This window comes from Scatophagus argus, chromosome 6 (genome assembly GCF_020382885.2).
Source record: "Scatophagus argus isolate fScaArg1 chromosome 6, fScaArg1.pri, whole genome shotgun sequence".
In the NCBI taxonomy this organism is placed as follows: domain Eukaryota; kingdom Metazoa; phylum Chordata; class Actinopteri; family Scatophagidae; genus Scatophagus; species Scatophagus argus.
In genome coordinates, this window is record NC_058498.1 from 22609478 (window position 1) to 22729709 (window position 120232).

At 41.2% G+C, this 120232-nt stretch overlaps 8 protein-coding genes across 19 annotated transcripts; 4 read left to right on the forward strand and 4 right to left on the reverse strand.

Annotated features, from left to right (window-relative positions):
- The first annotated feature begins 765 nt into the window (after nt 1-765).
- ephx4 (epoxide hydrolase 4) lies at nt 766-10757 on the forward strand. The gene is made up of 7 exons (XM_046392649.1): nt 766-1383; nt 3525-3610; nt 5044-5201; nt 6723-6851; nt 7229-7332; nt 8194-8342; nt 9831-10757. Exons 1-7 carry the CDS (start codon nt 1141-1143, stop codon nt 10069-10071), a joined length of 1110 nt encoding a protein of 369 aa, XP_046248605.1. The 5' UTR covers nt 766-1140; the 3' UTR covers nt 10072-10757.
- Nucleotides 10758-12615: 1858 nt separating this feature from the next.
- On the forward strand, nt 12616-35844 carry btbd8 (BTB domain containing 8). Of its 2 annotated transcripts, none has more exons than XM_046392384.1 (19): nt 12616-12739; nt 13549-13697; nt 15305-15484; nt 16403-16527; nt 16878-16992; nt 18936-19025; nt 19734-19814; nt 19899-19995; nt 21056-21144; nt 23066-23168; nt 23617-23799; nt 23898-24068; nt 26239-26368; nt 27260-27321; nt 28099-28642; nt 29274-29361; nt 30333-30457; nt 30540-32420; nt 34718-35844. In XM_046392384.1, exons 2-19 carry the CDS (start codon nt 13594-13596, stop codon nt 35215-35217), a joined length of 4668 nt encoding a protein of 1555 aa, XP_046248340.1. In that variant the 5' UTR covers nt 12616-12739; nt 13549-13593; the 3' UTR covers nt 35218-35844. The 2 variants fall into 2 exon arrangements, with proteins under 2 accessions (XP_046248340.1, XP_046248339.1); XM_046392383.1 differs by lacking the exon at nt 12616-12739 and adding an exon at nt 12746-13016.
- A 77-nt stretch (nt 35845-35921) lies between these two features.
- Nucleotides 35922-37396, forward strand: LOC124060958 (protein SPO16 homolog). Of its 2 annotated transcripts, none has more exons than XM_046392399.1 (5): nt 35922-36177; nt 36380-36473; nt 36756-36897; nt 37048-37126; nt 37230-37396. In XM_046392399.1, exons 1-5 carry the CDS (start codon nt 36079-36081, stop codon nt 37335-37337), a joined length of 522 nt encoding a protein of 173 aa, XP_046248355.1. In that variant the 5' UTR covers nt 35922-36078; the 3' UTR covers nt 37338-37396. The 2 variants fall into 2 exon arrangements, with proteins under 2 accessions (XP_046248355.1, XP_046248354.1); XM_046392398.1 differs by having other exon boundaries at nt 35932-36177; nt 36726-36897.
- Nucleotides 37397-37510: 114 nt separating this feature from the next.
- On the reverse strand, nt 37511-41713 carry LOC124060955 (glomulin-like). 2 transcript variants are annotated; one of them, XM_046392393.1, is made up of 16 exons: nt 41566-41713; nt 41380-41488; nt 40937-41189; nt 40609-40699; nt 40354-40520; nt 40189-40242; nt 40078-40108; nt 39885-39974; nt 39515-39556; nt 39348-39421; nt 38799-38883; nt 38528-38637; nt 38116-38179; nt 37902-38037; nt 37704-37798; nt 37511-37623 (listed from the first exon to the last, which is right to left on the reverse strand). In XM_046392393.1, exons 1-16 carry the CDS (start codon nt 41659-41661, stop codon nt 37528-37530), a joined length of 1593 nt encoding a protein of 530 aa, XP_046248349.1. In that variant the 5' UTR covers nt 41662-41713; the 3' UTR covers nt 37511-37527. The 2 variants fall into 2 exon arrangements, with proteins under 2 accessions (XP_046248349.1, XP_046248348.1); XM_046392392.1 differs by having other exon boundaries at nt 37902-38179.
- A 16106-nt stretch (nt 41714-57819) lies between these two features.
- Nucleotides 57820-64605, reverse strand: gfi1ab (growth factor independent 1A transcription repressor b). Of its 4 annotated transcripts, none has more exons than XM_046392396.1 (7): nt 64441-64605; nt 61647-61765; nt 60808-60993; nt 60008-60381; nt 59607-59744; nt 59327-59492; nt 57820-59142 (listed from the first exon to the last, which is right to left on the reverse strand). In XM_046392396.1, the coding sequence occupies exons 2-7, from the start codon at nt 61756-61758 to the stop codon at nt 58964-58966; spliced, it is 1155 nt and encodes a 384-aa protein (XP_046248352.1). In that variant the 5' UTR covers nt 61759-61765; nt 64441-64605; the 3' UTR covers nt 57820-58963. The 4 variants fall into 4 exon arrangements, with proteins under 4 accessions (XP_046248352.1, XP_046248351.1, XP_046248353.1 ...); XM_046392395.1 differs by lacking the exon at nt 64441-64605 and adding an exon at nt 64122-64401; XM_046392397.1 differs by lacking the exon at nt 64441-64605 and having other exon boundaries at nt 60008-60378; nt 61647-61960.
- Nucleotides 64606-65832: 1227 nt separating this feature from the next.
- Nucleotides 65833-96060, reverse strand: evi5b (ecotropic viral integration site 5b). 5 transcript variants are annotated; one of them, XM_046392386.1, is made up of 20 exons: nt 95757-96060; nt 87634-87866; nt 84136-84325; nt 81597-81821; nt 81338-81412; nt 81093-81218; nt 80865-81008; nt 79951-80040; nt 79582-79679; nt 78486-78546; nt 78328-78381; nt 77277-77309; nt 76703-76861; nt 75724-75855; nt 75476-75616; nt 75216-75374; nt 74710-74856; nt 74243-74338; nt 69312-69407; nt 65833-66477 (listed from the first exon to the last, which is right to left on the reverse strand). In XM_046392386.1, exons 1-20 carry the CDS (start codon nt 95889-95891, stop codon nt 66199-66201), a joined length of 2673 nt encoding a protein of 890 aa, XP_046248342.1. In that variant the 5' UTR covers nt 95892-96060; the 3' UTR covers nt 65833-66198. The 5 variants fall into 5 exon arrangements, with proteins under 5 accessions (XP_046248342.1, XP_046248345.1, XP_046248347.1 ...); XM_046392389.1 differs by lacking the exon at nt 95757-96060 and adding an exon at nt 94681-94943; XM_046392391.1 differs by lacking the exons at nt 87634-87866; nt 95757-96060 and adding an exon at nt 85435-86487.
- A 2940-nt stretch (nt 96061-99000) lies between these two features.
- Nucleotides 99001-104447, forward strand: LOC124060727 (60S ribosomal protein L5). The gene is made up of 8 exons (XM_046391984.1): nt 99001-99142; nt 99645-99714; nt 99803-99918; nt 100260-100394; nt 100616-100818; nt 102877-103054; nt 104066-104154; nt 104298-104447. The coding sequence occupies exons 1-8, from the start codon at nt 99140-99142 to the stop codon at nt 104395-104397; spliced, it is 894 nt and encodes a 297-aa protein (XP_046247940.1). The 5' UTR covers nt 99001-99139; the 3' UTR covers nt 104398-104447.
- Nucleotides 104448-104703: 256 nt separating this feature from the next.
- On the reverse strand, nt 104704-115586 carry LOC124060726 (divergent protein kinase domain 1A-like). Of its 2 annotated transcripts, none has more exons than XM_046391983.1 (5): nt 115106-115586; nt 106357-106439; nt 106168-106275; nt 105913-106089; nt 104704-105817 (listed from the first exon to the last, which is right to left on the reverse strand). In XM_046391983.1, the coding sequence occupies exons 1-5, from the start codon at nt 115173-115175 to the stop codon at nt 105005-105007; spliced, it is 1251 nt and encodes a 416-aa protein (XP_046247939.1). In that variant the 5' UTR covers nt 115176-115586; the 3' UTR covers nt 104704-105004. The 2 variants fall into 2 exon arrangements, with proteins under 2 accessions (XP_046247939.1, XP_046247938.1); XM_046391982.1 differs by having other exon boundaries at nt 106357-106491; nt 115106-115584.
- Nucleotides 115587-120232: the final 4646 nt, after the last annotated feature.

Genomic DNA, 120232 nt, shown 5'->3' on the forward strand with positions numbered 1-120232 from the left:
AATGAACTGCGTTTATCATTCATCATCCTCCCAAGTCATAACACTTTTGAAATGAATGTCAGGGGGATTGGTACTGCTGACCTAGACTTTTAGCCTGTAGGACTTGCAATATATTTCATTCTTGATGCAGCGGAGAACCTAAACTGGTCAAATGTAGGAAAGGTTATGAAAAATATGATCAAATACATGAATAATTGTCTCTGTTAAATAATCAAAATGAATTTAAAAGAAAATGTATAATCTCCAACTTTAACACCAAAAGTTAAATGTCCCCATTTAAATTATTTAAGGAACATTATTTCTTATTAATGTATTCGGTTAGACCATATCTTCCCCTTCATTTTGGCTTCTTCAGGGCTCCATATTTCGGCGCTGAAGGATACAAAGGTCTTAATCCGTTACAAATCCAGCCACGTGAGGGATTAGGCTAATCTGAAGTTGGTTAACCTGTTTATTATGCTCGTTACCTTGTCACCAGTTGTGTCTCTTCACAGAATAATCGACCTGCTTGGTTGTGCCTGATAAAAGCGCACCTGTGACCGCATTGCTGCTCATTCAAATATTAATGCGCTGAGTGGAAAAAAACAAAACACCCCCTTACTGTACAGACCCTTATTGTTCAAGAGCAGGTTGGTGAGGTATTTGAAATGAAGTAAAAAAAAAAAACAAAAAAAAAAAAACATCTCCCAGATAAAAAGCAGAGTCATTTTGAACACGTGCACGCTCCCTATTTAGACACAGCGTTGTTGCCATAACAGCGGCGGCGTGAAGCCCCGGAGCTTTGCAGTGATTTTCGGGCTTCCTCTCTGCTTAACAGCGCCTCTTAGCCGTGCTGAAATGACCGCAAGGCTCTGCATCGACTGGCTTATTGCTTGATTTCGGACTTGCCTTGTATAGTCAACAACACCGTCTCCTGCTAAACAACCGCTGCTGTCACACGCAAGCGTGAAATCTGACGTGATGCTCTTGCCACCGTCCCATTCAGCCGTTTGTTGGGATCCTCCCTTCAGACAGTCGTGCGTATGCGCTGGTAACGAAACAACGGCATTGTCAGAGCAGTATTTAAACAGAAACGAGCGATCCACAGAAAAAAATCAATAGGTAACTTGATCTGGATTGATTTCCTGCGGCAATGTAAAGATGGCGAGAGTGCTCCACAACTTGCTGTTATTTCTGATCAGACTTGCGCTGAAAATCAGAGTTTTGGGGTATTGGTCGTTGATATACGGTTATTGTGCTCTTTGCACCATCGTAGCCCTGCTGAAACTTTGGTGGAACATCATCCTGAGGCCGACAACAACCTTCCAATGGGTGATTCGTGAAACTCCCCCGGCTTGTCTGAATGACACGTCCTTGGGAACCCACTGTTATGTTAGGATCAAGGTAAGAGGCGCACACACACACACACACACATGCACTTGGACATGAAAGGTGTGTGGTGACTGTACGAGGGGAAAAGCCCATTGTGTGTGTGTGTATATATATGTATATGAGCCTCCCTCACATGCTAGGATGTTCACATGTAAAATGCTGCAACACCTTGCTTGTGTCGCGTCGTGAAAAGACAAACAGGCCTGATGTTTGAGCAGATCACGAGATGTCTGTTTATTTTCTGAGACGTTTTCTCGCTGGGATCTGCGCTCAGGTGGTGCTGAGAGAACAGCTCCTCAGCCTCCACGTCTCAGCATGCAGGCGGCGGGTTGCCAGCCTCTAACTAACAACCTGTGCTCAGCGTTATGTAATTAAATACCAAGGCATGTCCGGCACAAAAAGCCACCGATACCAAAGCCCAGTGTCAGTGACTGTTACTAAGTAAAGAGCCCAGTATCTAAAATCTAAATGAACTATATAAACTGTACTGTGTACTGTGTTGGCCGGTTCAGTCTGTAATAGTGCATCATCATATTTAATAAGTTGATCATATATTTTTTGTTTGCAAAATCTCAATTTCCAAAGTAATTGTTTACTATTTCTGTTGGGTCGATCTAGTCAAAAGTACAACATTTCCTTAAGTGATGTTGTGAAGTTGAAGAGTATAGTGGGAGCAAATGGAAATATTTAAAGAACGCACAAATACCTAGGAAATGTATGGACTGGTGTTATTTTAATGAGCCAACCCCATGTTTTTTAATGCAGAAGCAGTTTTGTTTTTCGGTGTCTCATCCGTCCCTGTAAAACACTGAATCCAATCTAACCTGTGTTTAATTTTATGTTGGGATTATTCATGATGCAGCCGAGACACAGATGACTTATAGAAAGATGACTCATGTTTGTTTGAAGATTTGAAGTGCGGGTAAATTGAAAATAATTATAAGCACAGACAAAGGAAACAGTAAAAAAAGCGGGTTGCTAGAGTAGCAAATATTTGCCCGTTCATGTCAAAATATGATGTAGCTTTGGTGTCAATGGCTGCCTCAGTGGAAAAGCCCACGCAGGCAGGATGTGAAATACGTTTAGTTTAGAAAAGGTAACTTAAGCAGTTTGAAAAACCGTCAATACAGCCTTTCTCAGTGCATAAGCTCATAAATAAACATAGACCTGCCTGCAGTTTAGTAGTGGATTTGCTTTATGATATTAACAAGGGGACTCAAAAGCTTAACAAACTTGCAGTATGAGTCAGACGAATAACCCAGCCTTAAAACAAGGAGGGGAGCTTGGTTAAAAAAACACATCTAATAATATAATAGCATAACATTTTCACTTTGACAAAACATGCCAAACCAATGAATAACGTGTGACAGTGAGAAGAGCTTTTATTTGACAATATGGCCTTAAGATGTGAAGAGACAAAAAACCCCAACTACATCAGTGCATACAAGTCCAGAAAAAAAAATATTCACGTGAATCCACCTAAATGTAATGAAGAACAGATAAATAGCTCATGTGAAATTTCCTCAGCAACCTGCCTATACTCCATAGGGGCTTTCACCTGACCCCAAAGTCTAAAAGGCTGCTGCACCTACTGCACCAGTATCAAAAAGAGCTTGCATTTTTCATTTGAGGTACTGTATATGAATATGATGTTATGGCCATGTTGGGCCACTGTCACAAATATTCAGGATCCCATTGATGATACTGTACACATCGTATACATCAGTCTCTGCTGATCCGCCCCTGAGCTTGCAGTGCACATACACTGAGAATGAGTTTTACACTGAAGATGTCTTGTGTCCAACAGTTAGGTGTTTGCATATTCACACAACAGATGGCATTTCCACAGATTTTAACCACTTTATTGAATTTTTGGGGATAAAAATGATACAAATTATTATTCAATATGCAAGCATTTCTGGACAGGGTCTTTAAGTGGAACTCTTATGTGATGTTCCAGCAAGATAGTTTCTGATGAACAGTTTCTCCATCCTGACAATTACATTACTGTCTGCTTATGTCCAAGCGGCTACACTCAGTAACAGTCATTTAGAAATGCTGACTTGTCCTATCGTGTCCCACTAAGAGGCTGTGCATGAGGCTGTCAGGTTGATGTTTACATGTAAATGCCTGTGTGTCTTCTTTCCACGCAGGAGTCTGGCCTTAGGTTTCACTACGTTGCTGCTGGAGAGAGAGGGAAGCCACTCATGCTGTTTTTACACGGCTTCCCTGAGTTCTGGTAGGTCAAAGTGAAATCAGGGTGGGGTGGAGGGTGGGTGGGCAGTTACAGTATCTGCATTAGCTTCCGCTGCACTCAGCAGCAGCAGACATCCCGACTATAAGATCATGCTTGTTCAGTTGCTTGGTGTTTCTTACATTGGTCACCTCTCTGAAATTTCCCCTGACTATGAGAAATGTGTGATTGTAATGTTTCAACTTTCCTGCTAAACCTCTGCCGTCTGGCTCCTGGTCTGCAAAAACAAGCAAGTGAGGAGTCCCCGTTCACAAACATGAACTGCCATCGGGGGAAAAGGGTCCAAAGCGCTCAAGATCTCTTCCTCCCGATATGAAATGATAACTGGTGTTGAGCATTGCTCCTGGATTGGGGCCAAAGAGGTTGTCAAGAACTGTAAGCCTGTCCATATCTCTGACATACTATCTAAGCTGCTGACAGGACAGGGATTAATTAATGGTAGAGGGGAGCTCTTTCTGCTTCACTTGCCGTATTCTTTATAGAAAGCATGAACTGTGCTGAGAGTGACACAGTTGGAAAGAAATCGTCATGCTTTTTTTTTTTTTTTTTAAATGTGCTAATTCCCTCTTAGAAATGAGAAAGAGGAGAGTGAGTGTGTGTGTCAGAGGGAGGGCGCAGGGGTCCAAGGGACTTAGTTTGCTTTTAAGCTCATCTATATTCTAAGATATGAGGGTTGAGTGCTGGGATCTTATACTGACTCATCAGAATCAGTCAGGGCTGTGCATTTTGTTTCCTCTCACTCGGTCAGAGGAGGAGGAGTTGGGGGCGTTCTTCAGTCCTCATGAGGAGCCTCCACAGCAGACAAGATCTTCAATTAGGAAGTCATCCCAGTCCAAATGATCAGTGGGCGGATTAGAATCTAAAACAGCCTCTGGCATACTGAGGTGACCTTCACTCAGCTAAAAACAAAGCAGAGTGTTAGCTTTTTAAAAAAAAAAAAAAGTTTAAAAAAAGTTTGTGAGGTTAGTTTGTAAATGTGTGGATGAGTACTTTTACAGGGGCACTCCACCAATGTGGCATATCAACTTCAGTGTAATCACCACGGAAAGAACTACTCAGCCTGTGGAAACAGTTGTGCAATGTGTGTCGTGGCTCTGAAGGGGGATTTGTAACGTATGATGTTGTTAGTGTTATTTGGGTCCAAATGTTTAACTGAAAACCTGTGCTGGAAGGTTGGAGGTGAAAAGACATTTACCTGACGGGAGCGCATATCAAAAACACTACTGAATTGCATTATGGGAAATGAGGAACTAGCTTGGTGCAATACTAAGCAATACTAAGTCGCTGGACTACCCCTTTGAAAGGTTAGCAGACTTTAAAGCTGCTGTGGAAAGAACCGATTGAAGGCTCTTTGTTTAAGTATGAAAGTAATTTTGAAAAGGAAATAAGTCATCTTTCTATCTGTTTGTTTGCCTCAGGTTCTCCTGGCGTTACCAGCTGCGCGAGTTTAAGAGTGAATTCCGCGTGGTGGCCATTGACATGCGGGGCTATGGGGAGTCCGACTTGCCGCTCTCCACTGAGAGTTATCGCTTCGATTACCTGGTTACCGATGTCAAGGACATTGTGGAGTACTTGGGTGAGGCAACACAGGAGAACTGTTGGTCTGTCATCTTAAAATAACCCCATGGAGTGGACATTGTTTTGTCAGTGTCTCGAGTCAAAAATAAACTTGTTTATCAGTCTCAAATTGTGGACAGCCCTCAGGCCTGCAGCATGGCATGACAAACTCCCCATGACTCATTCTTACTGAACATGGGACATAGTGCAGATACAGAGCCCACAGCCTGCTGACTGAATGTTAACACTAACAAGAAGCTAGCCTGGGGCTGTCTGCACACACCAGCATACACTAATCATCATCTGACCAGAATGACATTATTTGTTCTTTTACTGTCCATAATGTCAGTTTTTTTCTGTCCTTTTTTTCTGTGTTATTGTATTACAGTATTAGATGATCTGTCTCAGAACTGAAATGTCAGTGAAGCTTCCCTAACGAGTCTGAATGCAGTCCATAGTGTCTCAGAGCTCTGTCTTTGTTTTCTCCTTCACACTTGTCACCTTCTGTTCAAGTGTGTTACAGCTACTGTTTCAGTACTAATTACAAGAAAGCTGCAGTAATTCAGATGGCTTTGTCTTGATTTGGCTACAGATGTAATGTCCTCACTTTGTTTTAGGATAATTCTTGTTTATTACAACTTGGGTCTGATATTTATAGTTGATTGTTGATCTGGGACTGAAGTCATCTCAAAAGAGAAATATAATGGGATAAGAAGCACAAGTAGTCAGATAATCAGACTCCTATGTTCACCAAACATATTTGAAAAAGGAATTCAGTGCCTACAATTGTTGCACACACACACTTTTCTTGTGTAATCAGGGATTATTAGCATCATCGTTTTTGGTGTCATGTTGTAATTTATTGTTGTGATGATGTCAGATCTTATAAATGACTACCGTGAGTACAACATGATCCTGAGCAACTACTACTACTGAACTCAACTTAACAACAACTGTTAGGGCCTGCATGTTCCACACTGCGGCACACATTCACAGTTAGCTAATGCCAATCACAGGTTTGGCCTTTAACCACACATGGAAAGTAACATTTGGACTCATGTTGTTAGTAACAAATATCAGCGTTCTCTGTAAACATAAAGATCAACAGCTGAAACAGCCGATGCTCTTTGTCATTTTCCAAAAGTTTTTCCCAGACTTGATTACATGATATGATGATGATATTTTAAGTGCTTGTGTTATCTGTGATGGGATGAGGTTGGCTGCTAGTATGATTCATGTCAGTGGGTATAAATGGTTCTGGTACAGGTTCTGGGATTATTTTGTAGGAACTGGAGCAGTAATGTGATGAGAATACCTTTAGCCGGATGCCCTGACCTTGATCTGCATTTGGCTCTATGTCATGATATACATCCATGTCATGGAGGTAAATGTCCTCTGAGGGACAAGGGCAGCAGTAAAGAAATGAGAAGAAGTAAACAGCACAACATCAGCATGAACAGCTTCCATTAGAACAGACAGAATGTTGTCTTCCACTGCAGTAACAAAGCACTGTCTTATGGGCATTTGCTTTTCTTTCAAGGATACAACAGATGTTGTCTCGTTGGCCACGACTGGGGTGGGACCATAGCGTGGCTGTTTGCCATTCACTACCCAGAGATGGTGACAAAACTCATCGTCCTGAACTGTCCCCATCCTTCTGTGTTCACAGGTATGATTTCACTATGCACAAATGAATGAATCCACAGACATTATTCTTTATATTGTCAAAGAAAGCCAATTTTCTTCATACTAATTGGAGAGACTCTGGTTTGGCTCTTGGATTATTACCATAATTATTATCATTAATTAGGAAGTATTATTACTTCAGATTCTTGTTTGCATCCATCTGGCAAATCCTCTTCTGCCTTAAGGGGGAGATGATGAGAAGCTAATTACAGGAGGCTAATGTGAAGTTGGAACAGCTGGTTTAACTGGTGCACACAGAGAGGCAAAGTCATTGAGACTTATCACATCCACGACAAAGACAAACTTGGCTTTTAATTACTATGGAACCACTGAGCTCTCCTCTCGTCTCCTCTCCTCCAGATTACGCTCTGCGTCACCCGAGCCAGCTGCTGAAATCCAGTCATTTCTTTTTCTTCCAGCTGCCCCGCTTCCCGGAGCTCATGCTCTCCATCAATGATTTCAAGGTGGTCTGTTATGTGTGGGCTAAAGCTGTTTCAAGGTCAAGGTTGTGTGTGTGTGTGTGTGTGTGTGTACATGTATGTGTGTTCATAAGCATGTGCATTGGTTTATGTTACTACAGTGTCAGGCTATTTTTAGTGTTTGCATCAGTGCAACTAAAAATAACCTTCTGTGAAAACAATTAGGCGTAGTAAACAAAAGGATCAACTAATTCTTTAGCAAATGTGAGTTAATAGATTATTACCAAATGCTAAACCGATGAAGGGCATTTTATCGAATTTGTTGAATGCTGAATTTTTATTGGCAGCTTTGTTTGTGTTCAAATTGAGTAATATTATTGAGAATATTGGAGCGTCATCATCATCATCAGCTAGTTAGCTTAGCTTACTATAATGGCTAGCTACATAATTTCACATTTATCCAATCAGTACAAAACCTCCCATCAAACCACAGCTTGTCTTTTATACACTTACACTGGTTTTTATGCTAAGCTAAGCTAGGCTAAAATAAGCTAAATTAAATGAGTCTTGCAAGTTGCTGTTTCTTAGCAAGACATTTTTGAATTTTAGCTGTCTAAAATGATGTTCATTATGTTCTTTGAGAACTAAATGTGCCATTGGGTGGTGTACCTTTATGCCTGTGCTGGAGCTCTCACAAATAAAAGCACAGCATGTAATATTGTGGAGCCAGCAGTAAATCAGGTTGCCAGAGCTGTGGCTGAAGGTCATGAGAGCTGATCTCACCACTGAAGTACCTTTTCTGACTCGTATTACAGTGACACAGACGTCCTTCTGTAAATGTTTTCTCGATCAAATCGTACGAGTCACATAAATTCACCTCAGTGTTTGCTGCTGTCTCTGCTGTAGGCTGTGAAGGCCTTGTTCACGAGCCGCAGCACAGGTATTGGGAGGAAAGGCCGGTGGCTCACTGCAGAGGACCTGGAGGCCTATCTGTATGCACTCTCACAGCCGGGAGCTCTGACCGGAGCCCTCAACTATTACAGGAATGTATTCAGGTGGGGAATAGTTCACTCACCAAAAGATGGATTAAGTCAAAGATTACGCAGACATTTTATACAGGGATTTAGAAATAGCCATGGTGGAAGAAATATTCCTTTTCTAAAATAGAAAGTACCAGTGCTGCAATATGAAAATATTCCATATAAGTAAAAGTCCTGCATTGATAACCTCACAATTGTTACTGTTATACTGTTACAGAGTAAACAGTATTTTCTTATTGGATTATAATTATGATACATTAATGTCTAAATAGCATTTTACTGTTGTAGTTTAGCTAATTTTAGTGTCTTGGAGCTTTATCTTTTCATTTCACTGCTACTGCAGTACTTTGAGATGCTTAAATACACACAGTCTCTTTAAGTGTACATGATGTGTATTAAAAAGTTTGTTATATAGAGACCACACATAATGTTTGTTTTTTAATACAGATTTAGCAGCGCCATCTACTGCTAGGACTCTGAAGGGGCAGAACAATAAACGTTTTTTTCTTTCTGTTTACACACACCTTCATTCTTACATGTAAGACTAGCTAGCTGGCCTACAATGATCGGCACAGATCATATCAAAGAAAGTATCAGTGCATGTTTTTTTTTTTTACATGTGAAGTGTACATGCATGGCTGAGTGCGCCATCTGCTCCCTTATCAAGCAATGACTTGTCTCAGAATAGCTTTTATATGCTTACGTAAAAGAAATATCAGTGACCCATGCCCAATTAGTCTCTCTACAAACGCATATTGTACCTCACATAAACACACAGCAATATCCTTCCATCCATCCATCCATCCAGCCATCCAGCCAGCCAGTCAGCCAGCCAGGCAGGCCTCCGTTTTATATATATATTTATATATATGTATCCACTTATCCTGTCTGGAGTGGTGGGGGATGGAGCCTCTTTGAGGACATCAAACAACATGAAATTCCTAATGCAAACAAGCCTTTAAACTGGCAATTTTAAAGATATGATCCACACACTGTCTATGATGTTAATGAAAATTCTTAAGTTTTTTTTTACAGTTGCTCTTTTATTTGATGGAAATGTGTCGATCCTCGTTTTATTTTGTTAACATCTCAGAATTTTTTTCTGAAAACCTGTGCAGTAATTTAATAGAAACATAACTACCGAGTGGGGTGGACCGTGTTCGAGATGAATTGCAGCCACGCTGTTTCCAGAACACATCAGTTCTAATCTATTTAGTGGGAGTATCTCTCAGCATCTCTGTCTTTTAAAGGCTTTTTTCTTTCACATTTTGGCTTGTCACTTCAGGATAAGCACAGGTGTTTCTAATCATTAACGATGGCTCTGTGAGTCTCAGTAAGTCATGACAGCATGACAGTGACTTAAGCAGCTAAAGGAATACAGCCAATAAATTTCCAGATTTGATTGTCCATACTTGAACATCACTTTGTAAATTCTGCTTTGAAGCACATTTTCCCTTTAAAACTTTGGAAATACACTCAGATTTTTTCCATTTCTCTTTTCAGCTTTCTCCCCCTGAGCCAGAATCATGTCAGGTCTCCGGTGCTGCTACTGTGGGGTGAGCGCGACGCCTTCTTGGAGCAGGAAATGGCTGAGGCGTGCCGCCTCTACATCCGGAACCATTTCCGTCTCAACATCATTTCTGGGGCCAGTCACTGGCTGCAGCAGGACCAGCCCGATATTGTGAACACCCTCATATGGACCTTCCTCAAAGAGGGAGAGGGACGCAAAAGCTACAGGAACTAACTCCACAGCGAGGCCTCCTCCAGCACTCCCCTCCCCCTCTCTCACCTGCCACACCTGGAAGCCTGGAATATGCCTGTGATACCAAGCAACATAGTGATAATGCAATCATTCTTTCAATCTTTCACATTTCAAACATTTTTTTAAAGAGTTCAGCGGTAAGGAAAAGAATCAAAGCACACTTCACTGGAGAGGACACTGGGCAGTACGTGTGACACATATTCAAGATGTTTTTTGCACATGACATCCGCCTTAAAGTTTGTCAGTTACAGCATTACAAATGTGTGGCGAAATCTCCTTGTGACCTGTATTGTGTGGTGCCTTTTGACTTTCGAGTTGTCGCGTTGTAAAGATGTCCTGAGAGACTGGGATGTGGCGTCATCTGCTATACTTGTGTGTTTCACTGGGTCGCCCTGCTCTTCTTTAGGCACAGTCCTCTGGGAGCCACAACCCTCCCATTCCCTTTATCAGGTAGTGTTGTCTAAAGGAGTTTTCTTTTTTGTATTTTTTCCTCAGAGACATTTGCTCAAATGTAGAGAATGTTGTTACCTTGATCTTTATGTATAGAGATGTCAGTGATGGTTGACTATTGTACTATTTTGTATCTATTCCTACACACTGCATTTTGAAATTCACTGAGCCAGGTCTACACCATTTGATTTTCTAAATAAATTAAGTGTCAATCTGTACTGGTCTTTAAAATTTCTGTTTCGAGATAATATTAACAGTGGTATTTGAATCTGTGTGTCTGGTGCTCTCTCTGAACAGTCACCGCAAGCTTTTACACAGGACAGATGAAAAACACCAGAAATAGTAGCGAATGTGCTGTTAAATATAGCACAGGGCTGAGTGACACGGTATCTGACGTTGGTTAATTTGGCCCTACAAACATTTTAATTATACCTTCCCTACAGGGTTACATGCCAACAGATATACTGACATGTAACCAGTTCCACTGAGGTGTGTATTCATCATAAACAGCACACAAATACACATGCATTCACTTCTGAGTTACTTATTTAAATTAAAAACACTCAGGTAATGGATGATTACATCTGCTTCAAATATGAAAAAAAATTATGCAAGTACTTTTTATGTTTTGACAAAATATCTCTGATTGGACTTATTGTAATTCAGAAGACTAAATTTGCCAAATATGGACATGCCAGTTACTAGCGTTTTAACATACGGGCTAACTAAATCTTGTTCTTATTAATGGCTTGTTGTTTAAAATTTTGGAAGAATCAATAAAATTTTATGAATCATTAACAATTAACAACAGTTTAATCCTGTTAAATAAGTCTCTGTGGAAAGTGGAACTGATTTTCTCTCTGTATCGCTCTGCAGTGGATTTCACTGTCCAACCAGATTTGACATCTTATGTTATTGATCAGATTTAAACATTTACAGTTTCATTTTCACTGACGTCATAGGATAAGCGTACCGGTGAAGGAGGGGACAAAGACATCAACCAAAATCAGTCGCAAGCTCTTTTGCTGCCTTCAATGGCAGTCGGAAATATTAGAATTAGCAAGTGAGGGACATAAATGACTCCAGTAACAACTGGCCAGTATTTTTTAGGTCAGGATTTCTATGACGTTTTATTAAAACACAAATCATGAATTAGTATCGATAGATTGAAGTGTATAGCTTGTCTTGACTATTTACAGTGTAACTTTTCGTTGTTTTTTTCTGCATGTGTTAAAATTTCATAATCTTGCTATATGCCCAATCCAAGATTCTCATTTTTATCCTCTGGAGCACAAGGATAGTTAATATCAAGAATATTTTCCCCTTGTCTTATCTAATGTCTTAGATTCTAAAGCTTTTTCTGAGGCTCTGCAGTTTTCTCAGCATAATTACTTTCTCAGCACAGTTACATGAAGATCAGATCCAAACATTCATTTCACAATGAATTCATATTCACAATTATAGGATATAATTACAAAAGCAGATTTCAGCAATTTTAATCCGATTTTAACGTGGAAGAAAATAGGCCTACAACACTTGCTTGGTGCATAAAGTTGCATTGAGGACGTTAAGCAGGCGGAGTGAGCAGTTACTCTTTGAACCTAACCACTAGGGGGCGTGTGTGTCAAATAACCTTTTCATTATATCTAAACCAAAAATGCTTTGAAAGTTTATTTGAATTTGAAGGAGATATAATCGTTGTGTAACTTAACAAATTCAGGTACTCCTCTTTTTCATTTTCTTGAAAGTAAAAATGAGACTTTCAAGTCATTTTCAAATTCCATAAAATTTGAAGCAACTTAAAAAAAAACACATTTGTGTAAGCTATATAAGGCTTATCTATAATCAAAGTACTCGAGATCTTTGTTTTACATAAAACTACCAACTTAATATGATATTCAAAATATAATATATAAACAGGTATCCACTAATGGATTTAGTCCCAAGAAATGTTGCAGGTGTAGAAAAGTTGTTCCTGAGATTCAATATAGTTTTGACAATATGTGCAAGAAAGGACAACAGTTCATTACATAAATATTTGTTAATTACACAGCACCTGAAAGCCTCTGATTGCACGGCCAATTCACTCGTACTGCGCAGGTGCCACAGCTTCCGGGCCGTGACTGTCCTCTCCTTCTCGGTTTTGCAAACCGTGCTCTAGGGTGGCGGACAGCGTGCAGCAGTGATGTCAACAACATCGGTCAGTGGGTCAGCCCTTTAATGAAGATAGTCTGCTTATGTTTGTTACCGAACCTCACACTAACACACTATTATCGAGTGCAAGTATTTCCTGCGGTTCTATTTTTTTAACCAGACATTCTGGGTTCAAGTTGAAGATGATACTAAGTTACTAACGGTAGCCCGAGGTAGCTAGCGTTAGCATGCTAGCCGCCAGAGGAAAATGAGAGTAGTATTATTAGCTTATTGCACAGACCGTGTCCAGCAGAGAGACAGAGAAAATGTACATGTTAGCACAGGTACGTTTGTGTGAACGTGGCTGAGTGTGTTTTATTGAGAACTTTTGAGTAAGTGTAACTTCATCTTCAAATGGAGAGAAACTGGTTATTCTGGGTGATGTTATCAGAGGTGTGTTCCTGTGAAAGCGAAGGGGAGCAGGTCGTGTATCATTGAAGACAATACTGTCCTTTCAATAATGCGGTTAAATCATTTTGTGGGTCACGTAACAGTGAATTTGTTTCTCATCTCTTCACATTGTCATTGATTCTCATCAAATTGGTAAAACAGCGCCTCTACGGTTACAATGCTATCAAACGCCAGCATCATATGTGATTCAAAAATATCAAAGTATAAAAAAAAAATCATATGTGACTGTTGTATTCCAGCAACACGTAATAATATCTAAATTTTGAGTTGTTTACTGAATGCAAAGCAGTATTACTTAGTGGTTTATTTGTCACAATTTGTGTCAGCTTTTTAGATGACATACTCCATGCCACTGGGTTTATCTGATCCTCTTCTGCTTTCTTCCTCTGCTTAATGAATTCACAGGCTGAGTTCTCTGTCTTGTCTCTGCCTTGGACAACTCAATAAGCCATGATCACCACAGAGGCAGCAAGAGAGTTCCAGGCCAAAGAACGCAAGTACAAAGAGCAGCTGAAGAGATGTTTATCATCGGCTTTGTCTGCAGACCTCAGCAGGTAAAGCATGTGACAGTATCTATTGAACTGCAAAGGCCTGGTTAAAAGATGATTGTTGGCAAATGTCAGTAAGGTCAAAGAATTGCAGGGTGAAACGCACAGATTTTGTGATCACAAAGTCAGTAATAGTAGTTCAAAGGACCTGCTGGGTAATATTAAAATCCTGTGTGGTGTTCGTGAAATGTTGAGCATTGACAGACTTGTGTATGTTGGTGAATTGTATTTGCTCTTTAATATGATGCGGATGCCAGACAGTTTGTAATTAGCATGTGGAATAATTTGAAAAGGGCAGCAGATTAAGGTGCCATGTGCAAACCAACAAGCCAATGACATTTGACAGGTAATGTTAAACAAAAGCAAGAAAAGAAAAGGGAAGTAGAAGGAAATACCACTCAAGGGCAGCAGAAAAGAAAAACCCTTGTTTCATCACAGTTTGGAACTTTACTGAATGAAATTTTATTAGGATGAATAAAGAAAATATTTTGTGAGTGAGAGCAGTGAGGTCACCTGTCCAGAAAAGCACAAAGCATGAAAAGGAATCACCAGTGCAGTTAATGCTGTACTAAGAATTCTCAGTGAAATCAAAATAATGATTTGATCTGAAAATGGATGGGGGAAAAAAAATGACTCTCTGCTGCCAGGTGGAGGAAACCAAGAAAAATTCCTTGCATTTGTGCATTGAGAAACTTTGTTCTTCTGGGCTATTTGCCCAGACAGTTTTTCACACACTGGTGACCCTCGTTTCGCCCTCACTTGTGAATGACTGAGCCTTTCAAGGATTCAGCAAATGTGTCGCTGGCATCAAATTTAGAATAAGTGTATATTTACAAAAATCAATTAAGTTAATGAGGTAAAACGTTAAATAGTTTTGCTTTGCACTGCTTTCAGTTGAGTATATATCAAAAAGGACAAGTATATTATCACATTTTGTTTAATTCATATTTTACACAGCATCTCAGCATCTTATTCAAAATATTTAATTGGAGTTGTAGTGTAAGAAATGTCATGCACCCACAATTGCCAATAAGGAAATTCGTGAGTATTTTTGACAAGCCTTGCAGTTGGAAAAAGGAATTGAGAAACAAGTTCATGTGGATTTGAGCTGTTTGTTGGGTTTTAGTTGGGAGTCTCCTTCTTGCACGAGTGGCTCATCAGTTTGATCAGTCTTCATCACGGAGTTACAGTGATGGACATAGTGCCAGCATTCGAACTCGTGCCGCCGTTTGGCCTTGAGCTGACTGAATACTGGGTCACTCAGATCGGTCATTGAGACAGAACGAGGGATAATGATGGGGAAAAAGAAACGGACTGCCTCAGGACTGTGCTTGTGTTATTTTGAAGTGGAAAAAGTAGGCCATCAAATTAATCTTTAGATCTCATACATTGTTGCAGCGGTTGAGAACCTTTGTCTGTCTTCTATGTTGGCTATTGAATGTATATTTAATATGAACATTTTGTCAACTTGGCCAGGCATAGTTTGTTTCTTCTGGCCAGTAGTAATTTAGCCACACTGATGGGATGTGTGTAAGTTGTTTTTTCTCTAATCTCTTAGTAAAGGGTCATTTGGCTCATGATGGCTGTGACAGTAAAGTGTCGTGTCTCCTCAGGTTGCTGCAGGAGGAGCTGGAGGCTGATGTTTCTCTGTGTGCAGGCTCGGCCTCGCTCCGAGCACACAGAGCCATACTGTTGGCCAGAGCTCCTCAGGTTCTTCAGGAACAAGCACACAAAGATCCCGCCGTCATTCACCTGCCTGGCTGTGAGCTGTCCGGCCTTAAAGACTTCCTCTGGTATATACATGTAATCTCTGTTTGCTCCCATAGAAGGAAACTTTAATAGGTTTACTGAATAGCACTCAGTAGTTTCGCATGATGTCTAAACTGTAGTAGAGGATGTCATCGTTTCTTCTTCTCTCTTAGTGTTAGCGTTTCACAGACTCTCTGACAGAGGGCGCCAAGCACGCCATCTTTAATGTGCAGGGTTTGCTGGTGTTTGCATGTTTCTTTCGAGGAGCTCTACAAATGCTGCAGTCATTGAATAATATATTTCGCATCATACTTTCATGCTAGTGTTGACACAAAAATCCCAAACTGTGTTTATAATCGTCTGTTGTGTAGCAGTTGTGTAGTTTTCATCACAACTCTGCAGTGCACTCTTGAAGAGCATACCAGTCTTTGATCCACCGATTTGTGTCTGCATCTCATTAGCAATTTATAATTAGGACTAGAACAAAGAGTCGTCCTTGTTTGGTTACACTTCAGTGGAGTCTAAAAAGTTTGTTTGAATCCCCTTTTACACATAGAAACTGCAGCATTGCTGTTTCTGGGGATCCAAGCCAGATAGGGGATTTTTTTTTCTATATGACACATCATAACGACACTGATGTGTGAAAGTGGCGCTGCAAAACAATGAGTCGATTCCTTTAAAGTCAATCGCTAAAAAATGAATGGGTAACTGTTTTGATAATATTTTGAACAAGCCCGGATGCTGCGGCACACGTCAGAACTATTCAGGGAGACTGTATCAGGTTCCTTCTGATTTCTGCCAGCCGCTTTTATAAATGCCTCGCCGAGGAAAACCAGAAAGTCCTGCACAGTTCAGATGGTGGCTGGTGTCACTGGAGTCGCGGTGCAATCAAATGAGACTTTAATTTAAATATGTGTGAAAGGCCTGGTTTTAATTAACCTTTAGAGTGTCCCTCCCTCCAGGCGAGTGTACACAGCAGACCAGAGCATGCGGTTGGCTGAAATAATCCCAGACATGGACGGCTCAGTGCCAAAAAGTAGTCTGTCTCTTCCTGACCCGGCAGACCTTCATAGCTGCACTGACTCAGGTAAACACATCAACATGCTTTTCCGCGGAGGGTTTATTTAAGGTTCAGTGACCGTTCGGCTGACCCCTCCCTTTCTTCACATCATGTTATCTCAGCCATAATCCACTTAAGAGCTAATCTTATTTGGATCCTTCTTGTTGCCGTTGCTGCTAATGGCAATGCGACCAGCGGCACAATTCGACTGTGCTGTAATGAACTTTTATTTTCACTCTTTACAGTATTTCTCGCCAAGTGGTTTCACATAAACGATGTGCCATGCTATTGTGAGCGTTTATCTTACACACAAAGCCTCTGCTCATCACTCTCTCCCTCCTGTCCTTCCTCATCGTCCATCTTCATCATCGATTCAGACGCTGTTCCTGAGCCAGCCTCGGGCCTGGGAGCTGACCTGCTCAATCTGTATCAAAGGGGAAGGCTGTGTGACATTACCATCCAAGTGGCGGAGCAGGTCTTCTCCTGCCACAGGTACAGCTCCTTATGGTGGCCTGGAGTCCTAAAGCACAGTCTGTCTCATCTTCATGGACACGTGTGCTTCACTTCAGTACATCACAGTCACATTTTCCAGATGCAGAACATTACAGAGGTTGCACATGCCGTTGACTCTTGGCAGTGGTGGGTGGTCATTCAGTGATGCAGAGGTAGTAGTAGCAGCCGGTAACCATGGAGATAGGTGCTCCAGGGAGCATCCAGCCAGTGAGAGCTTGTTGCTCTGCAGCAGTGATCTGTACAGCAGCACAGTGTTGGCTGCTGCAGTTCTCACCCAGAGGCTGAACTCGGGCTTCTCCAGCACGACACACAAACACACATTTCTGCTTTCCCATTCATGTTTTTTATGTCTGCTGTCTATTATTCCTTCTATAAGAGAGCACTTAGCACATAAACACACACATGTTTTGAATGTGGGGTTTGAATGCCTGCTGTGAGGGCAGTGTTTCTAAGTGAAGTCCTGATGCTCCAACCACTTGTATGACCTGCTTATATCTGATTTAAGGCAGATTGTCACATTAAGACAGGTATTTAGAATTTTTGAATGAAGTTGTCCAGACCTGAATGTCTCTGCTTTTCTCCACATCGAGAAAAACTCCCTCATCGCATCAAATAAAAAAAAAAGAAATCTGGAAAATCATTGTTAAGTTCACCATTTTCTCCCGATTTTATGACATGTTTATGGCACCTTGTATATAGTCAGTAAGAACTGTAGGAGAATTCACACTCCAACAGGGTCTATATGCAGGTTGGAGGTTTGTTGGATGCAACATGGTACCTGACAACCTGATAAGAATGGAGCTTATGCAGGTGATGTATGTTACCACTAAGCAGTGAGATGAGGGATCGGGGTGGATCAGTGGGTTAAACACAGAGCTTTCACACAGGAGACTGGGGTTTGCTCTCTGTGATTTCTTTCTCATTTCTGCTGTTTTTCACCGTTTGACAGAGGAAACAGAAATACAAATCTGCTGTGTGTAGAAGCAATCATACATCAGTCTTTTCCATACTAATTAGGTAGATCTAAGTCCACCACGTTTGGAATCTGACTCAGAAGGAAAGGGTTCAGCCCACATTGAAAGCAAGGCTGAGGGAAATGTCGTTATAGAATTGCTCCTGCACAATCATTGCAACTGTCTTCCACCACACTGAGACTGTGAAATCTATTTAAAGATAATGCTGCCATTATTCTGCTTTTTTCCCATCTCACACAATCACAAAACCAGACCAACAATGCATTAGTGCATCTCACAGTACTTTCTGATGTTTCTACCCTGTCTGGGGTTCTCGACATTGAACCCCTTGGTTCCTACTGGCCGCAGATATGTTCACTTCAGTTCATTACCTAAAGCATCTGTCATTTTTAGCAGTAGGAGGAAAGGAGGAAACTGTGTTTGCTGGGGACTTCTGCTGCTGAGTATTTCTGGCAACAGGATGACTTAGGTGTGATATGAAACCATGCAGCGTTCATGGTAATGAAGGAACACATCACCCAATGCAACAGTGTGCCTCACATGATGTGTTTTTAATCATTTCTGGACAACAGTGGGGTACTATGGCTTAGAGAAGGAAGATATATCAGGCTTTGGATATGCACAGTACGTTATTATTGGTTTTGGTGTTTTTATGGGATTTAGAATATCATCCGCCTTCTCCTGTAATGGAGATGAATAAGTGCTGTAAAAACCTCAGGAACAGTACATTTCCATATCAGTGACGGTACAACCTTGAGAGGCCAGGTGGAATAAATACACTGTCTCCAGAGAACATACCTTCCTCATATCGCACACTGTAATTTTCCTGTCCTCCTGCTTGTCACTTCAGAGCCACTTAAAATACACACAGGTCATCTAGATGACATGTGAAATATTAAGATGGCGGGTGGATCTGACATGCAAATGCCTGCTTTATTGGGTTTCTAGGGCAATCCTGTGTGCGCGGTCTCAGTACTTCCGTGCCATGCTGAGCGGGAGTTGGATGGAGAGCTCCAGACAGTGCATCACTCTGCAAGGGTAAGTCTGGTGCACCAGCAGATCACAGGAATCAAGAACACACCTGCACACCTGGCCCAACAGTTCTACGCTTCATTCCTGGATAATGTGGCTGAATTACTGCCTATGCTGCATCAGTTATTCATGCCTTACCACAGAGCTGGCTCTGTACACTGTACACAATGCAATGTTTTTATTCCTCCTACCCAAGCACACACAGCCACCACCCACTGCCAGTGGAATCTCAAATGGCTTGCTCAGATTTCTACCAAGCAAGGTTTGCATGTTGGCTCTGTAAGGCACACAAATGTCTTCCCAACCTCTGCCTGCTGAACAGCTCCCCACCTCCACGTCATCCACATCTTCACTGCCTCCCACAGTTTCCTTTTAGAGCGGCAAATGAAGACCATTCTTTTCCTCCAGGGAGACATGTCACTCGCCTCAGTATTACTGATCTGAGGCTAACGGGGGAAGACACGGCTGTCAGAATGGAGAGGGGCTGCAGTGACGTGCCAGGGGAAACCTGTGAAATGGCCCTCGGGTTGAAGCCACATGAACCGAGTGCTGTGTGATATATAGATTTTGTTTACAGCAATGTTTGCTTCCCTTTTAGAGACTGCACTATAGAGATAAAAAACTCCTGGACATACAAATTTAATTATTTAATTAATAATAATTAATTAATGAGAAATATGGTCTGGAAACAGATTCTTTTGTTAATCATTTCAGCTTAGGGCCAGATGAGATGGAGATCCTGCTCCAGTTCATGTATGGGGCCATAGTGGATCTGCCGCCTGGAGCCAATGCCAGGTAGTGCATGTAAACAGATTGTCCAAAATAAGAAAACAGGCCCAGAAAACAAAGTTTGACCTTTTGGTGTCTCTTGTCCCACAGTCAGGTGGTGCTGGCAGCGGACATGCTGGGTTTGGAGGGGCTAAAAGACGTGGTGGAGATGGTTCTGACCAGAGACTACTGCCGCTTCTTCCCCAAGGTCAGCTTATACAGATGGAAACTAGTTAAAGGATGGGTTTTATATGCATATTACCTTTCTAAATGTACTGTGTGTGTGTCAGGTACATTTACTTATATATTATTCTAGTTTTTTCAATTATGTTGTCTTTAGGGTTGCACCAATGTGATTAAATATGTAGCTCTTTTCACACTTGGCCTGTTCAAGATTATTTCTCTGTCTTCCTATGGTAAACATTTATAGAAAACACCTTTCAAATCCACTTGTCTTTATATCAAAATAAGCCTTTCTTCACATCAAATAAACGACTATCCTAAATACAGACGTAAATAAAATTAGCAATGATATTCTAATGTGGCATTCAACAATATGTAAAGATGTAATACCTATTGTACGTAAGCAGTACAGTTACATTACACCTGCATGTTTCACGTGTACTGGAAAATGTGTTTTCTGAACCTGCAGCTGAGTTTTTGAAGGGAGGCTTATCCCTCTCTGCCTGAAATTAGATACACTGTTCTTGCCAGTACTGAACTTAAGTAGATCAGGTCTCCGTCATGATGTGACTGATCAATATTAAGTCTGTTTATTTACTTATTTATTTTGTGCCAAGCCAGTGTTTTCATTATCTATTACTTTTATTCATTTTGGGCTACAAACTCAGCAGAATCAGTTTTCAGCACAGAGGGAATCCCCGGCTTTGTGTTAGCTCACATCAAAATGATTCCAATAAGTCCAATGTTGTGAGGTGTGCAAATTTTACACTGGGGTTAAAAAAAAAGACTGCTTGTTTTTGAATAACCACTTAATTTTGCTTAGTATATATAGTATTAGTGTATCTTAGCTTGAAAGGTTGATTCCTCACCTGTCAATACAGAGCGCTTGATTTGATGCACATTAAAAACAACAGTGATTTAGCAGTATGTGGAGTATCACAGCTGAAAACTCAACAAATCCCATGTTTATTCCTTTGGCTTTGCACCTGTTGATTTTATTTGGTGCTCAGTGTCAGTAACGACATTGTTTCACTTCACGACTGTATATCACAGAGAGTGCCCTGTTCTTCCTCGTGTGTTTGCAGCCGATAGACAGCGTTCAGAGAACAGTTCTTGAGTGTCTGTCCCTCACACACGCCATAGGCCTTCAAAAACTCCACATGCTGTGCAAGAGGTGAGTCTCAGCTGCTTTTCTAGAAACTGCTTAGAACATTAGAACACATTCTGTAAACATTTGGAGAAGTCAGCACGTTTTGATTAATGTTTATAAAATTTTACGTACCGTCAAGCATGACCCTTAACAATGAATTATTAATGTAAGTTGAAAAAAAAAAAAAAAAAGTACAACGCACCCCAACCTGACACCGTTCTTGCCAGTACAAGTTACATCTGCATCTTGTTGCTAGGTAACCAACATGTGGATTTGGGTCGGGGTTAGTTGCGTAATGCAGTTTGCTTTAATATGAGTCAAAACAGCACTTGAATAAGTTAAGTGTAAAATTCCATATTTGCTACCCTTTGAATGAATTGCTCTTCAGGCACATTTGTTGATTGAGTTTTGTAAGACCAGATCTTTATTGTCACTGTACATGTACAATGAAACTCTGTTGGAGCAGCAAACCTCCAGGTGCCTACAGAATATATACACAAATACAAATATAAATCTGAAAAAGAATCTAGAAAAGTACACATAAGAAAATTAGGGGGGGTTGAAGCGGAGCTATAATCATATAATCAACCGCACATACTCCACACAAGTGTCCCGTTGATCTATGTGGGCTAGAGCAGTATGGAGGGCCAGTGACACCACATCCTCAGTCAACCTGTTAGCCCTGTAGGCAAACTGATGCTGTTCGGGGTGGGGGTGTTTTTGATGTGTGCTAGGACGAGTCGCTCAAACCACTTCATCACCACAGGGGTCGGGGCCGCTGGCTGATAGTCATTGAGGGACCTGATCGCTGACTGTTTTGGTACGGGGATGATTGTGCCTGACTGAACAGGTTGGTGAGCACTGCTGTCCGCTCACCTGCGCAGTGTTTCAGCAACCCATCTGGAACGGTAGCCCTGTGCAGGTTACTTCCTGGTTTAGAGCTCGTCTCACCTCGTGTGGGCTCAGCACCAGCGCACTTGATGGGGGTCCCTGCTGTGTCCTTGGTGTGGGTGTCTCCACAGTAAAACCTGGCAAAGAAGTGATTCAGGTCTTCAGGGAGGGGTGAGCTTGCTGTGTCTGATGGGCTGTTGTTCTTGCCGGCCCTGCCACGTGCATCGGGTTTCGGCGTTGTGAAAGTTCTCCTCAATGTGCTTACTGTAGCAGTGCTTCGCTTCTCTGATGCCTTTCCTCAGTTAAGCCTCTTGGTCTCCTGACTGGAAAGCAGCATCACTGGCCTTCAGCAGACTAACCACAGTAGTGTTCATTCAGGGTCTGTAGTTGGGGAGTGTGCATATTTACTTTTCTGTAGTGACATTGTCCATGTAGAAACTGATGTGGTCCAGAACTGAGACGTTGTAGATACACAAGCTTTAAATGAAGCTAGTTTGTGCACTCAGATCCGATTTCACTGGAAAGCTTTATGCTGTTGTTTCTTTATATTTCAAAATGCTGAATAGTTTTTATCACTTATCGCTTTCCGCTTTCTATTCGTTTGTGGCCACGCAAACTCAGCATGCTAAGTATACTTCACTTTGAGGTCTGCTGTAGCTGATGCTGCTGCACACTGCAGTGAGCGGGAAATAAGTGTGTGAATGTAGGTCAGGGGGAGAGGATGTGTTGAGCTGCTTCTGATTTGAAGTGGTGTATGTGTGGGGATGTAGCTTCACCATGCTGTCTCTGCTGAGTCTGATGAGTCACGCGAGTATGACGGCGAAGCTAGCTGCGCTGCTCTGTGCAGTGGTGCGTTACTGACCTTCTCGTTCTCACTCGTTCTGTTGTTCCCTCAGGCAAAGCTTTGCCAGGCTCTGCTTAAAGCCTTGGAGCCTGAGACTCCTCTGGTTGCATTGAAGAAACATGGAGAAGACCCCCATGAGTTTGTAAAATGGCCTGTTGAAATGATGTAAAAGCGAGTTATCTGGAGTTAATCTCAGATGTGTGTTTTCAGGTGGGTTGCTGATCATTTTGTGAAAACCTGGTGCGAGAGGAACTTTTCCCTCTTGTCCCCTGAGCTCCACAGAGCCTGTCTAACAGCTGTAACTGACACCATGGTGAGTTCCTCTCTCGCACAGTCATCAGCCATACTGTGTTTGTGTAATTGCACAAATATCATTAACCCTTTCACAGTGTTTTTCCACAGGAAGGAAAATCCAATTTGCTCTAATTAAAGATGGCCTTTATTTAATTTACAGTTAATAAAGACAGAGTAATTTAGGAGTATGATGTAGATGTGGACAGATGGGGAGTGGTCCAGGCTTGTAATTGACAATTGAATGTTGAATCTGTCTTTCATCAATACCAAGGAGGTTGTGCAAATTATGTGAGTAAAGCAAGACAGATGCACCATTGTTCACTGTGTCCAAGAACCACTTCACACACGATCAATAGGTCTTTGGCAGAAATAAAAGAGTGTTCCCTCCACAGGATTGTATTCATTTGACTTCATTTTGTGTTCTCACCTAGAGACAGTGTCTTTAGCTGATAGATGTTTCCATTCAGACTGTGCAGAATGCAGTAACCATGCTCTGTGGCACTGAGCAGTTAATTGGCAGTCTCCCAGAAGTCAAGTGGGCCCAACAGGTGAGGAGTCTGTCCACTGAGCTGCAGGAGGAGAGCCTCAGTGTCATTGTCCAGCATCTCCCCAAAGTCATCCACACTCAGGCTTTCCAGGACCTTCGCAGGGTGAGGCTGATGCCCTCTTCTTCACTGCATTGGGTATGAGAAAATTTCAGCATAGGTTTCTGTGGTTTTCTCACTGTCTGTGTCGCATGCCATTACAGAGGGAAGAGTTTACCCGAGAGCCCACGTTGTTGAAGAAGCTGTGTTCGGCCATCAGAGAAGGTGTGACTGTGGACAACTGCTGTGATCTTTTCACTGCTGTGTCTCATCTATGTGGCGATGACATGGAAGGGGATGCACTTCAAGACCAGATAGGGCAAAAACAAGAAGAGGTGAGATGAAGCAGATTCTCTGTGACTGTTAGGCTGTACTCATGCAGCCTAGGGAATGGGCAATCCGACAGTTTCAGGTTAAGATCCATCTTGAAAGAGTCTGAAGTGTAGCCAACTAGATGGATATGCAGATTGTAAATAATACAGTGTAAGTTATAACTAGCAGCATGGCAGAAGAGGAGCCTGTGCCAAAAAGAATAATCATGAATGCAGTTACAAGGTTTAATTGTGAAAATTGAGAAATTTATTGGTAATTTGAAGTATGGCTACAATCTACCGGGCATTTCAAAACAGAGAAGAAATTTGCTATTAGATCATGGCTTGTGATTGGGATTACATATATTGATATGATTATACTATTATTTGGACAGTTTACCCACCAGTACTCATATCTAATCCATGTAGTGGAGTGTCCCATTTAATCCTCTGCTTTAAGACCAGTAAGAGTAAAGCCAATCTGGGCCAAAGAATCACACTACAACTTGCATGAAAAGGTGGTTTTTGGTCTCTTTGCAAAGCAAACTCTGCTTCGGTTTTTCACAATCTTAAATCAGTCAACAAATGATTGTAGTCTTACTAGTTCCGTCAGAGCTTTCAAATGCTCCTGGCTTTCTTCCATGGATGAAGTTTAGACCAGCTAACTCCAACTGTCTCACTTCAGGTTAAGATCAGAGACTTGGGATTCACAGGGAAGCTTACTTCCAGCTGTATACCTCCATCAGCAGAGGAACACAATGAGATGCGGTTGAAACCTTTGGAAGTGGACATTGAGTTGTAATTTTTTTTCTGCCCTCCTGTTGTTATTTAAAGACCGATAAAGTCCAGTTTCGTTTTGATTAATATGCTCATATTAGTGTGTTGATCTGTGAGCATTGTGAGGCTTTGCAAGACAGTGCAGTAGAACTGCTTTCAGACTCTGAATTATCTTTTGGATTCCTGTTTGTCCATGTTACTTACTTTTGCAATAAGTAAGTTTGAACCCTGAACAGACTAGCATGGAAGGCAGCAATGTTTTTTCTTTTCACCAAATCACAGGTGCGTGGGAACATGATTATTAGTAGTAGTAGTAGTAGAATGTTCGCTCTTAGTTTTTTTCTCTCTGTTAACAAAAGTAATCTTTTCTACAACCAGCCTTTGTGCTCATTGCACCTGTCTTTGTGATCTAACAAATGTGTTAGAGCCACCATTTGTTTTTAATTATATTAAATCCCGCATTGTTTACATCCATGTTCATGTGGTAGAAGTTGTCTTCTTTTGTGCCTTACATAGCACAAAAGCAACACAGGTCACCTTTAACAGCACGACACAAATGATGCAGCAACCCCTTCAGCCAGTGAGTAACAAGAACGTCATCCCTCCCATCCGCACTTTCATCAGAATTTGACTTGTAGCAGTGTTAGTTATTCAGAAGTAGAAATGTTTATAGTTCTGATTATAGCAAGTTTGTTTAAATGTCAGATTGCGACATTTCTCCACCATCCCCCGACTTCACCTTGAGTTTTTTCATACATCGATGCAAAGGGACTATTGTGATTATGAGTTGACGCCCCAACAGCTATTGAAATATAAGCATATGGTAGTTAAGTATCAAATTTAAATTGCACACCTGAAGACTGAGCTATGTTCGGTGTTGATGAGGAGGTAAGAGTTGAGAGAGTTACAGACCTACAAATCGTGTTGTGTGAGCAGGCAGGTTAAGCTTGTAGGATGACTTCTAGGGGAAAGTGACCTGGCTGCACAAGTTAAAGCGCATAACCCCTGTAAATACCGTACAGTATGGCAGAATGGATTAGGCTGAGGGAGACTGTGACGCGTGCCAGCGGCCTTCACTAATCTGGTCATGTATTTGTGTGTTGGTGAGTGGTGTGTGGTTAGTGCAGTGGAGGAGGTAGTTAGCTCCTCCCCTACTTCCAGCCCTGTTTTTATAATCAGGCGTGGAAACAGGAGTATGGGCATCAGCCGCTGACATCACTGATGTCGCTCAAGGGAGCTCAAGTGGATTCTGCAACAGAGACGGAGAGCAGGGAGGCAGGGACAGAGAAAGGGAGGGAGGGAGGGGTATTTGTTGCCATGGCGAAAGGTTCTTCAAGCAGCTGCTGATTCGCTTGTGCTGTAGCGCACCCCTTTCCATTCTTCTCTTCTCCCTCTCTTCCCTCTGTGTTACCGCCAGCCGTTCAGGCAAGAGATTTGTACGCTACGCGGTCGACTGTGGACCTTCCTGCTGCAGAGTTTTTACGCGGTCCGCCACACGCGGGGATGGGAGACCCTGTCTTCCAAACACAGAGAGAGAATACTGGCAGGTAAGGAAGGAAATACTTGTTTTTGATCAGACACAGGATATCCATGCTGCGGTGTATGTGGATGTATGTTGTCTCTTTAACCCAAAGGCTGTGGCTCTGCATCACTACAGATGAACTGAAGCCCTTGGAGCATATGTTGCTGGCTGTTTTAACACATAATGGGATCTTTCTACACAGCCATTGCTAACCCATTTATTGTTTTGCCGGTGCTATTGTTATAAATATTTTCCTTTTCAAGTGTCTTGAGCAGATTAGTGGATGCTAACATGATGAGTGCACCAGACATGTCATGCCTGTTTAAATGGCTGGGAGTGAAAGGCAGGATTCCTGTCTTTGTGGGTCTGCACATGATTAGAAGTGTGCACAAATACAAATAATATGATGTTTCCTCATTGCTGAACTACTAATGTGTAGAAATGCACTGCATGCATGAATAATTTATTTGGCTGGTATCAATGTGTGTCTATAAGTGGCACATTTCTTGCCGGTGGAATCAGATTCCAGGTCTCACATGCAAACATAACATGTACTTGACCAAAAGACATGAATTTCACCTCATTTGCTTTCGATTAAATTGGCTAAATCACAGTGGCTGTGCTTTCTTCAGAATGGTCCTTGTCAGACATGGCTGACCGATCAATGCATTGACTTAATGTTTGTTTCCTAACGGTCAAACCAGCAAAGGGTAAACACAGGGTGTGGAAAAGAGAATTTGTGAATGACAAGAATGACTCGTCTAGCTCACATAATAAAGGACCTAGACAGCGTGTTAGGGGAAAAATTGGTGCAGCCCTTTTCACCCTGTTATTCATGGATTTGAATAACATGTTTTGCATTAAAATACAAACTGGCAAACTGATGATTTTTCTTCCTTTTATTCTGTTTTGACAGATGCTATTGATAAAGGAGACAATCGAAAACTTGGTAAAAAGCCCGTATTCACTAGCTCACAGGTGAGATTATCAACCAAAGACGCATTAACATTTGTTCTTTTATTTAAGGCTTGATTTCTTTTTTCAGAGACAAGAAACCAGTGAGGTTTTGTCTGTCAGGCAGGACTTTGACTTAGCTGATGATGTGATTGCAAGAGGCTGTTTTGACTCAGGGAAACCCATGTAAGTTTGCGTAATCCCTGAAAGTGATTAGAGTTTGTGGCCATCAGATGCCATATGTCATAAATGCCCCACCCTCACTACAAAGAGAAACACCATGAAATGGCCAGCAGGGTCTGTGTAAGCAGATGTATAGCTAAGATAAGCCTGGCTGAAGTGATCCCAACAGGGATTGCCACGATGTTAGGAACGAGTGGTTAAGAGCAGTGGAGGAAGTGGTTTAATGCAGCCATAACAGGAACTTTGCCAGTCTCTAGGCTGTCTGTGCTGATTCTCTGAACCTGAAAGATACTGTTCACTGGAGTAATTGCTCCACTGATACAAAAAGGCAATTATGAGTTCCTGTTTGTTTGGTTGATTTGCTAAAGATCACAAAAGTAGAACAAGAAAGAAGCACCATTTCTTCTTCTTCTCATTAATAACTGGTAAAAGCTGAAAGTGAGAAATCAAACTGTCAGATTAAACAGACAAGGTTAGATGCTGAGCTGATGTTAAACAACATCGTTTCTTGTGGTATGTGCCAGTGGTTTGTGGTAATCCGCACTAATGTTACTCACTCTCATATGACTGAGCTCCGGTTTATTTAAACAACTAATGTGGTTATTTTTTATCCTGCAGCCAAGGGCCATAAAATGCCCTTCATCTGCACCTGAGAGTCCTCCTGTGCACAGGACCAAGAGGGTGTCTGAAAACACAACAACTTTGTCCCGTAGAACTGCATCAGCCATGAAGTCTGATGGACTGGGGACAGCGAACAAACCAGGGGATGGTCACACATCCAAGGCAAAGAATGTGAAGAAACCAGGTGACCGAGGCGTAGCACCAAAAGCGAAGACCACGTCAGCTGGCACACCAGTTGTAAATGGCACAGGTGCCTCAGGCGCCAGGCGGGAAGTAGCCAGTGCCAATGGCCCCAGAAGCTCTCATGGGCCTAAAGAGCAAGAAAAGAAGCCAAACCCAGGTGCACGGCCTAAAACATCTCCCCCAAGCTGCAGATCTGCAAGCCAGACCACGGTCATGAAGGCTCAGAGGAGTTCAGCAGGAAAGTCTGACAGCACTCCTGGCACCACTCAGGCTCAGCCCAGCGTTTCATCCACATCAGGCAGCGCCTCGCCAGAGAATGGTGCCAGCAGCCCTCGCAATGACTCTCACCCTATCCCAGGTTTACGCTCTTTATTGACTTCTTTACATTTCATCATTGTAACTGACACCAATTGCAATGTAGGACATCACTGTTGGCAAATCATCCCCTGGCATAATACTGTAGCTGCAATACAAGAAAAACATGTGGCATAATGAATATAATGAATGCAGTGCTATGGCCAAGAGGGATTTTGGGCAGCATCCTGTATGAACACTGAATCTATCAGGAAACAAAGCACACAGGCTGTCCTTGGCAACCTTCTGGTATCGGTGTACAAACTCACCACAGAGGTCAAAGCCCTATACAGCTGTCACCCGGGGTGGTGACTGATCACTTTGAGCTTTTATGGTGAGGATGGGTTGAGGGAGGTGGGCTAATCCTGCCTGATATTAATGTGGCTTCGCGTGGCCTCAGCTGTCTGCATGCTGTTGCGGGCGCAGCATGTGTCCCTGTACCCCACCCTGAATGTGCATAGGGAACATCTGTGATGTGAGCTCTTACACGAACAGCACTCCACCCTGCTATGTATATCCCCATACAGCTCTGAAAACTATTTGGTTCATTCTTGAATAAATCAAGAGTCGAATGTAAAAGATTTATGTGAAGTCTCAGAACTGTTTGTCCATTTGGTTCATTTGGTGTGTTTTAGGTGCAAAGCCCAAACACCAGGCTAAGGCGGTGAACAAATCCCCACTGACAAAACCACCTCAAAAATCAGAAACAACAAAGTCCGGCAGGTGAGCTTTACTATCGCTGTGCTTTCTCATCGCTTCTTGTGCATCCATCTTAACTGCTTTTCTACCTCTCAATATCTTTTAAAAAAAAAGGCAAACTCCTTATTAGACGGGGGGTGGGGTTGCTGTTTTTCTCACTGTCTGGCTGCTCCATAACCTTGTTGAAAACCCTGCTGTACAGTCGCAGTTTGAACTTGAATTTCGTCTGAATAAGTGCCCTGCATCCTCTCTGCAGTTTTAACGTGACCAGACTGCACACTCAGTCTTGTAAATGTAGGCCAAATAAGATGGGTGGTGCAGCACAGTATCACCTTGTTTTTTTTAGGCCACATGTGGCTGTCCGGAGGATAAAAGCAGCTGTGTAGTATTTTCTGACAAGCTTCTTATCTGTTTTTCAAAGGTGTTAAAAATACCAATTTTATAAACCGCATCATCCCAACTCCATCTGTCCTAGAAGCACATTAATATTTATTAGTCTCCCTGGAAAGTTAGCCACTAAATAGCTCATAGCAAGTAAAACATATCTGGTTGCATCTCTGGATGGGCTTTTGATCTAGGCTTCAGATTGTATAACTAACAGTTTGTAATATAGAAGTTAAATGTTTCTGGATTTTGTTAACCAGCAGAAACAATCTATGGTAGGTTATTTAAATTTATTTATGTCAAATACTTGTTAAATTTTGTTCCAAACCATTCAAGAACATCCTTCTCACAAGTAACAACTTGAAATTCTTTGCATTTATAATCAGCATGTGTCTTGGAGGTCTGACCTTGTCTAAATGTGAGAAAAGACTTTGCTGCCCCCTGCTGATGTGGAAATATTCATTCATGGTTACTTTCTCTGTAGCTCTTCTCATAACTACTTTACAATAATGATACTAGTCAGATGTATTAATTAAATGAGATATTGTGGTAAAAAAAAAAAGCATTTGTGATCACTTTTTATGGTTTGTTGTCTGTTTTACCAATCATAGTCCTACCAATAAATCAAGTGTGAGAGAAAGTGGCAAAGGGAAGACTGGTGCAGCAGAGAAAGGATCTTCTGGAGTGAGTGCAGCAAAAGCAGACACTAAGGGAAGAGGCACACCAGACCTCCATGGTGAGCTGCTCAAAGTCTGATGGACAATTTCTGTCGATATACTGTAGCAATGTATTAATGTTCTGTCCTGTCTTTGGTTTAGTCTCTAAGCATGGGTCCTCTGTGAAAAAGTCAGCATCCCCCAGGAAAGAAGACAGCAAAGATGGGTTGAAATCTTCCGTGCCGGACAAAGCGGCCAGCGAGCCTCCTAAAAAGAAGATCACAAAATCCGTTTCAACGACTGGAGCCTCAGCTAAATCCAGTGCTAAACCAGCAAAAACCTCTTCGGCCCCTACCAAGCAGTCTTCTGTAGTGGCTGCCAAGTCTGGACCAAAGCCTAAAAGTACTACTGAATTATCTATGGAGAAAACTTTAAAATCTGGAGGGACTTCCAAAACCTCAGCCGCTTCTGCCTCCAAGAAATCCGGAACCCAAGAAAAAGAGGCAGGGAATGAGAAAACTGATCTTGCTCCAACTGAAAACACAGGTGATGTTGCAGAGCATCAATATAGTACAGCCATACTTGTCTCTGATCAGCCTGCAGCACACACACAGCCGGCAAGCCAGGATGGAGGGGATCCACTTAGCGATCAAGTAGAATCAAGCCCTAAGCAGACTCTCCAGAAGAACGAGATGCAGTCAGAAAACACTAACGGTGCAGGTGATGAGACCACTATTAGACCAGCACCGAACAACATCCCCCATGTCAAATCTGCTAATGCAGGCAAACAGTCCTTGAGCAGTGTCATACCTGCTCACGTCAGCGGAGGGCAAGCTTGTGAGGTTAGCTCCCTGAACTCTCCAAGAGACACTGAACGCCCCGTAGATACCCCGTGCAGCGTGGGAAGCACCGACACTCCCTTAGAGGACTCCTGGAGCGGCATGCATCATCAGGTCAGCCCGGAGTCTGAGTCCGCCAGCACCCACACCACCTCCTCTGACGACATCAAGCCCCGCTCAGAGGACTATGATGCAGGAGGCTCCCAAGACGACGACTGCTCCAACGACAGAGGTGTTTCCAAGTGTGGCACCATGCGCTGCCACGACTTCTTGGGTCGCAGCAGCAGTGACACAAGCACTCCAGAGGAGTTGAAGATGTACGAAGGCGGGGCAGGATTGAGAGTGGAGGTACGCCTACGTGGACGAGAAGCAGAGACCACCAGCGAGGAGGAGGGAGTAAGACAGCGTCCTCGTTCGTGGTTGCAAAGAGATGAGGTTCCTGTCGAGGAGGAGCACTCAGAGGTCGAGACCACTCTGACTATAAAGAGCGTGCCCGACCACCAGCTCTTCTCTTCAGAGGAAGAGGAGGAAGATGAAGACGAAGAGGCGACAGAGGATGAGAGGTCGGAAGTTGAGGTCATTCCAGGTCAAGCCCCGCCACCGCCAACTGAACCCTCACCGCATTTTCAGGGGATTGTCAACCTTGCTTTCGATGACGACGGCGTGGACCAGGAGAACGACCAGCCCGACTACCAGTCGACTTCTAATTTCCGTCGGTCAGTGTTACTTTCTGTTGATGAGTGTGAAGAGTTGGGCTCAGAGGAGGGTGGCATCCAAACCCCACCTCAACAGCCCGACGGCGCTGTGACTCTCTGTGATGTTTTTGAGTCGGACTCTACAGTTACCAGTGACCGTCAGAACCACCTTGAAAATTCCAGCATGAAGCACAAAGAACTGGAGGACCAGAAAGAAAAATCCTCCATATTCCTTACAGAGATCCAGGAGCCCGTGCAGGAGGAGAGTAATCGCATTCAGGTGGATGGAGTGAAGTCCAGCGGCCCATTGCTGGACACTGACTCTAGGGACGTCCCTTCCCAGGAGCGCCCATGCCACCTGGATCTGCGGCACACCGAACAGTACAATGGAGGGCCCAAAAAAAGTCACGCCAATCTCTCAGAAAGCAAGAAAGCTGATTTACATCTAGACTTAAATGAGCCTCAGCTGACAGGGGACTCTCCTGTACATGCTACACAATCTCCAGCAGGTAAAGTATGATCTACAGACTCTTCCTAGACCCTAAATCTGAACCCATCCCTTATCCCTAAACTCCATCAGTGAAGGTATAGTTTATCCCTGCAAGATTCATTGTCCTTTTCGCCGATTCCCAGACCTAACCTACATCCAGCATATACATATCCCATTTTCAGAAAAAGGATATCATTAAGCATACTAGTTCAGAAACTAGTTCTAAATGAAGTTCAAATTCAAATGAAATGAGTGGCAGTCATATTTTTATTAACTCCCTCTCATTACAACCCATTGATTGATAGTAGCTGTTGTAAATTTGAATTTGCAACATCAATATCCTTTTAAAGATGGTGACTGGTCTCATCATAACAAATAACCTGAAGTGTACATTTAAAACATGAGAACTACCTTCAGTCAGAGGCATTTAGGGTTTGGGAGTAGAAAAACGGGGAGAGCAGTTTAATCTTCACTGAAACTGATCAAAGGATTGTATCTGTCTAAAGTAGTTTGCCTTGTGTACAAGGCCTGCGACGTAGGTATATAAATGCACTTTCATGTACATAAAAATAAGATTTTTTGATTATTTTTGTCGTTTCTTTTATGCAGTGGAACAGTCATTGGCTTTTTTAAGCCACAGATAATTTGACATATTTAAAGGTGCGATGTGAAGCATTTTAACATCAGTATATCACTTTAATTGTGGTTTGTTGGTATAATTACTATTACAGTTAGATCACTGTTGCGATAATTTTATGTCATGATACTGCTAGTCATAATGATAAAGCTTGTGTTTTCATTTCCCATAAACCACATTGCTTCTCATCGCTTCAGTATGCCTCTTGTCTCACTCTGTGAGTGCCGCTCTTTCTTTAGTTTTATTATAGTAGATAAATATGTTAGGCTTTTCATTCATTACAGCTTTGGCATTTTTAGAACCACATACATGCGACTACATAAGCTTGTCTTCTTTGTGCACAAACAAATCTGTGCGTTGTGGTGCACAATATCAGCTGCAATGTAGTGATGTTTTTTTTATTATTCTTTTTGGGGGGAAGGGGGGGTCAGTAATTATACTAACATTTCAAAATTAATTTTAAAACATTTGTTGATGTTAAAATGCTTTATATAGCACCTTTCAAAGTTGTGTTCAGGTAAATTACAAGCAAGTTTTACTGTACAGTGAAGCCACTGCTCCTCAAAAAAGTGTGTTATGCTGGGAAACCTTTCCCGTGCATCTCCTTGCTGTTTATTTTTATTTTTATTGAAGAATGTACCTGTCCTTAAGTTTGTTTGTTTGTTTTTATTTTTTGTTATTGCACTGCACTCATGCATGTCCCTATTTAAATTAATTTATCATTCCCACATACCATGCATCCATTTTGGTTTTTCTTTCCCATTATCCATTACCTTCTGTCATACCTAGTAGACTTGTGTCGAGAGAAATAGATATCTGTATGCAAAAAGAAAACTGTTTTGTTGTCGATAAGCTTTCGTTCAATAGGTTTGTGTGGTGTCAGTAGCCTCCTCTGTAAAGTGATGTGTCTCTAGAGCAGCTGTCATGATTCTGCCATGTCTCTCTTTCTTCACTCTCATATTTTCAAAACAACAAAAAGAAACAAAAAAGAAACCCTCGCTGCACCGTTACAGAGGATTTACAAACATGTAAATGATTTTGTTTTCACTATCAGTGATCAGTTACTTCATCTTTTAACTTGTTGAAATTGTCAAAAAAAAAAGAAAACAGAGAATGTCAAAAGAAACTGGGTGGTGGTGTGCCATGTTTTGTGCTAAATTAAAGCACTGTTGCTTTTGGTTTTTTGTTGCTGTTTTTTTTTTTGTGACAGTATTTGAGTCTGTTCATTAGGTCTGCTCGTTCAAAGACCTGCACGTAAATCTTTAAACGTCTCACTGTTACTTACTGTCATATTCCAAGTTCACAGGTGCTGGCAATGCATGGCTCACTTTGTTTGAACGGGTGGATAAAGAGATGCATTCAGAAAAGCATTCCTCTGCATTACCTTTAAGGCGACTGTATACCCTTGACATCTGAGGTAATTTTGACCTCAGGAATATAAAATTTGTATTGCCATCTAACTGACCATAATGTGACCATCAGTGTCACTGCTTCCCCACCATGCTGTCCTCACCCAAATTTGCTCTGGAATATCTTTTAAAGGACACAGTTGCATTAAGGGTACACTTTCAATAAATGCTGTTTTATTGTAGGAGGCAGCAACTAGTCTCTGAAATGAATAAAGAACTGTGGAGGAGTATACCAGTTTGTCATTGTGCAGTATTGTCAATTGTTTTTAGGGGACAATGGTTGTGACAGATTGGATCAAACCTGCAAACATGACCGCCGACCATCCAAAGCCCTCTCTCCCATTTACGAGATGGATGTGGGAGAAGCCTTTGAGCACTGCTCGGACAAGGACAGGAATGTTAAAGTGAAGGCTGAGGAGGAAAAGCAAAGAGGGGATGATAACAAAAGCAGCGAGTTTGCAGAGCAGGACTGGAGCCTGCTCAGGCAGCTCCTGTCGGACCACGAGTCCAATCTAGGTGTCATAAACCCCGTGCCTGAGGAGCTCAACCTGGCCCAGTACCTTATCAAGCAGACACTGTCTCTGTCACGAGACTGTCTGGACTCACAGAACTTCCTGTCCCCAGAGAAGGAGACCTTCAAACGCTGGGCGGAGCTCATCTCGCCTATGGAGGACTCCTCCACCAGCATAACAGTGACCAGCTTCTCCCCGGAAGACGCTGCATCTCCACAGGGCGAGTGGACCATCGTGGAACTGGAAACACATCACTGACTGCACAGACGAGAGTCTGCCAGACAGCCGGCACCTTCCCTGTGAACTCTGAGCATCTTTACATCAGTTTTGTCTTAATTTATTATAATTTATGAAATGATTCCCTCTCTCTGCAGAACTCTGGACTTTTGCAGCAGCTTATTTGCATTCCCCATTATGCCCTCTGGACTGTTTCTTGACACAGAGGGGCTGTTATGCATGCTGATACTTTTTTGTATGTTTGACTGTTCAATTGATGTTGCTTCAAAAACTTTAGAAGAGAATAGAATAAGAAAAAAACATTTCTCTCTCATTGCAGTCTGCTGATAATATGGTTGACTGAAGTTTCTTAAAGAAAATTAATTATGGCCTACTGGCTTGCATTTAATGTCATATTGAAAATAAAGATTTGTGTTTCTGGGAAAACGAAATAGGTTAGGTTTATTCCTTTTTGTAGTTTTGTCAGTTTGACCCTGTCCTTTTTATATGGCACACAGCAGAGCTTTTACTCGACAGACATGCTCGAGTTAAAATGGCTGCGTTCTAAAGGTTTATACTGTAACAAGTGCAAGGAAAAACTCCTTTACAGCTTACTGTAAATTAGCATAAGCAAAGATACGCCTGTAACAAAAATAAATCTAACAAACCTACATATGAAAAAATAAAAGTTCCTAACCAGACTTTTACCATCGCTTTTGTGTTTTTGTAGCTACACAAACTTAAGAGCGGCCATAAAGTGTCGCCTATTGGCCTCCTATTAACATGACCACAGTGACGCTCGTGCTGCGTACAGGATACACGGACTGCTGTCTCGTGCGAATACGCTTCGAAGACGACACTGGTTCAATAAGTTAAAATGACTCTCATTACCAGAACTGCTCTATGAATATGTCTTTCAGCGAGCAGCAGTATCACATGGCAACACTCAAAGAAACGACTCCTCAGTGGAGAACAACAGTTATAGTCAGTACGTCACTCCAGGTAGGTTATTGTCAGCCGTCAGCCCTTTTAAATTTGGTCACCGGTGGCGGTTAATTAAATGAAGTGAAGACTATGGGTTTGCTAGCTATCGAGCTAGCGCAGTAAAACGAAAACCCCTATGATAATATTAAACAGTTAACACTACTCTTTTAACCGAGTTCAGAAGCAACGTTAATTTAATTGTCTGTGGTTGTTTTACCAGAAGCACGAGACAAACAGGATGCTGAGCGCGCAGCAGCACCGAATCAGATTTTCAGACAGCGTTGACCCTGGAACCTTTATTTTTCCTCTGTCAGGTAAACCTGCTGTGTTTTCTTCCGTCTGATAACATGATAACCTTTAACACAAGCCCAGTTGTGTAGTAATTTCCACAAATACGCTAACTTGGTACTTTGACAAGTAGTAGTATTTGTATTCTTAATAAGCCTGTCTGTAATGCATGTTCTAGTCATAGTAAATCTCATGGTAACCAAATAAAGCCAGTTTGTATAAAGTTGCATAAAACCTCGACATGAATAAATTGTGACATTTACAAATGACTTATCTAGGTACTGCATTTCTGTTGGTTGACCCTCAAGACCTCCCGGGGCCTTTCGAGGAATCTGGACTCTTTGAGAGGATAGAGACATTTGTGCAAGTACACCGGAACAGCTTTCTACTTCTTTATGCCCCTTTTAACGGAAGAAAGGAGTTGGACATTTTGTCTGCGATTCAGCACAGGTAGATAAACAGCTGTATTATGTCTTTAATCTGGAGGGGAGTTACTTCTCTTGTTTTGCTTGACTGACACTAATGTAACCAGGATTCTAAGATTTATATTATTTGTCCAGTTATAGTTCTAAAAACTGAGGAAGTCCGTCTCTCTTTCAGATTCCTTGGCAGTAATCTCAAGGTCCTGCCTGTGCGAAACAATGCTGAAATTGTTAATGGAATGTTGACCATTGCCAAGGTAAAGATAGAGACGGCGCACAAAAGTTACGTGGTAAATCTTGAATATAAGATGGAGATGCCCTGTGATGCTTGGAAGTGAGCCGATTCTCATTTGTCTGCAGGCCACCAGTAAGCCCCATGCAGACAGTGTCAGCGACATGATGTCTCTTGCTCAGGCTCACGTCACTGAAAGCAGTCCTGTGTGGGAGATGCTCAGAGACCAGCTGTAAAGGTGATCCAGTAACCACTACAAGCTATACTTGGTGAATGAGCAAAAGATGTTTTGATATATTGTCCTGTTTTTACTTTTTTGACAACTTTGCCATAGAAAAATCTATATGTATTTCATTGGTCAAACAGAGCAGATACAATTAAACAGCGTTAAGAAAAACAACCGAGTAATCCGACTTGACGCTTGGTTTACTTCGGGATCCTCAGCTTTTCCTCTGCGATCTCTTCAATACGGACGATAAGACTCTCCATCAAGTCAAATGTCACCAGCGCACTCTGCAACACCTGACACACATGAGAATAGTCAGCTTCCTGGGCTTACAGACGTCAAACTCAAAATGAGGATTAATATGAAGTTGCAGTACCTGGTGCTGGACCTCTGGGGACATATCGGACACTGTCTCCTGTTTTACTCTGAAGCTTTTGATTAATCTGGTGGCTCTAGCAGCATCTCTGGCCTCTGGGTGAAGAAAATAGAGATGGTTTGCGGTATGAAAGCAGGCTGTTGTGCAAGGTTGTTTTGTTTTGTCATTTTGTTACACAGATTAGCAGCTAACGCCTACCTTTTGCTTTTAGCTTTTGATCCTCCCTCAGTGCCTTCACTTCAGCGGAATAATAGGCTCTTGATATGCTGATACACACACGCAGCATTGTAAGATATTTGTCTTTGATCCTGCACAGCTCTTCCCACATATCTGCCTGAAGGTAGCAGGAGAATATCATTAACCAGGCTGGCTGGCAGAGGAGCAGTGACAGTGCTGAATTAGACTGACTTACGGGGCTCCTCAGGTCCTTGTCTCTGAGAAGGAGATAGCGTAGCAGATTCAGACTCTCCATTATCCTGGATAAACAAAGACAGGGCATTGGATGAATTGTCCCAGTTCTCGTTTTATAGACATTTTTATCTATTGCTTTTCAAAGCATGAACTTCGTCTAAATCTGTATTTGTTTAGCTCCATATTTCATGAAATACAGCCCTCACTTCAGTTTTCCACTTCTCTTATGTAGGTCATAACATAAATACATATGTAGAGCATGCATCTGGTTTGTGATTTGACCAAATGAAAGCCCTTACTTTAGTGAGTGTCCACATTTAGTGTCTTCGGTCAGACTACATTACCTCCAGTCTGGCAAAGGTTTGTGGAATGTTTTATAAAATATTAAATACACATTACCTGTAGTTACTTACCTGTCCATACTGTTAAGCAAATCTGTGTCCACACCTTGAGGCAAACATAACACCAGACCCAACAACGAGAGAAGCTCCTCTCCCAGGAACCATTTATTGGCATTACCCAGCTGGAGGAGTTAGAATTATCATAGATTACAACCTTCAAATAAAATCACCACATCAAACACCATCTGATTCACAGAGACTAAGGCTGAAGAGAAAAAGGAGAATCTTCTGAATTATTGTAAAACTTAGTAATGTGATGTTTGGAAGTCGTCTTTTATCTTACCTGTGTAGAAAATTCTACTTGATTCCTGATGTTCTTTACGATGTAACTCTCTACTCCTGCATGGTTGCTGGTTTTTAACATGCACCTGCAACAAATGACTTCACATCAGTACAGTATAAGATGTAGCTGAAGAAAATACAAAAACAGTACAAGAAAGTAAAAAATATATAAATTGAGACATAAATGTAGTTTAATCTCTGTCAGGTGTACATCTAATCTCCTTTTCGTAAGTAATGTAAAAACTAATGTAATATTTTCTGTTTAAGCTTAGGCAAAATGTATTGATTATTGATATTATTGTATTTCAAATATGATATGAAAATATGCAAACAAAAAGTGAATTCAGCATGGAGTAGATTATCTGTAAGCATCAATATATTGTAGAGCCTAAATACATTTGACAGTGAAATAGTTTTGAAAAACTGGTGTGAATTTAAAGCAAGCATACAGGAAATCATTTATCAAAATGCACATCATAGTCACACAGTGTAGTCCATGTGCTGTATTTCCGTGACAAACATATGAACTTTGTTCTGATGATTCTCTCACCTGAAGAACTTGTGCTTTGCCTCAGCATCTAATTTATTGATGAACAGCTGGAAAACCTGAAGTCCCGATTCTCTCTGGGGAGGCAGAAAATTCAGCACATGCATGTGTTTTACACTATTGGCAGAAGTGGAATAAATTTCTCCCATCGGGTGTTACTGTGTACTCACCAAATGTTGCATTGGGCAGTCAGTAAGAACTTGGCGCAGGTTCTGTGAATTTCAGCACACCGAAAGTCACTGATCGAGCAAAAGTACTCGCATTTGAATCAACAACATCTGCAAATCTCCATAACCGTTGGATGGTAGTGCTTACTGAGAATTTGCACAGAATAATTGCAGTCGTACTATTATTTCCAGTAGAGATTTGTTGCAGTTACATTTGATCAAAAGTGTTATCATACTTCAGAATTTTTAAGCCTAATCCTATTACCCATTTATTGTTTGAATAAAGTCAGATAGACTGCTAACTTTGTCACATATAACAGCAAAATTCTTAGTTCAGCTCATAAGCCTGTAAAACTGACTCGGCTTGTCTTACCTGTGGTACACTATAGAAGCTCTTCAGTTCCAGTAGACTCACTGGAAGGCTGTTGTCCTGCACACTCTCCAAACTTTTGGTATACAAAGCCTGAGTGAAAAATACACAGTTATGCCCATGAAAAATGACCTCAGTTTTCTGCTTTGTCTAATCTCACTTCTGAGAATGTGCCTGCACATTGATGTATTCTCACCAGTCCTTTGAGCAAGTGCGATTCCTTTTTGCTGTCAAACAAACAAGATTGCACTCAGAAGTCAATAATTTTAAAACAACACGTTACACTCGTGTTGTACTTATAGCATACCTGCTGAGTAGTTGATTGATGAGTTCCATGTTGCACTGAAGAACAAATACAGGACTGCAACAGTAGGAAAGAGTACTTTCTGAATTGTTTGTCACAGCATCATCATCTCTGTGTGTAGTGAGGGTGTATCATCAGCTTGACCAGATATGTGGCCTCTCATCTCACCTGAACACAACTGGAAAGCTGTCTATGGTGATGAGCTGCACAAACAGGAGATAAGCCAGACAAGCTCTTGACTCTGTGGACTGACTGTTATCAGTCTGGGTGCTTTTCTTCAGAGGGTTGAAGAACAGGAGCTCTGAGAGAGACACTTGGATTGCGGATAGTGTGACCTGATGCACACATTGTGATATGGTTAACATCCTCCATCGCCTCAATGCTTTCCCATTGATAGAAAAGTGAAGAAACACTTGCTCTTACCACTGTCTCTCTTGCAAAGAACCAGAGTGATGATCTTCTGTCTCGACTCAGTTCCACATCGAGCAGAGGATCTCTCAAGCTCCTCATGCAGCTGCAGATAATCAGAATGAAGCTTTTACAACAGTTTTGTCCACTCCCACAAATTGTTTAAACCTCATTAAAACTATGAAAAGCGTTTAATTATTATTGTCCTGTCTTTCTAAAACATAGGTAAAAGTAATCTGAACAGATAAATAATTATGATAAATTTTACGAGCGTAAGAATCTAAAATAATAATTGACTAACCCTTAACTCCACCTCTAACCAACCAAAGAGACAGAAACGTACAACTTGAGAAGCTCGGTCCTTAGCTCCTCATCCTCAGGGGTGGTCACATAGTTTCCATTTTTCCTCATCACCACCTCCTCTGTGAATGGCTTTGCGAACGCAGCCAAGGCGTTGCAGCAGCGACACAGTCCATACTCATCGGCTTCCTCCTGCTGCTGGGTGTAAGGAACAGGGAGGCGGGACAGCTGCTTCTGCAGGGCGGACAGGGCCAAGCCCACACATGCTCCTTTTCTCTGATCCAGACACAGCAACACTTCCAGAAACACAATGTTGTTGGTGTTAGTGTTAACGTACAGCAGGGGGAGCCAAACACCACTTTTAAATGAAAGAAAACCAAACATTAAGAAGGCTTTTCAATTCTTCATACATTTTACAAGAATTCTAGATGTCAAAAGTCTACAGGTTGATGATATGTGAGTAAGTAATAACACTGCAAGAGTTACCTGTTTGAAGATGTGGAACAAGAGCTAAGATGGTCTCAGAAATAGCACCTGGGTCGAGGTTTTCAATTACTTCAAGCAAGCTATGCAGGAGTTCATTTGGGCTGCAGGTCTAGATGACAGAACACACATTAATCCCAATAAAACAGGAAACATGTAACATTAAACAGATAAATTGTTTGTACCTACCGTGATCAGGTGTGTGAGTGCAGCCTGGCAGTGATCAGAACTCTTCTCTTTTTTGACTACTTCATTTAAAAGAGGTGCTACAAGAACACAACCCATAGACTTCACAATCACCTAAAATGCAAGACAGAACAATTATTGTACCTCAACAGTAACCACAGTGATAGAGATAAAGATTCGCCAGGCCCTTCCTTTCCATTTGCATGCAACAACAACAACTGCAGTTTCACACTTGCTTTGCATTTGAATAGACTGACTGCAGCTGTGAGTATAATCTAAGAGGGTGCAAAACGAGCAGATATGATCGTGTGTGTGCTACGAGGGCATCTTGAACGTCTACATTTAATGAAGTTAAAGAGATGCATCATCAGAGTGTTTGCTACATCTGAGAGGCCCTTGGTATATTAATGTAAAAGATGTGGGATGGTTGGTGTAATCAGTGATAACGCTTGAATTTCCTAATAATTTCCAAAAAAGAAAAATGACTTTTGCTACTGTTAGAGGGAAAATACAGATTTCCTTAAAACAGTAAATTCATTGCATAATCATTACTGTAAATTATTCATTTATATTGAATTGTATACTTGTAGATAATTTTCACATTGTTGAATGTTCAAGTGTGCTAGCTGAACACTGTCTCTGTTTTTGTGTCTTCTTTTTAAATCTGTCAACAATGCTGTGTTGTTGTTTTTTTTTCTTTTTTTTACAAAACAGCCTTCTGAGGCCGTATGGCTCTGGCTTTGAAAAGCTCAGAAGGCTGTCAAAAGATTCTTCTCCTTTTCAATAGAATTTAATCAACTGTTTTGGGAACATAATCCCATCACTCTCTCATTTGATAATCAATCATTTGAGTCCCCTGAGATTGTTTTGGCCTCAGAAAGAGGAAGGAATAAGAAATGATACATGCTTCTAAAAATACGCTACACACAACTGTGCAAAGCGTGGAGAGATGGGACAACCAAGGGCACTTAGAGGAGTGCCGTATTGAAGAGGGTTATCACTGGAGCGAGAAATCTGACTGAATATCTGCCTGTTTCCTCCCAACACCTCCGGGTCAAGAGGCCAGCATGCACAGAGCAGCAGCTGCATGCTCACGTTTAGCATAGTCGAGCAGCAGGGAAGTGGCTGCTGCGGCTCGCTTAGGCAGCTAAGTGCCTGTTGCGTGACTGTGCTTTTAGTGCTGTATGACAGATTAACACTGTCAATCTACTGTCACTGCCTGTCTGTAAGGTGTGACTACAACTCATCAGGTTGGAGCATAGAGCAGCTGTGTTGGCAGCAGAGGAGAAATAACCTGGTTCTTCTCATCCTGAAGGAATTTGAGTATTTGTGAGCTATCACCCTCGGTGAGACAGGCAGATCCCAAGTTCTTGAACTGCTGGTAGTCCTCTGGCTTCAAATCGTCTTCTGGAGTATCTCGCTAAATACAGGGGGTAGAGGCAGAACACCTTGGTTATCATCATATTAAGGATGCTCAGTATTGATACCCAATTTGCTGATATTTCCCAACTTCTTTTAGCAGATTGCCATTATAGGTATTTTCCACCTACTTGCAGCGAACATCAAGTCTCTCCTGTCCATTCAAGTCTCTTCTTTACATGTAGTGATATCATGAAGGCCCACTGGCAGATGTGGGCATACGCTGCTTTTCAAATTGTATACTACAGTATGGCTGCCAGTATTGTCATTGTCAATCTGTTGATTATTTTCTTGGTTAATTGATTAGTTGTTTGGTCTATTAAGAAGCTGGAGTCAGAGATTTTTCTTACTGAAACTTGTTATTTATGAAAATATTTTATGATTAATAGTTGACATCAAATTGATTAACTGATTGATTTTTACTGGGCAAAATAAGAAAACTTATTGTCAATGGTTTCTAGCGCTTGCACTCAATTAATCATGTTGGGCCAATACCTGTTTCAAAGGGGATGCACAATATTTATCACACACAGACACAGACAATTTATTGGCCCGATAATTGGAAATTCTAATGAGCTGATGATATGAAGCCAAACTGTTTTCACTTCAAAAGCACATGTACAAACTCCAATTCAGTAGGTGGCAGTAAGCAACTTTAAAAATGGCTTGTGATCCTCAAACACAGACTAGAAGAAGGACAAGCATAGGCAAATCCTGCTGTTGTGGTGTTTGTTAAACTGCTGCACCTGTGCAGAGCCACGCAGTGTAATCTGGAGAACCAAAATTGTTTTTAATACAAAACAAGCAGAGCTGTGGAATAGTAAATCATCCATCTTTGCTCACTACATCTTAAATTTTAAATTTTCTTATCCTGAGGTGAATTATTATTAGTATTAGAATTATTATTTGTATCGAAAAAAACATACGTCAGGAATATTTTGTTTCCATGCCACCAAATGTTATGAGGTTTTTAGTCTCAGGATTAACTATGAGTAGCACATATTTCATGAAATAGACTTTGTTTGAATGAATGAGACCAATGGCACAGGATCCAGTGTAGACTGAGCTACCAGCTCTTGGTCAAATTGATGCCAGCAACTAATTCGCTGAAGTCCCTGTATTACTCGGCTGATTTCTCAAACCTTCACACTTCAAAAGGTCCCCTCGCTTAAAGGTGATACCACACAGCATCCTAGTGACAGGTGATCATTAATATCAGCTAACAGTATTCTATCACTACAGTGATACGTTATTGTTGACTTACCCATCTCTGGATTATGTCGTTCACCTGATCTTCATTCATCGTCAGCGTCTCCTGTGCCCTCACGTGTAATCCTGCTATTAATATGTGTTTATTTTCAAGGTAGCACAATAGATGCAGTGGCAGCTGTAAGAACCAGCGTCAGTATCACAAAGAACAAATGTGTAGCTCTCCTGTTGTCTTGAGGGAGAGAGAGAGAGATTCATTCTGTGAGGAACTCGGACATAAACCTCTTATCTCCCTCTGTGCTTGACATGTAATAGGATTAAAGCAGAGCACTTGTGTATGGTCACAGAAAATGTGGAACTGTCTGGAAGGATCCAGTCCAATAACACTTTCAGCTCTGTAAAATAAATAGTGGAAAGACCCCAATTTTACTATCCCCATAAAAAAAAAAAAAAAAAAGTTTTAAAGGTTTAAGTGTGTTTGCGCACATCCAGCACGCTCTGCTGCCCACTCACACACAGAAATATTTGCCTGATTTCCTGCACTGTAGGTGGGGTTTTGCCACTAACAGTCTGTGATTAAAATAGCAATTTGTATGCGTTTTCATATTGCTGTATCGTCTAGAATGATGGAGAACACAGTTAAATGATCGAAGACCCATCGTTGCTATGGAGTGTTTTTAGCTTGTCTCTGCCTGAATTGAATTTATGTTTTAGTTGAAATCAAGTTCAAACTTTATAGTAACACTTTCTGTGAAGACTACATTTATTCAATTCAATTCATATATCTATCTATATCTATCTATATATATGTACATATATATATATATACATATAAGGAAGAATGTCATCAGTATTTCATGAACTGCTGTTTTATTAATGTTAAGCCAAAATCAGGATCTTTTCTTAACCTTAACGTTAAGTGCTTTTACTGCTTAAATCTGAACAACGCAGACAGGAATTGAACCCTGGGTTCTGGTGTTCCAGGACTTTGCACACCCACCACTACTTGATGGTCACTTCTAAATGGTGTGTTTCATTTAGCCAAAGACATATTGTGCATGCATTAAAGATAGTTGTGCTGAGAGTGACAAAAAATTGAGCATTTGTGTCCATGTACATGAGTCCTATGCATATTTTGTGGCTATTTCACAAACCACCGTGATGTGTCGGGTTTACAGTTATTGCACTAAAACAAATGAAATGACTGCTATGTTCTTGTGATCTGTAACATGAGCATCACTGCTCTGAGTGTCATAGTGATATGACATTATATTAGGCAAATAAATCCACCTGTGACTTGTGCTGTATAATTAAATGGAAGCGCTTGTTGTACAGAGAAGCACAAGGATTAAAAAAGGCTTTCCACAATTGCTGAATGACAACATATTGCTCTTCTGTGCAAACACAAAAGCTTCAAAGGCTCCGATCATGACCCCCCCGACAAGCGCTGGTGTGTGTGTGTGTGTGTGTGATATAATAGAAGTTCAATCACTGACTTCATGCTCCAGCCAGACAGCTCCAGTAAAGAAGCAGCTCAAGTCCTGATTTTAGATGAATAGGGAGGGAAGCGTGTTTGAACGGTCGGATTTAGCTGACATCTGCCGCTCAGGTTTGCTCTCTGTATTGCTGTGTGATGAAAGCCTGAGACAAAAGCCACAAAGCAAACACTGTACAGACAGCCCCCGTGTTTGTCACTGATTTTGTCAATTGTAATTGCTGGCTGATGAGCTTTTATTTTAACAGTGGTTCAGGGTGTACAAACTCAAAAGTAAGTAACATCTGTGATCAGTTGTGTTTATGTTATTGCTGATGTCTTGTTATGCTTTCAAGTGCTGAAGTAGAACAGATCATCTAATACATCAGATCAAGTGAATGCTCTTGTAATTATTTTAGTGAAAACAAATCAATTACTCTGTCTGCTGAGGAAGACTTTTGAAAGCTCAGTATAAATCTAGTAAGTGAGTTAAAGGTACACTATGCATAATTTTTTGATTGCCGTTTGTAAACACGCCATTGGTGCAGTAAGTGAGAAAGATATGCTCTTTGACACCCAGAGACGTCCTAAACGCAGTGAAGTACTACAGAAACTGACTGATGACTGAGAGGGATTAGTTAGTTAGATTGTTTTTTAGTGAAATTCTTCATAGTTTATATCTGAGTTACAGCACAGAAATATTATCAGTAAAATGTACTTAAAACCTCTGAAAACTTTGAATCTTAAATATTTCTTTGTAACACTGAATAAAAAAATCTTTAGATGTAGTTTTAAAAAAACAGCAATAATGCCAGAAGTATTGGAAGTGTAGATAATGATAATGATGAAGTACATATGGTATTATGATGATTATGATAATAAAAGTAGTAACAATGATAATGGTAGTAGCTGTACAGAACAATAAGAGAATTAAAATAAATTATGACTAAACAGTAGTAATCTCAGTAGGTTTCAAGCAGGACCACAGCAGGAAGTCCAACCACAATCCATGGGAACCTGCAAGACGAGAAAGTACAAGGACTCCAGGGCAGAAGTTGAGTTAGTAATATGTATTAATGAGACATAAATGTGTACAGAAGGAGAAGGATAGGAAGAGAGAAGCTCAGTGTATTGTGGGAGTTTAAGCCTATAGCAACATAACATAATCTCTAATGCTGGTTTTTGTGAGTGAACTGTGCAGCAGCGTTCTGGATAAGCTGGAGAATCTTTAGAGATTTATTGGGGCAACCTGATAAAAGGGAGTTACAATAATCCAGCCTGGAAATTATAAGTGCAGGGACTAATTTTTCTGCATCTTTCTGATTCAGAATGTGTCTAATATTTGCAATATTGCGCAGGTGAAAGAATGCTGTCTTTAAAATGTGTGTTATGTGTGAGTTAAAGAACATGTCCTGATCAAAAATAACTCCTAGATTCCTTACAGTGGAGCTTGAGGCCAAGGTTAAGCCATCTAGAGTTGCTATATCATTGGATAATGGACTTAAGTATCCATTTTATCCTGAGCATTCTTCAGGTGAGGTGAAGATACTGTGTGTGGGTCTTTGTGACTTTGGGCATGTGCGGAGCGGCCGGGTAGTGTTCAGACGCTTCCATGTATCTCAGTCACTGATATCACATGTCCATTTATATTTCATTTGCTGGCAGCACAGTTGAGTTGCACGATGTGTAGAGGATGGTCTTGTACGAGTTCCTGCTCAGACAGATGAGTTTAGAACCACAGTTTAGGTTTCCTTTCACATTTGCTTTTCTGTAATAAAATTTGAAGGTGTAGCTATGTGTTTTTGTTTATGTAGCTCAAGCTTTATTACATGTTGATACGTGCTGATGCAGGATACAGTGACATTATTTTGTTGTTTGATTTGGAGACAGAGCAGGGATGACAAGACTGATGGTATCATTTCATTTATGCGGCAGATAGTGAAGTATTTATGGAGCATTCTGGTATACAAACAGGCAGCAATCCTATGAGAGCCAGATAAAACCTCTCCACTTGCCGTTTCCATCCCGTATTTCCTTGGTGACCTCTTAGAGAGCAAGAGCTTCTAAGTGAACTATTTATCCAGTCGGCTTCCCCCGGAGGCCTCCACAGACTGCTGCAAGCTCTCCTGTCTGCCCCAAAACCTCCCCAGGCCCCGCTGCGCTTGTCAAGAAAAACTGCCATGTTTAGGGCCTCTCCCACGGGCGCTGCTTCAGCTTCACCGCTGCTTTTTGAGACAGGCACATGAATTTGATTTTAAGATACGTTTTTATATCGTCCAGATTTGCTTTTGTGATTGCTGCTTTTTACTATAAATGTTTCATCATGTGAAATTGAATCATTTATTACAAATGGTACCGTATCCGGCCACAGGCAAAGAGCTGCTCATTACACACTAAAAAATTAAATCGAAAAGAGGAAATTCCAGAAGAAACACTGGAGAGATCATTCGATCCATCCAGTCGGCTGTGGTGTTTTGCGGCATATAAGTGAAATTATATATAAGTGAAACCCCTGTCATCAAAGTATTACTTAAGCAAAAGCACAAATATTATCAGAAGAATGTCCTTGAAGTGTCTTTATGCATGTGAAGCTGATATGTAGAGCTGATATTTTTGGAGCATCTTGTTTCTCTGTATCCACAAACAGACACGGTCTGATCTGACATGTATATGTTTTTCTATTTGCGATGTAAATGTGCTAAAGACAGTGCAGTTTAATTGGCTCGTCTGTGTTGCATTTGTGTGACTGTGTAAATGTTTTGTCTTCTTCTGTGAGTAAGGCGGTTCAACTTAAAAACATGCTGCCACCTAAAATATTTCATTTGAATTAGGTTGAATAGTTAGTTCAGAGGCTTCTTTTGGGTCTTATCTTTTGTGAATTTAGTTTGTTAATTGAACTGAAGAAAACTTGTTCACTAACCTTTTAAGATATTAAGTTAAATCAACAACTGCTCACTCACACAGTATTCATTATTGCAGTGAAATTCATTATTGTAGTGAAAACAAACACCCATAACTAATCCTAAAATGTACTGAAGTCACACAGCATGTTTCCAAATGTTTTCTACAAACTATTAAAAATATGAGATCTCAGGAGAATTTTAACTCTGACACAATGCCTGTCAGTCTTTTAATGTGCTTAGGTCATGGATGGCTACTTTTATGTTCTTAATAAGGAAGGAAAGCTGAAGTAAATTAATAGTGAAAATTAATTTGTATACACAAAATAAATGCTGTGCGCATCAGATTTATTATTAAGGACATTTTTAAGTAATCTTTTTCTTCATTTCTAATGTTGTTGTAAATATTGTATCATGGACCTTTTAGTGCCATACTGTGAGCTTTTGTTATTGTTACATCCCTTCTTAAAAACACTGAAAAAAACAACTTGACATCATTGTTGTTTGTTTAGAAAAAATACCCCCAGACATTTCAAAGAAATTAGTTTCATTGTGCGCAATCCAGAATTTTGATAAGTGACACTTTTAAAAGAGAAGTCACTGCTGAGTTTTTCAGAAATCACTTTCACTTTCACATTCTTGGTTTTTCTGATGCGCCACGCAAATGAAGTTCCATTCACCAGCGCATACAGAGCATTTTGACTCCTCATAGTAGGAAAAGCATGAGTGTTACTGACGCCATTAATGATGACTCCGTTCTGTTTAAGGAACCTGAAAATGAAGCACAACATTCATGTTTTTATTTATATGTTGTTTTTCCTACCGTGACATGTCGGAATGCCTTGCATGTAAATGTATTGTACGGTAGCAGTAATCTCTGAGGCAAACATCTCAAACCCTCTGCAGGTTAAACTCAGAGTATCTGCATGGCCAGATACCACCAGTGGAAAAATGAAGTGAGCTCAGTTTACATTTTCTTCATTTTCTCCTTCTCTCGCCAGTGGTGCTAGTCTGGAAGGAGAATATCTTTTATTGAGAAAGAGATACCCCAGTGAACTGAGAGCTAATGGAGATGGTGGTCTCATGAGGGAAAACCTTGACCTCGCCCCCTTTTTGTAAAAGCTTTGCCCCTGTAGCAAACAATTACAGGGAGGGGCTGTGTGTGTGTGTGTGCAGTCAACATTTGTTGGTGCTCTGGCGAAGGCTGTTGCAGTAATGTAGTCCAGTCTTTTTCACATCTATCAACATGGTGTAAAGCTGCTTTCCCCACCAGTGTACTCTGAGGTGAAAGCTCCCAAGGTGAGACAAAGGCCCAGGCCGCACACCTCAGTCTTTCCTGAGCTGCAGCATCTGTCTGGGCGAGCTGCATCAACAAATCCATACCGCCTGGACCACGCAGACTTCACCACCGCCTGCTCAACCTTTTGTAAATCGGCATTTTGATGACAGTTCCCAGTGTCAACTTGTTCCCAATCAATACACACAGAGCGGACGCCTTCATAGACACAGATAACTACTGCTTGTCTGCTGTATCTCAGGGCTGTGGAGACTGACACCCTGTCTGACTCTGATCAATAAGTGGCGCACAAGCTCGGCCCTGCCCACTCTGCTATCACACACGGGGCTTGGTTTCCCCCGGCAGTGGGGGTAAAACTGCCCAGCAACTCCCCAAGGTGGATGAATCGGAGATGTTACATGTGAACTGGCTGTCAAAACGATTTTGTCATCTCCCCTTCTCTCCGGTGTTTAAAGATGCTGACACACTGTGTTTGGGGTACCAATGTCTTGTTGGAAGTGATGGAGGCTTTTAGCCTTTTTTTTTCCAGCCTTTATCCGTTTAAGTGTTCACTCGAGTGTTAGAATTTCTTTTCCACCTGCCACAGATGTCTCCTGGCACTTCCTGCCCACTCCCGCCTTCCATTCAGGTCATCTGATCCAGACCCTTCTTAGAATTTACAGACTTTACAACTTTATACAGAATCTTTTCTTTCACTGCTAGTTATGAAGGTCAGTGTTTTTTTTTTGTTTTTTGTTTGTTTGTTTTTTTGTTAGTTTCTAAGTTTGTTTATTTTGAAATTACTTAAGCTATTCTCATTTCTGTGTGAGTAAATTCATCCTGGAAATTAGAGCAATGTTTTTTTCACACAACTGATGAATACTTGTTTAGTATTTATCTGGGATAATGTTAGGTGAATGTTATCACTGATAGTTTTGAGGAAAGATAAAACACTGAGTAAAGAAGGCCAGATCAGATTCAGCTTGGGGTCATTAATGTTTCAGAGGATGCCAGAGGGAGAATGGGAGAGTCTCTGCACTGCCGGGATCCATTTCCTTTGACTGTGGCTTTGTCATTTTGGATCAATCCCACCGTGTGCAGACCTGATGTAAAGTGGCTCGTCTCTAATGGGTTGACTGGCAACATTCTGGCACATGATAAAAAGAACTAGAGATATTGTCTTATTGTTATGCTTCAGACATAGTTGGGCCTTTCAGTTTGATAAATGCGCCTTTAATTTATGGAAATTTCCCCCAGATTTTTCCTCAACACAGACAACATATTGATATAGAAATTATTACCCCGCCTTTGTCACTTGTTCTACGCCGGCCATGGCCCTGTGTGGACCTCTGGGGCTGTGGAAGTACTTACCACCCTGCTCCTGTATGCTGTGATCTGCACAATGGCATTACTCTGCTTTGATCCTGCTGCAGTCTGACACATGACCACACAGACCCCTGAATGGGCATTAGTGCAGGCTTCAGCAAACCCAACATCTGTGCCTCCCAGCACTGCCACTGCTCAAATCATTCATTAAATCAGAACACAAAAAGTAACTTTACTTGAATGCCTCAGCATAAATATTTGATCATGGCTGAGAATAAATCTTTGTCATTTCGTACTCCTTCCTCTGTCTGCGGGGCTCCTCTTATAGATCTTGCTGGCCTCGCTCTGTCGTTGCTGTTTGGATACAGGCACATGCTCGGCTTGGTCATTTGTGAAATGGATCTTATGAATTTTTAAAAAAGATTCATAGCTGCAATCAGGCCTTGTTAAGGGGATGAGTGTATCACAAGGTAACGTCTTTTGCTGCTGTGCTCACACACAAATCATATGCCGTTTGCTGAGATAATGTGGACTGAAAGAGGGTTTGTGTGAGGTGCTAAACACTCCTGTGTTACAACACATCCTCTTACCTTATTAATATTTTGGCTGCACAACAGCAGGTTGTACTGTACATCCTCTGTGTATTTATGTTCTCTCAGCCATTTAGAAGTTTACATGTTTTGTTAGGTGACAAAAACTCTTGTGTGAAAGCGAAAGCACATCTTTACAAAGTTTCAATTTCACTGCAGTGACGAAACACATACATTACACTGCACAAGTATTCACTCACACTAAGTCTGTTTTTAGATGCAACATTGCACATCTGGACACTGCAGTTTTCCCTCATTCTTCTTCGCAAAGCTGCTTTAACTCTGTCAGAGCGATTGTGAGTGAACAGCCTTGTCAAGTCCAGATGCAAATTCTCACAGCTTGAAGGTATCAGGCACCATGCCAGATTTCAGGCATAGTGCAGTTCTGCTTTAATGTAATATTACATTCAGTACATTGGACACATTTCCTCCTGGACAACTTTTTTCTCATTTGGAGATGACGGACACACAACTGAAATCCTCTTGGCTTCGTACAGGTGATCTCTGTGGAACTGCTTGTGTGACTTCTAAAACAAGACAAAACTGTCCCACTGAACATGTGAGTGAACATGCATTTTATGTTTGTATTCATATATTTCTATATTTAGATTTTATTTATTTGTATATTTATATCTTTTTCTGTTAATCACTGACAACAAGCCACATTTGTTCAGCTCTGACTTAATATTGTAATACAATTTACAATGAAAATTTAACATGAAACCTTTGAAAGGGGGTGAATACATTGTATAGGCACCGCACATACATTCAGATATGGAAGAGCGCAGTAATTTGAATGGTACAATAATTGAAATCATCATGACTAGTTTTGCATAATTTCACACAATGTGTTAAGGGCTCTATATCATACGTAAATACAAAACCTCCAGTTTAATCCTGTTACCAGCTATATGGTATAAATTAAGCATGTTCACATCATCATTTAGCAAAAAAGAGGTCACACTTCTCCAATATTTTGTCAAGTACTTGGCTTAAAAGAATGTAGTCCATTGATTTAAATGTAAACCTGTCTGATAAAAGAAAAGTTAAAGAAAAGAAGTGAAATTATATGCAGGATTTTTTAATCCTTGATCCTATAGAGACATTTCCATCATCACCAAGAAAGTATAAAAGTGTGTCTTTCGGTATTTTACTGAGTTGCTAGTACAGAGTTATTCTCCTGTTAACTGTATAGCAGGCAAGGATTTGTGCATGAATCTCACAGCTTTGCATTCCACACGTCAACTTGTCAGCGATTTAAAACCTTTCACGAGTGAACAAAAATATCATCCACACACTAAAAGGTTACAAAGCTCTCACAAGATTTCCTTTTCACGCTTTCCCCTGAAGACAAGAGAATCTTTTGTTCTCAAGCCTTTTAGCCAGAGTGGATCCTTTTAATGTCACCTCCAGGATTCATAAGTTATTAGACATGACTTGGGAGAAAAGACAAAAGCAGGCCAACGGGGTGAGAGCGTGGTTTAGGAGCAGAAGCCGTAAAAGGATTGAACACAAGTTCTTCTTGTGCACTTACAGAATATAAAATGATATGATATGTGTTAAGCCACCCAGAGAGCAGAGGACTGTGACACAAGTTCTAAGTGAGCTGAGGCAGTGCAGACCAGACTTTTTGTTCCTGTGTGGCAGCTCATATCCAAATTGTCCAGTGATATGTAATGCTAAATTAACCGGATAAACATGTCTTTAAATGAGTAGACAGCCTTACCAGCCTTAACCCCCGCCCCCCCCCTCCTTATTAAACCTGTGGGTCCCCATCCCAGCCATCCACCCCCACCCGCCACCACCAGTCCTCCATGGACTCATGCTGTTCAGGGCCCCAGACCCTCAGAACAGAGCCTGGCTAATGGAAAGCTTTCAAGGCGATGGGAGAAAAATGTCGGCTCTCGTTTGGCCTCTACCGTTTTCTGATGTCGTGTGTGTGTGTGTGTGTGTGTGTGTGTGCACATTGCTTTGGAATCACACACAACAACACACGATTACAAACAGCTTGAAAATCGAAAACAACAACACTGTCCACCCCCACCTCCACACACACACACACACATACCTGCTTTGGCCTCTATGAATGTGTCTTATTATGTTGGGCTTAAATTACGGGCTAAAATCACTTTGTGAAAAAGGTTATTTATTTATTTTTATTTATTCATTTTATTATTATTAATTTTTATGATGCATCAGTAGTCCTACCATTCTTCTTCTTCTTCTTCTTCTTCTTCAGAATCAGAATTCCTTTATTTATCCCTGAATTTATCTTCTTCTTATTATTAGTTGAGTTGAGTAGTAATTATGATGAACTTAATTTTAGTGCACTTACACCATAAAGCCAAAATTGGCAGCCATGACGATAAAATACAAAATAAAAGATAAACTAACTAGATAAACTAGGTAAAATAAAGGGAACCCAAATGCATTTAAATCAGAGTGTAAGACTAAAGTGTGATTGGAGATGTGATTTAAAAGAAGTTTCGTGTAGTTCGGTGATTTATAAGTTAGCAGTTAAAGTTTTAACATCATTTTAACAGTGAACAACGGTCAGCCTGGATTTTAGACCTATGTATCTTTTGTTTATCAGTTAATCTTGTTGTCTTTTTACTATACATTAAATGCAGTTGTTCTACACTTGAATAGTTATAGTCACAGACTCAATTTGTATTTTGTATTTACACTTGTATTTTGACTGTTACATATTTTTAAAAAATCTATTAAAAATAGAGATAAGACACACAAGCAAAGTTAAGTTGACTTATAGCATTTCCTTTTTACAATTTACCATAGAAGTCATGATTTTATGATCATGAATTCTTTTGGCCAAGATAATCTTGTAGTGAAAATCTGATATCATGACTGCCCTAGAGTGTATCTGTGTCTTCCAAACCAAGTAGGTCCAATCTTTGCTGTTAGAAAAGGTGATAAAACCAAATTAGCAACATACTGATTAGAATTTAAACTGGGATCAAGATGTGATACCACAGTTTCACAGTTTTTAGCTACAATTTTTATGTTGCACAATCCTAGATGCACGATGACAAATATGCTGAGGGTTAATAACATCCTTCCTGTTCAGATTTAAATGAGGACAGCAGGATCTTGTCTAGTTTGATGTCAGCAGTGCAGCTCTGTAGTGAGTGCAACATACCATTATCAGTGAACTTGGAATCATTGGAAGGTATGTATAATTAGCATGATTTTCACATATTCTTGAAACATAACCATAACTGTTGAGATTCATGAGGGGCTGGAACTTTACATGCAAAAACTACAAATCTCTAAAACAGTACAAAAGTCTGAAGCAAACATGCTATCCTTTCCCATTGCTACGCTGTAAAAGTCCATTTTTGTTGTGTAAAAGAGGCCCGGGGGAAGTGTGGCGTAGCCGCAGCCGACTCTCCAGGAGGACGCTCGTCAGGCCGAAGAGGCTGTTCTCCCCACACGTGTTCAGCCTGTCAGCTGCCTCGCCGATGTCTCTTGTTATTATTTTCCTCTCATTCTGCTGCCTTTTCTTTGCGGTCATGAATAATTTGTGTCTACGCCTTGTTGCTCGATGACAGCTGTGCAGTTGGTTTGCAGTCTGTTTTTCAGATCAGGTGAATAATGAATAAGCCTGTGCAACAAAAGAGCTGTGTCCTGTTCGAGCCCTGTCTCTCTTCCTCTGTCCCAGCTTAGGTGGCGTGTCAACCGCCGGGGAGGGGACAGGTGAGCAGGAAAAGTCTTGCTGCTGCAAAAAGTTTCCTAAATGAATACATGAAAACACTTTTATGTCATATCTTTTCATCTTTCGACGGTGTCTCGCCATCATTTTCTGCATCCGAGCACGTTAATCAGTGCTTTTCCATGTCTCTCAGGGGTTATCTGTCTTTGTAACTCGTCAAACCTGTGTGAAATCTGCTGAACACAGCGAGAGAGTAAATACCACATTATTATTACAATATACACAACAGGGCCTGCTCACCCTCGGGGGGGGGGGTAATCACATTTGTTCTCTCTTCACAGTGTTGTCTCTATCTCCTCTCTCATGAAAAGAACAACATATGAATCTGTCCATTCACCAGATGTTGCTGGTGCATGAAGTATTGCATGTGATGTGCTCATCAGATTTGCTCCTTTGTGCATCATGTTGAGTATCACAGTTGTAAATGGTTGCCGTTCCGCACTTCAAGAGATTTGTTTCTTTACATGGAAAAAAAACTCAGAAAAAGGTGATTTGGCACTTGGTAGATTTATCTGAACCCTGCCACAGTCTGTTTGACCTTAAAACCCATTATAGATATTCCCATTCAAGTCCAGACTGGGAATGCATGCAGCTTCTTTAAGCAGTAGAAGATACATAAAAATCAAAATAAAACATCAGAGTGTGTCTCTAAAATCTCCTTTATTATTCATGGTTCATTTCAGTTTAATAATGAATCATCTGAAGCCACAAAACCGAGACACTGAACTTTCTGATTGCACAGCTATGTCTGTGAAGTGAAATGAATGCAGCCGTACCCCTGGATGGAGGCGTGTGTGGCTGTGCTCACAGATGTGTGTGCATTTCTGGACCGAGCTGCAGGCCTAGATTTGAGCCTCAGACTGCAATGTTCTGATTACTCGCCCACTCGAATCGATTGAGCCATATTCTATTCATATTTGATATGCCTCGAGGCAGTTGGGTAATGCTTTAAAAAAAAAAAACTCCATCGGTGCCCTTGGAGGAAATCTGGTCAACCTAATGGCTCATTTGTTGGTTTTTTTTTGGTTTTTTTTTTTTGCTTGAAATGCTTCTCTCTGAGATTGTGCTCGAGGAGTGTCTCTCAGAGGAAATCGTGCAACAACTTAAGAGATAAAATAGCAAACGTTTCGGTTTCTAAACAAGTCAGTGTTGAGTTGCTAAAAAAAAAAAAAAAAAAAAAGTGGCTGAGGTCAGCTGAAGTCTACCTGTTCTGCACCTGGAAGCTGCCCACTTGGCCGTTAATTCAAAGCACTGTGGTCATCCTGGTGGCTTGAGGCACCGCTTAAGGTGCTTAATGACAAACTCAGCCTCATTCCTACAGGAGGAAATTCCCCTCAACATCACTAAGTGTGAACAGAATGTGCCAGTCTTTATCACTCAGTGATTTCCTGTATGTTAAGTGAGCCTCTCTTTGTTAAATGTCAGCTTTAATGTCAGCTGAGATCATCTTTAAAATTGGTAATGTGAAGTTGTTGAAATGAGGAGAATAAGCAGCACAGCACCGAGGTGCACAGCATCCATTAAGCTTGCTTTAAATCAGCTCGCCTTTTCCTGTTCTCCTTTCGCCTGTTCGTCTCAGGGTTTAAAATATTCAGTATTTTCGCAGGCCTGGATGTTGTACGATTCTGTGGGAAGTGAGGCATAGAAAATCCTTGTGAGTCAGTGATTTCAATCAATGTTGAGGGAAGACGACTAACTGATTGTTCCTTTTTTTCCCCCCTCTTTTATCTTGTTGGAAAAGATGAGTGAAACATTCAAAGTGACAGCAGTAATTATTAAGGTGGCTGCTTTTCTGACAAGGTGATTAATTTGGTTTCAAATGTATGATTAATACATTCTGATGATGACTGAATGGAAATCATACTTATCCCACCACTTTCCTTAATCTTTTGCAATTTGATTCATTTCTTGTCAGTGTCTCAATAGGATTAATTGTTGCCTGGTTCTACACTGTGGTAGCCTCACATTGAATCACTTTGTGCTCATCACTTAGTTGTAATGAACTTTGTGAAACTCAGACGATCACAGCTGCTGCACGTGCTGTCCTCCTAAAACTTCTGGGGAGGGGGGGTTAACAGCCATGAGGGTAAAAAAAATATTTGGTTAACGGTAAAATCTGTTTAAGGTCCAAACACATGGCTGCAGTAGTCAAAACAAACAGGAGCTGGTGGCCTCTGGGCAATAATCACAATCACAGCAGCAAGATGGTGGCATGTCCTGAACTTCTGGTTTTTTGGGTTTTTTTTTGGGGGGGGGGGTTCTTGTCTGCAGTTAACTTAGACATTTTGAAAACCAAACATCTTGTTAGCTTATGCTGCTGTTTTCTAGGAACAGGAAGCCACACACCACTGTCTGAAATAATTATTAGCTTCTAAACATAATTCTAATCAGAGCTGAACTCAACAAATTGCCATCATTAGTGCACTTGAGTCTTGCCTGCGGAAAACTACAATGTAATATGAGCCGATGTTGGTTATATCACATTTTAATTGTAATTATTTGGTTTTGAGGAGGGGGCACCCCTGGCCGATATTGATCCCCCTCAGTATTGACTCCGCGGTTATGGCCTTGTGGCCTACTCACTACGGAGTCTGTAAGGTGTCAAAAAAGGCAATTTTGGTGACGAGTTTCGTTGATAAGCAAACTGACGAGCTGCCGAACACTCATTTTATTTGGTCTTTTTGTCTGATGTTCCCAAATCCTTCATTTGGAAAAATAAAAGAAGCCATCTTAGGTTATTCCACTATTAGACTTTATTGCTTTTTAATTTCAATAAACCAAGCAGAAAGTAAAAGAGTCTGGGGGGGGAAATGTATGTTTAAAATAAAAAAGGTTCATTCCGACAATAAAATGTGCAAAATGGGAATGCAGACGCTAGCAGCCCCACAGTGACCCTCCTGTTTATTAAATCACACAGTCTGAGGAGACTGTTTTGCCAGCAGATTTTCAAACTGAAAACAGAACGCAGATTTTCATCTCTGTTGGCTTTACTGCCGATCCGGTTCTTTAAGTGTGAGTACAAATATTTGATGCCCTCAGAGGCAGATTCTTATCACACCACGAATTTATCATGCTTCATGTGTGCATGTCTGACTGTTCACAGCTTATCTCTGGTTCTCTGGACCTTTAGAACAACCTGCAGTAAGATGGTAAAATAATTAGTGTTGTTGGTGCCTTCAACCTGTAAAATATCCGTCAGAAGAAGTTCGTTCGTTTAAGCGTAAAGTCGACGTTTTCCTTAGTAGAATAAATAAATCATCTGCTTCTCGGCCGAGATAATCATATATCTTTCCAATACACTTTCACGTTACGTTTTTACAAAACTAAAAGTGGATCTTGGTCGAAAAAAACGTCCTCAAGTGGGGCGATTGGGATAAAAGGCGCAATTGTCTTCTGTTTATAATGTCTTTGTCAGATCACTCCTTGACAGACTCTAAAGTCAGGTGATTTGGTGCAGTGATGGCGGTTCGTTCCCCTTCACTTGAGTCCGTGCTGCGTCTCTTTGTGCCTCCTCAGGTCCACTTTTCTCTGGAAACCTTTGCCGCAGAGGTCGCAGCCGAAGGGTTTGTATCCCGTGTGTTTCCGGCTGTGCGTGATCAGGTTGGAGCTCTGGCTGAACGCTTTCCCACACACCTGACATTTGTGTGGCTTCTCACCTGAAGACAAAACACACACACATTTAGGAAACGTTTTGGTTGGGTTTTTTTTTCCTGAACAGCAACTAAATATTTTTTTTTCTTAGCCAGTAAGGTTTTCGGCCTTTTGCGCACAATTTATGCACTTTTCATCCGGCAGGTGACATTTTAACTTTGCCATGCGGCCTTCCTTTGCACCACTTGCCTGTGTGGATGAAAGTGTGTTTCTTCATGTCTGACTTCTGGTGGAACCTTTTCCCGCAGTACTGGCACGGGTATGGCCGAGTGTCGGAGTGGATGAGCAGGTGCGTGGACAGAGTGGACGACCTCTTAAAACTTTTGCCGCATATTTTGCAGTCGAAACTTCTTTCCTGAAACGAGAGCAAAAACTGTGAGCAAAGCCCTCCCTGAAACAGAAGCACTTTGTCCACTAAGATTCAAAGTCAGAGAAGGTGTGAGCTGCAGGACGCGGTTTGGAGTGCCACCTGAGAGTGCACAGCTTTGTGCTGTTCCAGGCTGACTGCGTGTCCGAAGGTTTTGCCGCATATTTCACACGCGAATGGCCTGGTGCCGCTATGCGATCTGCGGACGTGGACTTCCAAACCGTGAGGAGTAGAAAACACCTGGTGGAGAGAGAAAAAAGACATTGTAGATATTTTGCAAATAAGAAAGATTTGGAGAAAACGGAAATCGTGTCTTGTTCGATACTTGAAGGAATGAATGAACTGATTTCATTTGGGAAATCTAAGATGCGGGGGTCAGAGGTCAGCCACAGAGTCATTCAGCATTTGGTGTGCAGGCAGGAAACACTTGTTTTTATTTTACTTCAGATGATCACGTGCAGTTCGTGTATTCACAGGATGTGTACACGCATCCTCGTCCTCACCTTACTGCATTTGACACACTTGTAAGCGCCGTTGAGGACCAGGCTGGAGCGCAGCAGGTCCGCCTGGGCCTTCACACTGTGCGTCTTTGCGTGCGGGCCTCCGTCAGGAAACAGCAGCGCAGCAGCGTGCCTCCAGTCCCCGTAAGACTTCTCGGCCAGAGTCCGCTCTGCGTACAGAGCCGGGTGGGTGCTCCTGTCCCCGTAGAAAGCCATCGCCCCCTGGTCCCTGTCCACCTCCATGCTGGGATGGAGGCCCTGCTGCACCACGGGCCTGAGCCCCGGCCCCGGGTAGCTGCTCCAGGCATACGGCCGGAAGGGTACTGTGAAGGGCTGGCTCTCATCCACCAGAGGAGAAAGGGATTTCTCGGAATCTACTGGAGAGAGAGGAACAGATGAAATATTAATGCGACCACTGACATGGTTGAAGCGGGGCGTTTCCGAGGCCCGACGGGGCACAAGGAGTCATGCAATGTTCTTTCAGAGAATTCCCAGGTGACGAAACTGTAGGGAAACCAGGAATTTGAGATGGGAAAAGAGGGATTGTGCTTTGTTAAGATGTATTGGCTTACAGTTAACTCAAGGCCCAGCTCACTTTTATATCGAAACAAAGTATCAAAAAGTGACAGCATTCTGACGTAAAACACACACATGAAACATTGCAGCTCTTCAGCAGTCAAAGGCCTCACATATAATCGTCTTTCCGATAGACACAATGCAAGAAATAGAATGAAATTGTGTGAATTGGGTCTATACTGAGTTAATCATTCAGTGTGTGTGTGTGTGTGTGTGTGTGTGTGTACCCGGTGATGCAGAAGGAGACGGGGGCCTCCAGAAGTCCTCATAGTCCGTGGATCGACCGCACAGACTGTCGGCGCAGCTCTGCAGGGACTTCGGGGAGAAGTCAGCATCGTCAGCCAGGTGGATGTCCGGAGAGGGGCAGTACCTGTCCACCGACATGTCGGAGTCCTCTGGGAGCCGGTCTGCTTCTGAGAGGACACACGGAGGACAGTCAGCATCTTAACGAGTGGAAGTAAGGAAATTCTAGTATCGCATTTAAACGAATCCTGTATGACTGCACAACAACTGGAGATTTAAAAAAATAGAAATCATACGGAAAGTCACTGCATGGCACTTAATGTTGACACTGTGGAAGTATTGGCCAAATATTACAGGATTATTCGATGTGCAAAAATACAGAAAGGTTGGGCAGTATTACTTCACTCGGTACAATAATCTATAATGTAGATTGTGTAGATTAAGTATAATAGAAAAGTAATACAGTAAAGATTTAAAACTGCATCGCTTTCACTAAACATTGAAGTGATTTTTCGTTAACGTGAAATCATAGGGGCGATTTTACCACCTATGCAAACATCAGAAATTCCATTTTTATTTGAGCATTTTTAGAAAATGAAAATGTAAATCTTATTTCAATAAACTGGAACTTGTCAGTTATTTAAACAGTTAAAATCAGACCATGCGTTTTCCCTTTGCGTTTCATCATTTAACACGTTTTTAATCAAAACAATCCTCGTTTAAAATAATTTAAAAAAAATGTTTCAATGGGATAAAATGTCATATGCAAATACAAATTTATCGCAGTAAAAATATTTCTAAAGTGAATCATTTTTGCACAAACCTGAGCATATGTGCGCCAGTATAGTGTCCAGCTTGCTGTAGTCATCCTCCAAACTGCGGGGCTGGTGGTAGCTGTGCGCCTTCTTACTCTTCACCATGAAGGAGCGAGGCATCTCTGATCTGCGAGCAGACAAGTAAAATCCAGCTGTTGAGAGGACGTTCGCTCTGAACTCTGCAAAGATTTGATCTCCACTGGCGAGGAGATGCGCCTCCAAGCGCTTTAAGAGTGTGCAACCTGACGACGGAGCATGCGCACACCGTCCGTCCCCGTCTGCCAGGTGTTGCGCGGACAGGTGTCACTGCAGCGGCTCATCCGCTCACTGCGTTGCAAAGAAAAAAAAAGGAAAAGGAAAGAAAAAGGAAAAATATATCCGCCTGCGGTGTGTTAGTCAGTATGTGTGTGGCTGCAGGTGATAGGAAAATAATATGAGATGGGGGCGAATTCTTGTTACTTCTCCTCAGTGCAAATGCGCATGTGACGTAGTGCTTTGGCTTTGTTTCATAAACACCCCGGGAATTATGAGCGGTTGATTTTATCTGTTATCAAAATAAAAAAAAAATTAAAAATTCAAATAAAATTTAGAAACATCAAACAAGAAGTCTAAGTGACTTGGGCCCACCGCCCACCGCTCCTGCCGGTGTCCCTCTGCTCGGGCTGCAGCTCGTGTCTCCAGAGGAGCCCGCGGCGATCAGGACAAGTGATATATACAGGCCTTATCAGCGTCTTACCCAATCTGACAGGGAGAGAGGAAACGCGGAGGGTGGGTCACCCCAGGGTGTCACTGGCATGTAGTGTTAAAGCAAAGGGGCGACGGGTGGGGAGGACTCTGAGCCAACAGCGTTCTTAATATAGAGTACATTTACTCTGAAATGTTCACCTTTACTGCAGCCTGTACATCCCCACAGGTCTGTCGGGAGCGTGTGTTTGATTTTCTTATTCCTCAAACACAACACAGTAAAAAGAAATAATAACCAAGTAGCACGCGCAGCAATAACTCCTCGCATTAAATGCACCTTAATTTTGGGGTCCTCACTAGACAAAGTGTTGGTGGGGGTTTGTCCCGGTCTGGTAGTCATTTGGGCCGTAGAGTGTTATTATGTGACAGACACTCTCCGTCCTCACGCCTGCGGTGACAGTTTCACATTACCCTCAGAAGAAAGAAGCCCAAAACAGAGACAATTTGTTTTCTGTTCGCCCAGGACGCAGATCGTAGCGCCTGTTAAGCGTCATTACGCACTGAACAATAGGATAGACTCGTGCGTCCTGGTGTTTTTTTTATCCACTGCAGGTGCAACAAATGTATTTTTCAAAACTGTGGCAGCGAGGGAAAAAGAGGAACTTTGATTGCCGCAAGGAAAACAACAATTAAAGTGAACACAGTTATTAATATGTGAATGGAACTGTGTGTTACTGATCTGCGTTGTCTGTGACTGTGTGTTTGAGTGTTTGTGCTTCATCATTGTAATAATGTTTAAAGAGCTTTGCCAGCGGGTGTCAAACTTTAGATCTTTTTGGTTTTTTTTAGAACCCAGAGTTCACGCAAATAGCGTGATTTTCACGTCTTCTGCAACCGCGTTTTGAGCCACTTCTCAGTTAATCAGGTCAAAGCTTACCTAACTGATCTTTTTTTCCCCCTTCCACTAATATAAAATATCAAGGGTCTAGATTCAATCTTGATTCGTCAAATTTAACCCGAGGATGCAGTCTTAAGGCTAAGTGAGAGGTGCAGGTCGCACTGAATGCATTTTCACTTGTCGGCTACAGGCAAACCAGCCTATCAGTACGTGAGGGACAGGAAATCAAAGCGCCACATGTCCCGACTCGATTAGACACATGACGGCCGCTGCATCCGGACTCCGTGTTGGTGAAGATATGAAGCCCAAACCGATAAAAGCAGAAGCAGGCGGGCGGACGGACAGACGGACGGACGGGCCCTGCTGCCCGGAGTGAACCGACAGGCCGACAGAGAGAGGCCGGTCGGAACGCTGCGCAATAGTGGCATCCTGTCATTATAACAAACAGATAAACACAACAGAGCTAATGCAACAACAGTGATAATAATATGATTATATTAATAACAATGATAACAATAACAATGAATTATCTACTTGCAGAAGCCAGAGATTGTCTGAGTTTGGGCTCGATGACTAAACTTATTTCATTATTGTTTCTGCATAATTTAGTCAAATATTTATTGCTCTCTATTGAAATTCAACTTTATAACGCCTCTACACGTGAAAACACCAGATGATTCATGCCTCCCACACTGCCTGGCCCACATACTATGATTTTAAGATGCGTTTGCTATGGTGATCGTTTCAGGATGCGCGTAAAATTAGGACAAATTAAAGGTTAGTAAAAATACATAATCAATCAGAAACATAAACTACGCAACTGCGTAAAAGGTAACTACCATGTACAGGAGGGGGATTTTATCTCAAACTGAGGTAATGTTAATTTTAAATCCAAACTTACCAATTCTTAAGATGTAAGTTGTGTGGCATCATACCCAGGCACGTGTCTGTTGCTATCAAAATTAGCTCAAGGTTTTTTGTTTTTTTTTTTTTCCTGTGTTGAGATTTTTACAAACCAGCCTGGTAAAATTTGAATAAACTAACTGCCCTCCACTGCGCCATGAAATGCATGCTCAAAAATATCCGCAAACTCCACCAATCACTGCAACATAAAACAGAGAAATACACTGAGCTCGCAGACCATCACAGCTGCTAAATGAATAATTAAAAAAAAAAATAAAAAGAAATCATCACCAAAAGGATTCGGCAGTAATACAAACCTGGTTTATGTTTCAGAGTGCCCGAAGAGAAATGTTCTTTTAAAAATGTGGTTTTCTGCATGAAATGATTAGGCTAGAAGTTGAGGCTCAGCTCTGCAAACCGCGAGAAATCACTTCCTGAAAGCAGTCAATCTAAGAGAGCATCTTCACAGGAGGAAGGCAGCGCTGAGACAAAACATCCCACATGAGCTGAGTCTTCTGAACGCCAGTGCAGGTTAAAGGTCTGCATGAACACCAAGAGACGTCAGGCCAGGAGTTTAGCAAACGTTTTTATTATGAACCCATCGCTCACACACAACAGCAGTCTCATTTACTCTCCATAGTGTTGTCATGTGTGTCCTTACTGCACTGCAGACTCAAAAAGTGCCCTAACGTGTTCCTCTCCCATCAAACACCACATTTTGTTCAACAAAGGGACATCATCATCATCATTTTTTTTCTAGTTCATGGACATGACAGGCAAAATTGTGCATTCACTTCCACCTCGTCTTTCACTCAATAGTTAGTGTTCAGTATGGACATCCAGATCCTTCTGCGTGAAATGGAACAGAACTGGCCTGTTGATGAGCACGATACACAATATAGTGCTGACTTTGGTAACATCTGACACCTCCTGGTTCCTCTCCAGATTGTGTTATAAAGTGTACTGCGTTGTGTTATATCGGCTTTTTTTTCTCCCAGGAGTTCCCTCGGACTGTCATCCATTTACGTGCAAATTGATTGTGATACATAAAAACATATTGCAGACATGACTCGTGTTTGACTCAATCAGTAAATGCGCCGACTCACTGCGTCAGGCTCATCTTGAAAGTCGGGTGAGTTCAGAGAACTCGGCACAAGAGCAACAGTATTAGAAAAATAAACCCGTTCCCCTTGTCTGCACTAATGAATCACTGTGAGCTGAAGTCATCCAATCATCTTTTTCTCCTAATTGGATTTCACCCTCACTTGTTTTTGTCATTTGTGTTACCATATTAAACTAACTTACATGTCCCTTTCTTTTTTCTCTCTCAGTTGTACAATATGTTCTAAACATCAGATATGCAATAGATACATATTTTCAAGTTCAAAAGGAATTGGGGAAAGAAAAACATAATACACATTTACATATCTACAGGTGTGCAGATGTCACGCTGAACAGCCCTGGTGAAAGGCATGTGGCATGTGTTAAGGCCATAGAGTCAAGTCAACACTGGCTGACACAAGCAGCTCTGATGCCAGACTCTGACTAAGACAAAATACATATCAGGTCACACACACACACATACACACAGCACTTATACAATTCTGCCTCTGCTGCATGATGGACACTTAATAGTAACGGCACCAGTACAAGTTTGATGTTCATTTATAAAATGCTTAAAAATATAAAAACACATTGGATGAAGTGTGTAATGTAGCATAAAAGGTTTTATTGCACAGTCTCTTTGTCTGTGTTGTACCCACAGGAGGATCACTGTAGCCCGGTAGAGTTTGATAAGCTCCATATCTCCATTCTCAGCTTGTGCCAGTGGTGCTCAGACAGTGGGCTGCCCTCAAGGAAGAAAACAACAACAACAACAACAAAAATTCAAACAAACAGAACAAACTAAATCCAAAAAGGTGTGATTCTCAGGATATGAAATGATGATGCATTTCCTTTCTGTAATTCCGAACTCCAGATCCAGGCGTCTCCTCTGAGACGGCTGCTGGAAACACCTCCTCTTCCTCAGTGGGTGCTGACAGCCTGTGTCTCATCTCTCGGCATGCAGGTGCTGGTCACACGGTGGTGGACTTGTGGCTGCCGCTCTGAGGCACAGAGAGTCGCAGGGCCTCGTCGTCCTCCTCCTCCTCCTCACTGTCCGTGTCCCCGAGGTTGGGGTGCAGTCTGATACGGTCCCTGCTCTTCCGCTGGGTGTCCCGGAAGGAGGGGTCCTTGACTCCATCTTCATCTGAAGACTGGTAAGACACATCATCCCCCACATAGTGATTGACAATATGGATCCCATCAAAAGTGGGCTGACTGGCCAGGCCCCTCTGTCCTTTTAAGCAGCAAATCTGTGAGAATAAGCATGAAGAGTATAAGGCATTAGATATGCAAAGGATGTTTACTCCTGCATGCAAAAATGAGCCACTTGTAGATATGGGGCTCCTGAAGGAGAAAACAAAGACAAACAGGACACAAGCTTCAATTCAGCACAATATGGTCAGTCAGTGATATTTAAACAGCACCACTGGCACAAACAGAATGAGCCGTCTTTCACAAATCTAACATGCAGGGAGGAATTCAACCAAAAAACAAATGGGAGCAAAGAAACCAGATCTCAGTTGTGCCCCAATTCCATACCACATACATATAGAATCATATCGTACAGTAGTACTAATATAGTAACGCAGTATACTGTCTCTGCAGCTAGTGTACGAGAAATCAATACCATCAGCATTCTGTACTAACAGGAAATGACATCAAAAGTGCACCAACCAACAAACTATGACTTTGGAATTACACAATTACAACTGAAGAAAACAAACTGTTTTCCGACACAGTGGGAGCTTTTTCACCACCATCGTCAATTAGTTTGAACGTCTTTTCCAGCTGTGAGTAGCTCTGCTGTTTCTTTTGGACATGACTTAGTGGGTCAACAGTGTCCATCAACTGCATGCCCACTTGTATACTAAGTGACTTCATATTCAAAGTTCCCTAGAATCTGTATATAGTATGGGTATGGGACACAACTATTGTATCATTTATTCATGGGTGAGGGCTAGCTCCATTTGGGGGGGGCTGTTTATCAGGTTGGAAGTTAACCCAGCGCATGCTTACAAAACCAGCCGGTTAAATGCAAAGAGGTCAGTGCCTTGTATGGCAGCCTCAGTGTGTGAATGTGTAGTAAAGCATTGTGTGGTCAGTAGACTAGAAAAGCTCATATAAATCCAAGTCTGTTTCAAATGAGATTTGCAATTTGTCTTAAGTGTTTTCTGGCATGTTTCGGTTTTAAAAGTGAGACTAAAATGACGAGGACCAGCTGGTTAATTAAGACTCACGTACGTCAGGTTAACTTTCAGCGCAAATCAGCCGCTGTGAATTCAACAAACGCAAATGGAGCGAGGCTGGGGGCTAAACGATGGTCAGGGTTAAACCGCTGATGGTTACGTGACACATCTGTGGCAACTTACCTGAGTCAGCCTGCGATGCAACAGCCAGACATGTAGGAGGAGACGCATTCAGACGCCAGTTCAGGGCACAATAAGCAAAAATCACCAGCCTGCATTTACCTACACCTGTCTAAACTTAGCAGTGTGTCTTTCCTGTTGTTGCTTTGCAAAAAGGAAATTGCGTTCTGATCAACATCTGACTGGGTGCAGTCAAAATTTCCAGCAATGTAATGCAAGTTTGTGACGAGGGAGGGTGGTGGGATGTGTTATTCAGCCACTGTGACTACAGACACTAAAGTTAGCATGATTCCAGCAAGGCCACTCATAACCCAAGATGGCCACCACGCAAAACTAGGTGAGAGGGGAAATGACTCTGTGACCGATGGAGAGGCAGAATGAGCTGAAGCATGCAGCTCAACTGAACCCAAGTTCACCAACTCTTGCTGTGGTTTTTTTTTTTTTTTTTTTTTGTTTGCTCTTTTTTGCGCTTCATTCAATGTCAAGATAGGACATAGTTAACTGCTCCGCTAGAAGACGACAACAACTTCTATTTGCACTTTTAAAAACCATCATTAATCAGCAGAAACATGACATTCTTGCCAGGGGTGGACAATAAAGTATATTATTTCTAGTTTTTGGTATTTTTTTTTGTTTTTTGGAAAGGTATGACTTTTACTTCACTACTTTTGAAAGACAGATACTGTACTTTCAGACTCCACTGCTTTTCTGTGATGCTTCCTGTTTACTATACTTTGAAGCATAGTTTTGGAGACAGCACATGAAGTGACTGCATAGACCATATGCTGCATTTGTCACAGGAGAAAAACCAATCACAGTAAACTACTCGTCCCACGGCTGTCAGTGAAGTTCAAAGTGCTCGCTGAATGTTGTCAACAGTTGAGTTTGGTGTTTGGTGGCGGTATAATGATTGCTACAGCTGATAAAGATGACGTCTCCTCACCACCAGGACACCCAGCATATGTGAACTCCATCTTTGATATTTATGAACTCAAGAAAAGATTTGTATCATTTGAAACGTTTGCTCTGTTTGCCGTGCACAGATTCATCACTGCTAACGGCTAACCTTAGAAAGCACGTCGAGGTCTAGAAACATTTGTTGGCGTTTTTATGCTATGGCTGGTCAAGAAAATAATGTGGCACTGTGTGACTCCACCACTGACGCATATGAATATCTAGCTAGCAAAAGTGTGTTCCCATCAGTGCATTTATTATTTAGTTAATATTAAAGTTACATTTGACACCCCTCACCTGTATTAGAGTAATATTTGAGCAAGAGAATCTATGCTTTGAGGAAAATATTGGCTTGTGCATTTTGTCCACCACTACTTCTTGCATGTATCCTAAACAAATCGGTGTGGCAGGACTGAAGAGTGAAGATTAGCATTAATCACGTTTTATCCGTGATTCCTTAGTAAAGCTCTGAGTTTCGTTATATACTTTGGCTCTGATCTGCGATCAGCTTGTAGAAACATCTGCAGTATAGTCTGTAAAGGTACCTGCAAGAGGTGTCAAATCCAAACAGGAAGTTTCTGGGTGTAGTTAACACTTATACTAATCGGTTAGCCTCAAAGAAAAACCATATCAGACAGAATGTTGTGAAAACTTCTCAAATGCTTGATCAAAGAAAAGGCACAAAGAAAATCAGATTTTGTACAAGGTGCAGAATAAGGCGGTGTGAATAATAATGGACCTGATGTTTTTTTCACACGTCTCACCTCGTGTTCTAGCTCTGCTATCTGGCTTTTGAGGTCGCGGATGTACTGGCTTGAATCTGTGTGGTTCAGCTGGCCTTGGACTTTGCCTTCTTCTTTCTGTTGGTAGAAGACATGAACATAATAATAAGCTACAGCATCCAGTCATACAGGTGACTTTCCTAAACACAAGGAAGATGCACAACCGTTTATAGAACTGAAAGCTATATGGAGCAGAAAACCAGCGAATACCAGTGCTGTATATTGGTAAGAACATGGTGCTATGATATCTATCACTATACAGGTGTTATGGGTATTTTCTTTCACCCAGGCATCTACTAGAGCCCTAATGCTGATTAAAAAAAAGAAAAGCAGCACCACCAAGTGCCCTCCTCGAGTGGCAGGAGACCAAAATGGCAGATGAGGGGGAACCACAAAACACTGTCATGTGTGCTTGATTTCCTCCTGGGGCCCTGGGGATGAGGCTGTCTTGTTAGCTTTAACAGTTAAACAGCCCATGTGATGTTTACCTTCCTCACTGAAGACATCTGCAGGCACTGGAGACAAAACATATTTAAACCTCAATCACACACATGAACCTGGCAGTTCTACAGTGAGACCAGAGACGAGTGCACAGAGGAGTTCAAACCACAGGCTGCAGCAGCACGGGAACACTGAGATGAAAAAAAGAAGAAAAAGAAAAAGGAAGATGCACACGCAGTGGGGGTTGGGGCGTTGAGGAGGTAGAGAGGTGATACCGAGTCTTCTCTGGCTGGCCAACACCCCAAAATACAAGTGGGTTTTTGATTCCTGCGGTAAGGTGGGGTTGAGCTTCACAGGTCCCAGCAGGCCGTTTTTTTTTCTCCTCCCCACACAGAAGTGTCTAAACAAGTGAGATTATTCCAAGAACCTGTTGTTTTTGAGGTTTGGCCACTCCAAAACACTGCCACAATAAGGCAGTTGATCAGACTTCCTCATGTTCAGCTGTGTGAATCGACAGGTGTCAGGCTGTGGCCGGGGACGTCAAACAGTCCCACTGAAACGTTTTCATCACGTTCCTGCAGCCTCAAATGTCTGTTCGACTTTGTTTGGTTCCAACAGAAGAACAACAGAGGTAAGGCAGGGGAGGAAGGACAACTCCTTTTAAAGTCAGAGAAAAAGAGTGGCAAGTTAAATTTGGTTACCGTGGCAACAGCAGTGAACAGTGCAGCCGATCTAATCTGGAACATCATCATCAACATTTTCATCACATCTTGAGCTGCTGAGCGCAATCACGGCTCATGAAAAAAAACTTCCACGGAATGCATTAGAGTTTCATCAGAATGCATGCGTCACATGCATTCACAGTATTTTTACACTGCGTCTCCATTGTTGTGGCAACGACAGGCAGCTTATCCTCAATACGCGAAAGAAGTTTGAAAATGTGTGATTCAGGTTACAGTTTTACTATGATTGTACTTTTTCCTACATCACTTATGTGTGTCTCAGGAAAGAGCAGATACAATCTGTTCAATCTGTGTACTAAATACTATGATTTTTACCATGAATTTTAAACTGTAGTACACATGCATGTAGCTCTAACGTGTGCGATTAAAGATAAAAGACACATTTTACCCCATGAATTGACAAATACAGAGTAGAAAAGAAAAGTCCTTTGCAGGCTAAAACATTTAGTATAAATCTCTGAGCGTGTCATAAAAACCTCAAAATAAACCATGCGTCACCCTTGGTAGAGTTTCTGCTTCAAAATGAGAAACCACTTCCTATCAGCTCAGAGAGAGAGAGAGGAGCTGAGGCCATGACTGTGATAGTGAAAAAGTCCTACACATAAACCTTTCTAGACATCTTAGTTTCAGTGACAACGTTTTCCATCATTGGCTGTTATCATTCATTTGGATCTGTTCATTCAATCTCTGCATGAACTGCATGTGTTGTTATTATAAGATGTTAAACCTTACTGTTCAGTGACGGGCTCTGGCACGGCTCTGCCTCTTACGCTCAGCAGCAAGACAAGGCTAATCTCATCATAAAGCTAGCTGAAAACTGTAACCACTAGCATGCGTCATACCATCTCTGACAAGCAAGATGAGAAACCAATTTTTTTTTTTTTTTTTTTTTTTTTTTACATTTACTTGCAATTGAAGCAGTTTTCACCCACAGCTTGTGGAGCATGTAACCAAACCACAGACCAAGAAGCCAAGACTGGCATATTGATTTCAGTTTAGGCTCAAGTTAGATTTAATACCCTGCTCACGTAAAAGCAACCCCTGCAGCTCATTTTTAGTGCGGCATCATCATCGCCGTAAAATAAAACAAAAACAAGATTTAAAGAAAGCAGAAGGCTTTTGTATATTATTGACAAGTGTGAGTTAGGTTCTGAACAGTTTGAGGGCGGTAGTGGTAAATATCTGGCATTGCATGTTTTTTGCTCTGTCACTTAGTAACCAAACCTCAGACCGCACTGTGTGATTGTGTGTGCCTGTCAGGAGGTGAGACGGGGAGGGGGGAGGAGGGGTTTGACTGTAGGTGTTACACTTATAAATAGTCCAGGCCTCCAGTTTAGATTATCTGCAACAGCATCAAGTCAGAATTATAATCACAACATTACTTTAAATAACCTACTCCACTGTTTCCAACTCAAGTCAAACATGATCAAAGCTTAATCAAAGTATTAAAGCAAAGGATTTTTTACCCAGCACTTGTGACACTTTACTTCAAATGCCTACTTAGCATGTGTAAACCCTCTATAAACACTTACTAAATGGTTTCTAACACGCTATGTGGTTATATGCTAATGTAAAAACATTTTAAAAAGGCATAGTGCACAGAATATTTCGGTTGCTGTTTGTAAGCAGAGTTTAAAGTTCATCAGCGGTGGTTAGGGCGAACAGAGCAGTGACTATCCACTGTCTTCACACAGCAGCCTCCACTTGTGGGTGCCCCCTAGGGGGAGTTATGTTTGCACATACATTAATAAACATTTATCTGCTCAAATCTACATTACAATGTGTTATAAACCATTTGTTCAGTGTTAATGCAATGCTTATAAATGATAAATGGGGGGAACTTAAAAGTCACGTGTTCCAACTGAATCAATCTATATAAACAATAAATACTATTGACAGTATATTTCAATTTGAGCAATAATGTTGATTTTAACACCTAAACAGTGTAAAAGGGTTCCTTCCTACCACAGCTGCCAACTGAGAATCAACTTGCAGCTCTGCTGGCTTTTTGATCACTTTCAGCTCATGTTTTAGTTTTCCCCATCAGCACGGTTGATCTGACGAAGCTTAGACTAGCACATATATTGCATGTTAAACCACAAAAGTGAGAAACAGTGGACAGCTAAAGTAAATGTGTAGTTTCAGTTAGGGTCCTCTATAACACTTAAACAGAAACTAAAACTGCCATTCGCAGCACTGTGAGGCAGCCACACTTTGTGGCACGGAGAGGTGAAACAACACTTCAGGTTTTGCAGCACACTGAGTGGATCACACGTGCATTGCAACAACTATGGACGACAAATGAGCAACATCTAGGGAAACCTGTGTGTACTGCTGCCACTGCAGTCGCTCACGATGAAAGAGAGAACAGAAGTGAGTGAATGTAGCTGCTGACAGATACCGTTGCTTTCCTGTGGCTGCTACGGCAGTCAGTCCACCCTTGGAGTATGTGCAGAGTCACACAGACTTACAGGATGACTTCTGCTGACTGGGGGTGGGAGGGGGGGTATTAAGTACAATCACTGCTCCTGAGATTCATAATCTTACTTCACCTATTTTTGAGAGACTGTTTCCACAGCTATTACTCACATATGTGGGTTCAGTACCAATCAAGGCAGACACTTACTCATTTGCAATAAAACACAAATGTCTGTTGACACATCAAAAGAAAACATACAACAAAAAACACACACATGGATTAAACTTCACCAGGGCTTTCATGGTAAGTTTAAGTGTAGAAAAGACACTAATCCCCTATAGCCTGTTTACATACAATAACATTACCTGCCTGTTCACAACAACGCTCCACTCACACAAAAAAAGTTCTATGTGTTGAGCCCACAAACAAGCCTAAAACTATTTCTGATCGCTTCTTAGATGGGTTTATCTGTTATCAATCAGAACAGCAGAGTGCTGGCAGTGTAAGGTCAGCCCTGTATTTGTTATGGTCACTCTTGTTGTGTGTAGCATTACATTTGTTTGGAGATAAATACTGGTTTCTTCACTCATGCTTGCGGACATTGGTTCAAAAAGATTTATTTAGGAGTTTTGTCTCAGCCTCGCTGAATGTTGTGACAGTAAATTTACCTTTTGAATTCAATCAAAAACTTAAATGGAGGCAAATGAAAATACAACAAACTGAAAAATGTCACACCGATTTAAGGAAATAACTAACTTCTGATGTGAGGGGGAATTTTCCCTTACAAAAGTCAAGATTTGTAAAATAATAAGTCAAACATGTACTTTACTCCTTATACTCAGCATGTCTGGTTCATCCCACATGTCTACTGTGTTGTCTGCATATTCATGATGGAATAAGCAGCAGTCAAAGTTAGAAAACAAAAAGCAACTCAGCTAATCTGCGTCATCAGGACTGTGTGGGTGTTGGTTTGAGTAGTTTTGATTGATACTGGTGTCTCCGTGGTAACAAACAACCCATCAACAGCTTTCAGATTGTGATATTGAGGAATTCTCATTGGTGGATGGAAATGTGTGACATGTGTACTGACGTAAGACTCCAGCTGAGAAACATGGTGATCAACTAAGCTAATCTTCCTCACAGCAGTGAAATTAAGAATATAACTCTCTCTATGTCTTGAGATCTCTGTCGAGTTTCATTTGTGTAGTTAAATGTGGTTTGCGAAGGAGTTGAGGAATTTCAAAGCTCAATGCAGAGGCATGAGTGTGATGTTACAGACAAATGTAGCAGGGAGTTTGTCGGGACTTTACCTGAATCTCAAGCTCTGAGATCTGTTGTTGGAGTTCAGCCATAGCGGCAATGTTGTCAGCTTCCCGTAGCCTCACTGCCATCACCTCTTCTTTACTCTGCAGAACAAAAAAAAAAGAGAAGCTACAGCTGTTAGTTCAGCAACAGTCCAACCAAAACCCCCGAGGAGACGTGATGCTGAAAGACCAGTCTAAAAACATATGACATTGAATATTTAACGAGTAGCGAGTGAATCTAGCAGCATCGGCAGAAGCAACAGATTGAAACTTTATTTAATTACAATCACTTTCCCCATATAGACCTGTCAATACAAACTTTATATTTTGCCACAACAGTGTTGTGTTCACCTGTGTGCTGCAGATTTAATTCGGTCCAATTTATTTGTGTAGCATCAAATCACAACAAATATCTTCTCATGACACTTTCCAACTAGAGCTGATGTAGACCATACTCTTAAGCAGAGTTGTACCTTGCATTCAATCTCAGCTTGTCTCCGCTTAATCTCTTGTAGTTGCACATGCAGGTCTTTATTTTGCATCGTCAGCGTTTGTACACAGTCCTGGAGACAGCGGTTCTCCTGCTCCGCCCGTCGCAGCTGGTTACTGTGAATCTGATTCTGTGTGAGAACAGGTAGTATTAAAAATATATACATATTTTTACTTTGAGAAATGATCAAGCCAATCAAAAAAGTAAACAGTGACAAAACTGGGTGGCAAGAAATGCCTGCAATGCTTCACACTTCAGTTTCCAAGTTGCTTAGAATGGATGAGCGTTGCCCTCTAAAGGACACTGTCAGACACTACAGCTAGAGAATTGACAGCTCAGTAATGTTTCGATTCACCTTACTTTATTAAGTGTCATACTACAGTACACTTTGAAAGCTACAAATCTTAGAATGTGGCACACAAAGTGAATCAAAAGAATAAATCAGTTTGATCGGGGTAATGTGGAGAGGAGGCCGATGTGATCTCTGACCTGAGTCTCCATCTCCAGCATCCTCTGCCGCATCTCTCGCAGCTCTGCCTGGGCCTCAGCCTCGCGAAGCCTCACACTCATCAGCTCGTCCTGAAGCTCACACAGCGTATTCTTCCTAGGGCTGTCCTTCCAGCGACCAGCGGTGCGTGCCAGGTGACACTGACGAGAGACGGTACAGTCAACACCACCTTTCCATCATGCTTTTTGCACTTTGACCGAAAAAAAAAAAAAAAAAAAAAAAATGTGACGTCAGTGCCCACCTGCCAGTGCTCTTCGAGATCTCTGACTTGCTGCCTCAGCTCTTTCAGACCAGTCAGAGCCTCCGCCTCTCTCAGCTTCACCCCAATCAACTCCTCTTGAAGACGTGCCACATTGGTGTCATCCGGCAGCGATGAGTTCCTCTGCAGAAGGCGTGTAAGAATCATGTTTGTGACATAGCTAGCTCGTGTAAGCGTACAGTGTATGCGAGCTAAAATCCAAGCAGCGAGTCGTGCCTGAGGAAACTCACCTTTTCCATATCCAGTATCTTGTCCTGCATCTCCTTGAGGGCACACTGAGACTCTGCCTCCTTCAGCCGGGCCTGCACCAGCTCTCTCTCCAGCTGCAGGACGGACTCCTCGGAGTACCGAGGGGGTCCCTTCTAAAACAGGACACGTGGATGAGCGCAGACAACAAAGCAGAGCTCCACATGCCAACGCCCATGTGGCATTAAATGAAGAATGTAATATTCAACATCCACTAATAGAAACCATTCCACTCCATAAATAGTCTCAGCTAATGTCATATTTACTCTTATGGAAAAAAATACGGCTCGATGCTTCTTCACACTTCAGTACAAAGCTTTCAACCTTCATTTTGGCTGACATCAACCATTTCGCCTTTCACTTTGGCATAAATAATTGATATCTGCTCATTGTGAAGCAAGATAACAAATTATGTAAAACGTTGTAATGCCTGCACATTATCGTCTGGAATCCAGCCATCAATAATTAACAGTGTTAGGTCAACAGATATGCAGCGAGAGGATTCTGCGAACAGGGTGCCATGTGTGAAATCTACCAGCCTGTGACACAACTGCTTGCAAATTCATGAATGCATTTCCGAGAATGCACAAGACTGTAAATGGCACCTGAACTGTGTAGTACTCCATGTACCAATTTGAATCCATGCATGCCAAAACAGATCACTACCCACAGAAGTGAGAAAGAGAGAAAAGGCCCTGACGCTGCTGATTTTGTTGCTAGGGCAAAATGTGCCAAATGAATGGGGAGACGGGGGGGTTAACCGTGACACATCTGAACTGTAGTGAAACTCATTCCTACTGGTCCAGGTGTCACCCCACATGATCTTGAAATGGTCAGAGGTTTCAGTACTGCCCAACACAAAGTAATCTGGGAAGCATCCCAGTTTCAGTGTCACCTGGCTCCTGTCCTGCAGGATCTGAGCCAGTGCAACCTGCCAGCTGGGGACTCTGTGGCCCTCCTTACCGCATGTGGCTGCTGCTGCTGCTGCTGTTGGAGCTGCCTGATGGTATTCTTGGCCTGCTCCAGCTGAGCACCGGCCTCCTCGCTCTGCTGTTTGACCGTAGCCAGCTCCCGTTTGACCAGGTAGTTCTCTTCCGCCTCCTGCGCTCGAGTCACTTGTCCCTTGGGACGTAACCAACCGAGGAGGGGTGGAGTGAGCACGACACAGGTGAGGCGAGATGGCGGAATGGGTTTGCAAATCACAAGTGAAGATGAAGGTTTAGGTCTTCTAAGGACATGCTTTTTGTTTTGTTTTTTTAGCTCTAGAGATATGTGATTTTTATGTTAATTCCTTAGCTTTCTTCAGCATGATTTACAATTCTCTCACTTTATCTGCCACAGTGGGTATTTCATGCACTTTTTAACACTGTAATCAGTTCTAATCTGGTTTAGTTCCTAATTCAGAGGATCATTAGAGTTTGTCAGATTCATTATTATTGTCCTTCACTGTGCTAATCATAAGCATGCAATGCTACAGAGAGAGAAAGAAGAAAGCAGGTGCAACACAAGTAAAAAGGTCAAGAGAAAATGAATATACCTGGATCAATCTATCTGCCAAGGAAGCACTTTCCTACAAAACAGAAATAGTAACAAGAGACAGCAGAGAGACACAATCCAGAGGACAGTTTAAAGCACACAAAAGAACAATTGATTGTTTTAGAGAAGAAATGCAATGTTCATTTCCTCTCCAGAAATATTTGTTCACAGACTGTAGAATGATGTTTACATTCAGGGGTAGAAAAGGAACATTGCATGCAGCCGTGGTGGAAAAAAAGGTGCAAATGAACTGGTGACAAAGTAAAAAAAAAAAAAAAGGCGGCGCTGAGAACACAGTGACAGGTTTCAGACAGAGAGAAGTACAGGGCGGATCTAGTTCTAGCAGAGAGTGTGGTTAAACAACAGCACTGTGACAGTGTTAAGGATGTATGTGTTGCTACACTGAGCAGAAGCTCTGGGCTTTGACCAGCTTCATCCAACAGTTTCCGTTAGCAAAGAGTTAAAAGATCCTGGGAGTTATGTGACAGAGAGCAGCAGCCTCGGTTTTAAATGACGGACTCGATTTGACCAGCGAATCTCCCTGCAGGCAAACACGGTGGAGCGGACACCTTTTCTGTCCATGGCAGACCTCATGCAGCCATAGTGCTCGTTGGAAGAGACACAAAAAGGTGCAGAAGGATACAAACAGTGCAACTTAGCATGCAGTGCTTTGTATCGGCTTAAACAGCATCAAGCAGCCACGTTCGCATTCCAAACAGGCCCGTTACAAGTCTTTGCTCCAGTTAGTGGTGAATTTTAAAATTCACAACAGTTTATACAGTTATTTGAGCCACATACACACAGTCACCATGACAACCTGAAGTTTCTGACCGAAACTTTATCCACAATCAGAAAATTCACCATACCATACCAGACAACCAGCGACGGTTTATCATTACCACTTTCAACTAACACAGCCGCAGTTAGTGAAAGACAAGACTCCATCATTAGGAGGAGATGCATGATGCATGAGCATACACAGCTGGATGGGTTAATGTGATGCTGATGAGTGGGGGAGCAGTGTCTGCTGGCAGAGCACCTCATGTACTCACTTTCTCCAGTGTGTCTATCCTCTGCTTCAGGAGTCGGTTCTCTGTCCGCAGCCTCTGCAAAACAAAACAGCACATCACATCACAAAATCACATGGAACAAATCACTCACGACGGAGCCTTCAGGGCATTTGTCTACACAGACAACAATCTCCACACACCTTTATCTCCACCTGCTCCTCCATCTCTTTAGTTTTGATTGTAGTGTACTCTTTCTCTAACCTGAAATAAATTCACAAGTGAAGGATATCAGTATTGCTCACCAAATAGAGATGTAGTAAAAAAAAAAAATAACAAAACTGTCTTACAAGGTCTGAGGTGTAGATTAAAAAGGCTAAAATAGCAGCAATAAAAACAGGGCAAAAAGAGGAAAAGCTATGAAATCTGCTTATTTGTATTCCAAGTCTTCCAAGAGATATTTTTAAAATTTTAAAAGGTCGTATCTGCAACTAACAATAACAATCAATATAATTTATTTTTAAGATTAGTCTATTAAATTTCAGAACATTGTGAAAAATGTTCATATTTCCCAGAGCCCAAAGTGATGTCTTCAAGTTTTTTTTCTTTTGTCCAACCAACAGTCCAAAACTCAGGCAAACACATAATTTATCACATAAGAAGAATTAAGTTCCGATATTATTTACTTGGAATGAAGCTTCTGTAGCAGAACAGGAATTATTTTTCCTATAACAGGCACCAAATAAAAAAAAATGTTATTTCTAGAAAACCACAGAGGAAATTCTTTGAAATAAAAAAAAGAAAACAATATAAGGTTGGCAGGCTTTGTTGTCTTAATTAAAAATTCAAATACAACAAAGTCAAGCCAAGGTTTTTACTGGCGTACTGCAAGTCCCCTCCTTGCCAAGCCTGAGTATCAGAGATTTTGGCAAAATACATTTTCTAAATGTAAAGGTAATGTAAAGGTAAAGGCCAAATTTATAAGATGTTTTTAATTATTACAGTTACAGTGGGGCAGCTCATAATGCCTGGGAAGCTCCCCTGCAAAATCTGTTGGTTAAGACATTTCCCACTGGCCCAAACGACTTCTCTGTGAGAAGCGTGAAATGCAGCTTCTCAACATCACCCAACCTGTGGAGGCTGCTGCACAGCTCACTGAAATCTGGACTGTGATGAAATAGCAACAGAAGAGATTGGAAGTTTGGGTTAAACTGAATATAGAACCCAGAACAATAAAGACTCATGAGCCGCAGTGGGATGGAGATTGGTACGTGTTGGTGAACCGATAGCTGTGCTTACTTTTTCATCTTCTTGGCGTTGTATTTTACTTGATAGGCAGTCTGGATGACCTTATCTGGTCCACTGTCAAGCTGGTGCGGGATAACCTTCTGAAAGTGCTGGAGCGCAATAAGGAAACAAAAAGGATAAGCCACACACAACCATAAACCAGTTCTTTTCAAACAACTATGTACCTTGAATGTGTCTTGGCCAGGTGTTTCCCTGACCTTCAACAGCACTACGTCAAACAGCAGCATGTACAAGACGGGCGGACACACGTATCAATTATGCGGGTGTGGTGGAGGATCCTCCGTTCAGGCTGCATATTTTGCACCAGCATTCTGAGCTGCTTGAATGACAAGCTATGTGATGTTTGATGGTGACATATACCTGTAACATTCCCTCCATGTCGAGCTGGATGAGTTCAGCGTGGTTCATCTGAAGGATGGCCAGTCCCACGCGGAAAACTATCTCCAGACCCTGACGGAAGAGATCACCAGTAATCAAAGAAAGAACACACGATGGCCAGTGAGCTGGTAAATGTGTTTTTAAGTGGACTGAGAATTAAAAATGCGGTACAACAGCTCTCAAGGGAGTAATGAAATAACTCACTGGAACTATTTAATGCGGACTGTAGTGTTTCTGTTTTGTCCAACAGGTGGCGATAATGGATAACATTTCCATTACAGTTAATTTGCATTTCACATGCAGACGAAACTTTACAACGCTAGGCATTAATACAAGGGCGAGACGGTTCCTTTTTTAAATTTCCCATCTACATATTAGACAGAAAAGTGGTGCAGACAGTGATCAACTATCAGTTAACAAACACTGGAGTCAAAGATGTTTCTTACAGTAAGTGAACACAAGAATAAATTCCAAGATAAGTTAATAGAACGACACATGCAAAATCTTAACACCAACTCTTTACATACTGATACATGTAAGAAGATTACAGCTGCAATGAAAATTCGTTGCATACTATTTTGATAATCCGCTAATCATGTTGGTTATATTTCAAGCAAAAATGTCAATTTGGTTCCAGCTTCTTAAACATCATGATGCCTTTCTGCTTTTCTTTGTCATTTATGACAGTAAATGAAGAGTCTTTGGGTTTTGGACTGTTGGTTGGACAAAAGAAGTGACGTAAAGATGTCACTTAAGGCTCTGGGACATTGTGATGAGAATGTTTTCACTTTTTTTGACATTTTATATACTCAACTATTACTCCACCGTCAAAATAATCGGCAGATAAATCGATAATGAAATGAAATCGAGTACAGCCACGGTTGCTTTTAACTGACCTCACACATGAAGATGTCAAAGATCCTTGTGGCGACAGGCAGAGGGAAGGAGGTGAGGAAGATGGTGAGGAACCAGGAGGAGGCATACATGGAGGTGTGAAAGCTCTGAGCCTGGAAATGCATGTGCAGCTCAGGGAGTTGCTCCTGAGGGGAGAAAATCATATGAATTCGTGCTGCTAATGCTGCACATGACTATGTTCTGACAAGGTGTCAGTACAAGGCATCTACCTGGATCATACACTCAAACTGGTACATGCAGAGTCCCAGCTCGGCCATACTTGGTTTGAAGAGCTCTCGTAATCTGTAGTCTTGCATCAATTTCACAAACACACAGAAAGCCTCCTCCTCTGGCATCTTAAAAAAAAAAAACAAACAAAAAAAATCATATCACACGTCAAACATGACAAACAGCTGGCTGGAAGCTGGTGAATCAGTGTGTTTGTGTGCATGTGTGGTGTGGGTGAAATTATTACCTGCATGAGCAGCAGTCCTACAATGAATGCACTCCCTTGACAATAGCCAACCTCACGGTCAACCAGAGAATATGCCTGAGGTAACAGTGATTGGATGTGTTTTAGTGATGGTCAAGAGCACAGGTTTTTACAAGAGTCAAAGCTGTATAGGCTACAATTACAATTCCTCCCCCAAAACTACTGTTAGAGACAAATCCCTCTTTTTGTCACATGTGCACACAACTATCAGCTTATCAGCATGCAATCAGGTTCCTCAAACCTTCATCACGTTGAAGAGCACTTCCTGGCCCAAGCTGTCTTTCTCCTTGAAGAACTCGTGCTCGGGATAAGTGCGTGCAATGTCTCTGCGAATCAGCTTCTCGCAGGGCGAAGTCATCTTCAGGAGTTCAGAGTACTGATCCTTGATAGGCATATTCTGAGCATTGCACAACAGCTGCCACACTATTGCCCGAAAGTGGTGAGGAATACCTTTTCTGACAAGATCCTGTCAAAAGACAACAGCAAACACTTTGTTAGCAAATCTAGTTGTAAGGAAAGGAAAGGAAAGTGACATATCTTGTCATTGGAGGGAACTCTCTCCAACGAAATTTGTTCTCTGCATTTAACCCACCCAAGTGACGTGCACACACACACAGCAAACCCGGGGCAGTGGGCGACCGCGTGCAGCGCCCGGGGAGCAGTGGGGGTTAGGTACCTTGCTCAAGGGTACCTCAGCCATGGACACCGGGACGGGGAATCGAACCAGCGATCCACCGGTTACGGGTCCGACACCCTAACTGCTGATCCACGACTGCCCCAAGTTGTATTTTAAGACATCAAAAAAAGAACTTAAATGGGCATTTGGGGAATGTAGCTGTTCATTTTTAAACGTGGTTAACAGAGTATAGAGTATATAGTGTATCTTCAGAAAGAGAACAGAAACATGCAGTTCTTACAGACATACAGCCACGAACATGCTTTTTGCTCTTGGATTTATTTTCCCATTTGAGCCCGGTGTATATCTCACAATAATAGGATTTCCACTGCCAAATAGTCTTGTCAATGAGGCATTTTTAGTGGTTCCATATATTACTGCTGATACAATTTGATTAAGCAATTTCCTGTGTGGACAGGGAACACTGCTGTAATGGGATTGTGTGTGTGTGTGTGTGTGTGTTGCATCTGGTCAGTCCAGGGTGCATCTGGAGCAGAGGTCCACCGCCACAGGCTTTCAGCAGGGGAGCCCTCTCCCCTCTCAGAGGTCAGACATGACAAACCAAGCTTTGTGCTGAAACAATGCACTGTCTCATAACCTGACTGTGTCTGAGCGAAAGCTGCTTTCTGAAACAACCCACTGTTTTACACTAAAGCCTGTTAACAGGCTCCAACACAGATATCATGTAAATCAACAATTATTCAATTATTTCAGTGTCTCTTTTCACAACTTATTTGGTGTAGCTGTGCAACAGATATTTAAATGCTGCATTGACATTTTACAGATATTTATATAAACTGATCATATTTCATATTTCAGAAGCAGTAGTGGATCTTCATGAAATATTAGGTATTGAAAATGAGAACACATCAGGGGTTTTTTTTGCTGACAAAGCCAGAAAAGTTAACGTTCCTTCCTTCACGCAACAGAAACTGGATTGCTCAGTAAGCCAAGGGGAAGAAAACATCACAGTTGTAGAGGTCTCAGCAGTTATTAATATCCCAGACCAGTTGCAACCATCTGGTCATTACAACTTCTGTTATATCGCATAGTAACACCCGTGCATGTTCACAGGCCCTTCGCAACACTTGCCCGCTTCCCCTTTCCCCTTACTCACAAAAGTGGCAAAAAAACAGCAATCCTGCCCCTGCATAAGATGTCCCGTCTCATTTGCATATGTATGGATTCATCAACAGTTTCATGCACCAGCGACTTCACATCCAAACCCGTTTTTGCATGTGAACTGATTGCAAACAGTGGGCTTCAAATGAAATCAGCAATTAAAAAGGCACAATCATGAGTGCCAGTGCTGAACTGAGCTGAATAATGTATGTAACAAAAGCACGGTCCCTGTTCTAGTGCAAGAATCGCACAGGAACGGTGTGAGTAGCACTCAGTTATCCTGACCTAGTCAGCATAATCAATCACACATACAAACTTTTGCAGTTTCCTCGCAGAGTCACTGCCATGACTTGCGCTTGTTATCAGAATGTTATCCAATAAAGTACTGCTCAAGGTTTTCTGTTTTTACACTCACTGTGCTTACACACATTTCCACTGTACAATGTGCAATTCAAAGCAAACTGCCATTGACGGTGACTGGGCACAGGGTTATCACAAGACCTCAGAGAGTAACTGCAAAAACAAGCAACCTAAAATTAGCTTCAAATGTCAAGAACTAAATTAACAAGTTCAATGGCAACACGACAGGGTCACCAAGGACAAAGATAGCCTTAGAAGTTATTCTTGGACCGAGTAAACATTCAGATAGATAAAACCATTGTAGCATTCAGGCCAGAGCTGGATGCAAATGCCTGTGAGAAAATCATCTTCATAATCAGCACAATAGAGACCTATAGCCTACATTTTAGTCTGGAGTCTAAAGTAATTTCCATGCAGAAAAGTTGCTTTCTTTGGGACTGGGAATACTGGAATTCTTGTCAAAGTGTCACCTTCAAAAATGTAGCTCCAGTAGTAGCTTCAGTGGACCGCCAAATGTGTCCCGGTAAGCTGTTCAAACAGTCGTGTTCCACTAAGCTCTTAAGCAGGTCTGCACAAGTCTTGTCCCTGTCACCTCACAGGTGGAGATGTGCACCGCTCTCACCTTAAGCTGCTTCTCCTTCTTCTTGCGCACCTCCTCCCACTCATTGACGATTCGTCCCCACAGGATCCACGAGTCCTCCTCCAGGTGAGAGAGGTTGGAGGAGGCAGAGGAGCTGGACACCAGCGACGAGCCACTGTTTCGCCTGGAGCCGTTCATGGAGCGCAGCGACTTGCTGTCTGTCTCCAGCAGCCTGAAGTAAAGGCAAGAGGTAGGACATATTGCCAACACTGCGTACACATACAACATTTTTTGCCAGTCCACACACTACTGCAATATTCTTTCAGTCATTTATCTGAAAATAATTCTCACCTGACACTATAGATAGCTATGAACTGACGGAAATAAAAGTATTCAATATTCATTGTATTTAGACATACACACACACAACAAGGTCTGTGTATTATGTTGAGTAACCAGGTCATGAGACATTGCTGTTGAGTTTTTCAAATGTAGTTTTTTTGTTCTTTATGCTTCACAAGTGAAACACCAACTATTTCCATTATATTAAGGAGAATACAGACACGTCCACAGCTGGTATCCCTAAAACTTAGCAACTCACACCCAAACAAACTAACTGTATGTTTTTCAGCACGTTGATCCTATGCATCGCCCTATCGCTCTAATCAGGACTGAATGATGGAGTGACCTGATCAAGGATCAGTGCACAGGGGGGAAAAAAGCTGCGACTTGCGACCCATGTTGCACTGAGTAGCTCACGACAGGAACACAAAGGCTCAGACACCTGATCTCGGAAAAAGGCCGGGGCCTCTGCGTTGGAGCCTGTGATGTCACTGAGGGTGCTCCCAGAAAGGCTAGGGTTACAGCCAAATTTGGTTCATGTGGGAGGGAGTGAAATGAACGACCAGAAAGAAAAGCCTGCAACAAGGCTTCTTCCCTCGTATTCAGCTCTGACACAGAGCTAAAAAGTGAATAAAAGGAGCACGTTATAACTGCAATTTGGCAGGCATTGCAGGTTTTTCAAGCATTTCAGTGACACAAACTGTACTACAGGCTACAGTACCAGGCTGTCACACATAAACCTGAACATACTTCCACCTCTGCTAATAATTCACCAGTAGTCAAACACAGGCTGAAGTTTCATAAATACAAAAAAAGAATACAGACAATTAGTTTTGATCAAGAGGTGTTTTCAGTGATTAAAAGGAATTTTGCCTTGGACACAAAGACAAACGATTACAGGAACATCCTCTTTTAAGCTTGTGACTGATTTCAACGTCACAACTTCAATTTGCAGTTCACTACAACAGGAGAACAAACTCAAAATACCATACGCCTTACCAGGACAAACTCATGGTGTATTCCTCATATCTCTGGTTTCTAGTAATTCTGGAGCAGTGGTATGTCTGATTTACAGATTGCAGATTGTCAGCTCTTCCTCATCTGTCTGACGTTACTGAACGAAAGCTCGTGCCTTTTATCTGATCTGTAGGGTACAAAGGCCTCACCAAACTCACAAAGCAAGTTCAGTGGAACACACACGAATACCAATGTCCTCCCTCCTGTTGCTGCACCTGTCTTGTCAACAACATGATAAGATTTGCGTGTTTGGTACATATCAGTATGTTGCTACGTGGTGGTTTAGAAAGACAAGACTGCATCATCGCTCAGAAGCAAAGCGTGGAGGCAGAGAAAAGCGTCATGTGAAAGGGCCCAGCTGTGTGTCAGGGTGGAGGCAGGGGTCAAAGGGCAGGTGAACTATGAGCCCCTTGACACTGTGACTTCTGTTCACCAGGTGGGAGCTTCATGAGGAACATTATGGAGAAAATGAAACATTTCCCTGCTTAGTTCTGATCTCCTCTAATGAGGGTAAGCATCACAACAAGTGTCACTTGGCATTCTGGAGCACTAGCTGTCGTGGGTGAACCGACCTCTGCGTTCACCAGAGCTTTGTGAGTTAACTGTGACACAGTCCCCCACTCTGAACTGCACACTTGGTTTCCATGCTCACACAGAGTGCGCTAGCCATGGGTGAGAGTCACAACGCAGGAAGAATTCACAGAGCTGGCAACAGAGGAGGTGTCGCGTCATCCTCTAACAGTACTTTAATCCAAAATGGACAATGAGCATCTAGGGGTCAACGCACAAAACACATCTTACTTTACCAAAGATAGCTACTGCTCAATGTCGGGCTATTGTTACCCTGTTGCATGTGACCAATAATCAGATGTAGTGTAGATAGTAAGATATACATGGTGCAGCATCACATGACTGCAACAACTGAACTGTTCTGGATTCAGTTCCAAAAGGCAGGCATACTGACTCATCTGCTCAATTTGCAGGAGGAAAACAGGACCAACGCCTGAACACTGTGAACTCAGATTTCAGTAAACGCTATCAGAGCAGGTGCCTGGAATAAAACAAAAGCAGTTTGGATCCTTTGCCATGGCTGGCCAAAAGACAGCATGAGTACAACCAACATGCAAGTACATCTCTGATACCATACAGATGTCAGACGCTGAGGAGGAACAACTCTACATAGTCACATACAGTGCTTTTCCTTACTTTGTGAAAGACTTAGGAACAGGTCTTGGTTCTCTAATGGAAAAATCCTGCAGTATATCAAAAGTAACCAGAATTCACAAAAACAAATGCACAATCACAATCCAAGAATTAAAAAGTAATAGGAAGTTGCTGCCTGTTCCAGCCCATTAGTCATGTGATTAATTTATTCTTTCTCTTTCACTCGTTCTATCACCTACACAGTGTGCAGTCTATCCCTTGACATCCTAGGCTTTGTATATCTTATTCCAGGTACTGTTAAGCCAGTGGATAAGACAGTCCCAAAGAAGACTACAGCCTCGTGAGCCAACAATCAGACAAAGGTACACACAGAGGGAGCATCTCGAAACCAGTTTGAGCCCACATGCTGAGCTTCCTCCCTCTCTGACTGTTTTCAGGTTGCCAAGGGCCAGCTCAAACACCCTAAAACGATGAACCAGCAGATGACTGCCCGAAAATGTCACATCACAACTGACTCATGACTTTGCCTTAATGTGACGCGCACACAATGACAAAAGCCAGACAAACCCTCAAACAACAAAAACTCAAAATCACTGCCAACTAGCTAAGTCCCCAAATCCTCCAGTACCCGACAAACCAGAGACTATTAAATTTTCTTCAATGAATACTCTTTGTGTTTTACAGTTAGCTTAACGGCATGCCTGTTGGATGTTGCTCTCCTCTATGTGTGTGTGCATCAGGAGGGGGGATGGTTGCAGTGTGCATAATGACTCTACAGCAATCAGAGCAGTGCAGGTGTGTGAAGTAAACAATTTAAAAACAATTACATTTATCTACTCTAATGAAATTATAGAATACAAACAGTACTGATGCACATGTTATGACTGTATGGCAATCAGTCAGACTATGTTCTCCGTCCCTGTGTAACTAAAGTACACCAAGAATCAAAGCAGCCTTAGGGAAAAGTCTACTGGACAAACAGTTAAGATGACAGCCAGGAGGAGCCAGACTGCTTACCTGTTCTGCTCCTCGAGCTTGGCGAGCAGCTCCACATCGTCAGGACTGAGCTGCGCCGGCGAGGACGGGGAGAGGGCAGGCGAGGACAGAGATGTGGAAGAGGAGGTGGCAGTGGTCTGCAGGGATGTGGGCGTGGCCACCTGGCTAGCCATCTGACTGACCGTGTGGGACACTGAGTTCTTCACCCATGAGAGAGTAGAACTCAGCTTACCAGCAACCTTGTCGGTCGCCACCTGCAGACAATGGAGAATATGTCTCAGTACAGTAATAAAAACCATTAACTTATATGAGGTTTATAGTGTTTGCAAAGTGAAATATTTCTGTAAGCATCTAATTCTTGCTAGAACTATAAAAGTGAAGTTCCACTGTTCATATACGGCAGCTACTGAACACCACTATATGCCAACACCTTCTAGTGCTCCTCTATGAGTTTTGTTAGAGCTGCAGTGACACAGTAAAAGTGTTTTGAGTAGCGACTGATTAAGAATCAATAATCATTAACTTATGAATTGACTTACATACCATTTAATTATAAAACAGAACAATGCTCGATGGAGATTTTTGTCCTACTGAACTGACATATTCTTTAGCTCTAACTTAACACAATAACCTATTATTGATAACTGACACACACAGTAAGTTTTACATTACATTTTCATGATATAGCACTGACAGCAGCATGAAAAATGACAACCAAGCGCTTTAATCAGTGAGTCACCAAAAGGCCCGTCTACAAAAAGACAGACTTCAGAGAGGATGTGAGTACCTGTTAAATAAATTAAAATAACAACCTAATAAGCTGAATGAAGGAACAATACTATACATTCCTACCTGCTATTCCAAATAATTCAGCAGTTTTCGGCTGCTAATACACTCTGCGAGGAAATCCAGTGCGTATTCATTAAGTGAAAACCACAAAAAGAAAAATCTATTAAATTTACATGTCAGTAGCACGTTCTGTCCTTCGGTTAATCCACTCTTCTGAACCTTCGACCGACATAAACGACACACTGCTCTGTAGTCATATACTAATCATACCGTCAGGAAGGGTCAAAGTGCTGCAGGCTTCTTCAAGTCTCCTGCTGAAATCAGTGTACACAGGAAGTGAGTGTCTGCACTCAGCAAAAGAAGAAAAAAATACTCTGAATTTTACCTGACAGAAAAAAAACCCAGCATGAGTATACAGTTTCACCAGAGCAGGAAGTCTGGATACTGCCACCAGGCAGGAAACCAATCATTTCATGCATCTTACTCTGTATACAATGATGAGTCATCTCTCTGCGAGTATCGGGTCTACAGACAGTATAAGACATAAAGGACAAGGAGACAAAAACAAAGGAGGTGGAGGAAAACATTGTGGTAAGTGTGGTGACAGGAATGTCAGTACAGACTGAAAATGTGTTACCAAAGCTTTTTTATCCTCCTGTACACCAACAGAAACAGAGTAACTCTACTGCTACCACACAACACAGAGACTGACTTAAACATTATAGTTAACTGAGGGTGTCACAGTCCTCCAAATCCACAATTCAACTGAAAAGAAATTTTCAGCACTGACAGCTATACTATTGTTTGACTTCTTGTAAAGGTCAACAGATCTCATTATTTCCCTAACAACTATAAAGCTGTAAATCACATTTTCTTCTCTTCTCTCCAAAGAAAGACTACAGGCTAACAAGCGTTAAATAATCGGCTTTGAACATACTTCACTAGTTGATTGGGAACAAACTTAAACATAAAAACAAAAAGTCACTTGATGGTAGACAAGTAACTTAGCAACACTTCAGCTTTATTCTGGCAAGCAGATTCAAGTAATATTCACCAAAAATAAAGCATCCTGATTTCAATAAAATCTGCTGATCATCTTTGTGCACACAGGATCAGTGCCTAGACACACAGCTGTACGCTGCAGGTAAGCAAGCTGCGTCATCTATAAAGCCATTTTTTTTCTCCAGATGCCCCAATCCTGATTTTGATGCTCTAAACCAAAAGCTCATTTTGATCAACTTTTGATCACTAAAATCTCAACAGGCAGATCTGAAAAAAGACCAGAGAACAGTTTTATTACAGTTTATATCACCATGCAGTTTAGTGGAAGTGAGCATCAGTTCAACATGGGATTTCCCATATGGGCACAGTGTTTCCCCTAGGTTGACAGCTGTTGGTTTGGGTTGGGGGGGAATTACACAGGTCATATTCATTATTGGCTCTTGTTAGGAAGCTTTTATTGCACTTACAGTAACTTCACTGTTGCCAACTCAAGCAACACTATCTTCATTTCACATCCTTGCTTCTCTGCTCCATTAATCTGTCAGTTACATGCAATACAAGCTAGCTAGGCTAACCAATTCTCTCACGACATTACAGTGGTACAATAAATTCATGTAACATCAACTCGACAGTGAAACATAATGAAATACAGAGAGAACTGAGTTATTGTGCTGCAAGGATCTTTTAACAGTCACTTCTGCAGAGCTAAGAAGGAAGCAGACACAAACAACAAACAACCAAAAAAGCATTTTTGGCCTGGCAGGGGTTCCCATTGGCCTGGCATGCCTGTATAATTACAGCGTACACATTGTGGCGGAAATATTTGTCTGGTCATTACACTGCAGGGCTTCAAGTTCAAAACATTCAAAGTTGACACAAAAATCCTGCATGTGAGCAACTATCCTCATATCAAAGAGCAAGGGAAATCGAGTGTTGGATGGTGATGAATTTTTTGATAGAGATGTTTCAAAATTCTGCCAGAGAGATGTGTGTATGAACAGGTCACAGCCAAAGAGATGATAAATTCAGTTCAAAACTAAACAAGTTACAGTCACCCACATGCCACCCAGGTGACCCAGTTGTTGTGACACCTACTACATAAACGCAGCATCACAGGTTGAATTCTCTTCTCCCCATGTTTCCTGTCTGCATTTTCACTCACCTACATACTGTCATGAAGGCAAAAATATCCAAAACGAAATTTAAATCTGAGATAACATTTACAACATTTCATTGTCAGAAATTGTCAGTTATGAGTACATTACATGACACATTTTAACTGCCCTCTAGGTATTGCCTGTGCCAAGTCAATCCTGACATGATGAGAAACAGGAAGCTGGTGCACCAAACTTTTACTGTTTTCATAACTACACCCTATGCATGAGCAGCAACTGTGGGGGGACATTTAGTGACCATCCTCAATAACACGGCATTACAGCTAAACAAACAGATCGTCATCCTGTAGGTCCAACAGGCTGGCTGCATTAAGCCACACCTAACTCAGAAGGCAACATTCACTTCGTAGCACAAACCCGCAAATTTCAAAGATTCTCTTATTAAATTTTTAAGTTTTCTTGCTCAGTATACCGAGGATTGAAAAGAAGACCAGACTGTTAGTGTTTGACTTACACGGTAAAAGTAGTAATTGTGTACTATAGATTGCTTAGTGTAGAATACCGCTGCACTACAAAGAAAGAAGTAAACTAAATATATCAATAGCTGCAACTATTAGTCAATTAGTCAATTAACAAAACATTATTTGCCAACTATTCTTATGATCAATTAATCATCTTGGTCATTTTTCAAGTAAAACTGTCTAACATTTGCTGGTTCCAGCTTCTTAAATGTAAGGATTAGCTGCTTTTATAAAAGTAAAGAGTGTTTGGCTTCAAACCATTGGTTGGACAAAAGAACCAATCTAAAGATGTCACTTTGGGAAATTGTGATGAGAATTTTTTTAAATAATTTTTGACATTTTACAAGCTGATGATTTCTGAAAAACTTCATTTCCAGTTTAGCTTTTCATGTGGATCACTGTTTAGACAGGGAAGGGTGGAAAGGACCTTTATGATTTTTGTTGGGTTTTTTTTCCCCATACAACCCAGGGCACTGCTCACACAAATAGTGAGTGTGAAAATGCAGGTTGCATTTACCAGCTCATACTGTCATTAAAGAAAATAACAGGATCCAAAGCAGTAACAAACATATGCTTATCCTGCACAAGAGAAGAATATCCAATGGTTGAGTGCAGTGCACCTGACTCAACAAATGTTCCAGAACATTTATTCTGCCTTAGATTAATCCAACAAAACCTGATGATCCTGAAGAATTTATCTCCCTGAACTGTATCTTACAGAAATGTCTCTCCACTTTACCCAACTCTTTTGTTGCATTACTGTGCCATGCTCGCATTGCATCTGTACTCTTTCTTTGAGACCAAAGGGAAGAATATAAGGACATGTGGTGTCTTCACACAAAGTCTCCCAATAAATGGGGGGGGGGGGCATGCAGAACTAACAGGGGCGAGAAAAGATGACGATGTAGACTAAACACTATGTGGACCCAACTGGACCTTGCCTTGTTTATGTGTGCTCTTATTAGCTCAGGATAAGGATGGACCACATTAATGACGAACCGTAAAAAAACACAAGACAAATCCTCTGTGTGCCTTCATGTTTTTTTTTAAGCAGATTAAAAAACTGCATTCAGGGAGCAAAATATGAGCAGATCTAAGCTTTAATTAACTGAGTGAGGACAGAGAAAGGCCATGCTTTGAGAGATGCCAATGTCCAGGTGGCTTTAGAAGACATTCCAGCTAACAAGCCCAGCCAACTGAAGCAAGGCTTTCCTATAAATCCTGGATACAAAGATTGTTTCTGCTTTTGTTTGCTGAAGAACTCAAAAGGGGCCCTGAGATGCAGCACGCATAGCTAATGAAATCCACAGTAAGGCAAGAAGAAAGCCCCAACGAAACAACTGCAAGATTGGGGAACTGAGAAAAACCAAAAAAAAAAAAAGAGAAGCATTTCCTTTCTCCTAATTCAAAATGCCCCAGCACCCAAAAAATACCTTACAATACTGTGAAACAGACCAGGCAGAAAGCCTATCCCAGACTCTGAGGCCAGGACAAATGTAAAACTACAAGATTCAATCTTTAAGGATTTTACAGTCATCATCTGAGGTGAAAAATAAGACACTTTTATCCCGCTTTTCCCATTATTCACATGCCATTTCAGTGAATGAAGGCAGTGAATAAAAACTAAATTGTCATGCTCAGCAGGAGACAGCAAGGCTGTCTTCAGGGAAAAAAAATGCTGTGAGGACATTAAAACGCAGGCCTGACTTACAATAACACACTCACACAGAGGTAGAAAGGCTTTACACTTCACACTCAAGAGGGAAGCTCAGATTTTCCCAGACTACAATCAGCATTTCAATGGTCTTGTTGGAAGCTATTCTTTGTTACACAGCCACATAATCAGAGCTACACCACTTGTTAATATTTTGTACACTTGGCAAGCGCTGCATAAATCAGCACTGCAAAACGTGCCTTATAGTAGCACTGCAGGAAATGAAATTTTCCAGTCAATGCCAACACATAAATCTCATCCATGGCTAGTTTGTTCTTTGGGAGTGAAAGCTGTAAGTCATCTAAAACACAGACTACTAACGCAGTCTGTGAAAGTGTGTGTGATCTAGATTATCTACATCAGTGACTATGGGCATATGGTCTTCCACAGGCTGCTCCGGGATCCCTGTGATATACCAATGTGCAGCATTACTTGAACAGCTCACTTTCTTCATTAACTTAACTGACAGGCGTCACTACAGCTTCTTAAAGTAATTCAACTGTTTCCTCTATATTTAACATTTTGTACAAGAAATATAACCAGAAAGCGGATCCAAAACATGTATGTAACACCCTACTATGTTAGACAGAGTCTGTACTGAGGCCGGGGGGTTTGAGTACGGTAAAATCTGCAAAGCTTTCTGTCTTAACTGCAACAAGTTCAGACAAGCGTGTCCTCTGACATCACCATCTCTGCTCTCACAGATACAAGATGCTGACGAGCAAAAAAAAAAGTGATGAGTAGGTCAGGAACCTCTGGCCATAAACTCACAGGAAACCCATTTTATTCACAGATTGTTTTTAAACACTGTGACTGAATAATAAAAGCAAAAATGAATTTTGAATAGACTTCTCTTAGCACATTTAGTCCAATAATGAGTTAAATGTGTTTAGAAGTAATTTTACGTCGGCATTTCCATTTGGTGAGAATTAGCAGTGATTTGCTTTCTCCTCTTTAGTAAGTCCCGTCCCTTACAGCGATTAACCGAATACGTTTAAAAGAGTATTACTTAATTGTGGTTGGTTGACAGACCAGTTTTCAACATGCTGTGAAGTATAGTATCAAGACGTGATCACCAACACTTTCACAGCAGCATCGGCCTCCATGGTGCTTTACCTTCTCTCGTTTCAAACCTCATCCACACATATACTTATCCGTTTGACGGTGCTTACGGCAATAATGTCCGACAGTCGAGTATCTCGTACTTTAAATTTTTAAGGTGTTTTGTGGGGTTCATCGTCAAGTAAATTTCTGGTAACACAACTGTGTTGTCGTTGTTGCAACTTGCAAGTCACTTCTCCGCAGTTTGAGTTATTTTTGGCTTGAACACAGCCAATGCCAGTGCTGAGTCGTTTAAACCCTTTGCTTAGGCTACACATCATGCTCTCACATATCAAAAACAATATGGTTTACAGGGAGTAACTTAAACAGAGCATCGAAGCATTAAGCACAGGAGAAGTCTCTATTCCTTTTATGGCTCGCTGGTGTTGCGAGTTGAAATGGAGATCTAGCATCAAATGCAACAGTAGGCACACGGTCTTTCTTCCAGCTCGTTGACGAGCTCGACGAGGCCACAGGAGGTTTACATAGTTGGATAGATTAATTCTACGTTACCAAGCGAGGAAGGGAAAAAATAATCTACCATTAAATTATATTCTGTTTCCAGGCAATAGCTAGAGTCCATGGCGAACCAATTAACTAGTTTTTCCAAGACTACACATTCAGTAACAGTACTTAACAGCAGTGAGAAAAACTAGTATTACGACTAAGCAAGTCCAAAAGTTCGATGTCTACGCCATCCCCCTTTCAAATGTTATGTCATACTATTCATTTGGGCAGATATGATGATGATTAGCAGTCGTTTTATGAGTTAAGGTACATTCCAGCAATTAGACATAGCCCGAAAAAAAACAAGGACATCCTTTACCTTGAAGCGTTTATAACCAGCCGCAGCAAACGTCCTCTGCTTCCCATGCACGAAAGTATAGTCCTACTACTATAAGAAAAAGACTGGTTTTCTAATACTTTACCCGAATACATCGGCTATATTTTCCAAGATAACATATCTACATTTCCACTGGAAAGCTACCCAGTGTTACGTTAGCTGGTTCCCATTCACTCCTCGGTCCAGCCCATGCAACCGTATAATACGTGTACACAAATGTCTGCAAAGCTCAGACTGACGGCGGTGGCCTACCAAATGTTTACATCGCACAGAGCATGCGCAGAAGCTCAAACCAGAAACAACACTACCACCAAGTGTTCGCGGTGTGAAACTGCATTTCAAAGACTTTATACGGTTTCTTTTCATTCATGCAGTTAGTCAACTCAAATTATATTTGCTGGAATCAAACCTCTCAAGTACACAATGGTTGAGAACTGTTCTAATACTTATATTAGTAAAATGGTGCGCTGACAATCTAACACAATATGACTTGTGGTGGTAAGTTAGCAGTCTGATGTGTGTCAAGCAAACCACCCTGGCTGGACTAATAGTATCACTGTACTATCTATTGTAAGGTAGCTACTGGCTGAGTACCTTAACATCAAAAATCAACTTTAGTCAAAACAGTATAAAAACAAGGGCATTTTCCATCCTTGGAGGGGACTGCTTGATTTAAGTTACTAAGATTATCAAGGGCCTGATGCCAATTGGACAAGTGTGTTTATTCTACATAGACGTACAGGTATTTAAAAGTGGGCAGAACTGCGAGTAGACCATATAAAATATTGAGTTCAGGAAAAAGGAGGCAAGAAGAGGGGGCATCTTAGACTAAGCCAAATTAATGTTATTCATTCTTTCACCATGTATGTGATTATAAGTCACTTCACTTTGTCAGAGACATTGACAAGTCCAGTAACAATGAGGTTCTTGCAGTGTACCCTTGTGTTGTCATTCAACCCAGAGAAGCCTATTTTAAGTCAAAGGAAAGAATATCAAGCTGCCCTTAGCTCTACATGTGTAGTGCTTGTCTAATCATTATCCGATCCTCAGTAAATTACCTGAAACTCATTGCTGGGAGAGAAAATACTTCTGTTTGAGCAGAGTGGAAGTTCAAACGCCGTTGTGTAAGGCCTCCCTCGGTTAAGGCATGTTGTCTTCACAGCAGAGTCAGAAAATAACATTAATCCATTCATGAAAACTGTTTTCACGTTGTGTGTAGTCCTCACAAAATAAAACTATAAATCTGAATAAATATAGGACAAAAATCAAAAGTTCAAAAATGATCTGTAATGACCTCCAAAGTGACTAGAAGCAGCACCACTTCATTTGGTAGGTTCACACGTCTAGCTTTCACTGGGCACGAGCTGTCAATAGAAACCTACGGTGAAGCAACCACATCAGAGCAAATGTGACGAAACAGACAGAATCGATTCACATACCAAACTGCCATAAAGCTACCTTTCAGGTTTTGCATGAGAGCAGTGACGCATATGTTTTGTTCTTTGTTAGACACTCCTCTCTTCATAGCAATAGTTAAAAAGCAGCTGACGTTGGAGGTTAGACTTAATACACAGTCACAGCCTGGAAGATATAAATATCTTGATTGTTTTTTAGCAATAACTAGTTGACATTTTGGGAATAGTCCCATGCTGATGATCTGTGTTGTAGTAGGTGTGTTGTTAGAGGAAAAAAAGGCCAAAATCATTATGTAACAGGTGAAACTTGACTTACTCATTTATGCTGGTATTATTTGCAGTCACACCCATATCTCCAGATACATTAAAGGCATGCATCTTTTAATCCATTTAGACTAACAGATTAACACTTTGTTTCCAGTGCAGAGCTACATATTGATTTCTGGAAGGGTAATACCTGACTGGCCATTTATTGTTATCCAATAACATCTTCACTTTTATTTATTTAAAAAAACAGAAGGGAAAAGGCATCATTTTGTGACTAACCTCTTCTTATGAGGTTTGAAAGAGTGTTAAAGTCCCAGCGGAGGTAGATTTTTGTTTTCTACAGGATATGAAAAGTTTGCTTGCAAAACAGATAAACACTATGTTTAAGCAAATCTATGTTATTCCCTAGATTGCAATGTAAACAAAAAAAATGATGTCGGGTAATTAATAAAAATTCCATTTCACCTAAGCGGTAAAAAAACAAATCCCTACTCATCATTGTTAATATCTGGCCAAGCAGCTAGTTTTACGTTTCACGTCCACAGTATTGAGAAATTATACTGAAACTGACAGCATGTTCTCAGTCTGTAGATATTACTCAAGATAACACAGAAACCTTACTGTTTACTACATTTTCTGCTCAGAAGGGAATAATTCTTTGTGAAAACTGCCCACAGCCATGTTTGCAGATTATTCTGAGCAACAAAGACAAATGATGTTCAGTGTTGCTCAAATGTTGCTCAATGCTGCACACACACACACATCTTATTCTACTCTCCTCCTTGGTACTGTAGTAACATCAGAAGACTTACGAGTAGATGCTACCTTGAAACATCACCTTTGAAACTCTGCCAAATACTACCAACGGCGGATGAGAACATCTGCTCTTTTTGAGAAAACAAACATTTGTCCCTTTAAGGCTTAGCATATTAATCTCTGCTTAATACCACTGCTAGATGTGATCGTCAGCGCATGAAAAAGATGCAAAAGAGGGAGCAGCAGAAGGACTATGAACATTTGGGAGAGTAGGAATGTTACAAATTATTTGGAAAAAAAGCAAAAGATTGAAAGGGGAAACAAGTGAAGAAATGATATGACAATATATACTGTGAGACCAAATCACTTGGTCACCTGTCAAACATGCGCTGTACCGTTTTACTATAGTGACTATCCCTTTAATATCACTGTGTATCAATATTACACATCAATAACTGAGTTATTTTATGACTGTATATTAAAATTTTCTATGATATTTGTAACACTGTCTAATATTTAATTTGCCGGAATAGCCAGATAGCAGGCATTCATGCACAGTTACTTTAAGCAGAAAACAGTCTCCCAGTTGGTTTTTAGAAAGTGTACAATTTCATGATAGACTGTAGTTACAGTATATTAGTAACACGATATAAAATTACAGGTAGCTTATCGTTATGAAGGCTTGTAACCGGATCACTTATCCATATCTTTGTCAGCAATTTTATTGCTTCATTTTGTAATACTAACATGTAGACAACACAAAATCAGCGACAGCGTTCTCACAAATGAAACCAATCGGGTGTCGTACATAATGTACTCACCTCTCATGCTGAAAATACAACCTCATGAGCTCCTTCAGAGGGCATTGCTATTGACATCTGTGCCTTTCCTGAAAGTGAAAATGTCCAGAAAACACAGAACAGGTGGGATACACGTAGCTCTGTGTGAAATAAGTTAGAACATTTAACCTTCAAACTATACAGGCCTTTCTAACAACGGACATTTCTGGCTTGTCAATGAAACATCACAGGTGTTACTAGAAATCAGTGCTGAGTCTTGTGTGTGTCTCAGTCAGCATTGGTAGTGTAACAGTGAGTGAGCGAATGAGCATGAACAATATGCAAAATGTTTGTTATGAGAAAGGCCTACTAATCATAACTCAAAGGGTTCCCACACTTCTACCCTTGAATCCCTTTTGGTGTTGACTGAATCCCTATCAATTACTTAATACTGGAAGAAACAGAATTACAGCAAAGTGAGAAATCTAGTTTGATTAACTAATGTTGCTTATAAAAAGTAGGCCAAAAAGGCAAAAAAAACAAAAAAAGTAATTTAACTACTTTAATAGCTATGCAAATATGAATGCAGCTGAACTAACAGCTAACTAAAAAAAATTTCCCTGGGGGATAAATAAAGGAATTCTGATTCTGAACTACTGCAAACTGCAGTTAAATTAGGCTTAGTTTAATGGTTCACTATGACCTAACACTGGAATGGAAGGTCAATGGTTTCCACCCTTCAGACATGTTGAAAACTCCCCATACAGTCTTACCCCTTTATTTTCCCCCCTTTATTTCTATATGAAAAGGTTAATGAAACACTGAATGATTTAAAAGATAGTTAAGTGTTTCAAAATTCAAAATACTTATCCCAAATGAGATGAGCATTTTGTCAGCTTAAAGAAATAGGTTTATCTAACAGAATGCCAAATAACACACAAGAACAACATCGCATGAAATGATATTACTGAAATGAGAGGTCAGGGTCAGAATTGAAACTCAATCTGACTATATGGGAGAGTGCTGTTGCTCTGGTAAATGACCGCCCCAGCTCGGTAGGGGGCAGAGTGGGGAATCCTCTGCAGCATGGCGCCTCGGTGGCTCATCCTGTGACACAGTATTTACTGAGCATGCGCACGGAAATCTTCCTTTTTCCAGTGCAGCGGAGTCAATCCCCAGTCTTTGGCTCCGGGCTCCTTCTTAAGGAGACAAAAAGACTGCAAAATGGTTTGTAATTCGTCCAAATATGTGCCTACATGAATACCTAAGACATACATTTCGTGCTGTGTGGTGTCAGACCTTTAAAAACATGCTGTTGATTTTCAGATGAATTTAGATTGACTCCTGCTAATGCTTACCCGGGTCCGTCTAAACGTGGCCTAATGGCTACCTCCACAAAGTCACTACTTCATTTTTCTTGTAGACTACTTTACTGTGATATTTTCGTTAGTAAATGACCCGTCAGTATATAAGTTCACATCCCCTGAATTTCCATTTTATACATCTCAGCCTTTGACTCTTTGCATATCGTCAACTCGGCCTAGCATTTATGCTAACTCCTTTCGTTCATTTCCATTGGCTCAGCTTGCTAATGCTAGTGTAGTCTAGCATTATCCACTGACAGTGACAGCCCTGTTATTATGGACACAGGGACGCAGTAAGCTAACTTGGAGTTGGCTTTCGTTATACTCAATGTTTAGTCCCTGAGTCAGTGCGTGTTCTGTTGCAGGGTTTTGTTAAAGTGGTGAAGAACAAGGCCTACTTCAAGAGGTATCAGGTCAAATTCAGGAGGAGGAGAGGTGAGCCATCCTGTTCATTTGTCTTCCTCCTCATGTCTAGGTTATTTTAAGTATCATTTTAAGTGATTGAAGTGTGTGTTCCTTCCAGAGGGAAAGACTGACTACTTTGCTCGCAAGCGCTTGGTCATACAAGATAAGAACAAGTACAACACACCCAAGTACCGGATGATTGTCCGTTTCTCCAACAGGGACATTATCTGCCAGGTGAGCATACGCTGAACTTATCCTGTTTCTGTTCAAACGGACGATTTCAGTTTTTACCAGTTAATCTCTATGAACAGGCACTCATGTTTATAGGGTCTGCAATACTCCATTATTATTATTAACCGTCTTACGATATTTTTTTGTAAAAAGCCTTCTGGCTAACTTAAATGTAACCAACAAGAGTGCTGAAATCAGGATGTGTGGGTCATACGGAGTGCTGCCATTAATCTGAACTGCTTTAGAAACTCGGTAGTAGATGGAAATGGTCTTTTGTAGCACTGTTATTAGATCAGAGTCCATGTCAAGTCACTTATTTTCATGATTACTTGTGATTGATACAGATCGCCTATGCCAAGATTGAGGGTGACATGATCGTGTGTGCGGCCTACTCACACGAACTGCCAAAATACGGAGTCTCCGTGGGCTTGACGAACTACGCAGCAGCGTACTGCACTGGTCTGCTGCTGGCCCGCAGAGTACGTATAAATGTATCTGTACACACTGGTTCTCGGATGCAGAGTTAATAGTGAATATCCTTTGCTGAATGCCTCAGGGTTAACCTTTTCAAGTAAGTTCTCATCTGAAATGGGTTCACTGTGAAATAATTGGATTTACCATAGAAAGATTGGTTTTCTTAGGTGAGCTTAACCACAAGTTGGTCTTCAGTCTCAGGCATGTTGCAATTTTCTGTCTTCAGCTGCTGAACAAGTTTGGCCTGGATAAGGTGTACGAAGGCCAGGTGGAGGTGACGGGTGATGAGTTCAACGTCGAGAGCATTGATGGTCAGCCAGGAGCTTTCACCTGCTACCTGGATGCTGGGCTTGCAAGAACCACCACAGGCAACAAGGTGTTTGGTGCCCTGAAGGGAGCTGTGGATGGAGGCCTGTCCATCCCACACAGGTAACCTGTCTCACTTCCTGGCACAAATGTTCAGTTTGATGAAATGCTGTCCTTGTGTCCCACTGTGAGCTGCATGAGAACAGTCAAGGTTTCGTTTTCATTTTTTCATTTTTTTTTTTAATGAATGTTTTAGCAGGCTACAGTAGGAAAATCACCTGTGCTTTTCCTCCTGTGAGAGGTTAAAATATCTGCTGTGAAGAAGGCCTGTTCACATTTCAGTGAAATCGGTTGTATGTTCTAACTGGTTGTCAGAAGCTCTTGAGTTAAAGTCTGCAAGCAGCTTGTCACTGCTGAACTCATGCAAATGACACTAAAACAGTTTGTTAGATTTGTCTGCTAAATGCTATTTGGGAATGAATCAGTGATTTTATATTTGCTTTGTCAAGGTGTGATGTGAATGTAATTCAAGGCATGTGCGGAGACTGTCATATCGAGCTATGATTGGTTCATCTCATCAGAAAATTACAGTAAACAGTTAACATTAGCTGCAGTGTGGTCATAGGTACAATTGGTTCATGTTTCATACTTCCACCTACCTGACCACTATGCAGTGCTGGATTCACGGCCCACACTGGGTGAACTGGAATTGCTATTGCATTTTTTTGTTTTTGTGTTTTTTGGTTTATAGGGTTTTTTTTTTGTTTTGTTTTTTTTTAAACACCTATCTGCAGAGAGGAGGGAGCTGTAAGTGATTGCCCCCTTAAGCTAAATGACTTTAATTCTCTATCTATAGGAATCTGATTTTGTCAGTTGAATGATCCCACTTTGGTTTTTTAGCTACAACACTGGCAGTGTAGGAGTAATAGTGGGGCAGAATGTAAACTTTACTCAAAATGACCACATAACACAAAACTGATAGAATCAGAGAGCAGTGCGAGTCCAATCTTTTGGCTGCTTCAGTAATGAGTCATTGAAGTCGGCTAAACCACTTTAGAACCAGATGCTGGTACAACCTTTTCCGCTGCCGTTCACTGTGATTGACTGTTGAGATGTCAGCTGCCCAACAGGAGAGAGACAGTCTGTGGTGCTTCAGGATTTCATAACTTAACTAGGAGCAGAAGACACACTTTGACTTTTCTGTGTGCTGATCTGACATCACAGGTGAAACATCATACTCTGGTATGCTGACAGGAGTTCAGGGACTCAAGTGGCACTGAAGGAAAAAGAATAGATAGTTTTGCATTGCACGGCCAAATTTAATTTGATTGCAGAATTGAGTCAGGTATTAATGGGTTCAGCGCAGGTTGCTTGGGCTGAAACCTGCCTGTTGAACTGCTTGTTAGCTTGTCCTGTAAAGAGGGGCTGTAAATTCTTCTTGCATCCTGTCAAAGGTATCTTGTGGCAGTGCCAAATAGCAGACAAGTTTAATCAGACAAAAAAATTGCACATCTGCAATGCAATGTCAGATTTGATCTGATTTTTTTATTTTACTTTTTTATTTATTTATTTATTTTAATTTTATTCTAGCTGAGAAGACCTTCAGGTGTAAGTGTGTTTGAGGATGTGTAGTGTTAAATGGCAAGAATCTGAAACTGAAACATGCTTTCACTGAGTTGTTTTTGGGTATGTGATCTGAAGGCAGTTAATTTCAGTTGTGGTGTAGTGACTCAGTGTGGCCACATGTGGAGGGAATGTGCTGTTATATTCTCAGCAAGGTTTAAATGCGTTCTGTCTAGTTTACCTGTAGTCGTGATAACGTTTAAAACGGCTCCAGTCGGATCCAGTCACAGCGAGGACAGAATACAGATGATAACTTAATACCTGTCAAGTGAGGTACCCAGCTATATTGCAATGCTGACTGGATGATTTACTTCATGCGGCTCGTCTTCTGTGATGTATAATCAATAATGCACCATAAATTATAGCTAGCAGAACGGCTTGAGGGGCTTGTGCTGAAAAAGAGTCTTTAAGGCAATGTTGTGTTTTTAATATTCAAATGGAGACATTCATAAGCAGTTTCAAGTCTAGTTGTAATCTATATGGTATCAAAATAAAGAAAATGTTTCACATTCAGTGCTCTTGTTTCATCAAACTTTTTATTTTCTTCTTTTCCCCTAGCACCAAGCGCTTCCCTGGGTATGATCCAGAAAGCAAGGAGTTCAATGCTGAGGTCCACCGCAAGCACATCATGGGCATCAACGTGTCGGAGTACATGAGCTACCTGATGGAGGAGGATGAGGAGGCTTACAAGAAGCAATTCTCCCGTTTCATCAAGAATGGAGTCGCCCCTGATTCGGCAAGTGCTCTTTATGTATTAAGTTGCCCCCCTTGCTTTCTGACATAACAGGAGGAGGGTTTTGGGTTTGCTGGTGCTCCTATTGATCTGGTTGGAAACGTTGACATAATGTGGCAACTGGGATTCCTTGTAATTTTGAGACTTGCTCATGAGCTAATGGCTTCCAACTATAAGCTATCTCATTAGTGGCAAATTTCACACATGAAAGATTTTAGGGTCGTGGTGCATTGATCACATCCAGGGAAGGAGTCAGTCAGTGCTTGTTATAACTGATGCATCTTGTATCTGTTTTGATTCAGCCCAAGCCCCCCTGTATAACTGTGCTATGGTAATGCATATTAAGTGCTTAAAGGTGAAGTTCACCCCCAAAGAATCATCCACCCACACCTCCTCCTGTGCTCAATGGATTATTTTAAGTAACCTGGTCATGGTTTCTGGAAATAGACAATGTTATTGAGTTTTTCAAATGTATGTTTTGGCACTTTGAGCACCTTAAGCAATGTACCTTCTAGTTCTGTTATATTTAAGTGAAGACAGACCTCTCTACAGGCGATTGCTCCAGAACTCTCCAACTCGCACTATAACAGTGTAGCTGTAAAGCTAGCAGTGCAAATAATATGTATTTTTGATTTGGATGTAAACTGACCCTTTAGGGCTGAAGAAACCTCATAGTTTCTGGATCATCGTAAAACTTGCCCTTTATTAAGCATACTTAAAAATACATGGCATTGATTGTTGGCAAGACTTGGAACACCAGATGTAGTGTCGGAGAGGAGCAGAGCGTAGCTGCCAAAGCAGAAAATATGAGGTTCATGCAGCCACTTCTTGAAGCTGCATAACAGTTGTTTAGTTACGGTACATTTTTACTTATATTGGAAAGTAGCCTTCTGAATTTATCTGGAAAAAAAAGATTTAATTAGTATTAAGAATGGCTAGTGTTGGTGAAAAATTTTAGCCAGCAGTTAAATTTGAAGTAAATATTTGGAAATGACTTTTGGTTCTTTCTTTTAGATTGAGGAAATGTACAAAAAGGCTCATGCTACCATTCGTGAGAACCCTGTCCATGAAAAGAAGCCTCCCAAAGAAGTCAAGAAGAAGAGGTGAGAAATGTTGATGTCTTTTTGAAAAAGAGAAAAAAAAAATCATCATCCTGTATATTGGGACTACTCTTACACAACAACTCTGAAGCAGCTATTCAAAAACAAAAAACTGCAAATGCTAATTGTCCCTTTTTCTGACCTAGATGGAACCGTGCCAAGCTCTCTCTGGCCCAGAGGAAAGACCGCGTCGCCCAGAAGAAGGTCAGCTTCCTCCGGGCTCAGGAACAAGAGGCTTCAGACTGAGGTGTTGATCTGCTTCAGCAAAATTTGTTCAATAAATTTATTGAAAAAGAGTCAAATCTCTCGGTGTACTTTGTCATATTGCACTTCATGCATCATTTATTAGCAGTTTCAGGGGCCTCTTACTTGAGGATTTTTATAAGGTAGTTATAATTTAAGTGAAATGGTGGCATGGCTAATAGGCTGATTTGCCTCATCATAAAGTCATGCAATGAAAGACTCATCATTTTTGCAAACTGACACCCACACAGAACAGGGGTCATGTGAGTTTTGCTTTAACAGTATCTGCTGCTTCAGGTAAAGGTGATGGGGGGGGGCGGGGGGATGAGTGCTTACGGACTACTTGGCAGTAAGGTTAAACAGTATGGTTCTTCAAATTTATCAGTTTGATGTTTCAAAAAAATTGCACTTGTTCAGTTTGCTCCAATGAATTTTACTGACATGATTTAATATGAAAGTGACATTCCTTGACAACTACTTTAGCATAAAATACTTCAGTTATACATGTTGAATACAAGTAGAATCATACATTTCTGTTTGCACAGTGAAAAGATGTCCGATATTTAAAAACTCGAAGGGACAGGATTTGGTCTTTGTGCTTCTGTGTTTATTAGGAGTCTTTTGTGTGAGAGATTTTCTTCCATAGCAAAGTCTTGAGATTGTTCATAATTAGTGAGTGCTCAATTTCCATCTGTTCTGCTGACCCTTTGAGTGCTATGCAGGCGTACAGCTGCTTCTCAAGCTCCTCTCTGACGTCAGACGGGGCACCTCTCAGGATGTAGTCCTTAAGTGCTTCACAGGCTTTGGCTAAGTTTGGCCTGGTGACCTCTGGTGTGCAGCGGTGCTTGGTGAGGTCACAGGAAGTGAAGCAGTCAGCCCCGTAGAGACAATCCTCATCCACATCGCAGCGCTGCTGCCGGATGCCTTCTTGGAAGATGGCTTCAGGAACAATATACCGTGCATTCATCACCTTCAGGTCGTGGCGATCATTGTAGCCAAAACTGGTAGCACTCACATCGCACATGAGGAAGCTGCCAAATGTCCCATGGAAGACATCCTCAACCAGTTCCAGCAGTCCGATGGCAATCTTGGCCTTGTGTGGCCAAGAGGGGGTGAACCACTGGTCCATGCTGCGGCGCAGACCAGCAGGAATCCACACCTCGATGATCCAGGGCAGACTGATCCCGTACAGGGGAGAATATGGCACCTTCTCCATCATATACAGGTCTCCACAGAAGCCCAGTAACTTGGGTGTGTGCTCTCTGTCTTGCAGGACTAATGCTAACAGGAATTCATTGAGCTGCAGCAGAGCCCACGTGGAGCGAGCCTCAGGCAGTGAGATGTGACCATCTTTGTTGGCATCTGTTATAGACAATACTTGGGTTGCCAGGTCTGCAAGGTTGGCCTGATCCCCTACTTTAGCCTAGAACGAAGGAAGAAAACAAACAAACCAAGGCTTTTAGATCAAACTCAGTGTTTGATTTTAGTTTATATAGTATCTAATGAGGGCTTCTTGACCTTCAGGTGGTTGAGGATCATCTCTCTGAACTTTTCCACAGAGGTCCCCTTGGTGGGCTTGTTGAAGGCTGCAGCTTCTTTCCTTGGCTCCATCTCACCTCCCAAATCATAATGAGGAGCCTCGTCCATCTGGCATTTAATGACTCCCTCCAGGTCTCCCCAGCTTCCAGAGTACACCTAAAATAAACAAGCTAGGCCTGAGGTGCAGCTGGACTATTAACAAGCAGCCTGGTGGAGAGAGCTAAAAAGACTGACCTGGCTGTTGGGCTTGGCAGTGAAACACTTCCCCAGGTAAAGTGTGTCTTTCTCACACAAGCTGCTGCAGGCTGAGCCATCAATGACTCCTTTTCTGTATTTGTCACACTGAAAAAATAAAAAGCAAATGTCAGTGAACTGCACAAAAAGATGGGCTGATGTATGGGAGTGGAGAAATAAAATACTCACTATTGAATTTTTGCAGTCGTGCCCACGACACAGCTCTGTGTAGGACGAGTACTCTACATAGACTATCCAACTCCCCACGAACACTGCCAGCCAGGAGAAGAACAGGTATTTCATATGTAGATTGGAAAATCTGGTCTGTCAAAAACACATTTAAAAGATTTGTTCTTATTAGAATAAAAGCTTGAAAACATGCTCATGCATTAAAGGTTCTTTGGTATCATATCAGTTTTCTAAATTGAAAATTGGATCAGACTCTTAATAAATTATTTGCAATGCACTCTGTTATCGATGAAGGTTTCATTGCACAAAAATGGCCAGGGTGATCTGAGGCCAGATAAGAAGGTGTTTTCATATCCTAATGGAGACTGATGAGAGTCTTGCTTGTTGTCTCAGGCCAATGAGGCACAGAGCAGGCTCTTACATGAAAACATATTAATTTTTTTTCTAGCAAAGTAGAAACTTTTGCAATAGCCCCAGTTTTAAGTCTGGGTACTTGGAAAAATAACAAAGTACCAAATTTGGCATTATGCACTTACAATTGCACTGCACTAACACTAATATTGACAGATTATCACTTTATTATAATGTCATGGCAAAAGTTGCCTGTTTACATATCCAGCAGACATGGAGTAGCATTAGCAATAATTTTTTCACCTTTTGCCTATTTGCAAACATCCGACTAACATCATCACCTTGTAGTTCTTGTGGTCTCCATCATCTCCTGAGAAAAAAACATCTGGCTCTCTAGTTACTAAATACTTAACTACAGTAACCAGTTAGCTGTCAGCACTTTTGTCCTGTGCAGTTAGTTTACAGTTGATTTTATCAGAACGTGTTTTCTTTTTTGCAAACAGCTGCATGCTGTGAATGAAAACAAGGCTCATGTGAGCGGTGGGACAGAACTGTAACAGTGTTATATGGACTAAGGATGGATTAAGTTATGGACTATAAAACTAAAACAATGCAGAAAGATGCTAAAATGCTAAATAAAACTGATAGGAGAAAGTCAAGTGTAGGTTTGTCACCATGTATAATGCCCTTTACACACACACACATACTCTGACCCACTGTTAGTATGAACGCATTAATAAGTGCAGTTTTTGAGGCCAAGCTGAATGAGAAAAGCCCCGGAATATAACGGATCAGAAAATGCTAACGTTCAGCTCTATTCTGAAGTAAACTGGTAATGACTTGGTGATACCTAGGTGACAATGGAAAGATAGTATTATAGCTGGAAATACAGTTACAGCTAGAGTAAGCTTTGGACATTATTAATGAATGAGCTCAGTGTGTGGTCTGTCATCCTTTCCAAAATATATGATTTTTATAGACCAATTATAAAATACTACAAGTAAACACAATCTTTTGATTTATGTTTACTATAAAGCCTCTTGGCTTGTGACCAAAAGAATCTTCCCATTAAGTGGAATACAACTTAGCTCCAAACAGTTGTATCACAGAGCACATCATTAATGCAATTACTTCTAAATAGGTGCTGGGTAATTAACAGTAAATGCTGTTTGTGGCCTGGCACAGCAACAGCATAACATTCAGAGCGACTCCAGGCTCATTACCTTGTCTTTTGATTTTCTTTCTAATTCCCCAGCTGATAAATACACTCTGCTTGGATCCATAATGGCTTTTCTCCAATTGGAGAACATTGCTGAAAAATAACTTTTTAGCAGTCCTACTTTCCCATCAATTAATGATTTTTGCACTCAGTGCTTGACAGTGATGTACTCCCTCTGCTTCCACCCCTGCCCCTTTCAGTTCCAATTTCTTTATTGGCACAAGTCTCTCCATCTCGCTCCCCATCCCTCTTTATCCTCTCTGTAACACTGCTCTCCATCTTCCTCTGAGATCTTTATGACCCAACTTTCTAGTATGATAGAATAGCTGCTTGGTCACTGCTCTTTTCTGATACACTCAACCAAAAAAAAAGGCAGAGTTAGAGGCATAAGATGTCAGGTTTATTTTCAGCACTGAAAAAATGATTACATTTGTATCCGTCTCTAAATGGATCTTCCAGCCATTTTCTGCTTAGGACACTGCAGATCAAGCTTTCAGACAGTATCTATACTCTGCATCATCCATACTATGTCACTCTAATCTAATTTCTATTCATGCTGTGGCCTCTATTCTCATATTATACTGTGTTTCCACTGCATGGTACAGCTCCAGAATTGTCCATTTAGCTCAGTTTTAGTCTCCTCCACCCTCTGAGCTGAGTAGCTGGCTAGATAGCTGCTAAACGCTAATGTTTGAGTTTGCTAAACTAAAGGATAAGCGACTTTGTGAAACTTAGCGAACTCACTGCTCTTATACATCTATACATCTCCTAGCTGAAACTAATTATTTAATGTAAAAATACTGAACCGTGCATCTTTAAAATTATCTGTTTATATATCTCTTAACTATCTATAGTAAGGTGCTATCAATTTATCATTTTGTGTTTCCGTTGTGGAATTATATTCTGGTGGTGTGGAGAAGGCCTTATAAAGAAAATATAATAAATACAGAAAACATTTGTCAGTTAAACTGGAATAAAGGAATAAAATTAAACAAATGCACAAGCCGAGTTATTTCTAAAATCTTTCCACTTACATTTTTGATTCTGATCTGCTCACACCTCCTTTTTGTTTTCAAGTTTATGATCTTAATTACAGCTCTACAAAAAATCAATATATTTTTTAGATTACATACAAACCATATTACAAACACAGAAATAGACAATGATCCAATTATCAGTGGCAGGCTATTAGGCCATGCTATTTGAACTGGAGAACAATTTAGATATCAACATTCGGAAAAAAAAGACCCTTAATGTTATCATTTTCCATCATGGATTTCAGGATAAACAGGTAATAAACTGTCAAAAAAGAGATTTGTCCAACTCAGACATAAAAGCTAGACTTATTATGAGATGTTTAATTTGTTGTGCGCTGTGCTCGTTGCAACCCTGTTAAAATTGCTCGTTAACCTGAATAAAATAAGTAATTATGAATATTGTTGCAGAAATAGAGAAAATCACATTCACACTTAAACTTGAATTCTGTTCATTAAAGGAACTTTGAAAATCTATGTTGCCCAACTTTTCATGTTTTTATTTTACTAATTTCAGTATTAATTTTCAAATATTTACTCAAAAACATTCTGCATACAATCTTTCAAATGATTAAAATGATGATTGATTAAACCTTTGAGAACTGAAAAAACCATTTAAGATTATCATTTTATAAAATAGATAAAAAATAGATTGTGATTGACTAAAACTGAAGTGACAGGATGCAAAGTAATAGGGATATGAATACATATTTACTTTTGATTTTCCGTCATAACAAATGTGACAAGCAGGACCAAAAAATGTTTCAAGAATATTTTATGTTTTTTGATGAATGATCCACAGTATGGAGTAATGAAGTACAAATGCTAAACATAAACATGTCAACAAGACCATAAACTAGATCAAACATTCATTTAGTCAATGGACAAGGTCATCTTACAGTAGGCTGAACAACCTGGGACTGAAATAAGTGAGGACATTAAAATCATCAAAGTGAAAAACTGGTTAATATTTTAAAAAGCTGATATAATAAGGTTAAGTTTTCATTTTTGCATCCACAATCTGAAATTCATCAAATTTTCAATTTTCAATGACCATGGTTTTTCAAACATTAAAAATCATAGTCATATTACAGTAGGCTGAAAAAAAACTGCCATTAAGGGCCTATAAGAATCATGAACTGTCAAGTCATCAACTGATCAATATCTAATGTAATGTTCATATTTAATTTTCATGACTGGCCAAAGTATCCCATACGTCTCTTGTGATTACCATGTGGTGTGATGTAACATTTTTTGGGGGAAGTATTAAGGGTCAGCACATCCTCAAAGGGATACCAAGGGATCCTTCAGTGGCCAAAAAACTGCAAAATTAAATTTGAAAAAAAATATATATGGGTCTTTTGTGTGGTCATCTGTGGGATTAAAGCTGAAGCACTAGCTTTCTTGGCAGTAACACTCCAGAGTCCCTGTTGCAGAACACAAACACCTGACATCTCTGTAGAGAATATTCCCAGGTGAGAGACTCAGCACCTGGTGAAGCCTCATTGTGGATGGTACCATTGGAAGGTCACTTTCTTTCATTCCTGAATACAAAACCATTTCTCTTTTGATTGTTCCCCACTCCGAGCTTGGTATAGGGATAATGCCTTGGGGATCTCAACAGTGCCTGACTGCCCTCCTCTTCAAGGTACCACCCACGCCATCTGGAGCACCTTTGCTGTGGCCTGCTTCAAAGTAGTTCCAGGTTCCTCTTGTATGGGTGATTAATCCTTCAAGAGCCTTTTTCCTGGCCTTACTCCTCTTGTGAGTCTCTCTGCAACTCTTTCACTGGCCATGCTGCTCTCCATCGCTGCCGCAGTCTTTCTGAATTTTCTTTGTCCCTGCTTCTACATCTTTCCTCCATCTCTCTCTCTTTTTCTAAGTACTGCTGTCTACACTGTTCATCAGCGTCATGTCTGGCACTGTAGCGTCACTGCTTTTCGGCAGCGCTCAGTGGTGTGCTGGAACTCTGTAGAAATAAATAAATAAATAATATTAGAAAAACATATCATTAAATCTAAGCTCTTGAAAAAGATCTTGATATTAATTAAACACATTCTAGTTGATCTTGAGTTAATAAACCCATTCAGGTAGTTGTTGCTATCGTAACATGTACAAACATGGAAGTAATAAAAGAAAGAAAAATTGCTTTTATATTCTGAAAAATATGGTAAAGCATTTTTACCATGTACATTATATCAAATTATTCTTAAATATTCAATTTTACTAAATTATAGATTGTCCCTTGAGAGTGAATTGAAGGAGATACCATTCTGTTACTCTAGGGCGACCCCGTTACTCTATTTACAGTAACAGGGCTGCAAATAAACGAGTTTCTGTCAGGAATAGATGGCTAGCTGTGGGATGCAGTGTCACTGTCAGGGTCAAGATCAGATGTAGCTATATAAATAAAGAAACTAACTAAAGAAACTTTGACATGAATTTGTCTTATTCTGATAATATGAGTAACAGATTAGCACATGGTCAGCGTGACACATAGTCAAGCCAGAAAAAATGGGAAAAATATGAAAAATACAAGTGAGGACTTACCTTTGGTTGACCCATGTTGTTAGCTGGAGGCTTTATTATGTCATTTCCTCTTGCTGTTGTGACTCTTTGTTTTTACTCTGCCAAGTTAAACAGGCTACAGCAACAGGGTTGCAGCCATGTTGTAGGGCACAACATAATATTAATACACAAAAAAAGATTAAAAAAATGTTTTAATTGACATGCAAGTTGGCCATCAAGAAGATGGGACAAGACAAAAATGCCCCTTTAGGGGGAGCTCAAGAGTTTACAGTATTTTAAATGATATTTTGAAACCAATATTTTTCCAGAACTACATTTACATTTGATGGGTATAATTTACACAAAAGGGCACGTTTTAGTATTTTGTGCATGGATAATTAGAAAGTCCTTCAATTCTGGAATATTCCATTTCTGCTGCTTTATTGATTGATTGGTTTTACTTACAAATTTGACCAGGCTGGCTCACAGCAAACTTAACAGCAGTGACCACACAAGTAGCTCCCATTGATTTTTCCATAGGTGAACTGCATCAACAACAAAACATTATGGAAATAACACTGTACATGGAACGTATGGTTGTCCTTTTCCTAATCAATAGTTTGTGGCTTTCATTTCAAACACCGACCAGTTCATTTCTATGTCTGGGATTGTGTATTGACCCTTTGTGAAGGGAGAGAGTAACAAACATGGCTAATGAGGCTATATTGATTGTGGCTGCTGTGACAGCTATTAATTAGAGACTGAGTGGGAACTGTGGCCATATGCTGAGGTGGGCGGAAAGCAATGGTCTGTCATGATCTGGCTGAACTCCTTCCACTACACCCACCCACAGGGTTGTTAGGGAGCCTGTGTGCTCAGACTATCTTAACCCTGGATGTTCTGTGTGACTACATACAAAGAATCACGTACATATAAGGCTGAACAACTTGAGCTAGAGATTAAAGCTGATTGGTAGCAGCACAATACTGTTCTGACAGATGATTTTTGCAGCCTGCACACCATTCATCCATTATGCATGGTCATAAAGCTATCCCTCAGAGGTTGCTGTTTAATGGGCTGCTGTGCAGAGCTGAGAAAGACACGAAAACAAAGAAACAAAAGATGGAGAGGGCTGGAGAAGTAAATGACAGCAGATATTTATGCCGAGTTTGCCTGGCATCACTGAGAAATATATAACAGGCACAGAGTATGTGCATGAAGAGTGATCCAGATAAATGTTGAAAGAAGCGACCACCTTAGAGAGTTACGCGTCAGCAGCAGTCCAGCATGCCTCTACGCTTGTCACACACTCTCTGCGGGAAAAAAAGGATGCCACACTGTCTGCACAGACACTACAAAGATCTGACTCATCACAGTCCAGACAGCAGGCAACCCCCCCACCACACACACTACCCCCCAACCACCTCCTCCATCCCCACACAGACATACAAAGCATGCTGACTCAATGCTGCGACATTAACATTTGGGTACATTACTTAGTTAGCAGCAGTTGTTCTGTCTGTCATGATGCTGTAAACAGAACAATCTCACATGTCCACATGCTAACAGCAAACATTAGTTTTATTTGAAATATAGGCACATGTTACTCCTGCAAGAACTGCAGCTTCCTGTCAGGGGAAACCCCCCTACCATATCTGAAGCAGCAAGTTAGAGCTGTAATGTGTAAAATATCCGAGAAGGGCTAATACATAAATTTGGTCTAATTCAACATCAACTCAGTTTATAGGTAATAAGTTATACCTGCAAAGCCTACTACCTGCAGATCAAATTAATAATTGTAGTTCTCTCTCTGTCTCTTGTATTGCTGTCTGCGTGTGGACTTCAATGCTAGTGTTTTTGTTGCATTAATATGCAGAAGCAGTTGTAATAAGCCAACTAAATGTCAACAGTTGGCTACTTATTTATGACCTGGCAATACAGTTAAGGATGCTGTGCACTCACGTATATAAAATACTGTATATCATCATTACTCCTGAATGAGTCCATGATACTCTATTTTGAAGATAATTTTTAAATTAATATTCAAAATACTTCAGTTTCACCACTAATGTTTCAATCCCTGTTAGACTGAGGCTATGTTAAAGGTCAGATACATTCAATTAAAATAGAATTTAATCTATGACATGATTACAGTACAGAAACTACAACAATAAGGCTATAACAGAAACGGAGTTTAGAAAAACTGTAATAACGTTAACATGAATTGGTAAAGATGAAGCTCAGTCTCAACAGATGGTGACAATGCAGCATCAGCCTGGCTAATGGACGCTAAAGTTTTTATTTGCGACCACCTGCTTTTATACACGGAATCTTTAAACTGTGTGTTTGAGGATTCTCTGCAGTGTTATGAGGAAAAAATAACCTTCGTTTTTATCACTTGTTGAGGAAAATAAGCAAGAGCAGGAACACTGCTGTTGCTAAATCAAACGCATTTATATGTGATTGTAAAATATGAAGAAAAGAAACAGAATCTTCATGTGAACCAGCCAATATTTCTAGCTTACGGGACTTGTCAGTTTCTTGTATTTCAGCGGAAATAGCTTCTCTCTAGGGATCACTGAATGACACTTCTTAAGCTGTCACTGGAAGGCTGAGGTGGCCTAGAAAACGAAGCGACGCTGGTGGCTGTCCCCTGAGGTTGGCTGTTTCTACTGCTTTTCGCTGTGCTTGACAGTTATTGTCTCTAACATGCAAGGGCACAGGCAGGAAGCAGCTGAGATGAGGCTGCGTTCGGCCAAAATTAGCCAAGCATCTGTCACAAAGATAGATACAATTAGCGAAACACAATAATATATAATAATTATAATATAATAATAGACCCATGAGGTGGGGAAGCATTTTTACCACTTCAGACAACCAGGGAATATGTTTGAGTTTACTTTCTATTAATGATCTACATTTGGGTTCCTGAGACCTCCACATGTCCTTGAGGGGCTTCCCTTGCTGAGTTTAATTTTACTTATGAGGAATGCCACTGTGGACTTCACCTAATTTCACTCACATCAAACTGTTCCGTTAATGTTCTAAAACATCTTCCCCAGAGGAGGATGAGCAGGGCAGCATCACAGCAAATACAGCTCTGCCATGTAATATCAAGCGGCAAGACATGAAGCATCTGCTGATGTTAAAGCAGAATGAATGATGTTAAAGGAGCCCACGCCATGCAAGCAGGTCTCATCGTGAGATGGAGGTAGAAAACCAGCCAAATGTGCCATAAGAGGCTGACAGGGAAACAGGAAATGCTTATGTAATGTAAGGTGAGAATAAACTTTTGCAGGCTCAGGGACAGCCTCTGTTGAATGTGCCAGCTAGATGTATCACGGACGTGGTTGCTACAGCAACCGGGATCAGGAGGGTGGTTGATCTCTGTCGAGCATCAAGTGACTTTATGATTCAGTCCGAAAAACCTTACGGTATGCTAATACCTGCACATTAACACTAATCTACACGGAATATGAAGGTCAGAAGATTAAGTATAGGCTATAAGGGTAATCCCTGACAGAGTCGCTTCTACGCCGTAACGTTCATGTGTATAAAGACGTACAAAGACAGAGCCGGAGTAGATTCCCTCTTGGACTTTACAGCAGAGTGAAAAGGGATTTCCCCAGAAGCTTACCTGGATGTACAGAGGCTTTCTGAAGAGCCCCCATGGAAACAGATCTCTGGCCATGGCAAATGCAGAACATCTCACAAAAGCCGCTGAAGGGGGGGAAAAAACATCGGCCGTACACTTCATACGGTGTCAGGCAACGCCTATTGAGCTAACCCTGGAAATGTTCCAAATAGAAAACATTATTAATTCTGTCGGCGGCACCGTCTGTGTGCGTTTGGATGCAGCGAGGCGGCACACCGAGCTGAGCCGCCGACTGCAACGAAGTGAGCTTCATATTGGCTATGATCTCTGCTGGGGCGTTCTGACCAATTACAGCAGGGGGGTGGCTGACACTTTGTAAGCGTCTGTTAGTCAGTTTAAAGAATAGGTTAGTTTACATGCCGAGTATGCTTGTTTCGAGCTTTGTGTTTGTGGTCTTTCCTCCCTTACTAACCGCTCCAATTTTAGCCCGTCACTGTAACGACAAACTGCCATGTGATCATCAAGTATAAATACAAAGTAGGTTATGTTCTAGTTACAGACCGTTTGGTCATGGCCCTGGCTGCTTTTTGGACTAAGTTGAAGTTATTTTTCATATTACATGTAAAAACGTGGGCATTGGTTATTTTATGTGAAGTCATATCATTTTTAAAGACTCTGTGCAGCAAGATTTCAGATGTGAATTTAACATGTTAGCAACATCTCACACGTGAAGTTTACACAGAAGCAGACACCAGTGTGTAGTACTGCATTAGGAATCATGTAGGCCTGTCACATGCTAATTTCAAAGGCGCTTTACAATGCTAAAGATAAACTGCTTCATTCCAGTCTTTGCAGCAAAATCACTTCCTTAAAGCTGCACAAAGCAATATTTTTTTTAAATAACCACGGCTCAAATGACGACATGCAGTGTGTTAAGGGGTCACCCATAGCCACAGTGACAGAGTTATAGAGAATTATCACTGGACTGCAGTTCCTCTCAGTTTTCTGCTGTCTTTCACCTCATTGTTTTGGGTTTGTAGTCCATAACTTTACTGCTTAGTTCAATGTCAAAGCTGTTATCAGTGTGCTTTCTAGTCTCAGCAGGCAGCTATTAAACCCACTGTTGCTACAAACCAGGAGACAGACTCTGAACATCTGTCAACTAGCAGCTGAAGAGCCTGATATTTCCCTCAGGAGTTGGCGGAGAGCAAAACAGATCTGAAAGGAGAGTGAATGTTGGGCTGACATTCATCTGGACTCCTAATGAATCCTAATGTTCTCACTATCTGTCGGATGTTTTATAGACAATTAACATTCTTAATAACGTTGTAAGGTAGATGGTTCTTTAGTGATTTGGCTTTGCCTCTGGATCATTATCAAAGTGACACAAAGGCTATACTGTAAACCTGCTGTTGTGATAGGTAGGCTAAAGGGAATAATCATGTTCCTGCTGCTAAGGTTGTCCTGTCTCTCCGCTGTTGCAAATAACTATATAGAAAAACCCCATTTGATCACAAAAACACAACTCTGTAAAATGATAAGACAGTATGTCTTACATAAAGTTATCAGTGTGAAATGTATGGCTGAATGCAGTGTATGAAACTTTAACATTTTGCTCTGCTACATTTTAAAATAAATGATCTACACGTTGTACCTCAATGTGAACTTCAAGAAGACTGGCCTCAGGGGAAATTTGTGCCTGGCTGGTTTGAAAAATAACACACACACAAACAAAACGTAACTTCAGGCAGACTGTCTCGATGGGAGGTGAGACAGACCTGTGAGACGCTGCTCAGGGACGAGTCTCACAGCTCAGAGGGAAGCTTGCAGCAGGGGAACAGGATGGAGAATGGAGAAGCTGATACTGTCATTTCTAAAGTGGGATCATGAATCAACTTATCCTTCTTTTCATTTAGATTTTATTTTATTTAAGGTTTAGCCTACATTTGTATTAAATTTATTTAATTTAGTTAAAGAGTTTGGTCTAGACCTGCTCTAATTGGAAAGTGTCATGAGATAACTTTTGTTGTGAATTGGTGCTATGTAAATAAACTGAATTGAACTGAATTTGTGAACCTATCCTAACAGTAAGGAAGCAGAACAGGTGTGTTATCTCCTGTCATGACACAGAATTATGACAGATGAAGGGCACAAATCAAATTTGTCCATAATTGTGGACCTAAGCTGCCTGAAGTTTGCAAGATTCCTAAAATTCTTAATCTAATATATTTGAAAAGGTTTCTTTATTGATTCTGCTGCCTCTTCTTGGAATCTTACAAATGAAGCCGTACAAGACCGTAAGACTGCGTCTCAAGAGGAAGCGCCAACAAAATGTAATGGGCACTCAGTTATACAGCACATTAGCGTGTGCATTATCATCCATCAAAGCAGACAACAGTCTCATTTTCTGTCATTGTATTTCATAAAAAAAATATTGCCAAATGTGAAAACAAAAACAAAAAATGACAGATTTAATTACACAACAATAAAGATTTCATGCAATACAAAAGAGCTGTGACAGTTATATTGCTAAATTTGTTCTAGACAGACCATTAGAAAAGACAGAAACAAAGCTGGCATCAGTGCCTGGAATATTGGATTTGCTGGGAAAGGAGCTTAGAGTTTGAAGGAGAGTTAAAGGAGCCAAGGAGACAGAAAATGCATGCAGAAAAAGGTGTTTCCTGCCTTTATGTGATGCGGATTACCTTGAGGCACTCTGAGTGGGTAGATAAAAAAATCTATTTCCATACAAGAACAAACAAACAACAACCTTGCTGACGCAGAGGCGAAGAAAGTGGCACCACTGGAGTGCACGGAGAGTGTGGCAGAGAAATACTGAGATAGATGGGCTTTTCCAGTCGGACAGAGTCCTCTTTTGGAGCCTGAAAGCTAATTATATGCACAATGAAGGCCATCTCCACAAACATAACCTTTCAGATTAATTAGTGATGGAAAACATCTGTAGAGATTTCAGATTTCCATGTTTAAATTCAGTTTGCCTTTCATTAACAGCAATAACCCCTGTTTAGTCTTCCAGCCCACACCTGCTCATTACCTTGCTGCTCCATTAACATCCATCAAAACCAAATAAGCAGCCCAGGTAATAAATAACAGGATGTGTCTGTCATACAGAGATAATTCCATCCATTCCTGATTAGGAACAACAGATGTTTGTGAAGGATGATGTCTGAGGTTGACTACTAACTTCAACGTGGGTGTTACAACTGTTTCTCAAAAGAGACATGTTGCTTTATTGAACATTCTTTGTTGAAAGGGAGACAGCAGACAGACTCATAAGAAATAACTGTTGTTAGTGGTCCCCCTCCTGGTGACATTCCTGTATTACATTTTTACAGCCAAGTCAAAAAGATATGAGTATTCAGAATGTGTGAGAATGGGTTTACAGCAGGGATGCGTTGTTTTATGCAGAGGCAAAGCTTTTCCAGTGATTCCTATCTATTCAGCTGCATCAGATGTTTTCAGATTGAGAGAACTGCTAGAAAGAGTAAAGAGCTTCCATGTGGAGCAAAGTAAGACTACCAGGCCTTGAAAGAATAAGTCTGGTGATGGATATTTGTTATTATCAATGACCCTCATTAAAAGACCAAACCCAACAATGAACTGATGTTACAAACAAGTATTGTGTGTGCATTTAAAGCCTGGTATATCTTATTCCTTATGAAAATTAAAAATACATCAGTGAGCCATACCTTTGAACTGGATGACATGTTCCTTCATTAAGTTGAACACATACACTGCCATTTATTGTGACTCAGTCAAATTATGTGACACACACCAAACAGGGAAGTAAACAATTGTGGGACAGACTAACTTGTGGGATTTGTTGAAAAGAAAAATCTAGAATATTGCCAGGCTAATAATTTCAATGGATTGAATGATGATTGTGGCACAGACTCCTTTCATGTGAACGTGTAAGAGGACTGGATAAATGGGTTAGTCCTATGAAATCCTCTTGTATTTTGTGAATTACTTGGGAAATACATCCTCTTTGTTCACACTAACACAATGGTACCTTTTAAATATGATCCAGTTGCATTTAAACCTGAATTGTTCCAGTTAAACCATCATCCACTGATCAAACATCTCTCAGTCAAATGTAAGTAATGCATGTAGGATGTCAGTTTGACATAATATTCCCCACATATGGAAAGACAAATTTACTTATGGAACAGCATTTCTGGAAATATGCTGTTCTCACGTAAATTTACATACCAGATGCTGTTCTTCACTTTGAGTGTGTTTTATGTAAATGTGATGACTAATGATTTCATCACGAGCCTGTAAAATGAGACAGTGAAAGGCTGTTTAGATTAACCCTTCAATTTCCCACCATCCTTTCTGATGAGACTGAGCTTTTGAGAGCATATTTAGGCCCCCAAGCATTGCATGATTAGGTAAACACATGGCCAGATGGATGTACTGAAGACAGAGGGGAGAAACTCAGCTGAAGCTCCACAGTGAGCTGAAGGTCAGGGTCAGATCAACAATGCCATATGCTTTTCATTGTCATGTGCATGTACGGGGATTTCTGCAGCACAATCGCTTCATTGTCCATAAAGTGCATCAAATGCATTCACTCATATTCAAACACAGCAACCTTTTATGGGTCGCTCCTTAAACTGAATAACCCCAAGGGTAGGCTGTGTTTCTTCTTGAAATAGGTCTCGTATAATTTCATAAATGTTGTTCCTTCTTTTCAGTTTGAAAATGACATTGCTCCATTGTTTAGATGAGTGAAAATGTGACTGTGGTTGAGCAAGATGTTGTTGTTGTTTTATTCATGATAGCCTACAATGTAATATTTTTTGTTTTGACATTCAGCCTTGAAACGGAGGTTCAATTGTCGCGGGGGAAGAAAGCGATAGCAACAACAGACAAGAGCAGAAACACCTGAAAACTACAACATGTAACATTCATTCCAAAGTATCAGGTTAGTAACAGATTATAGTAACTGATTAATGTTTCTTATAATGCCTCTGTGACATGGCAAGTGTGTATGATCCCAATTCTCCTCAGAAGCTGACTGTATATTCTATCATCTACAGTTTCATAAGGTTTAGGTTTTTACAAAATGAAAGTAATTTTTTTTGTGTTTCTGCATGTGACCTGCAGTAGTCGCACAGCAAGAACAAGAAAAGAAGCCACAGA

Coding starts and splice junctions, on each gene's coding strand:
- LOC124060727 (XM_046391984.1), top strand. Junction 99,715..99,802: donor CAAATTCAGGAGGAGGAGAG/GTGAGCCATCCT, acceptor TGTTCCTTCCAG/AGGGAAAGACTGACTACTTT. Junction 100,395..100,615: donor GTCTGCTGCTGGCCCGCAGA/GTACGTATAAAT, acceptor TTCTGTCTTCAG/CTGCTGAACAAGTTTGGCCT.
- btbd8 (XM_046392384.1), top strand. CDS start 13,594: ATGATCACCACAGAGGCAGCAAGAGAGTTCCAGGCCAAAGAACGCAAG. Junction 16,993..18,935: donor CAGGTCTTCTCCTGCCACAG/GTACAGCTCCTT, acceptor TTGGGTTTCTAG/GGCAATCCTGTGTGCGCGGT. Junction 19,996..21,055: donor ACTGCCGCTTCTTCCCCAAG/GTCAGCTTATAC, acceptor GTGTGTTTGCAG/CCGATAGACAGCGTTCAGAG.
- LOC124060955 (XM_046392392.1), bottom strand. CDS start 41,661: ATGGGTTGTGTTCTTGTAGCACCTCTTTTAAATGAAGTAGTCAAAAAA. Junction 37,799..37,901: donor TCAAAAGCTAAAAGCAAAAG/GTAGGCGTTAGC, acceptor TTCTTCACCCAG/AGGCCAGAGATGCTGCTAGA. Junction 37,624..37,703: donor CCCCAGAGGTCCAGCACCAG/GTACTGCAACTT, acceptor CATGTGTGTCAG/GTGTTGCAGAGTGCGCTGGT.
- ephx4 (XM_046392649.1), top strand. CDS start 1,141: ATGGCGAGAGTGCTCCACAACTTGCTGTTATTTCTGATCAGACTTGCG. Junction 3,611..5,043: donor CACGGCTTCCCTGAGTTCTG/GTAGGTCAAAGT, acceptor TGTTTGCCTCAG/GTTCTCCTGGCGTTACCAGC. Junction 8,343..9,830: donor TATTACAGGAATGTATTCAG/GTGGGGAATAGT, acceptor TTCTCTTTTCAG/CTTTCTCCCCCTGAGCCAGA.
- evi5b (XM_046392386.1), bottom strand. CDS start 95,891: ATGAATGGATTAATGTTATTTTCTGACTCTGCTGTGAAGACAACATGC. Junction 78,547..79,581: donor AACGCCAAGAAGATGAAAAA/GTAAGCACAGCT, acceptor AATTTATTTCAG/GTTAGAGAAAGAGTACACTA. Junction 66,478..69,311: donor TAGCAGAGCTAGAACACGAG/GTGAGACGTGTG, acceptor TTATTCTCACAG/ATTTGCTGCTTAAAAGGACA.
- LOC124060958 (XM_046392398.1), top strand. CDS start 36,079: ATGAATATGTCTTTCAGCGAGCAGCAGTATCACATGGCAACACTCAAA. Junction 36,474..36,725: donor CTTTATTTTTCCTCTGTCAG/GTAAACCTGCTG, acceptor TGACTTATCTAG/GTACTGCATTTCTGTTGGTT. Junction 36,898..37,047: donor TTGTCTGCGATTCAGCACAG/GTAGATAAACAG, acceptor TCTCTCTTTCAG/ATTCCTTGGCAGTAATCTCA.
- LOC124060726 (XM_046391982.1), bottom strand. CDS start 115,225: ATGAAGTGTACGGCCGATGTTTTTTCCCCCCCTTCAGCGGCTTTTGTG. Junction 106,276..106,356: donor ACGACTGCAAAAATTCAATA/GTGAGTATTTTA, acceptor TTATTTTTTCAG/TGTGACAAATACAGAAAAGG. Junction 105,818..105,912: donor TGATCCTCAACCACCTGAAG/GTCAAGAAGCCC, acceptor CCTTCGTTCTAG/GCTAAAGTAGGGGATCAGGC.
- gfi1ab (XM_046392396.1), bottom strand. CDS start 61,758: ATGCCTCGCTCCTTCATGGTGAAGAGTAAGAAGGCGCACAGCTACCAC. Junction 60,994..61,646: donor ACTGGCGCACATATGCTCAG/GTTTGTGCAAAA, acceptor GTGTCCTCTCAG/AAGCAGACCGGCTCCCAGAG. Junction 60,382..60,807: donor GTCTCCTTCTGCATCACCGG/GTACACACACAC, acceptor CTCTCTCTCCAG/TAGATTCCGAGAAATCCCTT.